Genomic DNA, 124,867 nt, shown 5'->3' with positions numbered 1-124,867 from the left:
CTAGAATAAAAGAGCTACCTTCATCAATTGGGAACCTCTCTAAACTTAAATCCTTATATCTAAACCGCTTTGGTATAAAAGAGATACCTTCATCAATTGGTAATCTTACTCGGCTTCTATGTTTATCTGTAAGAGTCTGCAAAAACCTTCATGGGCTTCTCCCATCTAGCATTCATCAGTTGTAAAGTCTACGTTCTTTCGAACTCGACAGTTGTTCACAACCAATAAACATTGGAAAGGTGGAGGAGGAGGGTGGTACACATGAATCCACGCCATCTTTTGTCCAGGCAGGGGAATATGAAATTGGTTCCTCCTCAAGCACGAATCGGGCATCGCTAGTTTTAAGTCTTCAGTTCTGTTGCCTCTCAGAATCAAATTTCTTCACGAATGCTAATTATTTTCACAATTTGGTTGAGTTAGATCTAACTGGGAGTGATATTGTTATCTTTCCTCCAAGCGTCAGAGAGATCATTGAGCATACTGATGTAAAGGAATGAGTATGGGCATCATATTTCCATGAAAGAGGATTCTAAGTTGGTTTACCTATCGCAAAGAGGCCACGAGAATAAATGGTGTGAAATAGGTATTAATGAGCCGCAGCATCGTGATGAATATGATTGCAACTTGAAGCCCCAATTGGTACACTCAACAAAAGAGGCATTCCTCAACCATGGGCATCAGAACAACAGAATTAGAGAATGACGATGAGAACAAGGACCAATCCCAACCGATGTTGCAGTCTAGTCTACCGCTGGCTAGGCTTTGTGGCCCATTTTATCTGGGACCACCTCGAGTGTATAGCAGCCTCATTTGTGCAATGTTTTCTTTGACACTTGCGCCATTACTTGCGATTTCGATTCAAATAGGGAGGCCAATCGTACGACTTCCCACAGCTGTACCAAGGTATGTCTCAGTTTTCTTTCTCCCTCATTGCGTTTTCTCACCAATTCATACTGGGATTTGACCTTGTTTTTCAATGTCACAAAGCTTCTCGAACATCTCTAGGCAGCGCCATCTCGCTCTCGAATACGAACAACCACCGCTCCAAGATTGGGTAGGGTAGTCTGTCTCGGTTATGTTCTTTGGAATCATAATCGAGATGATGATGCATTTATTGAGATTTTGTGGGGTTTTCTTATTTTTTATAAATTGGAGGAGTTCAATTCGCTGTCCATGCTACAAACAATTGTTCATGTGGAATTTTATAGCTGTAAGTATGTATGAAGAATCTGCAGATATGAAGATGTCAGTGCGACCCGCATAATCCCTTTTAAGGGTTTTTTTTTCCTGTGCAGATGAAATTCCGTGGGTCACTCTTTTCAAATTAATGGGTCTGCTTGTGCACACAGAAAGAAGAATTTCATGCTTTTATAATTTCTAATAGAAAGCATGCATAATCGTTTTCTATTTTACTTTTTAGTAACAAGTATTTGTTTCTCATGCCATCTATTAGATATAGTACTTAATTCAGACTAGAACCACTTTATTTAGGACTTTTAAAATCTGCGTTTCAAGTTGGCAAGAATTGATATCATTGGCAGATTTGAGAAGAAAGGGTTTCATTTGAAAGGTAATATCTTTTTGCCCTTGATTGGGTTAAGCCCATTCCTGGAGATTTGTAGTTGAAATTGGTAGGTAGTTTTATCTAATTACTTAATTGCATGGCATTGTTTGTTCTCTCTCTTGTAGCTGTTTATCTTAGTTATTATTACGATCTATAAGCATTTTGTTGATAAATTATGTCCATCTTACATGGCCATCTTTGAAACCATGTGATTTTCACTTTTGATCACAGCCCCATGATGTCATTATTAGAGTATTGGCATTGGATAAGCCATTCCAATATTAAAAAATTTGACAAATATGTATTTTTTTTTTTAATTTTAGCTAATCACTCAAAACTTGAAGTCTAGATTAGCCATCACACTCTATAATAATTAAATATTTTTTTAGAGAAATTCTGCTCCTAGGCCGGTCTGAGATCACACACCACACACTAATGACGTGGTGAATCCGGTCCATTTCAAAACGGTCTAATCTATGAAAATCCCTTCCCCGTGTTCCCTTCCCTCTTCCAAGAATTTTTGTGTCACGTCTGCTCTCCCCCCCCCCCCCCTCCCTTTGCCGAAGAATCTCCCTCTCCCGTGTACCCTTTGCGCCCCCGTCTCCCTCGTCGACACCCCTCGAGAAAAGCCCTAAAGATCTGAGAAATCCCCCTCGGACGAGAGTCTGGCTGGAGACGTACGACACCGCCGAAGAGGCAGCTATGGTTTACGACAGGCCAGCCATTTGCCTCAGAGGCCCCGACGCTCTCACCAATTTCGTAAAGCCTCTGCTTTCATCTCCTCCAACGCCTCATGGCCCACCATCACAACAAGAGGCTGATACTAAGAGTCACTCAGTGAGCAGCACTGCTCTAGTAAGCTCTGGACAAGATGATCTTACTCGAAACTAGAATATTTCGACACATTTGCTATGGTTGAAAGATCATTTCAACCGTTGAACTCGAAACAGAGGCGTAAAGTGACTGGAGACCAGCTCAAGATCAAAGCCAGTATCTCAAGCATCAATCAAATAGAGCTACGACTCAAATTGCAGAGAAAACCCAAACATGTCCAGCTTTTAGATTCCAAAGAAAAAAAAAATCCAATCCTTCTATATAGAGCTATGACTCAGCTATGTACAAACAAATAAATTACATTACTTTGTATTTGAGGAAAACCCAAACAAAGAGGACAGAGTTGGGCCATATAAAATCTGCCATGTTCAATAACAACTCAGCCGTGTACAAATGCAAGTTTCTGTGGGTGTGAAGTGAGTTTCTGTGCATTTTACTAAAATTTTTTAGAGAGAGATCTTCTGAACCAGTTATGCCAGCAGCAGCACAACGAAATCGAAATATGAGTTGCTTTGGTCGATCGGAGTAGTCGGCAGTGCCAGACTATGGCAGACATACTGCAAGGTGGGTAGAGGGGCTAAGGCATGGAGGGAGAATTTGGGGGGTGGGTGGGGAGCGGAAAGTGGGACGGAGGGGAAAAATTCGCATCAGATAATTTGGGGAAAAATGTGGAGAACGTGGGGGTAAAACGTGCGTTTTACAGTAGAAAAAAAAATTAAAGAAATATGACACATCACCGGTGTGTGGTGTAGAAAACTTAAGGGGCAGATGAGTAGAATTACTCATTTTTTTAACAGCAACAGCTTCCTCTTTATAAGCAACAGCAAAAGCAGCCCAATATTTGAAAAAACCACAAAATAGCAGCCAATAAAAAAGGTCTCATACTACCATAAAAAAATTCTATAACAGTAATGACATTAAAGCTGTAAAAACACAGAAATAACAAAGGGTGCAAAGTGAGAAGTGTTCTTAAGCCAATAAAAATTGTGAGAAGTGCAAATGAAATACAATAATGAGATGCAATGTGATAGTAATGAGCTGCAACAAAGAATTGGCACATATATAAATGCCGTTGAGAATCTTATACAATTCACATCTCTTATTAAATAAATGGCATGGACATGGTAGATGTTCTGGCTTGAAAATACCACTCGAAGCTCTTGATGCCAATAGTCAGATTTAACAGTATAATATATTTTTAAATGGCTGCACTTAAAAAGTCTGGAAATGAAAAGAAGCAGTAGCATCTATTTTATTACAACCAATAAGAACAATACACTTACAAGTTAGTTCTTGGATTTATTTGCTTGAAAGAGACATCAATTTTCAGACAGATAGCACTAGCATCAATTTTTAGTGCATTAGATAGACAGATAACACTATATAGGAATCTTTCTCAGTATACTATCTAGGTGTATGGTTCTTATAAGGGTTGTTTGGTTGTAAATGATGACAGTATTTTGTTGTGATTAGGTGTACGTGCCGGTGCATGATGTAGCCATAGTCAGGGCAAGATGGGAGGTTGAGTTACCACAACAGCAGCAGCAACAACAGGTGGGGTTCAATCCCACTACTTTGCAAACTGAGATTAAAAAAAGGAAAAAGAAAAAAGTTTGGGGAAAAGTGCTAATTTCATAATTGCTTTTGGTCTTATTTTGGGTCATATGCTAGGTATGCTAGGGTAAAGTTGTTTGATTGACTAGGGGTGATGTAACCCAGCAGAAAAGAAAAAAGTAGGAAAAAAAGAGGTTAGGGAGACGAAGAAGAAACTTTGACAAACAATAAGAAAAAAATAGTTTGGGCATTTTTGTATGTTTCTTAGAAAGAAAAGCTTATATCCTGTAAACTGACATTCTTGACTCGATATGTAAACTACATAGTTAACTTAATAGGGCCCAAAGTCTCCAACCAACTCACTCCCAAAACAACATCACACCCTCCCAAAGATAATAAGTAAAAAGATGGAGCAATCTGGTTGTAACCCTGTTACAGAATCCTTTGCTGTGTATCAGCTCACCATTAGCTATCTTGACTGGAAGTTTACAAGTTTTATCCACCCACAGCCCATATTTCTGTGCAGTCAAGGGATCCATAAAATTGTGCATACTACCAACGTCAGCTAAAATTACCACTTGCTCCTCTCCAATTTTCCCTAAAAGCCTCTTAGTGTTAGGGCTAGGTGTACCCGTGATGGCACTTAATGAAATTTCTGGTTCAGCTTCAACAGTCACAACTGGATTGGCTTCTACTGTTTCTACTTCAGCAACTTCCTCTTCAACTCCAGTGCTGTCAGTTGTCTCTTCATTGCCTTGCAATAGGTAAGTCTTGGGGGTCTTACAATTGTGTGAGGGGTTCCATTTCTAATCACAATTGTAACAAAAACATTTTTCCATTTCTCATCCATGGTTGTTTAAGATACCCTCTTGGTAGGGGCTGAAACTCATGGCCCCTTGTTGCTTCCTTCACCTGATGTGCCCCAAGATTAGAAAATCCCCCAAATGGGTAAATGCCTCTGTCAGATGCTGGTTTAAATGATTTCCTTGTACTAGCTAAGTACTCCATACCCACTAGAAGCTCCCTATTAACAATAGGTTGTTAACTAGAGTTCTTATCATATCTGTGAGCTGATCTAACCTCTCTTTAACTTCTTGTAGGCCTTCTTCATGGGAATCCACTTGCTGTTGGAGACTTTCATGCTGTTGCTTGAAGCATGTACCTTCTGCCATCAAGACTGTAGGCTCTACATACCAAAAGTTAAGCTCCTAGAGATTAAGCTTCTTGCAGAAATGGCTATGGAAACAGATCTAATAAGAATTATCAAGCAATGGAAGATGAAAAATGGGTGAAAATGTCATACAATTAATTCATTCATACGTAGCCAATGGATTGGTTGAAGCAATCCAACCTCTTGGAAATATTTTGGAATTACAATTCTCTAATCTAATCTATTCCTCTCCTCCCTTCACCCCTATACATATCTCTGACACCGAAACCCATAACAAAACATGGAAAATAAAAAACAGCTAATAATGGGTGGTGACGACCGAGACGGTGGGCACAGCGAGAGGGAGACAGAGAGAGACCCTACAAGAACAAAAGACAGAGTGTTGGGATGGGGGAGAACAAATATGTCTGATTTTGAAACTTAGACCAATAGTTGCCGCTAATACTTCGTCTATACGAAACACTTTTTTGTTTTCTGGCCGCTCACTATCACCGTAAAAGGTTAACAAGTGTCAAGAGCCACAATAAGTTGGGGCGGCGAGAGTAGTCTTCGATTCTGTACGTGTGACAGAATCGGGCACCATTAGTTTTAAGTCTTCGATTCTGTACCCTTTCAGACTCGGACATCTTCACAATAGGTAATTACTTTTTCCAGTTTGCAGAAGTTAGATCTAAGTGGGAGTGATGTTGTTAGCCTTCCTCCAAGCATCGAAAGATTTGCTGGGTTGCGGCATCTGTGTTTGAACAATTGCAAGCAACTTGAAGAAATTTTGCATCTTCCTTTGAGTATAGGAGAGGTAGAGGCTCATGGATGCACGTCATTGGAAAGTTTTCAGAACTATGAAAACTATTTTTGGAAAACAATTTAAGGGATTTAAGTGAGCATAAGCTACTTGTGAATATAAGGAATCATTCAAGGGATGAGGTATATCTCTCTCTCTTTCTTTTATACGTGTTTCTGTGTGACCATGTTTTATAGCTTGCATTGCTGAAAGTTTTTTATATGCGTATGACAGGGAAATTCTAAGGAACAAAATTGGATATACAGATATAAGAAGAGCATTTGCAATATTATATTTCTGGGAAAAAGGACTCCAAGCTGGTTCAACCATTGCAAGAAGGCTAATGATGGTATGAAGAAAATGCAAAAGATCATACATGAGCACCCGAAACTCAGCTTGCATAGGTAACATCATCTTTGTTTGTATATTTCCACAAATCATTGTTATTTAAGTGGAGCTTTTTTCCCTGTTGGCTATTGATGTTAGGGTCAGCATATATATGAATCTATGATCCTTGGAGTCTTGTCTCAAAGTTTCTCACAGTTTTTCGGGTAAGCATGTTTTCAAGACATTTGACGTTGTTGCTTAATTTTGATGTAAGATTTCAAATCACTTTTTGCTTATTTAATTAGGCCTTTTTTTTTAATGGTAGTATTAATATTATTTAAAACAGCAACGTGTTTTCGTAATCAAAGCTGCATCTTGCCATCTACTTCTATATTTAACAACAGTAGACGTCTTATCTGCGTCAGAATTGCATACACTTCTTCAATGGCATTCAGTTTACCGTTTTCCTCATCATCTTCTTCTTCCACCTCTAGATAGTCTCACGATGTATTCTTGAGCTTTAGAAGAATAGATACTTGCAATACTTTTACTGCCCATTTATACTATGCTCTATCTCACTACTATTCACAAAATCCTCATCACATCTGCCTCTCCAAACATCCCCTTAAACTTAATTAAGATAAATAAAATAGAAAAAAAAACTTAAATAAAAAAAGGGCCACCTCCCCTAGTTGTGGCAGTCCAGTGCCTCCAGTGGTCTATGTATCTATCAGTTGCAGAGTCTATGTAATTTCAAACTCGACGGCTGTTCACAACCAATAAACATTGGAAAGGTGGAGGTGGATGATGGTTCCTCGAGCACAAATCGTGCATCGCTATATATTTTTAAGTCTTCGATTATGTTGGCTATCAGAATCAACTTTCTTCACGAATGCTAATTACTTTCCCACTTTGGATAAGTTAGATTTAAGTGGGAGTGATATTGTTATCTTTCCCCAAAGTGACAAATTTGATGGGTTGAGACACCTTTGTTTGAGCAATTGCAAGCAACTTGAAGAAATTCAACCTCTTCTACTTTGTATGGAAACCATGGTTACAAGTCTAAACAATATCCACAAAAAATTGCTAGGCCACCTTCCAACAATATCCACAAAAAAAAACTCCGTGTATATCAGCACTTTCTGATGTAAGGTAGACCAGCTCTGTCAGTTCTTAACAAGCCTCTTAACAGGGGAGGCACCAACTCCGATTGACTCCAAGACAGCATAGTGTTGAGATTAAAGGACTCCACTGAACCTACAATGGCCACGGTTCCACCTGATAAGGATGCAGCAGTCACATGAGGCCACTCTGCGGCTCTGCCATTCTGTTATGGATTATGAGCTGTCATTATTCTTTTATTCATTTTATTACTTACATTTGTAATCTATAAATAGCAATACACAATACGAAACTAGAGGTAATTTTTGCAGTCATTCCTTTTCCAGCTTTATTTGCTTTCATATTCTGCTCCCTTTCTCGTTCTCTGATCACTGTCAACACATAGCAGCACCATTATCCGACGCACGACGAGCCAGGTAATCTGCCGGAGCATTTCTTGTCTATAAATGTGACAAATAGTGAAGCATTTTCCTCTTAGTAACCTCATAAGTTCATCCCAATAATCCTCAAAGTACCAGACAGGACACTAAGCCAGTTGGAGCCAATTGACTACTATCATTGAATCCAACTCAATTTCCACGTTATTCAGTCCGAGTTGGCATAGGAGTCTCACCCCTGTAAGTAAGCTCATAAACTCTACATAATTATTTGTTCCATTACCAAGAGGAAAGGAAAAGGCTTTTATTAAATTACCATGAGGATCCCGTAGTAAACCCCTTGCCCCTGCTATGCCTGGGTTGCCTCTGCTACTTCCATCAGTATTTAATTTAATCCAGCCTTGCTTCGGCCTACACCAGTAGACAGCCTTCAATACTTGGTTGTGTCGGCCCCTTGAGTGAATATTCAAGTCAGCTAATATAGTCTCATCTTGTGAAGACAGGCACTGCTTTACACAATTTTTCTCACTTAACTTGGCAAGCCAGAATTTTACTTTCCTCCATGTCTCCTCCACCGAGTCCACTTTACCATCCATCCTAGCACAGCACCTATGAGTCCATAGCTGCCATGTAACAACAGCTGGAATAATTCCAATTATCAATCCACGGGTAGACTTTTTTGATGCTCTGTGATACCAAAAGTTCACCGCTAAGAATTTGTTTATATTCAAATAACAAAGACATTATAAGGAACGACATTGGGCATACTGATTTAGAGCAATACGGGGCATTATATTTCCAGGAAAGAAGATTCCAAGCTGATTCAGCTTTCAAGAGGAGGCCCATGCATTCAACATATAAGCTTTGATTGGACGGACTCAGACCGTGTATTGTGGATGGGATGCTCTGGTGCCTTACAATGAAGGGTACACTTCAAGCTAGTCCCTAGCTATTAGATGAAAAATGTATATTGTTTTTATGTTTTGTGTGGAAGTTTGGAATAGTATGAAAAAATTATGTGATGATGTATGGCAGATCTTGGTGTAGCCCATGCCCAATAAATCCTGAACATTTGTCGACTTTTACTACTTAATCAGTTCTATGAGGAAACAAGAATCTCTTTTAATGTGATTGCTCTTATTATTATTATTATAATTTATATTGTTTGTTTTTCTCTGCATGAACTTTTATGAATAAGGATAATATTTTTGTTTATTCATAGGCCTTAGGTTTTTTATGAGCTTGGTTTTAGGATTTTACTTTGTAACCTTCAAGCTCGTTCTTGTAAAAGGTACTCTTCTGTCATAAATGAGGATATATTGATAAAATTCAGTTATCTGTTAGCACTCTTTCTTGTATACCAATCTGCTAACAAAAAACAGAGTATCTAAGCACATGTAGAGCATTTCACAGTTGACGTGCAGAGTTGTGTGTGAAAAGCAAAACAAACGTATCATCCATCTTTTTGTATATCCGATCATTAATTCAAAACACACCTAAACTGATCAAAAGCCACCCTGAAAAATTTGGATTAATTGCAAAATCAATATCTCAATTTTCATTTCTAACAAATCGAAATCACAATTTTATCTCTCCAACATTAATCTCTGAATTTAAAAGAAGTGTAATTATTTTTCCAGTTTGCATTAGTTAGATCTAAGTGGGAGTGATGTTGTTAGCCTTCCTCCAAGCATCGAAAGATTTGCTGGGTTGCGGCATCTTTGTTTGAATGAATAATTGCAAGCAACTTGAAGAAATTTTGCATCTTCCATTCAGTATGGGAGAGGTAGAAGCTCATGGATGCACGTCATTGGAAAGTTTTCAGAACTATTAAAACTATTTTTTGAAAACAATGCATGGGATATATGGATTGACTTGTTCGGATGCCATAAACTGCTTGTGAATGTAGAGACTCCATGGGATGAGGCATATTATGTCTCTTTTTCTCTCTTCTTTTATACGTGTTTGTGACTGACCTTGGTTTATAGCTAATTAATTGTATTGCTGAAAATTTGTTATATTCGTATAATAGGGTTGACATTATATGAAATAATGTTGTAGAGAAAGAACCAGAATTATATTTCCAGGAAATAGGATTCCAAGCTGGTTGAGCCATCGCAAGGAGGCCAACATGTGAAATAGATATTAATGAGCCCCTCCTCCTGTATTTGTTTGCTATAGAAGAAATTTTTTTCTGTGTTGTTATTGGATCTAGAGTTGACGTCAACCCAAAAGCTCTCGCCACAGACAGAAAAGAACACGAAAAGGTGAAATGTTGTGAAAAACGATGACAATGAATTGAAAAATAATAACGAACGAGAAAGACAATCACACACGCAATCACACACGACACAAGATGTACGTGGTTCGGCAAATTGCCTACGTCCACGGGAGCTGCAAAGGATTTTAATATTGAGGAATATCACACTACAAGATGGATCTCAACACTGTTCGTCCACAGTGTTCTCAGTGTCAACAGTAACCGGCCATATGAAGTAAAACATCATATATATAGTTTAAACGGCGGAAACCCTAAAAATGCATGTTCGTTCGAGCAGCGTGTCGAGCGCGCGTCGAGCGAACTTCCCTTCCGCATCCTGCTTGAGCTCACTGTCGAGCTGACTTCGAGCGTTCAACTCTGCCTGACTTCGCTCGAGCGGCCAATGCCTTCGCTCGAGAGAAAGCCTCCTGCTCGAGTTCACTGTCGAGCTAACATTGAGCGTTCGACTCTGCCTGATTTCGCTCGAGCGGCCAATGCCTCCGCTCGAGCGGTGTGGACCAGACTCCACAGTACTCAACAATTCTCCCACTTGGAGACTGGTACACTCGCTGTATCGCCGTCTTCCTTAACCATGATATCCTCCACCTCTGCAACTCACTATTCCTGTCTTCATGCTAGAAGACCAACTGAAGTTGCGCACAACTTCAGTTTCTCAAGCGTAACACCCTTTGTCAACATATCAGCAGGGTTCTTGCTTCCACAAATCTTCTCAAGTAACAACTGTCCGTCATCTAACAATGACCGTATGAAGTGATACCTGATCTGAATGTGCTTGGTCCTGGAATGGAATGCTGGATTCTTGGCAAGGAATATGGCACTCTGACTATCACTGTAGAGAGTGCCTTTCTGATTCTTCTTACCCAATTCTTCCAAGAAGCCTTGTAGCCATACCATCTCCTTTGCAGCCTCTGACACTGCAATATACTCAGCTTCTGTTGTAGACAAAGAAACTGTTTTCTGCAGATTAGAACCCCATGACACTGCAGTACCACCAAGTGTATAAACAAAGCCCGTGGTACTCTTTCTGCTATCAATATCTCCAGCTAAATCAGCATCAACAAAGCCCTGCACCTCCAAGCTCTCTCCAGAGAAACACAAACAGGTTTCTGAGGAACCCTTTAGGTACCTCAAAATCCACTTCACTGCTTCCCAATGTTGCTTTCCCGGGTTACTCATGTATCTACTCACAACTCCCACTGCATGGGCAATATCCGGTCTTGTGCAAACCATAGCATACATAAGTGAACCAATAGCTTAGGCATAAGGAACCTTACTCATGTAATCTTGTTCCTCCTCTGACTCTGGTGACTGATTCTTGCTGAGTCTAAAGTGACTTCCCAAGGGTGTGCCAACTGGTTTGGCCTTGTCCATATTGAACCTGCTGAGTACCTTTTTCACATACTCAGCCTGTGAGAGTCTCAACGTACCTCTGACTCTATCTCTGACAATTCTCATGCCAAGGATTTGCTTTGCAGCTCCCAAATCCTTCATTGCAAAGTGCTCTGACATCTGCTTCTTCAGATTATTGATCTCATCAATACTAGCCCCTGCAATAAGCATGTCATCCACATACAACAACAAGATAATGTAAGAATTGTCAAAATGCCTGACATAGCAACAGTGATCTGCCTGACATCTAATGTACCCTGCACTGTGCATAAAGTTGTCAAATTTCTTGTACCACTGTCTAGGAGCTTGTTTCAGGCCATACAAGCTCTTCTTCAGTCTGCAAACTGAACCTTCCTTTCCCTGTACCACAAACCCCTCAGGCTGGTGCATGTAGATGTCTTCTTCAAGGTCTCCATGAAGAAAAGCTGTCTTCACATCTAACTGCTCAAGAAATAGATCTTCAGTAGCAACCATAGTCAGTACCATCTTGATAGTTGTGATCTTCACCACAGGAGAAAAGATCTCAGAGTAATCAATACCCAGCTTTTGCTGAAAGCCTTTTACAACAAGTCTAGTCTTGTACCTCTTACTGCCATCATGCTCAGTTTTTACCCGGTACACCCACTTGTTGTGTAATGCCTTCTTCCCTGATGGAAGTTCTGTCAACTCCCATGTCTGATTCCCTAACAAGGAATCCATCTCATCTTTCATGGCCAGCTCCCACTTGCTAGAATTTTCATCTTGCAAGGTTTCTTCGTAGCTCTGCGGTTCTCCACCATCTGTCAACAGAATGTAATTCAAAGTAGGTGAGAAACGCTGTGGAGGACGTATAGTCCTAACTGACCTGCGAACTGCAACTATAGGAGTGGACGGCTTTGAAACTGCCTGCGGAATAATAGGAATGGGTGCACTGGACCCACTCTCCCCGTCACTCACATCTCTACACTGCACTGTGACCTCTGGTAGGTCATCCAATCCTACAAACTCGGACTCCTGAGGAGCTACTACAGAAGCTGTACTAGACTTATCCTTGTACATCATTTTCTCATTGAAAATCACATTCCTGCTTCTTATGATTTTCCGACCCTGATCATCCCAGAAACGATAGCCAAATGCCTCGTCTCCATAGCCAATGAAATAGCATTTCTTTGACTTAGCCTCAAGCTTACTACGAGCATCAGAATCAACAAGCACATAAGAAAGACAACCAAAAGTTTTAAAGTGAGAAAACTTAACCTCTTTCCCGCTCCAAACCTCCTCAGGCAATCCACAATCCAATGGAACTGATGGCCCTCTGTTTATCAAATAAACGGCAGTGCTGACTGCATCTGCCCAGAAAGTAGGTGGTAGTCCGGCGTGCAACCTCATGCTTCTAGCACGCTCATTAATGGTCCTGTTCATACGCTCAGCAACTCCATTTTGCTGTGGTGTCCCAGGAATGGACTTCTCCATTCTGATACCCAGAGCTGCACAATACTCCTTGAACCCGCCATCAACATACTCACCACCATTATCAGACCTCAAACACTTCAGTTTCAAGCTTGTCTCTGTCTCAACCATAGCTTTCCAAATTTTGAAAACATTAAATACTTCAGATTTATGCTTCAAAAAATAAATCCATACCTTCCTACTATGGTCATCAATGAACGTAACATAATAGCGAGAACCTCCAAGAGATGCCACTAGGGAAGGACCCCACACATCTGTGTGCACAAGATCAAGTCTTCTTGTCTTAGGCGTCCTGCCACTTTTCAAGAAGCTGACCTTCTTTTTTTTTCCCATCACACAACTCTCACACATACTGAGATCAACTGTCTTCGGTTCTGGTAGCTTGCCTCTAGACAGAAGTTCCGTCATGCCTTTCTGACTCATATGGCCAAGCATGCAATGCCACAAATCTGTTGTGCTCTCTGCAACGGTAGTAGCAATAGTGTCAATTAAACCAGTAGTCATATACAGTGTATCAGTTTTCTTACCCCGAGCTAGTACCAATGCCCCTTTTGTGACCTTCCAGGTGCTATCTGAGAACACCACTGAATGACCACACTCATCGAGCTACCCAACAGAAATGAGGTTCTTCTTCAACTCAGGAATGTGCCTGACCTTTTGCAAGGTCCATTTGTTCTTGCCAGGGAGTGCAATGTCAATGTCTCCCATCCCCACTATGTTCAAAGCCTCACCATCAGCCAAATACACCTTCCCAAAATCACCTGCAACATAGTTCCGCATTAGCTCCCGGTGGGAAGATGTATGGAAGGAAGCCCCTGAATCCAGTATCCAGTCATCAACTGGACTATGAACTGCAAGCAATAGTGCATCCTGTACTTCTTCAGTTACCACATTAGCACTATCATTCTCCGTCTTCTTGGAGTTTTTGCAGTTTTTCTTTATGTGGCCAGCTTTGCCACAATTCCAGCAAGTTGCCTGCTGATCAGGCCTCGACTTGCTCTTGCCCCTGTACTTTGATTTTGATCTTCCTCTGTTTGAGTTCCTGTCATGTGATCTCCCTCGAGAGGCAACATTTAGGGCTGAACTCAAACCCGAGGTCTCGCCTGAATCTTTCCTGCGCACCTCCTCAGCCAAAATCAAATCACGAATATCATCATATTTCAGTTTAGTTTTACCAGCAGAATTACTAACAGCCATTCTCATGGCTTCCCAACTATTTGGCAGTGAAGCCAACAGTATCAGTGCACGTATCTCATCATCAAATTCAATTTCAACAGACGACAATTGATTTGTGATAGTGTTAAAATCATTCAGATGTTGTGCAACAGACGTACCATCTGCCATTTTCAAATTGAATAACTTTTTCATCAGATGTACCTTGTTATTCGCTGACGGCTTTTCATACATACCTGACAAAGCCTCCATGAGATCCGCAGTCGTCTTCTCCTTGATGACGTTGTGTGTAACGGATCTCGACAGGGTTAATCGAATAACCCCCAGAACCTGTCGATCCAACAGGTTCCAATTAGCATCATCCATCTTTTCCGGTTGCTGCCCCAATAGTGGAAGATGAAGTTTCTTCCCATAGAGGTAGTCCTCTATCTGCATCCTCCAGTATCCAAAATCCGTGCCATCAAACTTCTCGATCCCCGATACCTTTAATTCATCTCCAGCCATCGTTTCTCCTCAGACCCGAACCTTGGCTCTTGATACCAATTGTTGTGAAAAACGATGACAATGAATTGAAAAATAATAACGAACGAGAAAGACAATCACACACGCAATCACACACGACACAAGATGTACGTGGTTCGGCAAATTGCCTACGTCCACGGGAGCTGCAGAGGATTTTATTATTGAGGAATATCACACTACAAGATGGATCTCAACACTGTTCGTCCACAGTGTTCTCAATGTCAACAGTAACCGGCCATATGAAGTAAAACATCATATATATAGTTTAAATGACGGAAACCATAAAAATGCATGTTCGCTCGAGCGACGTGTCGAGCGCGCGTCAAGCGAACTTCCCTTCTGCATCCTGCTCGAGCTCACTGTCTAGCTGACATCGAGCGTTCAACTCTGCCTGACTTCGCTCGAGAGGCCAATGCCTTCGCTCGAGCGAAAGCCTCCTGCTCGAGCTCACTGTCGAGCTAACATTGAGCGTTCGACTCTGCCTGATTTTGCTCGAGCGGCCAATGCCTCCGTTCGAGCGGTGTGGACCAGACTCCACAGTACTCAACATGAAAAACCAGCTTAAACAAGTCCTACAAGACCTCCGGGTTGCTTTAGATAGACAGTCATCATTGTTGGGAAACCAAATTGCAGAATATGATGAGATGGTAAAGGGTGTTAGAAAGGCATTCATTATAGCACTCAGATCAGGTGCAGCCAAGCGCTTGCTCCTTGCTGCAAGTGGTCTTTTTTTTCTTTACACTGCCATTAACATTTTTAGGCCTTGCCATGGTGATGTTTGGGAACGCTTTTTTAAACCAACACTAAAGAGGCAGCTCATTATCTCCATTGTTCTCATGACCATGGAAATTCTGATTGATAGCTGGATTACCCTCCCATCATCCTTCATAATTTACAATTTTGATGTTCAAGGAGGTGTATGGAATTAGAAACTCTTCTGGTGTGTGGGTGTTGGTCGTTGGGCTGGACTTATTGTTGGATTGGTAACTGAGTGCTACTCTAGCAGTGCATACGGATGTTGACTCCTACCAGGCGGGAGTTGCTATTAAGGTCATTTTTGGCCTTGCACTGGGCTACAAATCTGTCAATATTCCTATCTTTTCAATTGCTGTTAGCACCTACGTTAGTTTCAGTTTCAAAATTCAAGATTTATTTTGAAATGCTGCCATCGATGAATATGTTATGGTCAGCTCAAGAAACTTGTCTCAGCTACAAAGGCAGTATTGGAGCATAACGACACCTTATGGACTAGAAGCTCTAAGGGGGGGAGAATGTTAGGAACCTAACTGGGTGAGTTGGGGTAGGGGATGAAGTGAAGCTCTTGCAGTGGTCTGTTGAAGGATTGAAGTGAAGAAGAAGTTGAATCTCGTTATGGTGCCATTTGGAGCTTGGAGAGTACTGATGAAGGAATAGTTTTGGGGAGTGAGATGAGATGAGAGTTTTGTGAATATTAATAAGATAGTTTGTGAATAGTAATAAAATAGTTTGAGTTGAGTATTTTTTGGATTTTAGGAAAGGAGAGAAAAAATTAAATAAAAAATATTAAGAAGTTAAAATATTGTTAAGATATAGTTTTATAATATTATTTTTGTTTGGAGATTTGAAAAAGTTTAATTGTTTTTTACTTTTTATTTGAAAGTTTTGGAAAGTTGTAATGATTAATTTGAAAAAGTTGTAATAATTAATTTGAAAATATTTGAATTTGAATTATATTTGGGAATGAGATTGGAATGGATGATATGAGATAAGATGAAAATTTTGAGATGAGATCTATTACCAAACAAGCCCTTAGAGTGTAATGAAGCTGTTCGTTTAAGGGGGGACAATGCTGCAAAAAAAAAAATACATATATATATATATATATGTTGCTTCTGATGTGCATTGCAACAGAAGTCCCATTGGTGAAGCAATGGATTGAATCATACGATCTACTTGCAGGTTGGATATGTTGGTGAAGTGCATCTTTCCTACTTTGGTGCCAACATAAGACCAATAGACAATTATCCAATATCCAGTTAAAAATAAAAATAAAAACTTGCAAAACAACTGGATAGTTTTACCCAAAGCTCCACATACTACTATCTAGCTAAAAACAAGCATCTCCAATGATGTCATGAATCTCTTGCTATTACAAGTCATTGTGTTTAGATAAATGCTTCAGCTATAAAGAAATCTTACAAAAGTAAATCAACAAATTGACGTGGCTTAAAGTAATATGTTAAATTATAAAGTTAACTTTATTGTAAAGTAGATCTAACGAATCATATATATAAGTTTGTTAGTTTACTTTTATTTAATCTTTTTTGTAACTGTAGCATATCTCATATGTTAACTACTCTAGGAGTAGGAACCTTAAAACTATCTACCTCAAAATCAATCTCATCTCCAATTTATACCTCCCACAGTGTAATCTGCCAATCTGCTAACAAAAAACAGAGTATCTTAGCACATCTACAGCATTTCAAAAAGGCCTATTGACCGGTGCAAAACTGCAAGTGCACAGTATCGTAGTTTTATAGTAAAGTAATAAGAAGAGTATCGTCCTCAGGGATTGGTACCTTACATTTGCCAAATACCAAAATTATACTAAACTTGATTTTATCTAGAAGAATCACTAAGATTTTTGTAGTTGCAATCTAAAAAGCCAAGCTCCGTGCTTGCACCTTACGCTGTCAAGCCTATCTCCCGCAAAAGCTGAGCTCTACACTCACACTTAACGCATTTAAGTCTATCTCCCGCTTATCTCTCTAATCTGAGTCTCGTGCTTGCACTTAAACCGGTCGAGCCCATCTCCAGCCAAAGCCGAACTCCATGTGTTGCCCAGATGACTAACACAAGAGGAGGGGTGAATTGAGTTGTATTAAAAAAAAATAACACTTATAAATCAAATATATAATATAAAATATAAACAAAATATGAAATAACAATAAATATAAAGAGTAAGGGTAAGAGAGAAGCAAACTCAGTATGTTAACGAGGTTCGGCCCCACTGCCTACGTCCTCGCCTCAAGCTACCCCTTGAGGATTCCCGAATTCACTATTCAATCTCCTTCAGGTGGAGATAGAAACCTATTACACCTTTGAACAACACCGCTACAAAGGATCCGTGTAGAACACCCTCTACACTTGCAATCACCTTACACGTGGTGATTCAACTATTCCCCGTGTAGAATACTTTCTACACGCACAAGGGTTATACACACCCTTTTTCTGATACAAGAGTTGATAGTGGGTAGGTTATCAGAAAACACTCCTCAATGAGTGAAATAAGAACAATACAGCGCAAACTATATCTCTCAAAATGAACAAGAATTAAGGCTCAATGCTTAGAGAAGAGAGAATGAAAGTTTTGAATGAATGTTGTATGCTCTGGATGTTGTGAATGTGAAGCTCTCAAATGATCTATTTATAAGCTTATGAGACTTCATATTTAAATTTAAAAAGATTCACATGTCAAAGACAACATCATTCACTTTTTCAAAAAATTCAAATAAAAGGTTCTTCTTTTTCAATTGTCAAAGACAACATCATTCATTTTTCAAAAACTTCAAACCTAATCTTTTACTTTTGGCATATGACAAAAGGAGCACACTTTACTTTTCAAATATTTCAAACCTAATCTTTTATTTTTTGCATAAGTCAAGAAAAGCATCAATCATTTTTGAAAATATTCAAATAAAACATGCACATGTGAAAGATGACAATTAATCATCTTTAATATTTTCAAAGTTCAACCCTTTAATCAAGGTATGCACATGTGAAAGATGACAATCAATCATCTTTCAAAATTTTCAAATTTAATTTTCAAAATATTCATGCACATGTGGAAAATGTATTTTAATGCTTTATGATAAAATATTAATTTTTAAGCCTTAACCCTAATTTCGAATTTAAGAGATTTACAACATTACTCTGACTTTAATGTGAATTTGTTCCCTTCTTGTTCATGCTTATTTCCTTGATGTGCTTGACTCCATTGTGTAGACAACTTGAGCTTGAGACTCCTTTATTCTTTGAATTCATTTGTTATCATCAAAATCCATGTGTAGATATATAATTACACAAAACTTGAAACCTTGGGTTCAACAATCTCCCCATTTTTGATGATGACAAATACTTGATAGAACCTGAAGCCTGTATTAATACTTAAGCTCCCCCTGAGAATGTGCGTTAGTTTTTCAAGCAAAAGTATGAATATAATTTCAAGCATATATAACAAGTTTAGCAATTCAAACAATATTAATGTTCTAGTCTAACACTTCTCCCCCTTTTGGCATTATTAAAAAGGATCGGCAGGAAATAAATGGACTGAAGAAAACGGTGCGTTAATAGACACTGTAGATAGTTGAAAAAAGAAGCCGTCCGTGACCCGACAAGTGCTGCAAAGCCTCGAGGCCTAACTCTATGAATTTAGTGCGGCTGAAGATTGAAACAATCGCCTGATGTTGTTGACAAACGGGGATTGAAGGCTCTGAGTTTTTATAAAAGAATGATCATTTTAACCTATCGGATACCAAAAAAAACATCGCTTCTTGACCTGAGTTCTGTTTTTCCATAACGATAGAATGGCCGAACAATTCTCTTCCACTAATGTTCCAGACTTGAATCAAGAACCCTTGACGCATCAACCATCAATCTTCTCTCCTGAGACCGTCAATACCATGATAGGAGCAGAGAACCGTTTTTCTAGTAGAGCTGATTCTGAGATTATTGCAGAATCAAGAATGCTCAGTAGTCAATATGCTGCCTCTGTTACGATCATGTCTCGGAGGTTAATAGCAAGGGTGAGTGAGATTGATCATCTTAACATCCAAATATCTGAGTTACGACAGAAGCTTGCTAATAAGGATAGAGAGAATAAAAGGCTAAAGCAGGAAAACAAAGAGTTGAAAAAATTTAGAGATTGGTATGCTCATGATCTGCAACCATGAATAGAGGAGCTGGAACGAGAAAGGGTTCAGATACAAAGTCAACATCGGCAGATAACAGCAGAGGTTCATCGTTTACTAGAAAAATAGGGACAATCTACTGTTAATCTCGCTGGCTTAGTAAGAAAACTTTTGACAATGTGTATCCAGCATATCTTGTATTTCTTTTGACTAAATAAGATTTGAATAGACAATTGTTTGTCTTGTTCTTTATGCTATCTCTATAAAATCAGTCTTAAAGCTCATCCGATTTGTATCAAATCTTATTTCCATCTCTATAACTCATCTGCATTCCTTCAACATTCTCGCTTTAAGTTTTCAATTCTTTTCTCAATGGCTCATTCTTCTAACATTCCTTTAGATTCATCCATGAGGTATTCAGCACCTCAACCTCCTGTCCTTTCTGCAGCTACCATTGGTGCCATGTTGCAGCAAGAGAATAATAGTTTGGCTAATAAGTCAGACTCTGATGCTATCTACGACTTGGTGAGTCTTGGGACTCGCTACTCATCCTCTATTGTTGCTTTTTCCCAACGAGTATAAGCCAAAAACCATGAGGTTGAAAGGCTTAAAGAACAAATTGTTGTACTTCAACGAATTGTTAAAGAGTCTCACACAAGGGAAGGAATCATTCGGCAGAAGAATAAACAGTTGAAATCTCTATTAGATTCTTCATTCCGCTTGCTAGTTCCCATGGATAGGGATGACATGATATTGTATGAAGAGAATGAGCGTCTCAAACATGAGGCTAAGAACCTCAAGTTTATGTAAAAGTATTTAAAAAATATCTTTCTATTTTTATGAACTATGATCTATCTTTTAAGAGATATTCATAACATGCATCATACCTATTTCTCTTCTAATCATACATAATCTATCTTCTGGTAAAGGTTTTGTGAATATATCTACTAACTGATCGTGTGTGTTTGTGAACTCTAGTACTATATCGCCTTTCTGCACATGATCTCGAAGAAAATGATATCTTATTTCAATATGCTTAGTTCTAGAATGTTGTATTGGGTTATTCGAAAGATTTATAGCACTTGTATTATCACATTTGATTGGAATGTGATTATACATGAGTTTAAAATCTTCAAGTTGTTGCTTCATGTAAAGAAATTGAGCACAACAACTACCCGCAGCAACATATTCTGCCTCAGCAGTAGATAGTGCAACAGAATTTTGTTTTTTACTAAACCAGGAAACTAGTGCATGACCTAAGAAATGACATGCTCCACTAGTGCTTTTTTGATCTATTTTACAGCCAGCATAATCTGCATCTGTGTAGCTGATTAGATCGAAAGATGTGTACTTAGGGTACCATAACCCTAAGTTAATTGTACCACTAAGATATCTAAGAATGCACTTAACTGCAATTAAATGTGATTCTTTTGGAGATGATTGAAAGCGTGCACATAAGCACACACTAAACATAATATCTGGTCTACTGGCTGTTAAATATAATAAGCTACCAATCATACCTCGATATATTTTCAAGTTAACTGGCTTACCGGATTCATCTTTATCAAGTTTAGTTGATATGTTCATTGGTGTTCCAATTTCCTTAGCACTTTCCATCCCAAACTTCTTCAGTAATTCCTTAATATATTTTGATTGATTGATGAATGTCCCACTTTTTGCTTGCTTAATTTGCAATCCGAGAAAGAATGTAAGTTCTCCCATCATGCTCATCTCAAATTCTTCCTGCATAGTCTTAGCAAAAACTTGACACATATTTTCATTAGTAGCACCGAATATTATATCATCAACATAAATCTGAATCAAAAGAATATCATTATTTTCATATTTAATGAAAAGAGTTGTGTCAATTTTTCCTCTTGAAAAACCTTTTTCAATCAAGAAACCACTGAGTCTCTCGTACCAAGCTCTAGGAGCTTGTTTGAGTCTATACAGTGCTTTTGTGAGTTTGAAAACATAATTTGGGGAAATATGATTTTCAAAACCTGGAGGTTGCTCAACATATACCTCTTCATTTATAAAACCATTTAAGAAAGCACTTTTAACATCCATTTGAAAAAGTTTGAAATCTTTATAACAAGCATATGCAAGTAGCATTCGAATAGCTTCTAATCTTGCGACTGGTGCATATGTCTCATCATAATCGATTCCTTCTTCTTGATTAAAACTTTGGGCTACAAGTCGAGCCTTATTTCTAGTAATGATTCCGGACTCATCTTTCTTGTTTATAAAAACCCATTTTGTTCTAATAATAGTATGATTTTTGGGTCTAGGAATAAGTGTCCAAACATCATTTCTTTCAAATTGATTCAACTCTTCTTGCATAGCTAGAATCCAAGATTCATCAAGAAGTGCTTCATCAATATTTTTGGGTTCAATCTGAGATAGAAAAGCAGTATGATTGCAAATATTTCTAAGAGATGATTGAGTACTTACGCATCGTGAAGGTTCTCCCAAAATTTGTTTCACTGGATGATCTTTCACAAATTTCCACTGTTTGGTTGCATCTTGTATTAAATTTTGATGATCTTTCCTGATGGCTCCATGTTGAACATCCTCTATTGTGTTCTCTTTGTTGAGATTGAGACTTTTCGTGTTATTTATACCTCTTGTTTCTTCATCAATAGATTTCTTGGAGAGTGGAGAATAAGATTCATCAAATACTACATGCATAGATTCTTGTACAGTCAAAGTCTTTTTATTGAATACTCTATAAGCTTTACTATTAGTAGAATACCCGAGAAAGATACCTTCATCAGATTTTGCATCAAACTTGCCTAAATTATTCCTGTCATTCAAAATAAAATATTTGTATCCAAATACATGAAAGTAACCAATGTTGGGCTTTTTCTCATTCCAAAGCTCATAGGGGGTTTTATCTAAATTAGACCTTAGCATAACTCTATTTATAACATACCATGTCGTACTTACCGCTTCGGCCCAAAAATAACTAGGCAAGTTGTTCTCATTGAGCATTGTTCTTGCCATCTCTTGAAGAGATCTATTTTTCCTCTCTACTACCCCATTTTGTTGAGGAGTTCGAGGAGCAGAAAAATTATGCACAAAACCATTTTCATCACAAAATGTTTCAATATTTTTATTAACAAACTATTTTCCCCTATCACTTCAGATACTTGAAATAGTATAACCCTTTTCATTTTGAATTCTCTTGCATAACTTGGTAAAGGCATTATGTGCCTCATCTTTATGAGCAAGAAAGATGACCCAAGTATATATAGAGAAATCATCAACAATAACAAATGCATAATATTTTCCTCCTAGACTTGCAACTCTATTTGGTCCAAAAAGATCCATGTGTATCAGTTGCAATGGTCTAGTAGTGGAAATATGTTTCTTGGTTTTAAAAGAAGTTTTTGTTTGTTTACCAAATTGGCATGCATCACAAATTTTATTTTTAAGAAAAAAAGTTTTTGGTAAACCTCTCACAAGATCATTTTTTGAAAGTTTGGAAATAAGTTCCATGTTGGCATGACCTAATCTTCTATGCCATAACCAACTAGTTTCATTTTGAGCTGAAAAGCAAATAGCATCTTGTGAGGTAATTTCTTCAAAATCGATTGTACAAACATTATTGTTTCTAAAAGCAATAAAACAAATATTACAATCATGATCATTCAAAATAATGCACTTATCCATTTTGAAAGTAACTGTAAATCCTTTATCACATAATTGACTTATGCTCAAAAGATTATGTTTTAGACCTTCAACAAGTAGAACATCTTCAATTATGAGAGAAGATTCATTACCAATTTTACCTATTCCCACGATCTTCCCTTTCGAGTTGTCTTCAAATGTCACGTGTCCTTCTTCTTTAGATCTAAGATCAAAGAACTTAGTCTTGTCTCCCGTCATGTGTCTTGAACATCCACTATCTAAAAACCACTTATTTTTGCTTGTGGATGACTTCATGCATACCTATAAAAACAATTAAAATGATTTTTCTTGGTACCCAAGTTCTTTGGGTCCTTTATTTATTAGTATTAGAAGAAACAAGATTTTTAGGTACCCATATGGCCCTAATAGTCATTGTATGATTTCTTCTAATAGGACAAGTATGATAATTATGACCATTTCTATTATAGAAATTGCAAATAGCATGTGACATATATGAAGAACTTGAATGATTATCATAATATCTTTTTTTGACAAAATTATTTTTATGAAAGGAATTTTGAATATTGGTCTTTGATGTAGAAGGATTATCAAAGAAATTTTTATAAGGTTTGTATTTTTGTTTTGGCATATATCCCAAACCTGCCTTGTCAAAAACACATCTTTGACTACCAAGAAGTTTTTCAAAATTTCTTTTTCCATTCTGACTCGGTTTCGAATGTGCTTCCAAGTGTAGAAGTGTCAAGTTGTATCAAGGATAAGTCCAGGATCGTATTCCACAGGGACAAAGGGTTATCAGAACATACAAGAGATCTTTGGGTAACATTTGTGTCGATTATGAGAGATGAAAATAAAATTAAAATGCAATGCAAAAAGATAATCGAAATTGAAATTAGAGTTTCTAAAACAAACAAATTAACGAACACTTGGGTTGGGTTTGAGACTCTCTTTATTTCGGATTCTAGATAATTTTCTCGATTAACAATCCAGTCAAGGCATTGATAAACGGAAGATAAAAAGATTAAACTCAAGTTTTTGTTGCAATATTTTCCTAAGGGATTTTCTATTTTACTAGCCGAACACACATTAACAAACAATCGAGAGAAGCCTTGATAATTTTCAAGCTTTTGATGTGCCTTACGTCAACAACAAAACAAGAGCAAGAGCTTCAATCTATTTTTTTTGAATCCGAAACAAATCACGTTCCATTCAAGCTTTTGCTGTGCCTTACGTCAACAACAAAACAAGAGCAAGAACCGTAATCTATTTTTAATTTAAATCCGACTAGTAATATAGTGAAATCATCAATCAATCACAAAATATTGCAACGATCTAGAATCCAAAACAAATCACGTTCCATTCCACAACCCAAGGAAAATGTGTAGAAGTTGAATTAAACTTGCGAGAAACAATAGAACAAACACTTGGGATGCAATTTTCGCTCATTTCTAATTTGAAATTGGTTTTACCTCTAAGTTCATCTTCTCTCAACCATTTTCTCATTTCAAGAGATTATGATCGGTTAAATAAACAATAAGCACACTTTTTCAGTATAATCAAGGTGCTTGACAGATTTTATATCAAGTGTAAAAGTGCAAGAAAGCTATCAAAATCTTGTTACAAGTTCAAGCATCAATCGTGCCTTCACGTCTACGACTGATCAAGTTCAAGAACATAGAATTTTAATCCTTCCCATATGTAAAATGAAATATAATCTATCAAGTTAATCATTTAAAATTCCATAATCTTGAAGAAAATCCAACCCCAAACAGTTATGAGCTACTCATTGAATCCCAAGCTAAAAATCAATTATACATGATGCTTCTAGCGATAAAAGTAAATCTAAGTTGAGTCATGACAAAATCTAAGAAAATATCCGAATAAAAATAAAGATACTGTCTGAAACGAAAATGAAATAAAAATACTGCAACACCGAATGAAAATGAAAGAAAGTAATAAACTCCAAGCTAAGCTACTGTTGTAGCCGAATAAAAATAAAAACAAAAGAAAGTGCAAGAAAAATAAACTCGCTATGCAAAAACTAAAACGAAAGAAAGAAAATAAAAATACAAACTAAACTTACTCAACTCTTAGCTTAAACAAAAAAAGAAAACAAATGAAAGGAAATAGAAAAAATCTAAGCTAACCTACTATACAAAATGAAAGAAGAAAAACAAACTTCAAAAACTAAAACTAAGCTACTACGAATCCCCCTTCTTCCTTCCAACCTTCTTTCCTTTTATAGCCGTGCTTGGTGTGTTCATTGCATGTGCAATCTGTCCATGCTTTTTGGTTGCATCGTGTGAGTGTCCTGCAGGTGTTGTCCGAGTGTAGTTGCTGCCTGCATGTGCTTCTGTGTTGCAACATGTGTGTGTCCACTGCATAAAACCGAATGAGGCATGTGAGTGCATCGTGTGAGTGTGAATGATTTCTGCTGCTGCATTGTGCATGTTCTGTCCGAAAGTTTCTGCTGCTGCATGTGCTTTTCTGCTGCTATGTTTTTTTTCTGTTTTCTGCATGTGCACATGTTGGTCTTGCTGTCATGCATGTTTGCTTTGCTGCTATCCGCATGTGTGTTGTTGAGTTGAGTGCATCCGAATGATTGTGTTTGCTGTCAAGGCATGTGTGAAAGCTGCATGTGTACATGTTGGTCGGCTGCATGGTGTTTGCTTTGCTGCTTGTTGTCCGTCCATGTGTTCTGCAGTCCGAATGAGTGCTGCAAGTTTGCTTCATGTGAGTGGGCTGTCCATGTGCTGCTGCATGTGAACTTGTTGCTGTCCGAATGATTCTTTCTGCTGTGCATGTGCTGCATGGTTGAGTGTAGCTGTCCGAATGTCTGCTGTCCTCTCTCCACTCCACTCAAGCCCCACTCTCTCCACTCAAGTAAAAGCTAAGCACTCCAGCCGTGGCCCCTGCCCTGCATGTCCGAGTCGATGTCTTGTGAGCTGGTTGCATCGTGTGATTCTTGCTTGTTGTCCGTCCATGTGCTGCCTGCTTTTCACTTTACACCTTCTTGCCTCTTCAATCACGACTTGGATCACTAACCAATCAATAATTCCAGCCCCACATCAATTTCTTTCCACCTCCTTCTCTCTCAGTTGTGAAAATGTGCTTTCATGCGTCCACTCTCCCTTGTGTCTCTTTTATTCAAGCTGAAAATAAGTAGATAAAAATAACACTCAAACATAAATTAAAATAATAAAAAATAGATTATCACAAATGTGTTATATATGTGAGGAAATATTGCCCAATTACATCATAGTTATAAAATTAAGCATAAACATGATATTAATCAATTAAAAATCGCAACTCGTATTTATGCTTATTAACTATTTTTTTCATCTAAAACCAATAATAATGTTATGATGAATTTAAAATACCTTGGTTTTAAATAGCTAAAACATGCAATATTTCAGCTCAATCACATTCGTAAAGTTTTCAACAATATTTTCTAAATCGGTTTTCTTCTTATTCAACTCAAGATTTTCATCTTTCAAAATGATACTTTCTTTTCTTAAAATATCAATTTCGTTTGTTAAAGAAAAATTTTTCTTTTTCAAAGCAGTATATTTGATACCCAATTTTTCAAATTCCTCATAAACCTCTTCTAAAACATTTTGTAATTCTTCATATGAAGGATCTTCAATATTATCAAGATTTGTTACCTCAATGTCATCTTTAGCCATAAGACAAAGATTTGCTGATTCTCCATTGCTTGCTTCACTATCTGACCTACTTGAATCATCATCCGATGTAGCTTTCATTGCTTTCTTGCCATTGTTTCGATCTTTCTTTAGCAGAGGACAATCTGGCTTGATATGACCAGGCTTATTGCATTTATAACAAATTAAAGTGTCATTTTTACCTGAATCTTTCTTGGAAAACTTTTTGAAGTATTTTCTCGGAGGAGTTTTATTTTTCTTTAAGAACCTCTGAATTCTTCTTGTTATCATCGCAACTTCTTCATCTTTGTCTTCATTTTCCTCATCGTCATCGCTTTCACTTTCATGAGGAACAGCTTTAAGTGCCAAGCTCCTTTTTGACTTTTCTTCTTCTTCTCCTCTTTTCAATGTGTACTCATGGGTGATAAGTGACCCAATGAGTTCATTCACTTCGAGCTTCTTGAGATCTCTAGCTTCAAGAATCGCTGTCACTTTTGATTCCCAACGTTTTGGTAGAGAGTTGAGAATTTTTCTTACTATCTCCATCTTGGAATAAACTTTGCCAAGAGCTATCAAACTGTTTATGATGTTAGTAAAACGAGTGTGCATACTAGAAATAGATTCATCATCATTCATCTTAAACATTTCATATTCATGAGTAAGAATATAAATTTTTGATTACTTGACTTGCGAAGTTCCTTCATAAGTAACTTCCAAGTTATCCCAAATTTCTTTTGCCGTAGCACAAGTCATTATTCTATTAAACTCATTTCCATTGAGAGCATTAAATAATAAATTCATAGTAGTTAAATTCAAAGTATAAAGTCTATCGTCTTCACGATCAAACTCTTCTTCTTCCTTTTTGACCTTTACTCCATCAACCACTTTTGTTGGAATATAAGGTCCATTTACAATACATTTCCAAATTTCTCGACCTTGAGCCTGAAGGAATATTCTCATGCTAACTTTCCAGAATGAGTAATTATCTCCACAAAAGAGTGGAGGCCGACTGCTAGATTGACCTTCACCAAATGAAGCTGAAATGTTAGCCATAAGATCTTAACTCAAAAGATAGTTAATCTTATAATAGAGCTCTTAGCTCTGATACCAATTGTTTCCCAGATGACTAACACAAGAGGGGGGGTGAATTGAGTTGTATTAAAAAAAATAACACTTATAAATTAAATATATAATATAAAATATAAACAAAATATGAAATAACAATAAATATAAAGAGTAAGGGTAAGAGAGAAGCAAACTCAGTATGTTAACGAGGTTCGGCCCCACTGCCTACGTCCTCGCCTCAAGCTACCCCTTGAGGATTCCCGAATTCACTATTCAATCTCCTTCAGGTGGAGATAGAAACCTATTACACCTTTGAACAACACCGCTACAAAGGATCCGTGTAGAACACCCTCTACACTTGCAATCACCTTACACGTGGTGATTCAACTATTCCCCGTGTAGAATACTTTCTACACGCACAAGGGTTATACACACCCTTTTTCTGATACAAGAGTTGATAGTGGGTAGGTTATCAGAAAACACTCCTCAATGAGTGAAATAAGAACAATACAGCGCAAACTATATCTCTCAAAATGAACAAGAATTAAGGCTCAATGCTTAGAGAAGAGAGAATGAAAACTTTGAATGAATGTTGTATGCTCTGGATGTTGTGAATGTGAAGCTCTCAAATGATCTATTTATAGGCATATGAGACTTCATATTCAAATTTAAAAAGAGTCACATGTCAAAGACAACATCATTCACTTTTTCAAAAAATTCAAATAAAAGGTTCTTCTTTTTCAATTGTCAAAGACAACATCATTCATTTTTCAAAAACTTCAAACCTAATCTTTTACTTTTGGCATATGACAAAAGAAGCACACTTTACTTTTCAAATATTTCAAACCTAATCTTTTACTTTTTGCATAAGTCAAGAAAAGCATCAATCACTTTTGAAAATATTCAAATAAAACATGCACATGTGAAAGATGACAATCAATCATCTTTAATATTTTCAAAGTTCAACCCTTTAATCAAGGTATGCACATGTGAAAGATGACAATCAATCATCTTTCAAAATTTTCAAATTTAATTTTCAAAATATTCATGCACATGTGGAAAATGTATTTTAATGCTTTATGATAAAATATTAATTTTTAAGTCTTAACCCTAATTTCGAATTTAAGAGATTTACAACATTACTCTATGACTTTAATGTGAACTTGTTCCCTTCTTGCTCATGCTTATTTCCTTGATGTGCTTGACTCCATTGTGTAGACAACTTGAGCTTGAGACTCCTTTATTCTTTGAATTCATTTGTTATCATCAAAATCCATGTGTAGATATATAATTACACAAAACTTGAAACCTTGGGTTCAACACCATGTTTGCAGTTTACATGGTCGAACCCATCTCTCGCTTAATCTAGCACTCGGAGATCTTTTTCGCTTAACGACATAAAACGGATAACGAGGAACCCGCTACCGGAATTTATTTTTCTATGGACTTGGGTGGATTAGTTTGATTGCATATTTTATCTTAAAGATTCTCAAGATCTTTTTTGGAACAAATTGCCCTTAAGAATCCTAGACAATTGGAATGGATAAAATATACCGGGTCCATGGTGTTTTCTAGGCCCAGCCCAAGGTAGGTGCATTCATCAGGAGGGAAGAAATAGAAAAAGAATGAGGGGACAAAAGGCTGAGGGAAGACAAGGTTTCAAGAAGAAAATAGGGCATGTGACATAAAGGAGATGAGATGGGACATAAAAGAGGAGGGGGGAACTAGATGACTTTAAAGACTTTGGGCCAAGCTTCTCTTGGGGGACTTCAATTTCCATAGGAGCTTTTTCAACCTGGTGACAGGAGCTCCAGCGACAATGTCTCCACCAGAAGACAGACCTTCGATATCTATTGTACAGTGAGGATGAGAGACCATGAGAGACTATAAAATAAGCATATGTATTATAGTGGACTCTCCTTACCCCAAACCCCAATAGTCGTAGACCCAATGCCGAAGCACGTAAATCTATATATATCTCTCTTTATTTTTCCTGTACTTATTTTCCTTTCATTATAATGGATGTACGCATTGACACCGTACAGCCGCATTAGACCACTGCTGGGGGCTCCACATCACTCTGATTGAAACCCAGATCACCATAGTGGATTGGGAATGACTTTTTTTCCCCTTCGAGACTATTGTGCCAATTTTAGGTGTTAGAAGCCATCTTACATATATAGGCATTTCCAGCATTAAAGAAGCTTGAAAATTTGTTCACTTATTTTCTTCTTCTTCTTCTTCTTCTTCTTTTTTAAAAAAAAAAATGTTAATTTGGTTGTTAGTTCTTGTAAATGAGTTCGAAACCATGTGATTTTAACTTTTGATCATAGCCCCACAATGTCATTAATTATTCTTCTTTGTTTTTAAAATACCTTTTAAGAAAAAATAAATTTTATGTAGAAATGGAAGGTGATATTTGATTCATGTTATTGTAATCTCGCATAATTGGTTATGCCTAAGGATTTGAAAATATCTGATGCCGAAATTACTTTTTGCATGAACGTTATTCACAAAAGTGATTCAATAATTGAGAGACGTGGGGAAGAAATTGTTGTAGTTTCCTGAAGCCAGTCCCTGTTAGCTCATAGAGCAACCTTCCCCATTGTACGGGTAAACGCTTGATAACGTCGTTGCTTGATGGAAATACCATTTTTTTCATTCTCTCTTGGCTTTCCAAGTACATGGTTGGTTAATTATATATTTTTCACGACAGATTAACCAAAGCTTTAATTTTGTCGATCTTATTTTATTCTATTGTTTGGTTTTTCTTTGCATGAACCTTAATGATAGGCTTTAGATTTTTATGAGCTTGGTTTTGAGATTTTTTTGTAATCCACAAGCTCTTGCTTGTAAAAAGTATTCATAAATGGAAATATATTAATAAAATTGAGATACCGTCTATTTCTTTTGTTTAGAAAAAAAAGGTTATCACTTGATGCCTTTAATCCTAGGCTTTAGCTTTCTATGAATTTGGTTTTGAGATTCTTTGTAATCCACAAGCTCTTACTTGTAAAATATATTATTCTACTACGAGTGAGAGTATCACAAGAGGGAATATAATAAATCCAGGTATTTGGAGTTACAATCGAATGTGTGGCCGGTGCACATATTGTGTTTTCTGGCAGTGCTTTCTAGAAATATTGGGATCTAGAAATATTTTGTGATGAACGCACATTAAAAACTGTCCAAACAATAATGGTAATGAACAGCTCGTCCAGCTAAGTCCAATAGTAGTTGGAGAAAGGAAGAAGGCAAGTGGAAAATGAAGAAAAACACGTGGGTAAAATAAAAGCAATCCTAATTCCTGTACACGTACAAGACGAGATAGGATGGGGTTGACAGCTGGGCGGCACCCTAACAGTTCTCTTGTGACAGATCTTGGTACAGCCTATGTGATCAATTTAACTCTTACCACTTGGTTCTCCTGTTATAGAAGATAAACTCAGAGAAAGTGAAGTTATGCAAAACTATCCTGCCAGTCCCAGTATGTGATTGGTACATCAGAAGAACTCCATAAGCAGGACTCCCCATTCAAGGGCAAAGACAATCCCACACAAATAGTTAGCAAGTATCAGGGTCCAAAGGTTAGTATAGCCCAAAACTTTCTTTAGCGCTTCTCTGGCTTAAATCTAAAAATCTGGAGAACATTCAACTGAGTAAACCCTGATTGGCAGAAAAAACTCCTATTACCAATCGGGTTTTCACATATTTCCATCAAAATACTTGGATGACCACCAAATAGCAAAATAGATGGCAAAGTTAGGGAAGATCACCATCTGCCAATATAGTGCTGGACAAGAAGAGAGTTTCAAAATTTATACAGCAAAATTACATCTTTTACTCATAAGTCACTCCAAATTCCCAAATAAAATTCACACAGCGAACCTAAACAGAATCGTCTCAGGTTACATGCTTTGGGAATTATCCACAAATATCCCTAGAAGAAAAACAATTCACAGATCATTTCCGAAAGGCCCAAAAAATCCTGAAGTTCTATAGAATTACCACAATCAGTTTTGGATCTCTCTGAGAAAACTCTCACATGTTAGTGGAAAAATCTGCTTCTCAGATTCTTAATACAAGCAGTTTTTGCTCTTCCTTATAATTTACCAAACCAAATCAATTTAAACAATAGATGCAAAAACACGAATTAGCACCAAGAAAACTATACCCTTTTGTTTGGTTGCAAAGAAAACCAGGGAAATAAAAAAAGACCACAACTTTGAGGAAAAAAGAATCTCTTGTTAGGATTACTTGAGTCTAGCCATTGTTTTCTCAAGCCCCAAATACCGATATTTCCAAATTCATTCTGATGTCTGTTCCTACAATTTCCCAGCAGTCGCATACCACCCATGGATATGTTTAAACTAAACAGTCAAAATTCATCTGTGCACTAAACAAAAGAATACAACTTCTAATCAAAACGATTAATTAACATGAACCGGAAACTTGGAAAATAGTCAGAACAGATTAAAATTGCTGTAACAAAAATTCTTGATTAAAAAGACATTTAATTTAATGCAGAAATTTTTTAGCTGGTTCCAATAGAGGTTGCATAAGACCAAGCACTCTTTACTCTTAAGAGAGAGAAAAAGCGAGAGGGAGTTATTTTCGTTCCAGCGATTGTGTGTGGCTGAGATGAGTTACATGAGTAGTTCTGAATCCTGAGAGCTCGTAAAAGCCATTTGGGGAGATGTGTGGCAGTTGTTCTGTTGCGGATCTACACCATTATTTTATCGCCAACGCTATATACAGTCGTGAAATTACAAACACCGTGCAATCGCTTTGAAAAAGAGTGGAGTCCACGATTAAAAAGTTAGTTTTTTTTTCATGTGGATCTCATATTAATTTATTTTTTTCAAAACGACTGCACGCCGATTGCACAACCACGACTGTAAATATCATTTCTCTTATTTTATTACCGTTGATCTACGAAAGAAGTAAAAGAATGCCGAGGCAATCACAAGGAGAAGAATTTTAGAAAAATGATATTTACAGTCGTGATTATGCAAATGACGTGCAGTCGGTTTGAAAAAAGTGAATTAATATAGAACCCACATAAAAAAAATATTTTTATAATTTTTTTTATTTATTCCGTATAACCGTTTACATTCTGCTTACATATACCGACTGCATCTAGCAGTTCTGAGAATTTTATAAGCAATGGTGCATTATTACAGGCTGTTGGGCATGTTTGGGGATGTTAAAAATATCTTAATATTAAAAAAAAAAAAAAAATCATACGGGTGTACGCCCGCAAGATCACTACGAGCTATCACGAGTCTTTATGAGGTGGCTCAATCTTGGCCCTCGTGCCACTCGTGCCTGCCAATATATATAGATATATATATATATATATATATCTATCTATCTGTGTGTATTTTATTGTTCTTTTTTTATTATTATTGTTTTTAGTATTTGTTTAATTAATGAAGTGAAAAATGTTTTGAGAAGTAAAAACAATGGCCGGCTCTCCTTCTGTAATTATGATAATAATAATAATAATAATAATAAGTGACAACAAAAAAATTACCAAAAAGTAAAAACAAGTGAGGGATTTTTGAAAATAATTTTCATCTCATATCAAATATCATTATCAAATATCAAATTACCAAAAACGACCTCTCTCCTATTGTATTCTGTATTTTAATTCAATGCAAGTTTGTTGAAAAAAAAAAAGAATTACAAATTGAGGGTGTTTCTATCCATCAAACCAATATATATATATATATATATATATATAGATTCTAAGATTTTCATGTGCTTTTTCAAAGTTAATCATGTTTACTCATGGGGAAAATTATTTAGATGCGATTTTTTTTATAAATTTTTTATAATATCACATGTATTAAAAAATAAAGTAAATAATAACATTTTTTTAGCATACTTAAAAGACGGCTCCACTAGACATGTTATATCCAATGTATTTAACATATCTAAACGTATCTACACATGATTTAGGATTCGTGACCAACCTCAAGCATCTCCCTATATTTTTCTTCAATTTCTTGTTCTTTGCCTTAGGAAGATCGATATTGTTCAATTTATCGCCATGGAAACATCATATGTGCCACATCTAGGGGTGAAAACGGTTTGGTCTAGTCCAGTCCGGTGATGGATTGAAATTTTCAGTCCATTATTTTTCCTAGACCAGACATCTAGTCGGTCCGTTCAGTCTGGTCCAGTCCTGTTGGTCCAACCAACTATTTTTTATTTTTTTTTTCTTTTTTTACTCAAATAAATTAATAAAAAATTATTTGAATTACTAAATTAAAATTAAGTAAATTATTAATGTAGATTATGTAACTAACTTATTAAAAAAATATTTTATATGGTCGATGATAATAAATTAGATGAAAATTATATCATTAACTTATATAATTACTATATAACAATAATCTATTAAAAATATTTTTTAAAACATATATATAGAGTTCGGTCCATTCGGTCTAGCCGGTCCAAAATTCATAGATCCCGAGACTGGACTGAATGTCAATCGGTTTACACATTTTTAGACCGGACTGGTCCGGTCCAATCAATTTTTTAGGTCTAGACCGACTGTTGAACACCCGCCTACCCACATCAACATGCTTGCTAGTTGTGTTTTTCAAAATCTAGCTATTTGGTAGTGCCGCCAAAAGATCATTGACGCAGGAATTTCCCATATTATTACCATACATCCATCTAGACGTCTAAACATCACATTCACAGCATAATTGAACCTTCTAAGAAACATTCCAATGAATGAAATTGGGCATATAGATTTAGAGTAATACGACGCATTATATTTCCAAGAAAGAGGATTTCAAGCTAGTTCAGCTTTCGTAAGGAGATGCATAGTAGTAATCCGTGTGAATTATATAGTAATGGGCCACAACATTGGGATTTCGAAGAAGAAATTATTTTTTGTGTTGTTATTGGATTTAGAGTTGGGATCAACCTAAGATTGGTGGAGAATGAAATTCCTGTTAGAATCTGTTGCCCAGATGACTAACACAAGAGGGGGGGTGAATTGAGTTGTATTAAAAAAATAACAATTATAAATCAAATATATAATATAAAATATAAACAAAATATAAAATAACAATAAATATAAAGAGTAAGGGTAAAAGAGAAGCAAACTCAGTATGTTAACGAGGTTCGGCCCCACTGCCTACGTCCTCGCCTCAAACTACCCCTTGATGATTCCCAAATTCACTATTCAACCTCCTTCAGGTGGAGATAGAAACCTATTACACCTTTGAATAACACCGCTACAAAGGATCCGTGTAGAACACCCTCTACACTTGCAATCACCTTACACGTGGTGATTCAACTATTCCCCGTGTAGAATACTTTCTACACACACAAGGGTTATACACACCATTTTTCTGATACAAGAGCTGATAGTGGGTAGGTTATCAGAAAACACTCCTCAATGAATGAAATAAGAACAATACAGCGCAAACTATATCTCTCAAAATGAACAAAGATTAAGGCTCAATGCTTAGAGAAGAGAGAATGAAAGTTTTGAATGAATGTTGTATGCTCTTGGTGTTGTGAATGTGAAGCTCTCAAATGATCTATTTATAGGCATATGAGACTTCATATTCAAATTTAAAAAGATTCACATGTCAAAGACAACATCATTCACTTTTTCAAAAAATTCAAATAAAAGGTTCTTCTTTTTCAATTGTCAAAGACAACATCATTCATTTTTTCAAAAAAATCAAACCTAATCTTTTACTTTTGGCATATGACAAAATGAGCACACTTTCATTTTCAAAAAATTCAAACATAATCTTTTACTTTTTGCATATGACAAAAGGAGCACACTTTCTTTTTCAAAAAATTCAAACCTAATCTTTTACTTTTTGTATATGAAAAAATGAGCACACTTTACTTTTCAAATTTTTCAACAAAATCATCTACCTTTTGTATAAGTCTAAAAAAAAACATCAATCACTTTTGAAAATATTCAAATAAAACATGCACATGTGAAAGATGACAATCAATCATCTTTAATATTTTTAAAGTTCAACCCTTTAATCAAGGCATGCACATGTAAAAGATGACAATCAATTATCTTTCAAAATTTTCAAATTTAATTTTCAAAAATATTCATGCACATGTGAAAAATGTATTTTAATGCTTTATGATAAAATATTAATTTTGAGCATTAATCCTAATTTCGAATTTTGAAGAGATTTACAACATTACTCTATAATTTTAATGTGAACTTGTTCCCTTCTTACTCATGCTTGTTTCCTTGATGTGCTTGACTCCATTGTGTAGACAACTTGAGCTTGAGACTTCTTTATTCTTTGAATTCATTTGTTATCATCAAAATTCATGTGTAAATATATAATTACACAAAACTTGAAATCTTGGGTTTAACAATCTCCCCCTTTTTTATGATGACAAATATTTGATAGAACCTAAAACCTATATTAATACTTAAGCTCCCTCTGAGAATGTGCGTTAGTTTTTCAAGCAAAAGTATAAATATAATTCCAAGCATATATAATAAGTTTAGCAATTCAAACAATGTTAATATTCTAGTCTAACACTTCTCTCCCTTTTGGCATCATTAAAAAGGATCGGTAACAAGTAAATGGACTAAAGAAAACGATGCGTTTAATAGTCACTGTAGATAGTTGAAAAAGGAGCCGTCCGTGACCCGACAAATGCTGCAAAGTCTCGAGGCCTAACTCTATGAATTTAGTGTGATTGGAGATTTAAACAATCGCCTGATGTTGTTGACAAACGTGATTGAAGACTTTGAGTTGCTATAAAAAAATGATCATTTTCATCTATCGGATGCCAAAAAAATAATCACTTCTTGACCTGAGTTCTGTTTTTCTACAACGATAGAATGGCTGAGCAATTCTCTTCCACTAATGTTCCAGACTTGAATCAGGAACCCTTAACGCATCAATCATCAATCTTCTCTCCTGGGGCCGTCAATACCATGATAGGAGCAGAGAACCGTTTTCCTAGTAAAGCTGATTCTGAGATTATTACAGAATCAAGAATGCTCAGTAGTCAATATGCTGCCTCTGTTACGATCATGTCTCGGAGGTTAATGGCGAGGGTGAGTGAGATTGATCATCTTAACATGCAAATATCTGAATTACGACAGAAGCTTGCTAATAAGGATAGTGAAAATAAAATGTTAAAGTAAGAAAACCAAGAGTTGAAAAAATTTACAGATTGGTATGCTCATGATCTGCAACCACAAATAAAGGAGTTGGAACGAGAAATGGTTCAGATACAAGGTCAACATCGGCAAATAACAGCAGAGGTTCATCGTTTACTAGAAAAATAGGGACAATCTACTGTTAATCTCGCTGGCTTAGTAAGAAAACTTTTGACCATATGTGTCCAGCATATCTTGTATTTCTTTTGACTAAATAAGATTTGAAGAGACAATAGTTTGTCTTATTCTTTATGCTATCTCTATAAAATCAGTCCTGAAGTTCATCCAATCCGCATCAAGTTTTCTTCTTATCTCTATAACTCATCTGCATTCCTTCAACATTCTCGTTTTAATCCTTCTATTCTTTTCTCAATGGCTCATTCTTCTAACATTTCTCTAGATCCATCCATGAGGCATTCTGCATCTCAACCTCTTGTCCTTTCTGCAGCTGCCATTGGTGCCATGTTGCAGCAGGAAAATAATAATCTGACTAATAAGTCAGATTCTGATGCTATTTATGACTTGGTGAGTCTTGGGACTCGCTACTCTTCCTCTATTGTTGCTTTTTCTCAGCGGCTACAAGCCAAAAATCATGAAGTTGAAAAGCTCAAAGAACAAATTGTTGTACTTCAACGAATTGTTCAAGAGTCTCACACAAGGGAAGGAATCATTCGGCAGAAGAATAAACAGTTGAAATCTTTATTAGATTCTTCATTCCGCTTGCCGGTTTCCATGGATAAGAATGACATGATATTGTATGAAGAGAATGTGCATCTCAAACATGAGACTAAGAATCTCAAGTTTATGTAAAAGTATTTAAAAAATCTATCTCTATTTTTATTGACTCTAGTCTATCTTTTAAGAGATATTCATAACATGCATCATACCTATTTCTCTTCTGATTATACATAATCTATCTTCTGGTAAAGGTTTTGTGAAAATATCTGCTAACTGATCGTGTGTGTTTGTGAATTCTAGTACTATATCGCCTTTCTGCACATGATTTCGAAGAAAATGATATCTTATTTCAATATGCTTAGTTCTAGAATGTTGTATTGGGTTCTTTGAAAGATTTATAACACTTGTATTATCACATTTGATTGGAATGTGATTATACATGAGTTTAAAATCTTCAAGTTGTTGCTTCATGTAGAGAACTTGAGCACAACAACTACCCGCAGCAACATATTCTGCCTCAGCAGTAGATAGTGCTACAGAATTTTGTTTTTTACTAAACCAGGAAACTAGTGCATGACCTAAGAAATGGCATGCTCCACTAGTGCTTTTTCGATCTATTTTACAGCCAGCATAATCTGCATCTGTGTAGCTGATTAGATCAAAAAATGTGTGCTTAGGGTACCATAACCCTAGGTTAATTGTACCACTAAGATATATAAGAATGCGCTTAACTGCAATTAAATGTGATTCTTTTGGAGATGATTGAAAGCGTGCACATAAGCACACACTAAACATAATATCTGGTTTATTGGCTGTTAAATATAATAAGCTACCAATCATACCTCAATATATTTTCGAGTCAATTGACTTACCGGATTCATCTTTATCAAGTTTAATTGATGGGTTCATTGGTGTTCCAATTTCCTTAGCATTTTCCATTCCAAACTTTTTCAATAATTCCTTAATATATTTTGATTGATTGATGAATGTCCCACTTTTTGCTTGCTTAATTTGCAATCCGAGAAAGAATGTAAGTTCTCCCATCATGCTCATCTCAAATTCTTCCTGCATAGTCTTAGCAAAAACTTGACACATATTTTCATTAGTAACACCGAATATTATATCATCAACATAAACCTGAATCAAAAGAATATCATCATTTTCATATTTAATGAAAAGAGTTGTGTTGATTTTTCCTCTTGAAAAACCTTTTTCAATCAAGAAACCACTGAGTCTCTCATACCAAACTCTAGGAGCTTGTTTAAGTCCATATAGTGCTTTTGTGAGTTTGAAAACATGATTTGGGGAAATATGATTTTCAAAACCTGGAGGTTGCTCAACATATACCTCTTCATTTATAAAACCATTTAAGAAAGCACTTTTAACATCCATTTGAAAAAGTTTGAAATCTTTATAACAAGCATATGCAAGTAGCATTCGAATAGCTTCTAATCTTGCGACAGGTGCATATGTCTCATCATAATCGATTCCTTCTTCTTGATTAAAACCTTGGGCTACAAGTCGAGCCTTATTTCTAGTAATGACTCCGGACTCATCTTTCTTGTTTCTAAAAACCCATTTTGTTCCAATAATAGTATGATTTTTGGGTCTAGAAACAAGTGTCCAAACATCATTTCTTTCAAATTGATTCAACTCTTCTTGCATAGTTAGAATCCAAGATTTATCAAGAAGTGCGTCATCAATATTTTTGGGTTCAATTTGAGATAGAAAAACAGTATGATTGCAAATATTTCTAAGAGATGATCGAGTACTTACACCTTGTGAAGGTTCTCCCAAAATTTATTCCACTGGATGATCTTTCACAAATTTCCACTGTTTGGTTGCATCTTGTATTAAATTTTGATGATCTTTCCTGATGGCTCCATGTTGAACTTCCTCTATTATTTTCTCTTTGTTGAGATTGAGACTTTCCGTGTTATTTATACCTCCCGTTTCTTCATCAATAGATTTCTTGGAGAGTAGAGAATTAGATTCATCAAATACTACATGCATAGATTCTCGTACAGTCAAAGTCTTTTTATTGAATACTCTATAAGCTTTACTATTAGTAGAATACCCGAGAAAGATACCTTCATCAGATTTTGCATCAAACTTGCCTAAATTATCCCTGTCATTCAAAATAAAACATTTGCATCCAAATACATGAAAGTAACCAATGTTGGGCTTTTTCTCATTCCAAAGCTCATAGGGGGTTTTATCTAACTTAGACCTTATTATAACTTTATTTATAACATAACATGCAGTACTTACCGTTTCGGCCCAAAAATAACTAGGCAAGTTGTTCTCATTGAGCATTGTTCTTGCCATCTCTTGAAGAGATCTATTTTTCCTCTCTACTACCCCATTTTGTTAAGGAGTTCGAGAAGCAGAAAAATTATGCACAAAACCATTTTCATCACAAAATGTTTCAATATTTTTATTAACAAACTCTTTTCCTCTATCATTTCGGATACTTGAAATAGTATAACCCTTTTCATTTTGAATTCTCTTGCATAACTTGGTAAATGCATTATGTGCCTCATCTTTATGAGCAAGAAAAATGACCCAAGTATATCTAGAAAAATCATCAACAATAACAAATGCATAATATTTTCCTCCTAGACTTGCAACTCTATTTGGTCCAAAAAGATCCATGTGTATCAGTTGCAATGGTCTAGTAGTGGAAATATGTTTCTTAGTTTTAAAAGAAGTTTTTGTTTGTTTACCAAATTGACATGCATCACAAATTTTGTCTTTAAGAAAATTTGTTTTTGGTAAATCTCTCACAAGATCATTTTTTGAAAGTTTGGAAATAAATTCCATGTTGGCATGACCTAATCTTATATGCCATAACCAACTAGTTTCATTTTGAGCTGAAAAGCAAATAGTATCTTGTGAGGTAATTTCTTCAAAATCAATTGTATAAACATTATTGTTTCTAAAAGCAATAAAACAAATATTACAATCATGATCATTCAAAATAATGCACTTATCCATTTTGAAAGTAACTGTAAATCGTTTATCACATAATTGACTTATACTCAAAAGATTATGTTTTAGACCTTCAACAAGTAGAACATCTTCAATTATGAGAGAAGATTCATTACCAATTTTACCTATTCCCACGATCTTCCCTTTCGAGTTGTCTCCAAATGTCACGTGTCCTTCTTCTTTAGATCTAAGATCAAAAAACTTAGTTTTGTCTCCCGTCATGTGTCTTGAACATCCACTATCTAAAAACCACTTGTTTTTGCTTGTGGATGACTTCATGCATACCTATAAAAACAATTAAAATGATTTTTCTTGGTACCCAAGTTCTTTGGGTCCTTTATTTATTAGTATTAGAAGAAACAAGATTTTTAGGTACCTATATGGCCCTAACAGTCATTGTATGATTTCTTCTAATAGGACAAGTATGATAATTATGACCATTTCTATTACAGAAATTACAAATAGCATGTGACATATATGAAGAACTTGAATGATTATAATAATATCTTTTTTTGACAAAATTATTTTTATGAAAATAATTTTGATTATTTGTTTTTGAAATAGAAGGATTATCAAAGAAATTTTTATAAGGTTTGTATTTTTGTTTTGGCATATATCCCAAGTCTGCCTTGTCAAAAACACATATTTGACTATCAAGAAGTTTTTCAAAATTTATTTTTCGATTTGTAAAGTTTTCAACAATATTTTCTAAATCGGTTTTCTTCTTATTCAATTCAAGATTTTCATCTTTCAAAATGATATTTTCTTTTCTTAAAATATCAATTTCATTTGTTAAAGAAAAAATTTTCTTTTTCAAAGCAGTATATTTGATACCCAATTTTTCAAATTCCTCATAAACCTCTTCTAAAATATTTTGCAATTTTTCATATGAAGGATTTTCAATATTATCAAGATTTGTTACCTCAATGTCATCTTTAGCCATAAGACAAAGATTTGCTGATTCTTCATTGCTTGCTTCACTATCTGAGCTACTTGAATCATCATCCTATGTAGCTTTCATAACTTTCTTGCCCTTGTTTCAATCTTTTTTTAGTAGAGGACAATCTGGCTTGATATGACCAGGTTTATTGCATTTATAACAAATTAAAGTGTCATTTTTACCTGAATCTTTCTTGGAAAACTTTTTGAAGGATTTCCTCGGAGGAATTTTATTTTTCTTTAAGAACCTCTGAATTCTTCTTGTTATCATCGCAACTTTTTCATCTTTATCTTCATTTTCCTCATCTTCATCACTTTCACTTTCATGAGGAACAGCTTTAAGTGTCAAGCTCTTCTTTGACTTTCCTTCTTCTTCTCCTCTTTTCAATGTGTACTCATGGGTGATAAATGACCCGATGAGTTCATTCACTTCGAGCTTCTTGAGGTTTCTAACTTCAAGAATCGCTGTCACTTTTGATTCCCAGCGTTTTGGTAGAGAGTTGAGAATTTTTCTTACTATCTCCACCTTGGAATAAATTTTGCCAAGAGCTGTCAAGCTGTTTATGATGTTAGTAAAACGAGTGTGCATACTAGAAATAGATTCATCATCATTCATCTTAAACATTTCATATTCATGAGTAAGAATATAAATTTTTGATTTCTTGACTTGCGAAGTTCCTTCATAAGTAACTTCCAAGTTATCCCAAATTTCTTTTGCCGTAGCACAAGTCATTATTCTATTAAACTCATTTCCATTGAGAGCATTAAATAATAAATTCATAGCAGTTAAATTTAAAGTATAAAGTCTATCGTCTTCACAATCAAACTCTTCTTCTTCCTTTTTGACTTTTACTCCATCAACCACTTTTGTTGGAATATAAGGTCCATTTACAATACATTTCCAGATTTCTCGACCTTGAGACTGAAGGAATATTCTCATTCTAACTTTCCAGAATGAGTAATTATCTCCACAAAAGAGTGGAAGCCGACTGCTAGATTGACCTTCACCAAATGAAGCTGAAATGTTAGCCATAAGATCTTAACTCAAAAGATAGTTAATCTTATAATAGAGCTCTTAGCTCTGATACCAATTGTTGCCCAGATGACTAACACAAGAGGGGGGGTGAATTGAGTTGTATTAAAAAAATAACAATTATAAATCAAATATATAATATAAAATATAAACAAAATATAAAATAACAAAAAATATAAAGAGTAAGGGTAAGAGAGAAGCAAACTCAGTATGTTAACGAGATTCGGCCCTACTGCCTACGTCCTCGCCTCAAGCTACCCCTTGAGGATTCCCAAATTCACTATTCAACCTTCTTCAAGTGGAGATAGAAACCTATTACACCTTTGAACAACACCGCTATAAAGGATCTGTGTAGAACACCCTCTACACTTGCAATCACCTTACACGTGGTGATTCAACTATTCCCCGTGTAGAATACTTTCTACACACACAAGGGTTATACACACATTTTTTCTGATACAAGAGCTGATAGTGGGTAGGTTATCAGAAAACACTCCTCAATGAGTGAAATAAGAACAATACAGCGAAAACTATATCTCTCAAAATGAACAAGGATTAAGGCTCAATGCTTAGAGAAGAGAGAATGAAAGCTTTGAATGAATGTTGGATGCTCTTGGTGTTGTGAATGTGAAGCTCTCAAATGATCTATTTATAGGCATATGAGACTTCATATTCAAATTTAAAAAGATTCACATGCCAAAGACAACATCATTCACTTTTTCAAAAAATTCAAATAAAAGGTTCTTCTTTTTCAATTGTCAAAGACAACATCATTCACTTTTTCAAAAAAATCAAACCTAATCTTTTACTTTTGGCATATGACAAAATGAGCACACTTTCATTTTCAAAAAATTCAAACCTAATCTTTTACTTTTTGCATATGACAAAAGGAGCACACTTTCTTTTTCAAAAAATTCAAACCTAATCTTTTACTTTTTATATATGACAAAATGAACACACTTTACTTTTCAAATTTTTCAACAAAATCATCTACCTTTTGTATAAGTCTAAAAAAAAGTATCAATCACTTTTGAAAATATTCAAATAAAACATGCACATGTGAAAGATGACAATCAATCATCTTTAATATTTTCAAAGTTTAACCCTTTAATCAAGGCATGCACATGTAAAAGATGACAATCAATTATCTTTCAAAATTTTCAAAAATATTCATGCACATGTGGAAAATGTATTTTAATGCTTTATGATAAAATATTAATTTTGAGCATTAATCCTAATTTTGAATTTTGAAGAGATTTACAACATTACTCTATAATTTTAATGTGAACTTGTTCCCTTCTTGCTCATGCTTGTTTCCTTGATGTGGTTGACTCCATTGTGTAGACAACTAGAGCTTGAGACTTCTTTATTCTTTGAATTCATTTGTTATCATCAAAATCTATGTGTAAATATATAATTACACAAAACTTGAAATCTTGGGTTCAACAGATGCCATGATAGAAGGTCTTGGAATTTCATATGTTTTCAACATATAAGATTTGATTGGACGGACTCAAACCATGTATGGATGGCATGCTATGTAGTGCCTTACCACGAAGGGTACACTTCAAGGTTGAAGTTTGAACGTGATTCAAAGCTCGTTGGGGTCCATTTGGTAAAGAAGCATGAAGAGAAGGCAATAGATCATACTGATGTTGGTGTGCTCCACGAAGATATTGGCCATGCTCATTTTGGTAAGAGGTGTTGTGATGAATCCAATTGGTACCCTCAATAAAAGCAGATTAAGCTGAGATAGTTTACCTTAATTTGGCTAGCAGCACATAGAAGTTCATTGTTACAAAATTACCTTAACCAAAACCACTTGATTTAAGACTCACAAAAGCTTAATTTGGGCTGCCATTTTAGGTAACAAAGAAGTAACTTGATTTTCTACGGCATTTATCTGCATTTCAAGTGAAAAATAATAATATGACTTTTAAATATATCCATCAAATGTGTCAATTTATATATTTTAATTATTTTTCTTAATAATTAAGGAAGTGACTATTAATTAATTTATATACTTTTCTTAATGATTAAAAATTAAAAAAAAAAATTCTCATTTACACTTGTGTGCACATTTTGATGTGCACCTAGCATTGGCCTTCAGGTTGGTAAGAGTTGAGATCATTGGCAGATTTGAGAAGAAAGGTTTTCAGTTAAAGGTAATATCTTTTCGCCCTTAGGTTCCACCCATCCTGGAGAAATGCCAATGCTTGTTTTCTGTACCCGTCGATCTTAGTATTACCATCTATAAGTATTTTGTTGATAAATCATGGCCACCTTACAGTCACCGCTCAACCCGAAAAGTCCCATTCCGACCCGAAAACAAATTCTTCCGAACCTTACATACGCATTTACGGCATTAAATAAGTTTGAAAAATTGTTCAGTTATTATTTTTTTTTATCAATATAAAATACAACATTCTAATTATTAATTATAGTTTAGAAAACTCGTAAGTTTATTTTCTCTCAAACTTATTTAATTTGAAATTTCCCAAAATGATCAATTATGAATAAAAATTACACAATTCTAAATAAAATCATTATCTGTATAGCTGTATAGTATGCAAATATCGTACAATCGTTTTTTATAAAAAACTCTATATGCAATCATTTTTGCGTACTCGTTTATGCACTCAACTAATATGATTAGCTGTGTTACTTTTTTTAATATAAAATAACTGTTTTGGTCAATTACTTCAGTGGAATGCGCAAGAAGTAAATAAAAATAACTATATGTAGCAAAAATCTTTTTTCATACGAATCCTGTATTTATTTACTTTTTTTAAAATGTTTGTACGACATTTGCACATTCACGACTTCAACTACCAATTCTCTAAAAAGAAAAGAAGATCAAACTACCCGCTGGGGGTTAAAAAAAGGGGTGAACAGGTGGTAAACTAGACCGAACCGAACCAAACCGATGGGTTTGGTCCAGTCTCGAGTTTGGTTCAGTCTTGTACTGGTTTTATTTTTATCAAAACCGGTTAAAATCGATCAAGTTTGAATTTTTCTTTTTTTAAAACCGGACCGAACCAGACTTTTTCATATATATATTTTAATTTTTTTATTGTATATAATTTTTATATATAATATATAATTATATAAAAATAGTTTTGTATTATATGATAAATTACTAATTAATATAATATTAAATTTTAAAATCTTATATCATTTTATTTATTGTATTAATAGTTATACTAATATCATATAGTGTATATTAATAGTTATACTAATATCATATCATTATATATTATAATATACTATAATATATCACTATAATATTATATATTATAATATATTATATTATATAGTATATTAAAATAAAAAAAATTGAACCAAACTCATAAAATTAGAGTATTAATTTAAGAGGATAACGGATATATAATTTATTTTAAAAAATATAAAATCGATAAATATCAATTCAGCCCTAAATTTTATCCTAAATGAGACCGGATAGGTTAGATCCTACTGCCCACCCATAATATAGGTTCTAGAAAACGAAAAAAGTTGGGAAATAAGAGATATTAAATAAATTAAAAAAAGAAAAAAAAAAAAGAGAAGACAAGGTCAGTACTGGGAGATGCTGATTGATTGGTGGGTAGGGAACATGAGCGGCTCGGTCTTTGTGACTTGTTCAACAATGAACAGTTTAAAGAAACTATGAGATGAAGTGAAATACTAAAGTGTTTCATAAGACGTTTGGAGATACAAGAAACTTTGGCCGTATGAAATCATCTTAAATGGGTTGTGTTTGATCTAAATCTCCAAACGAGGCCTTATAATGGAATATTTGTAAATAGTAATAAAATTATTTGAATTATTTGAAATAAAAATATTATAAAATTAAAAAATTATTTAAATATAATAAATTTATTTACAGTCTCTCATCATCTTTCATTCTCACCATATAATATGGAGATCTTGAATATATCTATCGAAAAATATGTTCTCACTTGAGTCCCTTTTAAGAGGTTGAAAAAAAATTCGAAGCTCCCCTAGAAATCATTTGACTGTTTTCTTTTATCCTACTACTCTTTCTGTGTGCTTTTAGAGAGCGGTAAGGATTGACCGCCTTTTGCACGTCTAACATCTTCTTTACCTTTTTGTTTGTTTTTTTTTTTTTTCATTTCTCTCTTATCATTTCCTTGCCTTTCTTTTGACATACTCATTCTCATTGTGCCCTCATTGTCCTCTTTTGCTCTCTCTTTTTGGTGGGTTGAGCTTGTCTTAGACGTGGGATATTTTATCCCCTTCAATTAGGCTTTAGGCTTTTTATTTATTTTTTTATGGGAAGCAAACTTTATTCATTGATCAGATAAAAATTACATTTTTAACTTGATACATATAGAAAAAATTTTAAATTACAAACCAACTACTGCGATGTAGGATTTTATGAGCTTTACGCTTTATTTTTTTATGACTTTAGTTTTGGGATTTTTTACGACCCTCAAATGCTTCCTAGATATTTTTTGTGATGAACGCACAGGTAGCAACTATCCAAGCAATAATGGTGATGATCAGCTCGTCCAGCTAAGTCCAATAGTAGATGGAGAAAGGAAGAAGCCAAGTGGAAAATGAAGAAACATAAGTGGGTAGTGTAAAAGGGAATATTAGTTCCTGTGCATGTATACGATATTAAATTAGCCCAATGTCCAGTACTCTTAAGGCTCCAATACCTTCAGATACCAAAGGATGTCGCAGGACATGAACAGTGCTAGTTTTGTCGTTCTGTTTTTCCTTTCCTTGCTACTTTATGGCAGATCTTGGTGTAGCCCATGTGATCTTCTATCTCTCTTTTTCCCTGCGCACTTCTTTTAGACAGAGTGGGGTGGAGGGGCCGAAGACATATGCCTCCACTAATTACCCGATAAAAATGAATCGACCCTTTGTTTTGTCAAGCCCCCAGGCCATACCGATATTTTCAAATTTCATTCTATGTCTGTTATACGTACAATTTCCTAGCAATCCCATACAACCCATGGCTATATGTTTAAACTAAACAGTCAAAATATCATCTGAGCACTAAACAAAAGAATATAACTTGTAATCAAAATAATTAATTAACATGAATCAGGAATTTCGAAAATAATCAAATCAGATTATATATGGCCATCTTACATACATAGGCAATAAAGAAGTTTGAAGGCCTCTCTGCTCTTATTTTATATGTGTGAAGCATCACGTGTGTGGGGCTTTGTATACGTACAGCGACGCGTTTTTGTAATCAAAGGTTCAGTGGCCTGAGATTTCCACGAATCCAAATGGAAATTGTCAACAAGTTTATATTAATGCGGGGCCAATGTAATTTGAACAGAGACAAGGCCATCTGAGTCCACGCCAACGACAAATCCCACCGAAAGCTGCAAAGGCTGTAGCCATGCTTGTGGGGGCCAAGACTGGCAACGTATGCACTGAAAGCCATTAATCAATTGCCATCTTTTATTTATTTATTATCACAACTACTGCACAGCTATGTGAAAGATGTTTTATGTATTATCATTTTTTTAACATTTTTTAATATAACATTTAATATATAGCCATCTTAAAAAAGTTTAAAACTTGTTCATTTATTTATTTTATTTACAAAGAAGAGTAAGAGAGACGTCATTTTTCTGCAACGGAGTCTGCATTGCCATATATGTGAATTAACACAAGTAAATGTCCAATCAGTATGTGAAGCATCACGATCAAGTACGTTTGTGGGGCTTTGATAATAATGTTTTGTGTGAGCTTCACGTGTGTGGGGCTTTGTAAGCGTGTTTTTTCATTCAATAGTTCTGATGACGCGTTTTCGTAATCAAAACATTCAGTTGTTTGAAAATTACGAAGAAGTTTCTCATCATTTTTTTTCTTTTTGTATTTGTTTTTCCTTTTCCAATAAATAATTGTGCAAAGCTGCATCTGCTTCCCTATTTAAAGAGAGTGGACGTCTTAACTTTTATCTTACTCAGAATTGCATACATTTCTCTTCAATTCAATGGCATTCCGTACTTCACCCTCTTCTTCGTCTTCTCTTTTTTCCGCTCCTAAATGGTATTACGATGTATTCTTGAGTTTTAGAGGAGAAGATACTCGTAATACTTTTGTTGCCCATCTATATGCTGCTCTGAAACATCTGGGAATCCATACCTACATAGATGATAAAGATCTCGAAAGAGGGAAGACAATTTCACCCACACTTCTCAAAGTTATTGAGGAGTCAATGATTTCTATTATTGTATTATCTTCAAATTATGCATCATCCTCATGGTGTTTGGAGGAGCTAACACAGATCCTTGAGTGTAAGAAAACAAAACAACAGATTGTTCTACCAGTATTTTACCATGTGGATCCGTCAGAAGTCCGAAAACAGGAAGGAAGTTTTGGAAAAGCATTAGCTAAACATCAAGAGAGGTTCAAGGAAGATCCGAAGGTGCAGAGGTGGAAGGAAGCCCTACAAGAGGTTGGCAGTTTGGCTGGAGTACATTTGGAAGACGGGTACTTCTTTAACTATTATATTAATTAATAATAGAGTTGTTCTTCAAATGAAATTGTTTATTTAAAAAATTATAATGTGTTTTTTGAGCATGTGTGAAACATATAATTTTTGAATGACATGTGATCAATTTTTTAACCTAACTTTTTAAAAAGGTACGTGCTGTCACATGCTCAATATAACGCTTTTCATTTTTATCGATCTATTAGAGGAATTGGAATTTTCCTCATCCAATTTGAAGAAAAACTCCATAAAAACCCAATGAGTGCATATATCTATACCTATTTTCGTTATTGTCTTTCTCATTTAATATTAACGGGACAGGGGCCTTATAACCAAGGTGGACTTTACCGGGCCTTGCCCACCTTATACCAATATATTATTGAGTGTTGCTAGTGTTCGCCCAATTTTATCCATTGGGAGTGTCCGTTAGTTCAAATTTTATATTTTAATTTTTTTCTTTTCTTTTTCATAATTTTTAAACATCCTTAAATATTTTAAAAAATAAAAAATACACTAATACACTAAAAATTATTTTCTTAATCATTCAAAAAAATTAAATACATAAGTTGTCAAAATGAGGGAACAAACTCATAATTACTATCATTTTCCCAAATCATTATTTAAATTTATGTGAGGAATCAAATTTTAAATTTATTTTTATTTTAAAAGAAATTTAATTTTTTCACTTCAATACACGAGTTTATAAACTTCATTTATATAATGCCATGTTTGGCAAACAAAACTGTCTCTAAATTCAAAGCTAATCTTTAAGTTAAAAACTGTTTTTTTTTTTTTTTTCCAAACAGATAACATGATCTATAGTCTTAAAACTGCTCAATATTTTATAAAGCATTAAAAACTCGAGAAACCATTTTCACATATTCATAAGAAAACCATCCCATAGGGTGGCTAGACACCACGTCAAACCGAGTTTTTTGGCCGCCAATGGTGCAGCCACTGTTAGGCCAGAGGCTATGCAACAGTACAAGTATGGTTCTCTCTTTCGAAAAAGTAATTAACTTATAAAATGTTTATTTATTATATCATCTCTCAATACTTCATCAATATATTTTTCATATCTAGACATGATTTTATGATAGGTCTCACCACTTTTTTAAAACTATATCAAACTATAGTCTTAAAAGGTTTTTACGTTTTACAACTATTTCATAAACGCATACACTCTACACGAAATCACCTTACACCCAAACAAGTCCTTAAGCTCTTTTATAGAAGGATTTAACATTGAACTAGCACATTTATATATGTCACTATAGATTTTAAAATTTTGGATTAATGTCACCTGCTTGCTAGCTATAAGTTCTCTCGAGCTTCCCTCTATCTTTTAATTTTTTTTTTTAAATAATTCCAGGTGCTAATTAAGGCCGTACGTGATCCCTAATTTCTTACAAATTTTAACAGATTTTTAAATTGCATAAGTGTATGCCATTCTAGGCTCATAACCGATCAGATATTACAACTTAAGCTTTTTCAATTCATTTCTCAAATAGGAAGATCCAAATCCATTATTTTCTAGGCATATCCATATGTAGGAGAAGCTAGCACACCAATTGTAGCTAATAGAAACTTTATCACACTTGAAGTAATAAATGTAGTGAAAAAAAAAATGTTTTTAATGTAAAACCCTACAAACAAACAACAACATACATAAATCCCCAATCTTCAATGTAGTGTTTCCTAGCTAATTAATTAAGTAGAGTATAAAATGAAAGCACAATTATCCATCAGCCACCACATGAGCCATAGACTGTTCATGAATCATTTGGCCTTACCTAATTGTTTATTGTCCTTGCACTGGTTTGACTCATGCTTTGGGTACGTTTTGTATCTCTACATTTATTGTGCTACATTGGTTATGGTTTGTGCATCCGTGCAATGTGCCGATTTTTTTTTTCTACAAGATTGCTTGTGCTGTTATGAACACCCGTATTTGCTTCTATAGTTCCTTAATTTTGTGGTAGTCGTAGCCCACTGTAATCTGGCCGTGTTGCAAATTGTAGCAAAACTTGGTTGTACCTAGTGGCCCGATGGTCTTTTTATTTCATTTTAATTGGTTTCATACTAATTTATTGGTATTGAGTAAGGAAATCTTAAAAAAAAAAAAATCTTGTAACGAGACCATGTGGAAGATCTTCTACACCAGCTAGTATAAAAATTTATATATATATGAGTCTTTTTTTTTTTTTTTTAACTTTTTGGTAATTGTAATGGGTGATACTATAATTGATGTGTTGAAACACCAACTTATATATAATGAAACTCTATCTTTTTATGTGAAAAAAGTGACTCATTGAATGTTCTTTTTCCTTGTATTGGCAGGAATGAATGTGAATTTATGCATAAAATCATTCAATGGGTGGACTCAAAAATAGTTAAATCTACATACAAGTTAGACATTGCTGAATATCCAATTGGACTAGAGTCTCGTCTAAAAGACTTGAATACTAAATTAAGAATTGGAAGGAATGACATTACACTTGTGATAGGGATTTATGGAATTGGGGGAGTTGGTAAAACAACTATTGCCAAAGCAGTCTTTAACTCAATTGGAAACCAATTTGAAGATAGATGTTTTCTAGAAAATGTTAGAGAGATTTCAAGTCAAGAAAATGGTCTGGTCAAATTGCAAGAAAAACTTCTTCGTGCTGTCTTAGGAAACTTTGAAAGTTTTCATATTGGCAGTGTTGGAGCTGGTACTAATGTTATAAAGCATAGGCTTTGCTCTAAAAGGATACTTCTAATTCTTGATGATGTGAATGAGTCGTGCCAATTACAAGGATTAGCTGGAGATAAAAATTGGTTTGGTCCAGGAAGCAGAATAGTAATAACAACAAGAGATCAACGTCTACTAACTTGTCATAATCAAGTTGATTCAACGTACGAAGTGCAGGGATTGGATGACAACCAAGCTATTCAGCTATTTAGTTGGCATGCATTTAAAAGAGACAGGCCAGTTGAAAGTTATGTAGAACTCACAAAACGTATAATAGATTATGCTAAGGGCCTTCCACTAGCTCTTACAGTGCTTGGTTCAGCTTTGTATGATAGAAATATAGAACAATGGAAAAGTGCATTGGAAAAGTATGAAATAAGTCCTCACAAGGATATTTATGAAATTCTTAAAATAAGCTATGACGGACTGGAGGATGACAATGAGAATCCAAATGAAGATTTGGAATTAGAGAAAGATGATGGGAATCCGAATGAAATATTTGGTAAGAGGCGTCGTGATGATGAATATGATTGCAACGTGGAACCCAATAGGTGCCCTCAACAAAAGAGGTCACATTCTTCAACCATGGGCATCACAATAACGGAACTAGAGAATGAAGACCAGTATCCAAAGGAAGATATGAATTTAGAGCTTACACTTGGGTTGAAATTAAAAAGTACAATCTTCAATTTTCTTTGCTGTTTGCTGCCTTCTTGAGATAGGGAGATGCATGAACTTGAGAAGATGGAATCTGGACTGAACCAAACATATCACTATCCATGCTTCCAAACAATTGTTCATGTAGAATTTTATAGCTTTAAGTGTGGATAAAGAATCTGTAGATCACATGAAGCTGTCACTGCGACTTGCATAAAATGCTGACGTAGAAGGTATATCTTAAATTTATGGAAATTTATTTCTTTTTTATGCATTGGTTATTTCATCTCCACAATTTTTGCACATGAAATTCCATTTGCCAGTACTCTTTTCAAATTAATGGGTCTGTTTTTGGGATTTTCTCTGTGTTTTTGTGATTTGCACAAATGCGACAGGAAGTGAAAATTTGTATATATTTTCTTGATTAGATGAGGGTCGAGAGGTAAATATCATAATTCATGAGTTATGGTCAGTATTTTTATTTTTATATAGGAGTGGGGAGTTTGGTACTTCTCCCATTTGGAGACGAAAAATTTTATTCATCATTCCCTACACCACACACTACATATAATTTTTTATTTGTTATTTTTTTCTTTATAAATGTATGGTATATTAATGATGAGTAGAAGTATTCCTTTAATTTAGCAAGAATAAAAAAATATAAAATTAAAAAAAAAAGTGTAATGTGTGGTGTAGAAAATGATGAGTAAAGGACCTTAGCTAGGGTCGGTCTTGGTCAGAGATTTGCTTTTAAAAATTAGATTCACATTCTTTACCATACATTCCAAATCATCACACATGCTTTTTCTTTCGAAATGCTTCATGTACACTCAAGTAATATTTAAATAGTACTCATGAATCTATATGCTCCAGAAATATCATATATAGAAAATGTTTTCTACTATCTCTAATTATTCAATAAATACATAATTTAACAAGAACTATATATTTGAAATTAATAATACCAAAAAAAGAAAAAAAAATAGTCTGGTTTCTAGAAATTTAAGTTTTACTAATTTAGGATGAATCCCATTAATGATCACAACAGAGGAATAACTAATAGTAATTCTGTCGTGCTACCAGTTTATTTTTTCTTTCATCATATTTGTGACGTAGATTGATTTTTATGTTAATGATATACAAGGAGACAACTTTAACTTTGTTGTCTAGCTGAGCATTGATAGGAAATAATGAATTGAACTTCACTTACTATTATAGCCTTGTTCTGTTTTGCTAAACTCTTGTTTGGGATCAACCAGTGCATCAGTTTTTCAAGTGTTGAAGATGCTTCATTTTCCCATCTCTACTATTGCTTTTGTGTCGATATTGATCAGCTTTGGGGTCGTGTGTAAGATTAATTTCAAAACTCGTTGGCACCCAAAACAGTTGAAGCTTTTATTTGCATACAAAATTGGTTGAAAGCTCCCTCCATTAATCATGACTTCCAAGACTTGATGGAAGATGCCGAAAGCTATAAGCTAGAAAATGGTAAGATTCATTTTCAAATATCATATATTTTCCTATGATTTTTTTAATAATTATATTTTTAAAATAGTGTTTTTTCTTCATTTAGAGAAAACTTTGAATAATGTTTTGAACATGGATGGTTGAAGAATACGAGGTATTGTAACTTCTTGATCAATTGGGGTTTGTATTATGAGATATATTGAAATTCTAGCAATTTTCATTTTGTGTTGAAAATATGTTTAACTTGGTTGTTGCAAGGATATGATTCAATTTCAGCAGAGGTTCCTGACCCAAAAGCGAAAAGGGTTAGTTTAGCTTGAGAAGCCTTAGCCTTGCTGTGAATTGCTGTTTGGCTTTAATAATGTTGACAAAACTGGGCACCTTTTGGATCTTAGTTTGCAATCCAAAAGATTGCTTTATTTTATGTTGACTGCTCCTATTTTGTGACATGATGCCTTTGAAAAGCATTAAAACTAATATTAAAGATGGTGAAAACATCTCACTATTCTTTTCCATTATAAGCCTGATCATTTGGACGAAGAAGAGGATGTGAAATAAGGAAACTCTCTACGGAACCTAAAAAGCTTGAAACTTTATTCTTCTTTGTAGTTTCTGATAAAATTACTCTTTTTGACTTTGACAGAAAATTAAGAACCCCAATTATAAAGGGAAGTGGAAGACTCCTTGGATTGATAATCCAGGTATTTTGAAGCATACAAATTTCTTTTTATTCATCAATTTCAGCTTGAAAAAACTACAATTGAAGTATTTTCCTGTTATCACATCCAGATTATGTATTTGATTAATGTTTTACTCTTATTCAACATATATTCAGGACGATATCATTCTTGGAGCAAATACAAGAACCATTGAAGGACCCATAATCACTGAAAAGAACTGTGAAAAGATTCATTATATGGCACCAAACATATATTGTTGTGGAGCAGGAACTGCTGCCGATACAAAGGCAATAACAGGTATTTGTTAGGTCTAAGTTTGAGGTGATGATGTTGCACTCTTTATCATCTTCTTTTAAGAATTGCTAATGTACTGTCTTGGTGTTTGCTTTCTTTCAACAAGGCCAGTTCACAACTGCAACTGCATCGCTACCATATGGGTCAAGAATCAAGGTTGTCACAGCACTCACCCTCATGAAGAATCACCTTTTTAAGTGAAGTTTCATTTGTTGCAAACCAAGAAATGACAGTTGCATTTGAGTTAATGTTACTGGACTTCATCTGCATACTGTGAGTCTATTTTCAAGAATTAAATTGGAAAATATCATGTGTTATTTTTTTTTGGCTTACATATTTGGTGGTGTGTCACTGCCTGATCTTGTAGAAACTAGAACTGTTTTCATAATTTTATTAGGCTAAATGATTACTTTGTCTTGTTTATCATGTTTTGCAAGAGAATAACCAGATGTATCAAGTCATGTCAGAAGTTTTGTAGAAACAATATTGTGGTTGCTTTCCTTTTATGTATATATATATACTATAAATTTGTCGGGTTTGGTTTATGATTGTTTATAATGCGTTTGAACTAAAATGACATTTTAGTAGGACATTTATTTTTACCATTTGCACATAAATGATATGACCAAGGCAATGGTGTCCAACATGTCTTATATCATGTGTTCAACAGTACGTGCAAAATTGAGGGTGTAGCTCACAAGTGCTGCACAGTTGGATACACTCCCCACCTTCGAATCCTTCGAATCTTGATCCTTCTACTATGTTTGATTCGGCGCATGTAGAATAGATGCCGTCTTCGTCGCGCATTCCTAAATGCATCCAGCGATCCGAACTATCCAATTCTAACTATTCGGCTATGTTTCAACTTTTCCAAACTAAGAATCTAGAGGATCCTATGCTCTCTCCTATTGTATTCTGTATTTTAATTCAATGCAAGTTTGTTGAAAAAAAAAAAGAATTACAAATTGAGGGTGTTTCTATCCATCAAACCAATATATATATATATATATATAGATTCTAAGATTTTCATATGCTTTTTCAAAGTTAATCATGTTTACTCGTGGGGAAAATTATTTAGATGCGATTTTTTTTATAAATTTTTTATAATATCACATCTATTAAAAAATAAAGTAAATAATAACATTTTTTAGCATACTTAAAAGACGGCTCCATTAGACATGTTATATCCAATGTATTTAACATATCTAAACGTATCTACACATGATTTAGGATTCGTGACCAACCTCAAGCATCTCCCTATATTTTTCTTTAATTTTTTTGTTGTTCTTTGCCTTAGGAAGATCGATATTGTTCAATTTATCGCCATGGAAACATTATATATGCCACATCTAGGGGTGAAAACGGTTTGGTCTAGTCCAGTCCGGTGATGGATTGAAATTTTTAGTCCATTATTTTTCCTAGACCAGACATCTAGTCGGTCCGTTCAGACTGGTCCAGTCCTGTTGGTCCAACTAACTATTTTTTATTTCTTTATTTTTTTTTACTCAAATAAATTAATAAAAAATTATTTGAATTATTAAATTAAAATTAAGTAAATTATTAATGTAGATTATGTAACTAACTTATTAAAAAAATATTTTATATGGTCAATGATAATAAATTAGATGAAAATTATATCATTAACTTATATAATTACTATATAAAAATAATTTTTAAAACATATATATAGAGTTCAGTCCATTCGGTCCAAAATTCGTAGATCCCGGGACTGGACTGAATTTCAATCGGTCCACACATTTTTAGACCGGACCGGTCCTGTCCAATCGATTTTTTAGGTCCAGACCGACTGTTGAACACCCGCCTACCCACAACAATATGCTTGCTAGTTGTGTTTTTCAAAATCTAGCTATTTGGTAGTGCCGCCAAAAGATCATTGACGCAGGAATGTCACATATTACTACCATACATCCATCTAGACGTCTAAACATTACATTCACAGCATAATTGAACACTCTAAGGAACATTCCAATGAATGAAATTGGGTATACGGATTTAGAGTAATATGGCACATTATATTTCAAAGAAAGAGGATTCTAAGCTAGTTCAGCTTTCGCAAGGAGATGCATGGTTGTAATCTGTGTGAATTATATAGTAATGGGCCACAACATTGGGATTTCGAAGAAGAAATTGTTTTTTGTGTTGTTATTGGATTTAGAGTTGGGATCAACCTAAGATTGGTGGAGAATGAAATTCCTGTTGGAATCCATGATAGAAGGTCTTGGAATTTCATATGTTTTCAACATATAAGATTTGATTGGACAGACTCAAATCATGTATGGATGGCATGCTATGTAGTGCCTTACTATGAAGGGTACACTTCAAGGTTGAAGTTTGAATGTGATTCAAAGCTCGTTGGGGTCCATTTGGTAAAGAAGCATGAAGAGAAGGCAATAGATCATACTGATGTTGGTGTGCTCCACGAAGATGTTGGCCATGCTCATTTTGGTAAGAGGTGTTGTGATGAATCCAATTGGTACCCTCAATAAAAGCAGATTAAGCTGAGATAGTTTACCTTAATTTGGCTAGCAGCACGTAGAAGTTCATTGTTACAAAATTACCTTAACCAAAACCACTTGATTTAAGACTCAAAAGCTTAATTTGGGCTGTCATTTTAGGTAACAAAGAAGTAGCTTGATTTTCTACGACATTTATCTGCATTTCAAGTGGAAAATAATAGTATGACTTTTAAATATATCCATCAAATGTGTCAATTTATATATTTTAATTATTTTTCTTAATGATTAAAAAAGTGACTGTTAATTAATTTATATATTTTTCTTAATAATTAAAAATTTTTAAAAAAATTCTCATTTACACTGGTGTGCACATTTTGATGTGCTCCTAGCATTGGCCTTGAGGTTGGTAAGAGTTGAGATCATTGGCAGATTTGAGAAGAAAGGTTTTCAGTTGAAGGTAATATCTTTTTGCCCTTAGGTTCAACCAACATGGAGAAAAGCCAATGCTTGTTATCTCTCTTGTAGCCGTCGATCTTAGTATTACCATCTATAAGTATTTTGCTGATAAATTATGGACATCTTATTGTCACTGCTCAACCCGAAAAGTCCCCTCCCGACCCGAAAAACAAATTCTTCCGAACCTTACATACGCATTTACGGCATTAAATAAGTTTGAAAAATTGTTCAGTTATTATTTTTTTTATCAATATAAAATTCACCATTCTAATTATTAATTATAGTTTAGAAAACTCGTAAGTTTATATTTTCTCAAACTTATTTAATTTGAAATTTCCCAAAATGATCAATTATGGATAAAAATTACACAATTCTAAATAAAATCATTATCTGTATAGCTGTGTAGTATGCAAATATCGTACAATCGTTTTTTATAAAAAACTCTATATGCAATCACTTTTGCATACTCGTTTATGCACTCAACTAATATGATTAGCTGTGTTACTTTTTTTAATATAAAATAACTGTTTTGGCCAATTATTTCAGTGGAATGCGCAAGAAGTAAATAAAAATAACTATATGTAGCAAAAATCTTTTTTCATACGAATCCTGTATTTATTTATTTTTTAAAAATGTTTGTACGACATTTGCACATTCACGACTTCAACTACCAATTCTCTAAAAAGAAAAGAAGATCAAACTACCCGCTAGGGGTTAAAAAAAGGGGTGAACAGGTGGTAAACTAGACCGGACCGAACCAAACCGATGGGTTTGGTCCAGTCTCAAGTTTGGTTCAGTCTTGTACTGGTTTTATTTTTATCAAAACCGGTTAAAATCGGTCAAGTTTGGATTTTTCTTTTTTTAAAACCGGACCGAACCGCTTTTTCATATATATATTTTAATTTTTTTATTGTATATAATTTTTATATATAATATATAAAATAATTTTGTATTATATGATAAATTACTAATTAATATAATATTAAATTTTAAAATCTTATATCATTTTATTTATTGTATTAATAGTTATACTAATATCATATAGTGTATATTAATAGTTATACTAATACCATGTCATTATATATTATAATATATTATAATATATCACTATAGTATTATATATTATAATATACTATATTATATAGTATATTAAAATAAAAAAATTGGACCAAACTGATAAAATTAGAATATTAATTTAAAAGAATAACGTATATATAATTTATTTTAAAAAATATAAAATCAATAAATATCAATTCAGCCCTAAATTTTACAGTTCTTCTATTTGCAACCGCCGTTGCGTAACCGGCGCGGAACCGTCTGACGTGGCACTGCCACGCCATTTAAAAAAATAATTTAAAAAAAAAAAAAAAAAAAAGAGAAAAAAAAAAAGAAGAAGAGGCCGATTGAAATATGCGGGAAAATGGGAGGGAAAGTGCAGACCCAGAACCACAAAGTTCTGAAACTCCCTCTCTCTCCGACCGAGCACTCTCTCCGACCGAGCTCTCTCTCCGACCGAGCTCGGAGCTGACCGAGCTGAAACTCTCTCTCTTCGACCGAGCTGAAACTCTCTCTCTTCGACCGAGCTCTGAAACCGTGTCTCTCTCCGATTCCGTCTGTGTATGCGGTGCATTTAGGCGTTCGGAAACTCCCTGGATCTCCGACCGAGCTCTGAAACTCTCTCTCTCGTTGTTATTTACCTCCATATCTCGTTCTTACAAAATCTTTTTAGTCTCAAGATTCTGTCTGGGATAAGTAAATATAGTTCCTTTTTGGATTCAAGTACGTAGGTTCTGGTGATCTTATAAACATTCACCCTTCAGAACTCAAATTCCAATGTAAGTGTTTGTTTTTTCTTTTGCTCAATTTCTTTTATATCAGTCTACTTTTTTTGTCCCATTGAAAATATAGTAACCTGAATTTATAGTTTTGAAAATAGAATAAAAGACTTGTTTTTAAAATATTTCTAGTAACCTGAATTGAGGTAAAATAGTAGTTATTGTTTTCTTTCCGTATCCGTAGGCATTATGCTATTTATGTTTACTGCTTTGTCCAGTTGTTTGTGATGTCAGTTTTACTCTTTGAGACTTATGTAATGTGTTTGTTTAAATTGTTTCTGATTTTGGGTCTTCTGATGAGTATGCTATCGATATCTTTTATGTTGTGAGTTATACAGTTGGTGATAAGTAATAAAATGAAAATGCACATGGATCTTAATTGAAAATCACGACCCCATGGTATCACTCATTTCTTCAATGCTTTTATGATCATCCAACTGAATATTTTCGATCCTTAGGAAAGAAATATAGGCAATTTAGTATTCTGACAGTTTGTTCCCATTTATGGGGTTTAATTAAACTTATACCTGGGTTGGGATTGAATCCCAAGTATCGAGCATGTCTTTTATTTTTTTGTGGTAAATAACCAAATTCTATACCCCTAGAAGTTGGTGCTAATGGATTGGTGATTGGTGGTCCAAAATGTCTGACATACTAGTTTGTAGATTTTAATGTGGTTGGATGTTATGTTATACAATCCATTGCTATTGAGAAGCTGCATTATCTTCCCCTCAGCATGGAAAAAGGAAAAGAACATCCTAGCACGCTAAGACCCTCTAGCTCAAATCCCGAATCCGCGGTATGTAATTTCATTTAATATATCAATCCATGGTAGAGTATCAAATTAGTTGACTTTTATTTTCAAAATACATCAACTATTTGAAAGTATTTCATTTTAGGACATACCATCAACTTCTCCAAACATACCAATTCACGGTTACTATGGACCAATGCCTGCGTGGTCACCAGCCTTTCTCGATGCCAACCAATATCCAAGCAACCTACAGGTGGTGGTGTCATGTTTTCTGTTATATTTTACCGTAGTTGGTTTGTGTCAAGAGTTTAATTGTGTTTGTTTTTCCTTTTTGCCAGAATGCTAGTTATCCAATTCAACATGGCATGGAAGGGCAGTTGTCGGACATCAATACAAGCTCCGCTACAAGCAGATTTCAGGGTACAGAGGATAATAGATATGTAGTTGGGGAGGAGACTGATTCGCCATGTACATCTTCTAGAGTCGAAGAAGTTAATTTTGATATTCTAGATGAACAAGAAACCGAGTCTGGCAGTGCAGGAACATCTAAGAAGACACAAATGGATGACATTGATGAGCCAATGTCGGGGATGGAGTTTAATTCCCTAGAAGATTTAATCAGTTATTATAAAGAATATGGTAAGAAAAGCGGGTTTGGGGTGATGACTAAAAGAAGTGAGAGGGGAGAGGATGAGACTGTTAGATATGTCACCCTTGCCTGTGCCCGTGGTGGGAAGGCAAGGAATAGACTCTTGAATGTCTCCAACCCACGTCCGACAGGAAAGACGGAGTGTAAGGCCAAAATAAATGCCTTAAAAGCTGATGATGGAAAGTTTAGGCTGACTACAGTTCATAATATCCACAATCACGGCCTCAGTCCGAAGAAATCCCGCTTCTTTCGATGTAACCGAGAAGTGAGTGAATCTGTCAAAAGAGTTCTAGATACAAATGATTTGGCTGGCATCCGAATGAACAAGAGCTTCAGATCTCTGGTTGTAGGCGCAGGTGGATTTGAGAACCTCCCGTTTTTGGAAAAAGACTGTCGTAACTACATCAACAAGGCTAGGCATCTACGACTGGGCGCAGGTGGTGCCGGAGCACTTCGAGACTACTTTTTACGGATGCAGTACAAAAATCCGGGGTTCTTTGCACTGATGGACCTGGACGATGACGGGAGGCTAAAGAATGTATTTTGGGCAGATCCCCGTAGTAGAGCTGCATACCAATATTTCGGTGATGTGGTAACCTTCGACACCACATACTTGACGAACCGATATGGGATGCCCTTCGCACCATTTGTTGGTGTAAACCACCATGGGCAGTCAATTTTGTTGGGAGCTGGTTTGATTTCATCTGAGGATACACATACCTTCGTGTGGTTATTCCAAACCTGGTTGCAGTGTATGGATGGTGTCGCGCCGAAGGCTATTATCACTGACCAAGATAGAGCCATGAAAAATGCAATTGCTCTTGTCTTTCCAGAAAGTCGCCATAGATTTTGCCTATGGCATATCCTGAAGAAAGTCCTAGAAAAGCTTGGATGCTATGGTTCCTACAAAAGTGGCATGAAAACTGCACTGATGAAATGTGTTTATGACACACAAAAGTGGGAAGAGTTTGAAAAATCTTGGCATGAGATGATCAGCACGTATAACTTGCATGATAATGTCTGGTTGCAGAGTTTATACACTGAGCGTTGCCATTGGGTACCGGCCTTCTTAAAAGACATTTTTTGGGCTGGGATGAGTACTACGCAGCGGAGCGAGAGCATGAATGCCTTTTTTGATGGTTACGTTCATGCTAAGACGAACCTGAAAGAGTTTATCGATCAGTACGATAATGCCCTGAAAAAGAAAATTGAGAACGAAAATGTCGCTGACTTCCACTCATTTAATCTCACAATTCCTTGCATCTCTAGATCGCCTATTGAAAAGAGATATCAAGATTTGTATACAAATGTTAAATTCAGGGAAGTTCAGATCCAGCTTACCGGCATTATCGACTTGGACCCAGTTTTACATAGAAGAGAGGGTACTGTAAAGACCTATTTGGTAGAGGATGAAGTTCGTGTTGAAGATTTTACGAAGCAAGTGACACACTCAGTAGATTTTAATGAGGAAGATGGTGTCGCGAAATGCTCTTGTGGTTTATTTGAAATGAGGGGGATAATGTGCCGGCACATCTTCGCTGTGTTCAAATGTAACGGGATTAAGACAATGCCACAACAGTACATTTTGGATCGATGGAGGAAGGACATTAAAAGAAGATACACGTTAATTAACAGCAGCTATGACGCAGGCGAGGTGCGGGAAGATGCTAATAGATATTCAAGTCTGTTGAATATTTGTTATAAAATGATTACTTGTGCTGCGGGTTCGAAAAAGCATACTGAGGATGCAACAACTAAGTTGCATGCAATGATTGACCTGTACTCTGAGACCCAAGAACCCCCATCGCTGGCTGAAAATTGTTTAAATGTTGGTGGCATGACAAAGGAAAGTGCAGCTACCACTGGAAGTTCAACTCAAGTACTCAGTCCAAAGATAGTTCGAGGGAAAGGCAGGCCCCCATCTATAAGGAGAGCATCTAGGATGGAGAAAGAGTTGAGAAAAGTTAAAGAGAAAACGAAGAAAGCGCAGGGAAAGGGAAAACGCAAACAGGTGCATTGAAGTAAAATTACATTCTTGCATTTAATCCCGCATCCAGATTTGTTATTAATTACTTCCATATTTTATTAGCGGGATGGAGACGATACCCATGGTGTGGACACTTGCAGGAGCTTATTTGGCCCCTCCGATTTGGACGTCTCCAATATTGGACACGTGCAGGTAAAATAAATAAGTTTGTTATTTATTTTATTGTACTATTTTTAAGTCTATTGCTGTACTTTTTACGAAATTTTGCCACATCAGGCTATTCCAGACAGGTCGCTAGCATATGACATTAGGGGAACCCAATCAACAGATCCAGTGATTCAAACTCAACAAAGTGTAAGTGGATCCCCGTAGTTTAATGCTATTTTAATGACATTTGTCGTCTACACTAGTTGCTAATACACTAGTTGTTATTAATTACAGATGGAATTTGGGTTGGACGGATCACAACCGCTGCACGTTGAGTTTGATGGATCACAACCACAGCAATGACAACTAGTGTGTAATTTGAGAAATATTGCGAAGTATTCATCTTCTTCATCTACTTTTACTTCAACATTTGTGTCAATTACAATTGTAAAGAAAGTCGGCTAGTTTGGTGTGTATGGTTTGGTAGAAATTTATGATTAATATGCAGGAACTTTCTAACGACAATCTCATTTGGCATTGAATTCATAAGACCAATGGAACCTGCTGCATAGTTGGTAGTATGTTGGGAGCAGTTTTGAGGTAGAGCTATTTCAGAAGTCACGTAAAAGTGGGAGAAGGGAAGTTGATGACTTTTTTAATATGTATCTATTTATAGATTTTATGGGTATGTATAGGACTTTGGATGGATGTATACTGCAATTTATTATGGCATAGAATTTTCAGATTTTGGTGGTTATGTTGATAAATTGTAAAGAAAGTGTAAAGATTCCAGATTTATGCGTGTCATGGTATTTTGGGCAGATTTAATGCTATTGGAATGATATTTAATTGGTCTTGTAATGACATTAGAAGTTTAATGAGGAAGATGGTTTCCATATTCAAGCTTGTATGGAATGATGTCTGGGCGCTGCCCAGCTGTGTTCAAATAAGAGTTATTGTTGTGTAAACATAAATCGTAGTCCAATTGATGAACTACGTTCAATTGGAGGTAATTCGACTACTTTAATCCTGGGTCTGTGCGCTGGCAATAAGTTGCATGCAGGACGAGAGCATGATTGGTTTAATGGCAGAAGAGAACAACACGGATACGGGAAGAGTTTTGAATTTGGGTAAGTTTGTTTTTGTTGCACTTATAGCATCATTTGGCAAGTGGATTCACAGGACAGGCTAGAGAACAAACTTGCATGAAAAATACATGTTCTACTAGTCCTGTTATAAAATCTAGAGAAGTTCTTATGTGCCCAGCTACCAATTAGAGAATATTTACAGAGCTGAGAAGGGATCTTAACATTACAAGACCAATTACAAACATGAGTTCCAACTTCACCAAACAAGTACAAAAGCCTACAAACAATCTGACTTCCAAAATATTGCATAAGCCAACAACGGGTAATCCCATTCACTCAAAATACTTAAAGTTAACAGGAAGGCTCAAAACAGAAGCCAACGTCCAAAAAGAAAACAGAGTACTAATGCAGCAGCCCAATACATCCCCAAGAACCGTGACACTAAACACTTCCTTTGAGTACGTTGTGCATGACGCACCAACTCCGTCTCGAGCTGATCCACTATCTTGCGAAGGTCAATTTCCCTCTTTTCTAGCAGCTCGACTATCTTCTCGAGATCTCTCTCCTTCCGTAGCAGCTCATCAATTCTTTCTCGGATTTGGAGCTCAATTACTTGATTACTATCTGCCCATTTGAAATACTTGCAGAATGGTAATCCCTGAGCATACAAGGCCAAGAATATTAATGAATGCAGATAAGAAAACCTTAATGTACGTACAAGAATGAGCTATCCATTACCTCTGTGTTATAGTTTGGACACCCTAAGAAGGCCCGTCCAGGATTTTTTGCCGTAGTTGAGTACTTCAATGTGGGTTTGACCTCACAGAAGCACAGAGCTTGACTTGAGGTATGTTTAGCAAAAGAGGAAGACATTGATGTTGATGATGTTGATGATGACATTTCTACCATGAACCAAAATAACATCAGCTCAAATAGAAGAGAGGCAGTACCAAGAAATTCAGTCCATAATATCCAATGTGTGAAGAAAATCATATCAATTCCAACAATTCAGTAACAGCTAAATGTAGCAGTCCCAACAAAGTAAAATTACATTATGTTTCACATATAGGAAGATCACAACATCACAAGTGGCATACCATTAAAGCTTTACTTATAAACCAAAAAAGAGAAGAATTAATATTGAAATGGTAAAGAATATGCTAAATAATATACTTGGGGAAGATGACAGCAAGGTGTGCAAATGAGAATATGTTCCTTGCACTAATATGTATAAACCTGCAATGATTATTAGAACAATTAAGTACCCAATTATCCAATCAACTTTGAAAAACATGAGTTCCACTTAACCTAATTAGTCAATAATCATAATAACTGATCTGTGTGCGACACATCTAAATACTTTACAAAGAAATAACGCCTTGACGTATAACTTTTTTACCAACATTAGAAGGAGTTAGTTGATATTCCCCTTGCTCCAAGGTCCAATTGCACCAATGGTAGTCATCCTCAATCCAATTGCACCAATGTACATTAAAGAAACAAACGAGTGTAAAACAATCAGCCAATACACATACCTCAGACTTTACGGCTCATCAAATAGAAATTCAGAAAACAAAAAACATCAGGTCAAATAGGGGGATTCAGAGTGATTTTCACCTCTGATTTGGACTGTAATTTTTCTTTATGATGATTCACAATGTACACCAGAGTATCAAAGCTCAAAAATATAGGAAGAAAAATATAAACGATATGTTAGGTTCTTAATCAGAGCTCAAACTAATATAGGAAGAAAAATATAAAGAATCATAATGGTAATCAGAGCTTCTTAATCAGATCTCAAATACATAACAGAAAAAAAAAACAAACAATCATGGACTTAATGATATCAGATTCTAAATACATAACAAAATAAAATAAAGAATCATGGACTTAATGTTATGCTCAAAAGCATAACAATAATGTTATGCTCAAAAGCATAACAATAAAAATATAAACAACCAGCTAATGATATCAAATTCTAAATACATAACAAAATAAAATAAAGAATCATGGACTTAATCAGAGCTCAAAAGCATAACAATAAAAATATAAACAACCAGCTAATGATATCAGATTCTAAATACATAACAAAATAAAATAAAGAATCATGGACTTAATGTTATGCTCAAAAGCATAACAATAAAAATATAAACAACCAGCTAATGATATCAAATTCTAAATACATAACAAAATAAAATAAAGAATCATGGACTTAATCAGAGCTCAAAAGCATAACAATAAAAATATAAACAACTAGCTAATGATATCAGATTCTAAATACATAACAAAATAAAATAAAGAATCATGGACTTAATGTTATGCTCAAAAGCATAACAATAAAAATATAAACAACCAGCTAATGATATCAAATTCTAAATACATAACAAAATAAAATAAAGAATCATGGACTTAATCAGAGCTCAAAAGCATAACAATAAAAATATAAACAACCAGCTAATGATATCAGATTCTAAATACATAACAAAATAAAATAAAGAATCATGGACTTAATAAGTACCCAATTATTACCACTTAAAAATATAAACAACCAGCTTCTTTATCAGATTCTAAATACATAACAAAATAAAATAAACAATCATGGACTTAATCAGAGCTCAAGAACTTACCAATAAAAATATAAACAATCAGCTTCTTAATCAGAGCTCACATACATATCAAAAAATAAATAAACAATCAGCCTATTTATCATTGTCATAAATATATCACAAAAAAGCCCAATCAGAAATCGATACACCAAAACACATTAAAAGGGGGAAAAATAACATGATTTCAAAAAAAAAATAGACAATCAGCCTATTTATCAGAGCATAAATATATAACAAAAAAGCCCAATCAGAAATCGGTACACCAAAACACATTAAAAGGGGGAAAAATAACCTGATTTAGGGTTAGGGTTAGGGTTAGGGTTTCGGTGCTATGTGGTCTTCACATTCCAGATCTGGTGGAGGTCGCCGGGGATCTGTGTTTCGTCGGTATTCGGTACGACCGGTTGCAAGTTTACCTGTTGTTGGGTCTTCGGAGAGGATGAAGACAGAGAACAGACATACCAATCAAAGAACAAACAAACCGAACGAACAATAGGTCTCGGTTTGGATGAAAGGCAGGAACTGGACGACGGTGGAAGTGGAGGGTCGCGGTGAGGAGGGTCTTCGGGAGAGGGAGAAAGTGAAATGAAAAGTGAACCAGTTGTTGGGTCTTCGGAGAGGATGAAGACAGAGAACAAACATACCGATCAAAGAACAAACAAAACGATAGAACAATAGGTCTCGGTTTGGATGGAAGGCAGGATCTGGACGACGATGGAAATGGAGGGTCGCGGTGAGGAGGGTCTTCGGGAGAGGGAGAAAGTGAAACGAAAAGGGAAACTGAAATGAATGAATTCAAATCGAGTACGGGGTTGGGATTGGGGGTTGTTTTTCTCTCAAAATGAAAACGACGCCGTTTTCATTTATTTGCCACGTAGGACACGGGGGTTACGCGAGGGTTACGCGAGCGGTTGCAAGTAGACTTTTTGTAAATTTTATCCTAAATGAGACCGGATAGGTTAGATCCTACCACCCACCCATAATATAGGTACTAGAAAACGAAAAAAGTTGGGAAATAAGAGATATTAAATAAATTAAAAAAAGAAAAAGAAAAGGAGAAGACAAGGTCAGTACTGAGAGATGCTGATTGATTGGTGGGTAGGGAACATGAGCGGCTCGGTCTTTGTGACTTGCTCAACGATGAACAGTTTAAAGAAACTATGAGATGAAGTGAAATACTAAAGTGTTTCATAAGACGTTTGGAGATACAAGAAACTTTGGCCGTATGAAATCATCTTAAATGGGTTGTGTTTGATCTAAATCTCCAAACGAGGCCTTATAATGAAATATTTGTAAATAGTAATAAAATTATTTAAATTAAAATGTTTTATTAGATTTTAAAAGATATTAGAGAAAAAATTAAATAAAAATATTATAAAATTAAAAAATTATTTAAATATAATAAGTTTATTTACAGTTTCTCATCATCTCTCATTCTCACCCTATAATGGAGATATTGAATATATCTACTGAAAAATATGTTCTCATTGGAGTCCCTTTTAAGAGGTTGAAAAAGAATTCGAAGCTCCCCTAGAAATCATTTGGCCCTTTTTTTTTATCTTACTACTCTTTCTGTGTACTTTTAGAGAGTAGTAAGGATTGATCGCCTTCCTTTGCACGTCTAACATCTTCTTTTCCTTTTTGTTTTTTTTTTTTTTTTTTTTTTTTTTTTTCATTTCTCTCTTATCATTTCCTTGCCTTTCTTTTGACATACTCATTCTCATTGTGCCCTCATTGTCCTCCTTTGCTCTCTCTTTTTGGTGGGTTGAGCTTGTCTTAGACGTGGGATATTTTATCCCCTTCAATTAGGCTTTAGGCTTTTTATTTATTTTTTTATGGGAAGCAAACTTTATTCATTCATCAGATAAAAATTACATTTTTAACTTGATACATATAGAAAAAATTTTAGATTACAAACCAACTACTGTGATGTAGGATTTTATGAGCTTTACGCTTTATTTTTTTATGACTTTAGTTTTGGGATTTTTTACGACCCTCAAATGCTTCCTAGATATTTTTTGTGATGAACGCACAGGTAGCAACTATCCAAGCAATAATGGTGATGATCAGCTCGTCCAGCTAAGTCCAATAGTAGATGGAGAAAGGAAGAAGCCAAGTGGAAAATGAAGAAACATAAGTGGGTAGTGTAAAAGGGAATATTAGTTCCTGTGCATGTATACGATATTAAATTAGCCCAATGTCCAGTACTCAAAGGCTCCAATACCTTCAGATACCAAAGGATGTCGCAGGACATGAACAGTGCTGGTCTTGTCGTTCTGTTTTTCCTTTCCTTGCTACTTTATGGCAGATCTTGGTGTAGCCCATGTGATCTTCTATCTCTCTTTTTCCCTGCGCACTTCTTTTAGACAGAGTGGGGGTGGAGGGGCCGAAGACATATGCCTCCACTAATTACCCGATAAAAATGAATCGACCCTTTGTTTTGTCAAGCCCCCAGGCCATACCGATATTTTGAAATTTCATTCTATGTCTGTTATACGTACAATTTCCTAGCAATCCCATACAACCCATGGCTATATGTTTAAACTAAACAGTCAAAATATCACCTGAGCACTAAACAAAAGAATATAACTTGTAATCAAAATGATTAATTAACATGAATCAGGAATTTCGAAAATAATCAAATCAGATTATATATGGCCATCTTACATAGGCATTAAAGAAGTTTGAAGGCCTCTCTGCTCTTATTTTATATGTGTGAAGCATCACGTGTGTGGGGCTTTGTATACGTACAGCGACGCGTTTTTGTAATCAAAGGTTCAGTGGCCTGAGATTTCCACGAATCCAAATGGAAATTGTCAACAAGTTTATATTAATGCGGGGCCAATGTAATTTGAACAGAGACTTACAAGGCCTTCTGAGTCCACGCAAACGACAAATCCCACCGAAAGCTGCAAAGGCTGTAGTCATGCTTGTGGGGGCCAAGGCTGGCATCGTATGCAGTGAAAGCCATTAATCAATTGCCATCTTTTATTTATTTATTATCACAACCACTGCACAGCTATGTGAAAGATGTTTTATGTATTATCATTTTTTTAACATTTTTTAATATAACATTTAATATATAGCCATCTTAAAAAAGTTTAAAACTTGTTCATTTATTTATTTTATTTACAAAGAAGAGTAAGAGAAACGTCATTTTTCTGCAACGGAGTCTGCATTGCCATATATGTGAATTAACACAAGTAAATGTCCAATCAGTATGTGAAGCATCACGATCAAGTACGTTTGTGTGGCTTTGATAATAATGTGTTTTGTGTGAGCTTCACGTGTGTGGGGCTTTGTAAGCGTGTTTTTTCATTCAATAGTTCTGATGACGCGTTTTTGTAATCAAAACATTCAGTGGTTTGAAAATTACGAAGAAGTTTCTCCTCATTTTTTTTTTTTTTTTTATTTGTTTTTCCTTTTCCAATAAATAATTGTGCAAAGCTGCATCTGCTTCTCTATTTAAAGAGAGTGGACGTCTTGAACTTTTATCTCACTCAGAATTGCATACACTCTCTTCAATTCAATGGCATTCCGTACTTCACCCTCTTCTTCGTCTTCTCTTTTTTCCGCTCCTAAATGGTCTTACGATGTATTCTTGAGTTTTAGAGGAGAAGATACTCGCAATACTTTTGTTGCCCATCTATATTCTGCTCTGAAACATCTGGGAATCCATACCTACATAGATGAAAAAGATCTCGAAAGAGGGGAGACAATTTCACCCACACTTCTCAAAGTTATTGAGGAGTCAATAATTTCTATTATTGTATTATCTTCAAATTATGCATCATCCTCATGGTGTTTGGAGGAACTAACGCAGATCCTTGAATGTAAGGAAACAAAACAACAGATTGTTCTACCAGTATTTTACCATGTGGATCCGTCAGAAGTACGAAATCAGAGAGGAAGTTTTGGAAAAGCATTAGCTAAACATCAAGAGAGGTTCAAGGAAGATCCGAAGGTGCAGAGGTGGAAGGAAGCCCTACAAGAGGTTGGCAGTTTGGCTGGAGAACATTTGGAAGACGGGTACTTCTTTAACTATTATATTAATTAATAATAAAGTTGTTCTTCAAATGAAATTGTTTATTTAAAAAATTATAATGTGTTTTTTGAGCATGTGTGAAACATATAATTTTTGAATGACATGTGATCAATTTTTTAACCCAACTTTTTAAAAAATGAGGGAACAAACTCATAATTACTATCATTTTCCCAAATCATTATTTAAATTTATGTGAGGAATCAAATTTTAAATTTATTTTTATTTTAAAAGAAATTTAATTTTTTCACTTCAATACACGAGTTTATAAACTTCATTTATATAATGCCATGTTTGGCAAACAAAACTGTCTCTAAATTCAAAGATAATCTTTAAGTTAAAAACTGTTTTTTTTTTTTTTTCCAAACAGATAACATGATCTATAGTCTTAAAACTGCTCAATATTTTATAAAGCATTAAAAACTCGAGAAACCATTTTCACATATTCATAAGAAAACCATCCCATAGGGTGGCTAGACACCACGTCAAACCGAGTTTTTTGGCCGCCAATGGTGCAGCCACTGTTAGGCCAGAGGCTATGCAACAGTACAAGTATGGTTCTCTCTTTCGAAAAAGTAATTAACTTATAAAATGTTTATTTATTATATCATCTCTCAATACTTCATCAATATATTTTTCATATCTAGACATGATTTTATGATAGGTCTCACCACTTTTTTAAAACTATATCAAACTATAGTCTTAAACAGTTTTTAAGTTTTACAACTATTTCACAAACACATACACTCTACACGAAAATCACCTTACACCCAAACAAGTCCTTAAGCTCTTTTATAGAAGGATTTAACATTGAACTAGCACATTTATATATGTCACTATAGATTTTAAAATTTTGGATTAATGTCACCTGCTTGCTAGCTATAAGTTCTCTCGAGCTTCCCTCTATCTTTTAATTTTTTTTTTAAATAATTCCAGGTGCTAATTAAGGCCGTACGTGATCCCTAATTTCTTACAAATTTTAACAGATTTTTAAATTGCATAAGTGCATGCCATTCTAGGCTCATAACCGATCAGATATTACAACTTAAGCTTTTTCAATTCATTTCTCAAATAGGAAGTTCCAAATCCATTATTTTCTAGGCATATCCATATGTAGGAGAAGCACACCAATTATAGCTAACAGAAACTTTATCACACTTGAAGCAATAAATGTACTGAAAAAAAATGTTTTTAATGTAAAACCCTACAAACAAACAAGAACGTACATAAATCCAAAATCTTCAATGTAGTGTTTCCTAGATAATTAATTAAGTAGAGTATAAAATGGAAGCACAATTATCCATCAGCCACCACATGAGCCATAGACTGTTCATGAATCAACTGGCCTTCCCAATTGTTTATTGTCCTTGCACTGGTTTGACTCATGCTTTGGGTAGGTTTGGTATCTCTACATTTATTGTGCTACATTGGTTATGGTTTGTGCATCCGTGCAATGTGCCGATTTTTTTTCCTACAAGATTGCTTGTGCTGTTATGAACACCTGTATTTGCTTCTATAGTTCCTTAATTTTGTGGTAGTCGTAGCCCACTGTAATCTGGCCGTGTTGCAAATTGTAGCAAAACTTGGTTGTACCTAGTGGCCCGATGGTGTCTTTTTATTTCATTTTAATTAGTTTCATACTAATTTATTGGTATTGAGTAAGGAAATCTTAAAAAACAAAAATCTTGTAACGAGACCATGTGGAAGATCTTCTACACCAGCTAGTATATATAAAAATTTATATATATATGAGTCTTTTTTTTTTTTTTTTAACTTTTTGGTAATTGTAATGGGTGATACTATAATTGATGTGTTGAAACACCAACTTATATATAATGAAACTCTATCTTTTTATGTGAAAAAAGTGACTCATTGAATGTTCTTTTTTCTTGTATTGGCAGGAATGAATATGAATTTATGCATAAAATCATTCAATGGGTGGACTCAAAAATAGTTAAATCTACATACAAGTTAGACATTGCTGAATATCCAATTGGACTAGAGTCTCGTCTAAAAGACTTGAATACTAAATTAAGAATTGGAAGGAATGACATTACACTTGTGATAGGGATTTATGGAATTGGGGGAGTTGGTAAAACAACTATTGCCAAAGCAGTCTTTAACTCAATTGGAAACCAATTTGAAGATAGATGTTTTCTAGAAAATGTTAGAGAGATTTCAAGTCAAGAAAATGGTCTGGTCAAATTGCAAGAAAAACTTCTTCGTGCTGTCTTAGGAAACTTTGAAAGTTTTCATATTGGCAGTGTTGGAGCTGGTACTAATGTTATAAAGCATAGGCTTTGCTCTAAAAGGATACTTCTAATTCTTGATGATGTGAATGAGTCGTGCCAATTACAAGGATTAGCTGGAGATAAAAATTGGTTTGGTCCAGGAAGCAGAATAGTAATAACAACAAGAGATCAACGTCTACTAACTTGTCATAATCAAGTTGATTCAACGTACGAAGTGCAGGGATTGGATGACAACCAAGCTATTCAGCTATTTAGTTGGCATGCATTTAAAAGAGACAGGCCAGTTGAAAGTTATGTAGAACTCACAAAACGTATAATAGATTATGCTAAGGGCCTTCCACTAGCTCTTACAGTGCTTGGTTCAGCTTTGTATGATAGAAATATAGAACAATGGAAAAGTGCATTGGAAAAGTATGAAATAAGTCCTCACAAGGATATTTATGAAATTCTTAAAATAAGCTATGACGGACTGGAGGATGACAATGAGAATCCAAATGAAGATTTGGAATTAGAGAAAGATGATGGGAATCCGAATGAAATATTTGGTAAGAGGCGTCGTGATGATGAATATGATTGCAACGTGGAACCCAATAGGTGCCCTCAACAAAAGAGGTCACATTCTTCAACCATGGGCATCACAATAACGGAACTAGAGAATGAAGACCAGTATCCAAAGGAAGATATGAATTTAGAGCTTACACTTGGGTTGAAATTAAAAAGTACAATCTTCAATTTTCTTTGCTGTTTGCTGCCTTCTTGAGATAGGGAGATGCATGAACTTGAGAAGATGGAATCTGGACTGAACCAAACATATCACTATCCATGCTTCCAAACAATTGTTCATGTAGAATTTTATAGCTTTAAGTGTGGATAAAGAATCTGTAGATCACATGAAGCTGTCACTGCGACTTGCATAAAATGCTGACGTAGAAGGTATATCTTAAATTTATGGAAATTTATTTCTTTTTTATGCATTGGTTATTTCATCTCCACAATTTTTGCACATGAAATTCCATTTGCCAGTACTCTTTTCAAATTAATGGGTCTGTTTTTGGGATTTTCTCTGTGTTTTTGTGATTTGCACAAATGCGACAGGAAGTGAAAATTTGTATATATTTTCTTGATTAGATGAGGGTCGAGAGGTAAATATCATAATTCATGAGTTATGGTCAGTATTTTTATTTTTATATAGGAGTGGGGAGTTTGGTACTTCTCCCATTTGGAGACGAAAAATTTTATTCATCATTCCCTACACCACACACTACATATAATTTTTTATTTGTTATTTTTTTCTTTATAAATGTATGGTATATTAATGATGAGTAGAAGTATTCCTTTAATTTAGCAAGAATAAAAAAATATAAAATTAAAAAAAAAAGTGTAATGTGTGGTGTAGAAAATGATGAGTAAAGGACCTTAGCTAGGGTCGGTCTTGGTCAGAGATTTGCTTTTAAAAATTAGATTCACATTCTTTACCATACATTCCAAATCATCACACATGCTTTTTCTTTCGAAATGCTTCATGTACACTCAAGTAATATTTAAATAGTACTCATGAATCTATATGCTCCAGAAATATCATATATAGAAAATGTTTTCTACTATCTCTAATTATTCAATAAATACATAATTTAACAAGAACTATATATTTGAAATTAATAATACCAAAAAAAGAAAAAAAAATAGTCTGGTTTCTAGAAATTTAAGTTTTACTAATTTAGGATGAATCCCATTAATGATCACAACAGAGGAATAACTAATAGTAATTCTGTCGTGCTACCAGTTTATTTTTTCTTTCATCATATTTGTGACGTAGATTGATTTTTATGTTAATGATATACAAGGAGACAACTTTAACTTTGTTGTCTAGCTGAGCATTGATAGGAAATAATGAATTGAACTTCACTTACTATTATAGCCTTGTTCTGTTTTGCTAAACTCTTGTTTGGGATCAACCAGTGCATCAGTTTTTCAAGTGTTGAAGATGCTTCATTTTCCCATCTCTACTATTGCTTTTGTGTCGATATTGATCAGCTTTGGGGTCGTGTGTAAGATTAATTTCAAAACTCGTTGGCACCCAAAACAGTTGAAGCTTTTATTTGCATACAAAATTGGTTGAAAGCTCCCTCCATTAATCATGACTTCCAAGACTTGATGGAAGATGCCGAAAGCTATAAGCTAGAAAATGGTAAGATTCATTTTCAAATATCATATATTTTCCTATGATTTTTTTAATAATTATATTTTTAAAATAGTGTTTTTTCTTCATTTAGAGAAAACTTTGAATAATGTTTTGAACATGGATGGTTGAAGAATACGAGGTATTGTAACTTCTTGATCAATTGGGGTTTGTATTATGAGATATATTGAAATTCTAGCAATTTTCATTTTGTGTTGAAAATATGTTTAACTTGGTTGTTGCAAGGATATGATTCAATTTCAGCAGAGGTTCCTGACCCAAAAGCGAAAAGGGTTAGTTTAGCTTGAGAAGCCTTAGCCTTGCTGTGAATTGCTGTTTGGCTTTAATAATGTTGACAAAACTGGGCACCTTTTGGATCTTAGTTTGCAATCCAAAAGATTGCTTTATTTTATGTTGACTGCTCCTATTTTGTGACATGATGCCTTTGAAAAGCATTAAAACTAATATTAAAGATGGTGAAAACATCTCACTATTCTTTTCCATTATAAGCCTGATCATTTGGACGAAGAAGAGGATGTGAAATAAGGAAACTCTCTACGGAACCTAAAAAGCTTGAAACTTTATTCTTCTTTGTAGTTTCTGATAAAATTACTCTTTTTGACTTTGACAGAAAATTAAGAACCCCAATTATAAAGGGAAGTGGAAGACTCCTTGGATTGATAATCCAGGTATTTTGAAGCATACAAATTTCTTTTTATTCATCAATTTCAGCTTGAAAAAACTACAATTGAAGTATTTTCCTGTTATCACATCCAGATTATGTATTTGATTAATGTTTTACTCTTATTCAACATATATTCAGGACGATATCATTCTTGGAGCAAATACAAGAACCATTGAAGGACCCATAATCACTGAAAAGAACTGTGAAAAGATTCATTATATGGCACCAAACATATATTGTTGTGGAGCAGGAACTGCTGCCGATACAAAGGCAATAACAGGTATTTGTTAGGTCTAAGTTTGAGGTGATGATGTTGCACTCTTTATCATCTTCTTTTAAGAATTGCTAATGTACTGTCTTGGTGTTTGCTTTCTTTCAACAAGGCCAGTTCACAACTGCAACTGCATCGCTACCATATGGGTCAAGAATCAAGGTTGTCACAGCACTCACCCTCATGAAGAATCACCTTTTTAAGTGAAGTTTCATTTGTTGCAAACCAAGAAATGACAGTTGCATTTGAGTTAATGTTACTGGACTTCATCTGCATACTGTGAGTCTATTTTCAAGAATTAAATTGGAAAATATCATGTGTTATTTTTTTTTGGCTTACATATTTGGTGGTGTGTCACTGCCTGATCTTGTAGAAACTAGAACTGTTTTAATAATTTTATTAGGCTAAATGATTACTTTGTCTTGTTTATCATGTTTTGCAAGAGAATAACCAGATGTATCAAGTCATGTCAGAAGTTTTGTAGAAACAATATTGTGGTTGCTTTCCTTTTATGTATATATATATACTATAAATTTGTCGGGTTTGGTTTATGATTGTTTATAATGCGTTTGAACTAAAATGACATTTTAGTAGGACATTTATTTTTACCATTTGCACATAAATGATATGACCAAGGCAATGGTGTCCAACATGTCTTATATCATGTGTTCAACAGTACGTGCAAAATTGAGGGTGTAGCTCACAAGTGCTGCACAGTTGGATACACTCCCCACCTTCGAATCCTTCGAATCTTGATCCTTCTACTATGTTTGATTCGGCGCATGTAGAATAGATGCCGTCTTCGTCGCGCATTCCTAAATGCAGCCAGCGATCCGAACTATCCAATTCTAACTTTTCGGCTATGTTTCAACTTTTCCAAACTAAGAATCTAGAGGATCCTATGCTCTCTCCTATTGTATTCTGTATTTTAATTCAATGCAAGTTTGTTGAAAAAAAAAAAAGAATTACAAATTGAGGGTGTTTCTATCCATCAAACCAATATATATATATATATATATAGATTCTAAGATTTTCATATGCTTTTTCAAAGTTAATCATGTTTACTCGTGGGGAAAATTATTTAGATGCGATTTTTTTTATAAATTTTTTATAATATCACATCTATTAAAAAATAAAGTAAATAATAACATTTTTTAGCATACTTAAAAGACGGCTCCATTAGACATGTTATATCCAATGTATTTAACATATCTAAACGTATCTACACATGATTTAGGATTCGTGACCAACCTCAAGCATCTCCCTATATTTTTCTTTAATTTTTTTGTTGTTCTTTGCCTTAGGAAGATCGATATTGTTCAATTTATCGCCATGGAAACATTATATATGCCACATCTAGGGGTGAAAACGGTTTGGTCTAGTCAGTCCGGTGATGGATTGAAATTTTTAGTCCATTATTTTTCCTAGACCAGACATCTAGTCGGTCCGTTCAGACTGGTCCAGTCCTGTTGGTCCAACTAACTATTTTTTATTTCTTTATTTTTTTTACTCAAATAAATTAATAAAAAATTATTTGAATTATTAAATTAAAATTAAGTAAATTATTAATGTAGATTATGTAACTAACTTATTAAAAAAATATTTTATATGGTCAATGATAATAAATTAGATGAAAATTATATCATTAACTTATATAATTACTATATAAAAATAATTTTTAAAACATATATATAGAGTTCAGTCCATTCGGTCCAAAATTCGTAGATCCCGGGACTGGACTGAATTTCAATCGGTCCACACATTTTTAGACCGGACCGGTCCTGTCCAATCGATTTTTTAGGTCCAGACCGACTGTTGAACACCCGCCTACCCACAACAATATGCTTGCTAGTTGTGTTTTTCAAAATCTAGCTATTTGGTAGTGCCGCCAAAAGATCATTGACGTAGGAATGTCACATATTACTACCATACATCCATCTAGACGTCTAAACATTACATTCACAGCATAATTGAACACTCTAAGGAACATTCCAATGAATGAAATTGGGTATACGGATTTAGAGTAATACGGCACATTATATTTCCAAGAAAGAGGATTCTAAGCTAGTTCAGCTTTCGCAAGGAGATGCATGGTTGTAATCTGTGTGAATTATATAGTAATGGGCCACAACATTGGGATTTCGAAGAAGAAATTGTTTTTTGTGTTGTTATTGGATTTAGAGTTGGGATCAACCTAAGATTGGTGGAGAATGAAATTCCTGTTGGAATCCATGATAGAAGGTCTTGGAATTTCATATGTTTTCAACATATAAGATTTGATTGGACAGACTCAGATCATGTATGGATGGCATGCTATGTAGTGCCTTACCATGAAGGGTACACTTCAAGGTTGAAGTTTGAATGTGATTCAAAGCTCGTTGGGGTCCATTTGGTAAAGAAGCATGAAGAGAAGGCAATAGATCATACTGATGTTGGTGTGCTCCACGAAGATGTTGGCCATGCTCATTTTGGTAAGAGGTGTTGTGATGAATCCAATTGGTACCCTCAATAAAAGCAGATTAAGCTGAGATAGTTTACCTTAATTTGGCTAGCAGCACGTAGAAGTTCATTGTTACAAAATTACCTTAACCAAAACCACTTGATTTAAGACTCAAAAGCTTAATTTGGGCTGTCATTTTAGGTAACAAAGAAGTAGCTTGATTTTCTACGGCATTTATCTGCATTTCAAGTGGAAAATAATAGTATGACTTTTAAATATATCCATCAAATGTGTCAATTTATATATTTTAATTATTTTTCTTAATAATTAAAGAAGTGACTATTAATTAATTTATATATTTTTCTTAATGATTAAAAATTTTAAAAAAAAATTCTCATTTACACTGGTGTGCACATTTTGATGTGCACCTAGCATTGGCCTTCAGGTTGGTAAGAGTTGAGATCATTGGCAGATTTGAGAAGAAAGGTTTTCAGTTGAAGGTAATATCCTTTTGCCCTTAGGTTCAACCAATCTGGAGAAATGCCAATGCTTGTTATCTCTCTTGTAGCCGTCGATCTTAGTATTACCATCTATAAGTATTTTGCTGATAAATTATGGACATCTTATTGTCACTGTTCAACCCGAAAAGTCCCCTTCCGACCCGAAAAACAAATTCTTCCGAACCTTACATACGCATTTACGGCATTAAATAAGTTTGAAAAATTGTTCAGTTATTATTTTTTTTTATCAATATAAAATACACCATTCTAATTATTAATTATAATTTAGAAAACTCGTAAGTTTATATTTTCTCAAACTTATTTAATTTGAAATTTCCCAAAATGATCAATTATGAATAAAAATTACACAATTCTAAATAAAATCATTATCTGTATAGCTGTATAGTATGCAAATATCGTACAATCGTTTTTTTATAAAAAACTCTATATGCAATCACTTTTGCGTATTCGTTTATGCACTCAACTAATATGATTAGCTGTGTTATTTTTTTTAATATAAAATAACTGTTTTGGCCAATTATTTCAGTGGAATGCGCAAGAAGTAAATAAAAATAACTATATGTAGCAAAAATCTTTTTTCATACGAATCCTGTATTTATTTATTTTTTTAAAATGTTTGTACGACATTTGCATATTCACGACTTCAACTACCAATTCTCTAAAAAGAAAAGAAGATCAAACTACCTGCTAGGGGTTAAAAAAGGGGTGAACAGGTGGTAAACTAGACCGGACCGAACCAAACCGATGGGTTTGGTCCAGTCTCAAGTTTGGTTCAGTCTTGTACTGGTTTTATTTTTATCAAAATCGGTTAAAATCGGTCAAGTTTGGATTTTTCTTTTTTTAAAACCGGACCGAACCACTTTTTCATATATATATTTTAATTTTTTTTATTGTATATAATTTTTATATATAATATATAAAATAATTTTGTATTATGTGATACATTACTAATTAATATAATATTAAATTTTAAAATCTTATATCATTTTATTTATTGTATTAATAGTTATACTAATATCATATAGTGTATATTAATAGTTATACTAATACCATGTCATTATATATTATAATATATTATAATATATCACTATAGTATTATATATTATAATATACTATATTATATAGTATATTAAAATAAAAAAATTAGACCAAACTGATAAAATTAAAATATTAATTTAAAAGAATAACGGATATTTAATTTATTTTAAAAAATATAAAATCGATAAATATCAATTCAGACCTAAATTTTATCCTAAATGAGACCGGATAGGTTAGATCCTACTACCCACCCATAATATAGGTACTAGAAAACGAAAAAAGTTGGGAAATAAGAGATATTAAATAAATTAAAAAAAGAAAAAGAAAAGAGAAGACAAGGTCAGTACTGGGAGATGCTGATTGATTGGTGGGTAGGGAACATGAGCGGCTCGGTCTTTGTGACTTGTTCAACAATGAACAGTTTAAAGAAACTATGAGATGAAGTGAAATAAAGTGTTTCATAAGACGTTTGGAGATACAAGAAACTTTGGCCGTATGAAATCATCTTAAATGGGTTGTGTTTGATCTAAATCTCCAAACGAGGCCTTATAATGGAATATTTGTAAATAGTAATAAAATTATTTAAATTAAAATATTTTATTAGATTTTAAAAAATATTAGAGAAAAAATTAAATAAAAATATTATAAAATTAAAAAATTATTTAAATATAATAAGTTTATTTACAGTTTCTCGTCATCTCTCATTCTCACCCTATAATGGAGATCTTGAATATATCTATTGAAAAATATGTTCTCACTGGAGTCCCTTTTAAGAGGTTGAAAAAGAATTCGAAGCTCCCCTAGAAATCATTTGACTGTTTTCTTTTATCCTACTACTCTTTCTATGTGCTTATAGAGAGTGATAAGGATTGACCGCCTTTTGCTAGTCTAACATCTTCTTTTCTTTTTTGTTTTGTTTTTTTTTCATTTCTCTCTTATCATTTCCTTGCCTTTCTTTTGACATACTCATTCTCATTGTGCCCTCATTGTCCTCCTTTGCTCTCTCTTTCTGGTGGGTTGAGCCTGTCTTAGACGTGGGATATTTTATCCCCTTCAATTAGGCTTTAGACTTTTTATTTATTTTTTTATGGGAAGCAAATTTTATTCATTCATCAAATAAAAATTACATTTTTAACTTGATACATATAAAAAAAATTTTAGATTACAAACCAACTACTGCGATGTAGGATTTTATGAGCTTTACGCTTTATTTTTTTATGACTTTAGTTTTGGGATTTTTTACGACCCTCAAATGCTTCCTAGATATTTTTTGTGATGAACGCACAGGTAGCAACTATCCAAGCAATAATGGTGATGATCAGCTCGTCCAGCTAAGTCCAATAGTAGATGGAGAAAGGAAGAAGCCAAGTGGAAAATGAAGAAACATAAGTGGGCAGTGTAAAAGGGAATATTAGTTCCTGTGCATGTATACGATATTAAATTAGCCCAATGTCCAGTACTCTTAAGGCTCCAATACCTTCAGATACCAAAGGATGTCGCAGGACATGAACAGTGCTGGTTTTGTCGTTCTGTTTTTCCTTTCCTTGCTACTTTATGAATGCACACATCTATACTTATTTTCGTTATTGTCTTTCTCGTTTAATATTAAAGGGACAGGGGCCTTATAACCATGGTGGACTTTATTGGGCTTTGTCCACCTTATACCAATATATTGAAAAATGATAAACACATGCACATCAGTCTTCACGATACAATTAGCTATGATCTCAAACATATGTGAACATAACAATCCCCATTAATGATTAACTATTTTTGATTAATTCAAGTTGAGATCATTGGCAGATTTGAGAAGAAAGGTTTTCAGTTAAAGGTAATATCTTTTTGCCCTTAGGTTCAACCAATCCTGGAGAAATGCCAATTACTGTCACTGGTCCGAAAAGTCCCCTTCCGACCCGAAAAACAAATTCTTCCGAACCTTACATACGCATTTACGGCATTAAATAAGTTTGAAAAATTGTTCAGTTATTATTTTTTTATCAGTATAAAATACACCATTCTAATTATTAATTATAGTTTAGAAAACTCGTAAGTTTATATTTTCTCCAACTTATTTAATTTGAAATTTCCCAAAATGATCAATTATGGATAAAAATTACACAATTCTAAATAAAATCATTATCTGTATAGCTGTATAGTACGCAAATGTCGTACAGTCGTTTAAAAAAAAAGTAAAATCCATTATTAAAAAGTTAATTTTTTTATAAAAAACTCTTTATGCAATTACTTTTGCGTACTCTTTTATGCACTCTACTAATATGATTAGCTGTGTTACTTTTTTTAATATAAAATAATTGTTTTGGCCAATTATTTCAGTGGAATACACAAGAAGTAAGCAAAAGTAACTATATGTAGCAAAACTCTTTTTTCATACGAATTCTGTATTTATTTACTTTTTTTAAAATGTTTGTACGACACTTGCACATTCACAACTTCAACTACCAATTCTCTAAAAAGAAAAGAAGATCAAACTACCCGCTAGGGGTTAAAAAAGGGGTGAACAGGTGGTAAACTAGACCGGATCGAACCAAACCGATAGGTTTGGTCCATTCTCGAGTTTGGTTCAGTCTGGTACTGGTTTTATTTTTATTAAAACCGGTTAAAATTGGTCAAGTTTGAATTTTTCTTTTTTTAAAACCAGATCGAACCAGACTTTTTCATATATATATTTTAATTTTTTCTATTGTATATAATTTTGATATATAATATATAATTATATATAAAATAGTTTTGTATTATATGATAAATTACTAATTAATATAATAATAAATTTTAAAATCTTATATCATTTTATTTATTATATTAATAGTTATACTAATATCATATAGTGTATATTAATAGTTATACTAATACCATATCATTATATATTATAATATACTATATTATATAATACATTAAAATAAAAAAATTAGACCAAACTGATAAAATTAGAGTATTAATTTAGAAGAATAATGGATATGTAATTAATTTTAAAAAATATAAAATCGATAAATATCAATTCAGCCCAAAATTTTATCCTAAGACCGGATAGGTTAGATCCTACTACCCACCCATAATATAGGTTCTAGAAAACGAAAAAAGTTGGGAAATAACAGACATTAAATAAATTAAAAAAAGAAAAAGAAAAGGAGAAGACAAGGTCAGTACTGGGAGATGCTGATTGATTGGTGGGTAGGGAACATGAGCGGCTCGGTCTTTGTGACTTGTTCAACAATGAACAGTCTAAAGAAACTATGAGATGAAGTGAAATACTAAAGTGTTTCATAAGACGTTTGGAGATACAAGAAACTTTGGCGGTATGAAATCATCTTAGACGGGTTGTGTTTGATCTAAATCTCCAAACAAGGAGCTAGTGTACACATCTGACATGCTTCAAATATTAGAAAAGATTGATGGCATCTCTTTTGAGACAATGTTATTGTGGTGGAGCATGAAGGAGAGGCATATATGCTTTTCAAAATTCAAGATTTATTTTGATATGCTGCCATCGATGAATATGTTATGGTCAGCTCAAGAAACTTGTCTCAGCTACAAAGGCAGTATTGGAGCATAACGACACCTTGTGGGCAAGGTGCTTTAAGGGGGGGAGAATGTTAGGAACCTAACTGGGTGAGTTGGGTTAGGGGATGAAGTGAAGCTGTTGCAATGGTCTGTTGAAGGATTGAAGTGAAGAAGAAGTTGAATCTCGTTATGGTGCCGTTTGGAGCTTGGAGAGTGATGACGCCGTTTGAAGGAATAAATGGGACGCTGAGTTTTAAAGAGTGTATTGAAGCTGTTCGTTTAAGCGGGGAGCCAATGCTGTGCGTTTTGGTTCCATCTTTTCAATATACTAGTCTGTCATTTTAGCTTTTTGCGCTTTATGTTGTGTGGTTGCTTTGAGTGTGTGCTGAGTGACTTGTAAAAGAAGAGGAAAAAGAAAGTGGTGAGGTGAGAGGTGAGTGGAAAAGTAGTTAGAGCTGACGAGGACTGTCGGCAAAAGCCAAAGACAAGGTTGGTAAGCGAAGACTCGTGAAGGGGAGAAAAAAAATGAAAAGATGAGACCTGTAAGGGGAAATGAAAAGATGACATTGTAATTTAGGTTACATTTGGATAGTGAGGATCTCAAATGATATGATGAAATATTGAATATTGGTAAATAGTAGTTAAAAATAGTGAAAAATAATAATAAAATATTGAATAGTAATTAATAGCAATGAAAAGTAATAAAAAAAATATTGATAAAATATGAAATCACTCCACTATCCAAACATAGCCTTAGAGTTGCAAATTGTAGTGAAACTTGTTTTTCCCTAGTGGCCCAATGGTGTCTTTTTGTTTCATTTTTATTCGTTTCATACTAATTTATTGGTATTGAGTAAGCAAATCTAAAAAAAAAAAAAAAAAATCTTGTAACTAGACCTTGTGGAAGATCTTCTACACCAGCTGTTATAATAATTTATATATTAGTCTCTGTTTTTTTTTTAACTTTTTCGTAGTTGTAATGGGTGACACTATAATTGATGTGTTGAAACACTAACTTATATACAATGAAACTCTATATCTTTTTATGTGAAAAATGTGACTCATTGAATGTTCTTTTTCCTTGTATTGGCAGGAATGAATATGAATTTATGCATAAAATCATTCAACGGGTGGACTCACAAATAGTTAAATCTACATACAAGTTAGACATTGCTGAATATCCAATTGGACTAGAGTCTCGTCTAAAAGACTTGAATACTTGTTTAGGAATTGGAAGGAATGACATTACTCTCATGATAGGGATTTATGGAATTGGTGGAGTCGGTAAAACAACTATCGCCAAAGCAGTCTTTAATTCAATTGGAAACCAATTTGAAGCTAGATGTTTTCTAGAAAATGTTAGGGAGATTTCTTGTCAAGTGAACGGTCTGGTCAAACTGCAAGAAAGACTTCTTGGTACGCTGCTCCAAACTTTTGGAAGTTTTAATATTGGCTGTGTTGGAGGTACTAATAATATAAAGCATAGGCTTTGCTCTAAAAGGATACTTCTAATTCTTGATGATGTGAATGAGTCGCACCAATTACAAGGATTAGTTGGTGATAAAAATATGTTCGGTCCAGGAAGTAGAATAGTAATAACAACAAGAGATCAACGTCTATTAACTTCTGGTAATCAAGTTGATTCAACGTACGAAGTGCAGGGATTGGACGACAACCAAGCTATTCAGCTATTTAGTTGGCATGCATTTAAAAGAGACAGGCCAGTTGAAAGTTATGTAGAACTCACAAAACGTATAATAGATTATGCTAAGGGCCTTCCACTAGTTCTTGTAGTGCTTGGTTCAGCTTTGTATGATAGAAGTATACAAGAATGGGAAAGTGCATTTAAAAAGTATGAAAGAAGTCCTCACAAGGATATTTATGAAATTTTTAAAATAAGCTATGACGGGCTAGATGATAATGAAAAGGATATTTTCCTTGACATTGCATGTTTCTTCAATGGGGAGTCAGTTGAATATGTCATGGAAATACTAGACACTTGTCATTTTTCAGCATCTTTGGGCATTGCAAGGCTTAAAGATAAGAGTCTCATCAGTTTTGACAGATATGTGGTGATGCATGACTTATTGCAAAAAATGGGTAAAGAAATTGTTCGACGGGAATCACCTGGCAAACCTGGCGAACGTAGTAGATTGTGGTTTCATGAAGATGTTCGCCATGTATTAGAAGAAAATACGGTAAGAATATCACACTAACAAAATCCCTTTAATTTTATATTTGGTTATTTTCACAAGTGAAACCTCCCAGAAAAATGATGAAGTTAAAAATGGTGAAGTATATCATATTATATTTTCTTTTATACCCTAAATATGACTCCACGCATCTCAACACTGTTGTTTAAAGTTTTAGTAGTTTTCTATATGGAAAATGATTAATATACAACTCTTTTATAATTTCATATTAAATTAAGAACAGTTTTGTAAAATGAAATTTTATTTTCGTTAAAGTGGCATGTTTGCTTTAGTTGATTGCAACATGGATTTGAAAAGAGGCGCTGTATGTATATCATAACCTTTTTTATATACATGCTTCCGTTAAACTTTCTGTAGTTTACTGTTAAAGTTAATTTAGATAAATAAAATAGAAAAATAGGGAAAAAAAAAAAACTTAAATTAAGAAGGGGCCACCGCCGGCCCGTAGTTGTGGCAGTCCAGAGCCACCAGTGTGGTGGCCTTGTAGCCGCAACACACAAGGGCGACATTAATTTTTATTTTTTTTTCCTGACATTATTAGCTTTTTCCTTATTCTTATAATTTTCTAATATTAAGGTTTCTTTTTTTTTTTTAATAGTATTTTTCTATTTTTATTTTATAATGTTAATTGATTTGATTTTTTGAAAACTAATTTATTAAGTTTTCCATTTCATTAATTTATGTTTAATTTGTTTTGGTTTCTCTGTGTTTTCGTGATTTTAGCCTGCGGTAATAAAGGAAGAACTTTATGATTTGATTTGTGTTTTCATAATTTGTGCGGTGTGCCTTTTCTTTCTAGGGAACAAACAACATTGAAGGGATTTCGTTAGACTTTCCTGGAGGCCATGACGAGATACGCCTGCGTTCCAAGGCATTTATGAACATGAAGAATCTTCGACTGTTTATAAATCATAACGCACAAATCTCTGGAGTACCGAAATATCTCTCTAATGAGTTAAGAATGCTTCGTTGGAGTAAATATTCGTCGTCATCTTTGCCATCTAATTTTAATGGAAATAATCTCTGTATATTTCGAATGCGACATAGCCTCATCAAGAAGTTGGATGGCCTAAAACTCAAGGTACAATTATTATTTTAAATATTTATTTCTTTAAAACTATGAAAGAAACTACTTCATTGAATAGATTTATTTTATTTTATTTGGACAGAACTTGAGAGAAATGGACTTATCTTTTTCTAAATTCTTGACAAAAATACCCGATCTTTCGAGTAGCGCAAATTTAAAGAAGGTGCATCTCCAATATTGTGAGAATTTAGTTGAGGTTCATTGTTCCGTTGGATTCCTTGATAAGCTTTCGGATTTTCTTGTTAATGGATGCTCCAAGCTTAGGATTTTTCCTGAAAGTTTCAAGTTGAGATCTCTATGTTTGCTTCAACTTTATGATTGCTCGAGTCTTCAAGACTTTCCCGAGATTTTGTGTGAAATGAAATTTTTATATCATATATGTCTTCGCGGCACTAGCATAACAGAGCTGCCTTCATCAATTGAGAAGCTCACTGAACTTCAATCCTTTGATCTAAATGGTACTGGAATAAAAGAGCTACCAACATCAATTGGAAAGCTCACTAAACTTGAACGTTTATCTGCAAGAGACTGCAAAGACCTTGTGCATCTCCCATCTAGCATTCATCAGTTGCACCGTCTATGTTCTCTCAAACTCGACCGTTGTTCACAAGCAATAAACATTAGAGAGGTGGAGGAGGATGGTACACAAAGCACGGCATCTGTTGTGTGTAAAGGCCAATATGAAATTGAATCAAGTGCAGAATTGACTTCGATAAATTCAAGCATTTTTAATGATGGTTCCTCCTCAAGCGCGAATTGGGCACCACTAGCTTTAAGTCTTCAATTCTGTTGCCTATCAGAATCAAATTTCTTCACGGATGCTAACTACTTTCCCACTCTGGTTGAGTTAGATCTAAGTGGGAGTGATATTGTTTTCTTTCCTCAAGGCGTCAGATTTGCAGGGTTGAAAAACCTTTGCTTGAACAATTGCAAGCAACTTGCAGAAATTTTACCTCTTCCATTGAGTATAGCAAAAGTAGAAGCTCGGGGATGCACGTCATTGAAAAGTTTTGCAGAACTATCTAAAATATTTTTTAATAACAATGGAAGGAATTCAAGTGGCCTAAAGATTGACTTGCATGGATGCCTTAAACTTCTTGTGAATATGATGCTTCCGTCATGGGAAGAGGTATGTATATTTTCCTCTCTTTTTCAACGTGTTTGTGTGCGACCTTGGTTTATTACTTGTCTTGCTGATAATGTTTTTATATTGTTATAACAGAGAGATTCTAAGGAACAAAATCGGGAAGACCACCTTGAAGCTAGAATCATGGGCATTATATTTTCAGGAAAGGGGATTCCAAGCTGGTTCAGCTATCGGAGGGAGGCCGATAATAGTAATTCGTGTGAAATAGATGATATTAATGGGCCGCACTATTGTGATGACATAGAAGAAATTATTTTATGTGTTGTTATTGGATTTAGGATCATTAAACCAGGAATGGAGGAGACTGAAATTTGTGTTAGAATCCATGATGGATGGCTTTGGCATGTCTTATGTACTCAACATATAACATTTGATTGGACGGACTCTGACCATGTATGGATGGGATGCTCTGTGATGCCTCACATTGAAGGGGACATTTCAAGGTTTAGATTTGAATGTGATTCAGAGCTCGTGGTGTTTAAAAGTGTTGGGGTCCATTTGGTAAAGAAGCATGAAGGGAACGTAAGAGATCATGCAGGTTGGCTCCACGAAGATGCTGGTGCCCATTTTGATGCATCCAGCGAAGAAGTTGAAAAATGGGTAGATTTAAATGATGATTATCACCTTGTTAAGAGGCATCGTACGTGATGAATATGATTGCGCAACCTGGAATCCATTTGGTACCTCAACAAAAGAAGCATGCCTCAACCACGGGCATCAGAATTTCGGAGTTAGGGAATGACGACGAGAATCCAGAAGGAAGATTTGGATTTAGAGCTTAAATTTGGGTGGTAATTAAAAGGTGCAATCTTCAACTTTCTTTGCTGTTTCGCTGCCTTCTTAGCAACCAGGTAATGGGATTCCAATCATATCGTTAGCTAGTACTTTTATAATATAGCCCCAAATATGACTTAGGCCACTCTTGAGCGGATTGAGCTGAGATAGTTTACCTTAATTTGGCTAGCACCCGGTAGATGTTCATTGTTACAAAATTACCTTAATTGAGACCAAACCACTTTGATTTTGGACTTAAAAGCTTAATTTGGGCTGCCCTTCACTTTCTTTTGTTGCTCTGCAGTTATGGCTCCAAGTGTTTTTCTTTCTCTTCTCCTTTGAACTGGCATAGAGATTAACTGACCTGGGTCCTGACATTTGATCAACTACTCTGAAGAAAAGAGACTGCTGCGCAGGCGCGCTAGATTTTAACGACTCCCATACCTTATTATTTTGTTTCAAATTTTAAAATTATGGTACATAATTGCTACATGAATGATGACGATTTAACAATGTAATGATGGTTTCCAGATAATGCTGGTCTGCATGTGATTATCGTATGGCATGAGATTAAATGTGAATCTGCGGACGTGAAGCTGTCGCTGCGACTCGCACCAAATGCTGACGCAGAAGGTTTCTCTTTAAGGTAATATTTTTGTGCCTTGGTTATTTCATCTGCACAATTTTCTTACTCCAACCAAACAATCAAGCTGATCGATGCCAGATTGTTCGTCAAAAGTTACGAGGCAGCAGGTGTGGGCTCTGGTGGCGTGAACTGAAATGTTGGTCTTAAAACTTCTGGGCATCTGATTTACAGAATGTGTCATCGGGATTTGTTAGAAATAATGAAAGAATTCTTCTGGTCCTCTCCTCTCTCCGGATCCACTTTTCGGCCAGAAATAGAAACCGCAAGCTGATCGGTTCCAGATTCTTCGTCAAAGGTCACGAGGCAGCTGCACCAAAATTTTGGTCATGAAACCTATGGGCATCTGATTTACAGAATGTCTTTCTGCATGAATGGAACAGGAGTATCCGAAACTGGAAGAATCTCAGCTTGCAAAGGTAACATCTTTGTTTGTATATTTTCACAAACGGTTGTTATTCTAGTGGAACTTTTCTCCCCACACATCCATATATGGACTTAAGCCCTGTTGGCTGTTGGTGTTAGTGATCAACATATATGATCCTTGGAGTCTTGTCTGAAAGTTTCTGATCACAGTTTTGTGGGCAAGCATGTTTTCAAGACATTTGACGTTACTTGTTGCTTTAATTTTGATGTAAGATTTTCAGCACATGGTATATTAAATGGAAATATCAATTGCAGTTTTTAGAGTATATTTATTAAGTTTGTTATTAAAAAACTTTATTATATGCTCAATGTGAACGCACTATGAATTTAGCAGTCAGTTACTTTGCTCTTGCCTTCTACAACTTTAAATAACTTAATTAAAGTTATTAGAGATTTGAAACTTTAAAAATGTAGTTGGTGAGTTCATTCAGTGTTGTTGGAAATACTCTCTCTGATTCTCATTTTCTAAGCTGATTTCCTCAGGCATTTGCTATTTTAAATTTGCTTTGTCTTGTTTTTTTTTTTTTTTTTTTTTTTTTTTTTTTTTTTTTTTTTCTGGGAGATAGTTTTGTCTTTTTTTTTTTTTTTTTTTTTCAATGCCGGTGTTTGTTCTCTCTCTTGTAGCCGTTGATCGTAGTAGTACGATCTATAAGTATTTTTGTTGATAAATTATGGCCATCTTACGTAGGCATTGACGGCATTAAAAAGAGTTTGAAAATTTGTTGATAAATTATGAAGCAAAGGAATTTTTCCAACCTAGGTTGCATGTTAGCTGATGTAAATGAGCTGGAAACCATGTGCTTTTCAATTATTATTCTTCTATCTTTTAAAAAAGTTATCGCTTCATGCATTTAAGCTCCATTTGGACATTGAGTTGAGTTAGAATAAGTTGAATTTTTTATAAATTGTAGTGAATTGAGATTGTAGAATAAGTTTTGTAGGGTCTACTTAAGATGAGTTTAGATGTATTTAGATATTAAAATGAGTTTAAATGTATTTATAGGAAATTGAAAAAGGTTGTACGTCCTGCGTGTAAAGAAGTGTTGAATTAAAAAATGTTGTAGACTTCACGTGTAAAGAGGTTTTGAGTTGAGATAAGTTTAATAATTTGAGAGTTGAGTATTAATTTGGAAGTTAAAACTCTTTTGGACGTTAAACTCAAATTAAAATTAACTTCCAAACAAGGCCTTAATCGTATGCTTTAGATTTTTATGAGTTTGGCTTTGAGACTCTTTGTAACCAACCAACCAAGCTCACTTGTAAAACGTATTCTTCCACTATAAGCGAGAGTACATTAATAAAACTAGTGTCGTCATCTTCTCTTTTGATAAGTTAGTCATGAAGTTTTGATCTAGCTTGTTTATTGTTTAATGCAAAATGCTTAATAGATCCAAAACTGAGTACTTTTTAAGTTATCTGATTGTGGGCTTGCGTAAGTCATTTTTTAATGTGTTGCTTCTACTTAAAATTTAAAGAAAAACAAAATATTTAAAAAATATATATATGTGTGTGTGTGTGTACGTGTATTTATATAAAGTGCGTTGCTTCTGTTGGGAATAGCAAAAGAAGCCCCATTGGTGAAGGGTGAATTATACGGTTTGCATGAAGGGCGGATATGTTGGTGAAGTGCATCTTTCCTACTTCGGTGCCAAACATAAGACCAACAAACAATTATCCAATATCCAATAAAAAAACAACTGGATAGTTTAAACCAAAGCTCCACGTTCCACACTAATTACAAACCAAACTCTAGGATCCACATTTTTATTTAAATTTGTTATGTAAACATCCGACACATCTAAACTCAGAAACCCATTACTAAGAAACATTTGGATTAATTGCAAAATCAGTATCTCAGTTTTCATGCATAAAAAATCAAGACCATCATTTTAACTCTCACAACATTGATACCTAAACTTTTTTTAAAAATGCTCTCTATTAATCTCTGTTAGGTTTCTAATGGTTGGATTGCCTCGTGGCATATTGATGATAATTAAAGTGACATTCTAATGCCATATGTCATTTAATCAAAGATTGACATGTGTCCTACCATTAGCTTTATAATATCAGATTAATGAAAGTATCTAATTACAAATTTCTTTAAATTCAAATATCAATATTATGAAAATTAAAAACAGTGATTTCAATTTATAAAAATATGAAAATCTTGATTTTGTACTTCACCCAAAACATTTGAGCTTAATTGTCAAGTACATCCAGTCAACGACCCATTACAAATTCAAATTACAATGCTGCCATGGCACGGTTAAAGAAACCGTCTAGTCAACAGAAGCAGCGATCACTAGAAGTGCTGGAGAAATCAACCGGGGATGCGGGTTCATAATTTTTTTTTTCTTTTATTGATTATCCTCATCCATGGTAGAGGAATCCAATGTAATTAAGATTTTCCTCTGAAGAAAGAATTCTCATATGAGTCACTTGACTCAAACTCATTATCACTCAATGAAGTAGTCATTACTTTTCCTTTTGCCTTTTTATATTTAGTACACTCAATATGAATGTGTCCAAAACCATGACACTCATAACATTGAATGTTTGATGATACATTGTCCTTGGTAACTCTAGTGTCTTTCTTAGGATTCCTTTTCCTGTTTGCTGAACTAGAATTTCCTTTGAATTTTTCACTAATTTTCTTGTTCTTTCCCTGATTCTTTTCGTTTCTAGATGTGAACAATTTCCTGAATTTTCTAGCATAGAAGGCTATTTCCTTATCACTCATGCTATATTCATTAGATGATTCATCTGACTTTTCTCTAACTTTGTTGAAAGTAATGAACTTGTTTTTCTTAGACTGTAGAAGAGTATATTCATAGGTTTGTAGAGAACCCACAAATTCTTCAATTCTCATGTTGTCCAAGTCTTTACTCTCTTCTATCGTACAACCTTTAGGACGAATCTCTCAAGTAGAGATCTGAGGACTTTTCTAACAATTCTTTTGTCAGGAACTTTGTCACCTAGATTTAAGCTTGAATTGACAATGTTATTCAATTTGGCATAGAACTCATCAAAGGTTTCATCCTCTTTCATTCTAAGTTCTTCAAAGTTGGTGGTTAACAATTGGAGTTTGGAATTCTTTATAGCCCTAGTACCTTCATGGGTAATTTTTAGTTTCACACATGGAGATTCGCTTGAACTCCTTTGGGGACACGGTATTTCAACCCTTTTGGGTATTTCAACTCCATCAATGATTATAACAAGCTATCTCCATCCTCTTGCCATAGTTAACGATACTCATTCATTTATAGATTTCAAAAAAGCTCTCATTTGAACTTTCCAATAGGCATAGTTGCTACCATCAAAATATGGTGGTGATGAGAGTGATTGCGACTTATCCATTCTAACCACTAATGCAGGATCACACTTAGGAACTAAATCCTAGTAGAGTGAATCCACTTTGACACCAATTGAAAAATCAATGATTCTAACCCAACACAACACCTAGAAGGGGGTGAATAGATGTAATTCAGTTTTGCTGTGCTATTTAAAAATGTTGTCAAACAAGCAGGCAATCAATGAAACAATTCACATAAAAAATAATTAACATAGCAATTTGATCACGAAGTGGAAACTCATTTGAAGAACGTCTTCAAAATTTAAAATCACTCCAGGTATAAGTCACCACCTAAAATCTACTATAAAAATTTCGTTTGTTACAACTAATTTAGAAACACTCACAAAATGCTTGTAGTAGCTAATTCTGACTTGCAACACTACAAGTGATTCACTCAATCTCTGCACCCATGCAGCTCCGAAACTCCAGCCTTGTTATAGCTTCACCACGAGAACCTCTCAATCTCTGCTTTAACGATAGCTCCGGAATCCCTTCCGACCAATGAACACGTCCACACCAATGGACCCAATAGTGTTTGAATGTTAAGTGTAGTAAGCTGGAGATATATTTTCCAAGAGAGAATGAGCTTTGGATATGGAATGGTATTTCTCTCCAATGTTCTTACAAAGCACTATATTTCTGCTCTGTATCTCCACCCCTTGGAACTGAGCTGAAGTCTCCTTTTATAGCCACAATGGAAGATGGTGCTGAAACACTAGTCAAAATCATATTTTTGAACATTTGCTCCAGCATAGTGTCAAGCATGCGTTATATCCAAGAGTCTCTCATGGCTCGGGAGGGTGTTAAAAGAATTCTTAGTCTGGGTTACTGCTTGAGCACTGTGGAGTGAGCGTTGAGTGAATTCTTTATCTAGGTTTTGCTCAAGTGCATTGTGGAGCGAACTCTTTGTTTGAGCTTCACTCGAGCCATGTTAAACTAACTTTAATCTATTTTCATTTTATCCCACTTAAGACTATTACAATACAATTTTACACAAGTTGTCATATGAATATGCCAATATACAAGAAATGCCCCGGTCCCGTAGGTCCAGGGAGTTAGCTCATGTCGCCTACAACCATCTCCTATAACACAATTATATATACTCCAAATTCTCCAAAAAAAAAAAATAATAATAAATTCATTTATTCAAACCTAATATAATGTTCCTACATAAGGACACCAAAGAAAACTCTCAACATAACAAATTAAAATCTCCATAAAAACTCAAAACTATCCATGTCTCAAAATACTCAAATCAACATAAAGTAATAAATCTATTGCGTATGACTCTCTAATAATTACTTGTACCATTTTGGCACTTATTTCTTTACAATCATCTAATCTTGCTCATGATTCTTACTATGGATTTCCATCTGGGCCATCAAAATTTTTTGAAAAAGTTTGTGGAGATAAGGGGTGAGTTATCAACAACTCAGTAAGTAAATAGCATAGACAAGTATGTAAACATGAACATTTACAGAGTTCAAAATGCATAACAAAATATTTTTAGTTTTAGAATGCAGAATTATATCATTTTATCAAACATAACTAAGTGAAGTTTAGAAATATTCTTATTCAAAAGTATCGTTTGGCATGACATAACTGAGCATCATCATATCAGAGCATCATATCAGAATAGATGCCATATTTAACCCTCGTGGTAGGGTTGTGCATTTAGGGATAGCCAAGTAGAACATAAATCACTCTATCACCAAAATGGTATGCACTCATATAGAGACCACTACTATCACCAGTGGCAAGGTTGTATACCATTATTATTACTCATGGTAAAGTCATATACAACTATCAGTACTCATAGAAGAGCCGTATACCATTATTATTATCCGTGGAAGGGCTATATACCACTACTATTACCAGTGGCAGGGTCGTATACCACTATTATTACTCGTGGCAAGGCCTTAATGAAACTGATTAGAAGTAGAATGTCAGAACCAGAACAAAATCAGATACATAATAAAAAAGTAATGCCTAAGGTTTTGAGATGCTACATCATATCAAACAAAATACTGAATGAATTAATATCATCTTCACAATATCTAAAATAGATTCAAAGCATCTTCACTTAATTAACGCAAAATTTTTAAAATCTTATATTTGCTCTTTTTGCACAGTTCAAACTCAAAATGTTAAAAATAAGCTCATGTCTACACCAATCATAATAGGGAATACTTTCTTCTTATACAAAGTTTCATGAGTAATGCAGAATACATGACTGAGATTGTTTCACATTTCCTTTGAAGACATATCATGCACATTTTTATGAAATCAACCTCAGTCCATCATTTTATGCAAAATCTAGCATATGAATCCCACTTAGCTTGACTTTTTAACTTTTTTGAATTTTTTCACAGCAGTGTCAAGGGAGTATAAATTTTCACCTATATAAAATCACATAAGTTGTATAAATCTTCCATTTAACAAGTACCACCTAAGATATTGAAAATCTATATTCCCTAAATCCCAAAATTGGTCTAACCTATCATGGGCAAATTCTCAAAAATTGATACTCTTTGTTAAACTCATAAAGCATAGGTGTGAACCTAAGCCCTATTAAAATTGCACCTAATATGCATATAACCCATAAAACCTATATGCGAGCCCATGGCCCTTGTCAATATGCATGGCCCAATTTCAAATATATGAACCTATTTGCAAGCCCATGACCATATCAATATGCATGGCTTGTAATGAGGAAACAACTAATTTACTTGAGAGTGAGGGAGGAAAAGAGAGAGAAACTTACATACGGTGGGAAGGGTATGTTAACAAAGAGGGAAAATGGCATGGGCAGGAGCACAACCGAGCTGTAGGGGTTGGCCAGTGCAAAATTGGTGATGGGTAATGGTTGGCCGAGGTCGACAATGGAGCATGGAGGTGACATCAAGGTGCAACGCTCAGTGGGATGCTTGATTTGTGATGATACAATTTTCGTTTGGTGTTGGGTGAGGGTGGCTGGACATGACTAGGGTTTGGCGTCATTTATGGCTGAGGGAAGGCCGTGAGGGTGTTACCATGAAGGACTGTAGTCTGTCATGCTTTGTTGTTGCTGTGCTCTGTTTTCTTCATGCCATTATTTTGAAGTTGCACATAAGCGGCTGGGTAGTGGCTTTATCTTTTTGGTCTAGGACTGTGGCGTTAGAACCAGGTGAAGTTTACACTGGTTAACTTGTGGCTCGTGGTGCAGTTCATCCTCTGAGGAGAGGACGTGTGGCAGCATGGTGCATAGCAGATGCCGAGCAGCTCTAGTGCAGGATAACAGGAGTGAAGGGCTCTCTGTCTCGGTTGAGGTCGAGTGATTCTCACTCAAGGGACAGTGAGGCATGACCGTTTAAGCCTGAGGGGTGAAAGGAGACTGGGAGGCAGAAAGGAATCCATCTATGGACTAGATGTTGTTGTGACCGAGAACAGGGCCTTGTGAGGGAGAGAGGGTGGCGTGGGGCATATTCAACAGTGGTTGATGGCTAAGATGTGGAGGCTAGGTGATGGTTTCACCATGCAGCGACACGCGTCTTCATGGAGGCTGCCGAACTTCACATAAGGGTGCTTCAGGGTGGAACTGCTTGCTACACATATATGTTATATATATATATATATATATGTTATAAACCAAATTGAAATTGTATTGTATGACCACCTTTAGCTAGCCGTCAAATACGACGGCTCATAGTCTCTTTTGTACTCCTATATATATGGGTGGATTTCATAATGAATTCATGAGTTTCATAACACGTTATCAGCACGAATCGTTTTATTTTTCTTTCTCTACCTCATCCTCTCTCTCTCTTATCTTTCTTTCTCTCAGACGACAGATTAGAACCAAACCATAACATCCACAAACTCTTCTCCTACTGAGTCAAAGATCAGAAAGACGATGGGGTATATGATGAACGGGAAGATGCCAAAGCAGATCCGGATCATGGATCCAAGATCTCTGCCGAAGAACTCCATCTTCCTGTGGTTTGCGGTGGTAAAAGCTCTGTTTTGGAGATTAAAAACAGAGGTCAAAGCCGGTGCTGTGAAACCGTTGATCTCCATCTCCTGTAAGTTGCAGCTCCCAACAACTAAAGCCTTCTCAAAGTACTTGCATAACACCAGTTGGAACCGAAGCTATGCGGAGAGGCACGCTGGGGAGTTACAGCACCACCAGCTCGTCGGAAGAAGAATAACTGGCGAGTGAGGGTGACGGGTATTCGAGATCTAAGATCGGCACCCACTTGAACTTCGGTGGGACCTCATCAGTGGCTGCTCATGAGCCACTGCGGAACTACTCGAAGAAGACGAAGTCGGAGGACGCGGGATCGTCGGCAGGAAGCTATCGGACCGAGGAGATCTGTGGGTATCCTAGACCAGCTGTGGGACAACACCGTCGCCGGTCCACGGCCGGATAGCGGCCTCGAAAAACTTCGGAAGACCCAACCAAGCTCCATCCAATCTAGTTCTGGCAAAGCTAGGACTTTGCCTGGACCAGTGATAGATCTATGCCCAAGCTCTGCCATTTGAAGATTGTATTTTGCTACAATCTTAAGATGGTTCCAGATGGACTCCAGTTTGTCGGTAACTGCAAAAATTGGAAATCCAAGGCGTGTACTCATCATTCAAAGCGAGACTTGGCAAAGGAGGACAAGATTTTTACAAAATACGACACGTGCCTTCCCTCGAAGTTATAACTTTGGGTTGCAAACCCATCGAGACACTCGAAGGAGAATTTGATAATGATAGCGATGAAGCGGCAAAGCGATTGTTCTAAGCGATTGAACAATTTCGGCAATGGAAGGCCTCTCGAGAGAAGGAGCTGCTGCAACTACGGAAGGAAGGGAGGAGAAAGTGCGAGAAAGCAAGGAGAAACGAGATGGCTGTGAAAGGTAGGTGGGTGTGGGAACCACCGAAAAAGAAAAAAAAAAAAGGTAGGTGGGACGGATTCTTTGGAGCACTTCTAGTACATGTTGTTGGTGGCTTGGTTTCCAGTGACGCCGCAGTTGTTGACGCAAAGAGAGAACAGAGACTCTTTGTTCAGGAAAGCGAGAGTGCTTCTATTTCAAGTAAGTTTTTCAATATATTATTTGCAATCTCTAAGGTAAGTATTAAAGATTATATTCATTATTATTACTTGATTACATTTTATGTTTATTCTCATTCAATTTATATACAAGTTTTATTTATTTATATACTTGTTATGAATTATTGATGATAAAATTTATTTTAGAATAGAAATTGAGTATCCCTGAAGGATTGCTCTAAACCGATGATAAGATTCATCTTGGAATAAAAATTAAACATCCCTGAAGGATTATTCTAAATCAATAATTTTATTGAGTATCTCATAATAAAAAATCTATTGATTTTATGAGATAGTTTAAATGAGTAATACGTGTACAAAATCGCATTATGATTAATGCACCTGAAGTTGCATAATTGAAATTGTGTATAGAGAAAAGTCACTAAAGAATATATGTTTAAAATGAACGCCTCAAATGTGCTCCTGAAGTAGCAATATCGAGTGTAAAAGTTCACAATATGTTCTAAATTTATATATGGTCTTCTAATGGCTAACCAAAATAATGAGATTTTGTTAAGAAATCATTAGTCACGTCCTACTAGTTCCACATCATTCCCTGAAGTGAATAGTATTGGATTTATATCATTCTCAGAATAGAATGATGAATTGTTTTTTAAATAAACCAAGAGATTGGACGTGGTAATGAATATCTTTATAGTACTTCTATGATTTCGGGCCAGAAGCTCTTATTGGAAATATTATCAGCTTTCTCTTTGAGATGATATTATACAACTATTGAATCAAATATTATGATGCATAAAAAATAATATGATTCAAAATATTTGTATGCTTTTCATGATTATCTTGATCATCTGAAATCAATTATGATAAGTCGAATAATTTTTATATGGATGTCCATAAAAGAATCTTCTATAAAAGAACCAGAAGATTCTTTTATTATAAAGTCTTCCCACTATGAGCGGAAAGAAAAATTTGCTAGAAGCAAATAAAATGAAATAATTCGACATTATCTTGATTATCATAGGTGAACTAGAAGTTTAGATGATAATTAATTTGTGGATGCAATAAGATAAAAGGTCTCATATTCTAGCTGCTAAAATCCCAGTGAGCATTGAAGTCCCCGTAGGACAGTTAAGAAATTTAGCAGTCTAATGAACATAAGACACGTCTGAAAGCATGTGATACCTATCAATACAAATAATAAAGCATCTCGAAAGAGAAAAGTACAAAAAAAAAGAAATTGGTGCTCCTGAAGAGGTCGTACCCACAAAACAAGAAATAAGATCCATCCAAACTCTCTATACAAAATTCTCTTATAATGAAAACTCTTGAAGAGTATAATACTCCTGAAGAGTACCTCCTGAAGAGGTTTTTCATGAAATGTCTTCCCTTGACGAGGGGCAGGTACCTGAAAATAACGAGATCTCGATATTGCATGTCATGAGTAATGGAGAAATTATGGAGAGAAATAAAACTGTTGTCGACAACGTATTTTCATATAAGATGGCACTTGATATTACCAGAAGTAATAAAGAAAGTGAGTTCAGAACCGTCAAAGAATACCGACGTAAAAATATTGGCCAAAATAGAAATAAACAAATTCCTGCAGAATTGATATCACTAGTAAAATGTGATGCATATGGACTTGAAGTCCAAACACCTATGAGGTGATGCTTATTGAATATCAGTGTGTATTTGTATAAAGGAAATAAAAATATGATTTATAAATCACGAATATATTTCCTGCAGAAATAATATTGATATGCTTTTGAAATTGATAAGATTATATTAAGATTTGTATTAGTTTGATAGTTACCGAGAGTTAGGGTATGCATGATTAACTGCATATTTATATGGATTACTGGATATGAAATGCATTAAGCATATAGTCCTGAAGTACTTATTCTATCAAGTCTCAAAAATATTTATATGATCTAATACAATCTAAATGCATGTGGAACAAGCTATTTTCCATATATTTTCAGTATTTATATTATCTTTTATTGTAATTTATATAGATGATTTAAATATTATTGAAGCTCCAAAAGAGCTCATGAAAATTACAGAAACCAGGGATTGATTATGAGAAAACATACTCTCCTGTTATGGATGCAATCACATTCAGATTTTTGATTAGTTTGGTAGTTACAAAAAGATTGGATATGCAGTTAATGGATGTGGTCACTGCATATTTATATGGATCATTGGATCATAACATATATATATATATATGAAAGTCCCTGAAGGATATAAAATGTCTGAAACTTCTAATCTGAATACATCCAAAAATATATATGAAAATCTCTGAAGGATATAAAATGCCTGAAACTTCTAATCTAAATACATCTAGAAATATATATGAAAATCTCTGAAGGATATAAAATGTCTGAAGCTTCTAATCTAAATACATCCAGAAATATGTATTCTATTAAACTTCAAATATCTTTATATGGGTTAAAACAATCCGGACGCATGTGGTATAAACGTTTTAGCGAATATTTATTGAAAGAAGGATTTGAAAATAATCTAATACGCCCATGTGTTTTTATTAAGAGATTCCAGATTTGTTATTATTGAAATTGATGATTTAAATCTTGTTGGAACTCCTGAAGAGATCAGAAGAACTGCACATATTTGAAATATAAATCAGAAACCCTTTCGATTTCAAAGGGGAGATAAATGTGCATTATTAAATGAGAAATAAAATGGAGCACACAGAATATCTACCAGAAGATAGAAACACAATGTGAATATTTGTGAAATATTATTTTATTATCTCGAAACAAAATTACAGAAATTTGAGGCTATTCGCCTCATTCTTTAAATGATCTTGCTCCTCTAAAATTTGCATGGCATTTCTGTCTAAAAGAGTAGGCAATCTCAAAGAAGACTTAAGCAAGGATTTTAATTTCCTATTCTCTTGTTTTATTGCTTCTATCTTCATGTTAGACTCCTGAAAAAGTCACTGAAAGATAGAAATTTTCTCATTGAGTTTGTCAAAATCATAAGGTTTGGATTGCAGTCGCTGAGAAAATGCGAAAATAGTTGATGAGTAATGGGTACCGAGATTTACAAGCTCGTAGATAGCTTCAACATCTGACTTATTAGTCAGATCATTATTATATTGTACTATAGCACCTACAGTAGAAACAGAAACAGCTGGTGAAGAAGGTGTAGAATACCTCATATATTGGTTAAGAGAAGATTGCTGGGCCATTGCAGATTAAGAATGCAGAGAGAGATTGCAGAATAAGAATGCAGACTAATTACAGAAAAGTAAAGAAGATGGGATGCAAATGAAGATGAGCTGAATATTTCTTTTATAGAGAAAATTATGAAAGGAAAGACAAAGCATCTCTATTGCTTCACGGCGTCCTTTGTGAAGCATCTCTCTACAAGAGATAAGAGATGTAGCATCATAGCATTACGGAGCCTGACAGCTACAGAAGAGCTATAAAACTCTGTGGTGCTTGTCTGGTCTAAAAACGTGGCACCGTTTTTGTTGAATATGGAGGTTGGTGACTTAATATTGATGACTTCTCCACTAACTATGTGATTTACAAGAACTCCAGAAGAGCAAAACTCCTGAAGAGTAGTGAATTTAATATTAAAACGATTTTGAAGAACTTTTACATGGATAAAGCTCATCCACTAAGTACTTCAATGGTTGTTCAATCATTTGATGTGAAGAAAGACCCATTTCGTCCTTGTGAAGACGATGAAGAAATTTTTGGTCCTGAAATACCTTATCTCAGTGCAATTAGAACACTGATGTATCTTGAAAATTGCACTCGATCTGATATTACATTTTCACAGAGAGATCATTGCAATTCATAAGAAGAAATGTGAAATTAAAGATTGTGTAGAATATTGGAATGCGGAAACTTGAAGGCTTATTATCATGCACTTTTTAGGGGGAGTAAAGTCTTGAAGACTTGTTCTGATTGTACTCTTTTTCCTTCGCTAAGGTTTTATCCCACTGGGTTTTCCTTTGCAAGGTTTTAATGAGGTAATCTTAAAGCACTTGGCGATATACATGAATATTGTACTCTTTTTCCTTCATCATTGGTTTTTTTTTCCCACTGGGTTTTTCCTTGACAAGGTTTTAACGAGGCATATTCTTTATATGTGGTTATCCAAAGGGGGAGTGTTATAAACCAAATTGAAATTGTATTGTATGACCACCTTTAGCTAACCGTCAAATACGACGGCTCATAGTCCCTTTTGTACTCCTATATATATGGGTGGATTTCATAATGAATTCATAAGTTTCATAACAATATATATATATATATATATCTATATGAAGAAGTGCGTTCACCCATGTGTGCTTGATGGGAGGTTAAAACTAATAAAGGAGTGGTGGCATCCGCAAGTAAGACATACAAGTCATTTTCAACAATGCCCTAAAGTAAAACCCCTCAAGTTTGCAAATCCTCCGCAAGAAAAAATTTGGAATGAAAATCAAAATAAATAGAATTATCATGATAGAATTGGTGAACTGATAACAGATTTTTTGTAATTGAAGGAGTTGAGAGATAAGAAATTTGCCAAAGGGGGTATGCATTTGAGTGGAGCCCGTGTGAAGAATAGCTTGACTTGATCCGAACCCTGATATGAAGAAGAATCCAAGTTAAGGTTGCTAAAATCAGAGGTGAAATGATTTGTTGCTGCAGCATCGAGAAACCAAGAATTAATATGCTATGGGTTGGGTGGAAGGGTGGTAATATTCGTTGATAATGAAGGACGTGGGGCAGCTTGGTAGCTATGATCAAACTTGTGTAACAAGCTAATGCAATGTGGCCAGGCTTGTTGCACACTTGACAATGAGGTCTATTATCAGGTCGAGTGGAGAAGGCTGAATTATTTTGCCTACCTCCCCCATGTCGCCCACAATAAGGCTGAGAGCCTCTACCCTGAGATGATGGACTAAAGGAAGTGGGGTTCTTCACTGAGGTATTGTGAGTAGCAAGGGAGTGAGTACTAAATGGAATTCATGGGCTAGGAGGAAGCTGTATATTTGTTAAGGAGAAAGGGGATCTGCCCAAGTTGTAAGAGATGTGACTAAGGGATCATAATCTGTTCCAAGTCCAGCCAGTAAATAAACAAAGAACTCTGAGGAGGAGAGGGGTTGCCCAGCTGCCCCTAAGGAGGCAGCCAGGGTTTCGACTCTATGAAAATAGTCAATAATGGACTTAGTACCCTTTTTAAGAGTGGCTAGTTGATACTAAGGTTGCATTACAATGGTAGAGGATTGATAGGAAAAAAGGGTTTGTAGTGTAGTCCAAGCATCATGTGCAGTGTTGCAGTCAAGAACTTGGACTAGCACTTGAGTCGACAAAGATGAGTTAATTGCAAATAGTATAAGCTGGTCACGTAGGACCCACTGAGTATAGACAGGATTAAGAGTATTGTCAACCATGGGGGGAGGCATTGGAGAGGTGCCATCCACATAATCAAAGAGTTAATGGCCCTTAAGGAAGGGTGCCATCTATGCCTTCCAGAGAAGAAAGTTGTCATTTGTGAGCTTTATAGTGATGAAATGATTGGCTGAACAAAGAGTGGGAGGAGGGGCAATGGAAGGAGGATTCTATGTTGTGGAGTTGGGTGAGGAATCAATTGAGGCCATTAGGCCCCATGAAAAAAAAAAAATTAAAGGTTGCAAGGAGACATGAGTATGATATGGCTCTGTGATATCATGTTGAGATAATTGCCCAAGATAAATATCAAGTGCTCGATAAAATGCTCAACAGAGATAACTTTCTATTGAATCATTTGTTCATCATATGTTCTGCCACGTCTTTACAATGCTTTTATAGACAAATACTACTAATGGTATTTACTAATGAGGCAAAAATTTGATCAAAACCGAAATCAGAATCACTTTCAAAACTTGAAATCCAATATTGACTAATAAGCCAAAAATAATTATAAATATATGATTTGATGGAAAATAACTAATATTGTCCTAATTGAAAGAAGATATTAAGTTTTTCCTTCTATATTTGTATAGATTCTTTATGTAATACTTCAATGCAATCAACATAGAATCTAGACCCATATATCCCCTATCAATTTGGGTTTACATCATTCTCACTGGGTTGGAAAGAATTCATCCTTGAATTCTAAATTTTCTTGTATCGATCTTTTGAATGTCCAATTAGACTAATATTTCTTTCCTTTTGTTGTCTCATCCCTATGATCAGCTCGAAATAAAATAATATTGAACATCTTATACACCAAAATTAAGTTTCTTTCCCAACTCTCAAATTCAAAAAAAGTATTTTGCATATGAGAATTTGAAAAAAAAAATCTTCAACTTCAAGAGAATCAACATAGTTAATTGTCTCAAAAGTTGTTTCATGATTTTTAAACTTCAAAACTTCACCACCATTTTCTTTTTCCAAATTTCCTATGTTTTCAATAAAAATAGTTGCCTCATTCACTATAGTAGTAGATTTATATGTCTTCATCGGGATAGGTATTGTAGATTTATATAAAGTTTCGCTCTATGGAAGAAAGTCTATCCTCAAACTCTTATTCATCAAAGTAGTAAATCCATTCAACCTCATGCAATAAATCAATGAAACCTTCACCTTGAACAGTACCAGGAAATTTTGGTAAATCAACTCCAAAACTGAGGTTCCCATGACACTCCTCCCTACCACAGTACTCCCAAAATAGAGCACAATTATGATATGGGTTCTCAAAACTAAAATTGGAAACGTGATCTTTCATCTCACGATCATCGATATCCTGTGTCATTAGATGCCAGGTTAACTCTGCAACATGTCTTTACAAATGCTCAATCATCACATCCTAAATGCTATGATCACAGTGCAGGATTTCCTCATTCGAAATCTGCCCACAACGACCATGACCACGACCATTAGCCATGGAAACTGAAGAGATATAACCCTAGAAAAGATGCTTAAGCTCTAATGTCAACTGATGCCGAAGATAATTTAAATTAATTCTGACGGCTAGTTTCAACAGATGATCAACATAAAGAAGACAAGGGATTCACCCAAAAACATAGAGAGAACTTTGAAAAATATTGATTAATAGTAAAATTTGAAATGATTTTATGAAGCCCTCAAGCCAGACTTAAATAGCTACAAAATTTAAAATTATGAAGAATTTTCCAAAAATCTAAATTATTGTATAAGAAATAAATACATAAATAAACAAGAATCCTATGAAAATTTGGCCAAAATTGAAATAAGAATCACTTCCAAATCTTGAAACCAAATATTTACTAATATGACAAAAATGATCATAAATATATGATTTGATGGAAAATAACTAATATTGTCCTTGTCCAAGGAAAATATTAAGTTTTTTCTTCCATATTTGTACATATTCATCTTTTTAAGGTAGTAATTCAACGCAATCATTGTAGAATTTGGACCTAGATACCCATATCAATATTTGATTATAAGGAAGTACTAGATCATGTAAAGGTGAAATTGGTCACCATCAAACTAAAGGGTAGAGCATCTACTTGGTGGGAGAGGTTGAGATGATAACAAGACAGGCAGAGCAAGGCCAAGATTACTAACTGGGAGAAGATGAAGAAAAGTCCTTCCTTTCATCTACACTCATACCTTGTTTCAGGAACTTCACGCGTTGAGACAAGGCAAGAGATCAATTGATGATTACACAGAAGAGTTCTATCAATTGATAGCCCCGAATGATTTGTTGAAAATGAAGGAGCAGATGGTGGCACGGAATTTAGTTGGCTTGCGGCAGCCCTTGTAGGATGTCCTTAGTCTTCACTCTCTATGGATAGCTTCTAAAGCATACCAACATGTGCTCGTCGTGGAAAATAGAAGAGCGGGAGGCAAATAATCAAAAGAGATCAAAACAGCCGAGTAGTTCATCCTCAGGAATCTCGTCCTACCCCTCAGCCACCGCAGGGCCAGAGTTCTAACTCCAATATCAGATGTTTTAAAAGTGGCGAGCAAGGACACCGAGCAATTGAGTGTAGAAAATCCACTAATAAAAAAGGTAAGAATCTCTTGATTGAAGAAGACGTGGTAGAAGAAACTAAAGAGATAGGGGGAAGCTATGTATGATGAGGATGAGGATGAGGATGGAGATGTGTTATATGGTGATGGCCACAAGACCTTGGTCGTTCGCAAGAGTTGATCAGCTTATAATTTTGTCTTCCAAGCGTAAAAGCTGTCAAAATAATACAAGGGTAAATCTCAAGGTCGGATTCACAGGAACAATGGAAATTAAGCAAACCTTTTATAATCACAAGATAAAATATTGACGTTTATAGTGACAAAAGATTTCAAAAAGAAGAAAGTCTTGAACTAAAATGGGGACTATTTACTAAAGAAGTATGGATTGAATTAAGAGTATGATTAGTGGCTATTTTGGAAGTTCAAGCTTGAATTAAACTGAAAATAGATGTGAATCTAAGTTTCTAAAATTACCAAAACTAAGAGGCTTAGAGAAAGTGTGTAACAAATGAATTAAACTTCTAAGAAACAATAATACAAACACTTGGGATGCAATTTTCACCCACTATTTTGGCGATGGATTTACTTCTCTTTTCATCTTCTCTCAATCATGCTCTCATTCCTAGAAATCATGGTCGGATAATATAGCAATGAACCACAATTCTTAGCCTAATAAAACTACTTGACGGATTATATAACAATTGTAAAATAATGAAAGAAAGCCATCGAAGTCTCGTTATTTGTTCAAGTATCAATTGTGCCTTTACATCTACAACTGATCTAAACCAAGAACAAAGAACTTCAATCCTTTCTAGATGTAAATTGAAATATCATCCAACAAGTTAATCATTGAAATCACACAACATTGAAGAAAATCCATCCCAAAACAGTCATAGGTTACTCATTAAATCTCAAGCCTAAAATCTAGCCTATTATCTCTAAATTAGTAAAATGTTCAACAATGATAAAACCTAACATTTCAAATTGTTATATGAAAATAAATGCAGAAGAAAAAAATAAAACAAGCCGAATGCTAATCAAAATGATTTAATGAAAATAAGTGCCAAAAACATCCGAACGAATAGGTAAACTGCTAAAAATGAAAGAAAAACCCTGCCCGTGAAAACTCATGGGTAGCGCGAGCGAGATCGCCGCAAAGGCTCACTGGCAGCGCGAGTGATACCGTCACAAAGGCTCACCAAGCGCGAGTAGGATTCTCACAAAGGCTCACGAACTTGGGAGCGGGACCATCATGAAGACTCCCGGGTCTTCATGAAAACTCATGGGTGGTAGTACCATCATGAAGGACTTTATAGCTAGGACACCCCCCCTCCCCCCAAAAAAAAAAAAAAAGTTTAGTCCCTACCAAGTGCAAGCGGGCAGTCGACATCAGCCACCGCCCTCAAGCCAGAGACAACCCCATTTCAGAGGAAACCAAAAAAAAAAAAAAAAAAAAAAAAGAGGAAGAAGAATGAAGAAAGAGAGAGAAGAAAAAAGAAGATAAACAGAGCAATGTGAAAAAGAAATAATGAATCAGTGGCGGTCAATTTTAGTCAAGCAAAAAGTCAACTACAACGGCTAAAAATACTTTGGTTGTCTTCCTTAAAACTTTTATGAATTTTATTTTTGCTAACATAGTTGCTACTTGTGATGCGGAACTCTAGTCATACGGCCCTACTATAAATCTTTGTCGGCAAAGGAACGAAGACTCCCCTGAGGGAATGACGAACCCTCCCCTAGGAAATGCACCTCGTGTGGGAATGCTCCCTGGCCCAGGAAAGCTCCCCTGAGGGAATGGAGAACCTCCCCCTAGGCGATGCTCCTCGTGTGGGAAAGCTCCCCTGAGGAAATGACAAACCTCCCCCAAGGCGACGCATCTTGCGCAGGAAAGTTTCCAAGAGGGAATGCTCCCCTAAGAGAATGAATGAAGGCTCCCCTGAGGGAATGAATGAATCCCCCCCGAGGAAATGCTCCTCGCGTAGGAACACTCCTAGGCACAAAAAAGCTCCTGTAAGGGAAAGCTCCCTTGAGAGGATGACGATTCTCCCTTGTAGGGAGCTCTCTTGAGGCCTAAGTGAATGTTGTGGGAAAATCTCCTGAGGGAAGGACGATCCTCCCCTGTGGGGAAAGCTCCCGTGCTTTGGAAAGCTCCCATGAGGGAATGATGATCCTCCGTCGAGGCAACTCTCCTCACGTGGGAAAGCTCCTGTAAGGGAATGAACGAAGACTCTCTTGAGGGAATGATGAACCTCTCCCTGTGTGGAGTGCGAGGTTACCCACCCTAACGATAGACCCTGGAGTCCCACCACGCCAAATTGACAAGAGAGGTTGGTAATTGTCAAGTAAAGTTTATATATAACTGGGCTCTGATTTTGCAATGTGTACACGGAGCATTTGGGCCAACCCGGCTTACACGCTGCTTGGCCCCCTCTCGTCGAGAGCGAGGGTCATCGGGGCATGCATGTTCTTACGGCGCGGCCTCCGTCAGAGAATTTGGGCAAGCCCAGCTTATGCGCAGCTCAGCCCCCTCTCGCCAAGCACAAGGATTATCGAGGCGCTCATGATCTTACCGTTCATCCTTCGTCAGCGCATTTGGGAGAGTTAGGCTTACTCGCCGCTCGTCCCCTGCCAGCGCACATGGGAGAGCAGGGCTTACCCGCCGCTCGTCCTCCGTCAGCGCATTTGGGAGAGCTAGGCTTACGTGCCGCTCAACCTACGTCAGATTATTTGGGAGAGCTAGGCTTACGCGCCTCTCAACCTCCGTTAGATTATTTGGGAGAACTCGGCTTACATGCCACTCGGTCACATTTGGCGATTGGGAGTAGGTTCAGACTCAATGCACTACTCAACCGTCTCTTGCTTACCTTTCTTTGCTTGACCCCTGTCCCGCCTATCCCAACCCAGAAACCTTCACTGCTTAGCTCAAGGAATGGACGAATAAGGACAAGTTACCATAATTTATTTCTCCACGGACGGAAACAGATCAAGTTGGAGGTATATTTTATTCTTGAAGATTCTCAAAGTCAACTTTTAGCAAAATTGCCCTTAAGAATCACAGGCATTTGTTTGGGGTGATTTTTTTCCTAGGCCCATACGAGCCCTCAAAGCCCAAGCCCACCAAGGGGGCTTCACTATAGGAAGAAATATGGAGCAATGAGGGAGTACGGGAGAAGGAATGGGAGGGGAGAAAGCAATGTCAAGTTTATAGGCAAAGGATGGGAGAAAAGACGGGAAGGAAGGTGATGTGACTTAAAGGAGGGGAAAGAAAGAGATAAAAGGAGAGGGGACAGACGATTTAGGGGACTTCTTCTGGGATCTACGAGGGGGCTTTTTAAGGGACTCTTGGCCAAACTTACCTCCAGACCCAACATTCAGTGATAGAGTCCAAACCGGTAGAGTGATATGTAAATCTACTGTACAGTGAGGATGAGAGACCCCAAGAGATTATAAATAAAGCTTATAGTGGATTCTCCCCTTCCCAAACCCCCGTGGACCTATGCCTAGTGCTGAACCACATAAATTCGTGTGTCTACTTCTCTCTATTTTTCCTGCATTCATATATTGTTAACTTCCATAGCCATACACATGGACTCTGTACAGCCGTACTGGACCAGCTGGGGGCTTACACAACCTTGTCCAAGCCTAGCACCACTAGGCCCGCACATCGCCGACCCAGACCCAACACCAACGTCGGCGCACCGTCTGCAAATCGAGTGAAGGCCAAGACCGCTGAGCAACCTGGCCCAAAGGCGTACGAAACACGACGCTAACACCCACATTCACTAAAGTGACAAGCTTGGGAGAGGAAATGAAAGAGATTTTTGTCTGCATGCATAATATCTCAATGCAACACTCAATTATTTGTGAGTCACTTTCATTCTTAGCTAAAATGGAGTTATTTGCTTGCAACTATTTTTCACTAGTACATTAAGCCCCAAAGAGCAAGTAATGTCCACAACTAAATTGTGGTTGTGTAAAAATTATTTCTAGAAAGTACTTCTGCAAAGGAAAGAAATATACTTTTCTTGATAAGGATTTTTGATAATTTGGAAGGGTGGGGGTGTAAAAGTGCTACAAACTTCAAGGTTTTAGCACATGGGACAAGCCTTTAGCTTTCTAAATTTGGGCTATTGTTAGACCACACCAGATCATATTGTTTCTTTAAAATGCATTTGACCATAGCTGTAATGATTTTTTTTTTCAGCATATTTGATGAGTAGCCAAGGATATAATGTGCTATTTTCCAACTTTTCTACAAGCTCTAGCTCTCTCCGAGCAGAAAAATCTTTTGGTAGCATGGTGAATTGATAAAGCGGGAATAAATCCATAAACTTCTTTAATTACTTTCGAAGAATGAGTTCCTCTAGTTTTCTTGGTTCCATACCTAACGAGTACACAAGTAATGTGCCAATATGGAAAAGAAAAAAAAAAACATTCACTCTACTTCCAGTTACATAAATTCCAATCCTCCTCTATCTTTCCCACTTAGTTATCATGTTAACTTCATAAGCAAGAATAAAATGGTCATAGAAATGTAGCCACCTCTCCCATCTCTATCACCTACCAATTCTCCAATGCAACCGTGTTGCTCCTTGCTCAAGTAATGTTTAACAAATTACTAACTCTTAACCAGATGGCATCATTCATTACAAAAGATGCTCTGTTAGAGTAAATAGATCAAAGTGATTCGATAAAATGGATTGAGTCAGATCGATTAAAGAAGTTAGAGTAGATTGAGTTTGAGGACTGAGCAAGAGTGAGGTACTTAGACTAGAATTATATATAGGGGAAATTATAGCTTGGACACCTGCACATAATATACCATCTATTTTTCTAACATGCTATTCAAACTCTCAATAGGACTAATGGCTGGTTATGAATCACTTGCATTCACTAGATTGATAGCTTCTCATCGAGGAGTGAAACCTAAATAAATGGCAAAAAAAAAAAAATGCTATATATGAGTGGATCATATAATAGTTAGTCAACCGAGATAAACAAATAATGTTCTAGTTTTCCATATAATTTCTAGAATGCCTTAGATATATTTTTCCAAACTTATACTATAAATCTTCCTTAATTGTACCAACTTGATTTTGCCATCAGGATATCTTATGATAGAAGCTTAATTTCTTTTTCTTTGTACTTGATAGTGCTTACTTTCTTCTTCATCTTCCAGCAAATGACAAGTTTAGAATCTCATTCTAGGCAAGGTTCTTGGACTGCAAGAGGAAAGACAAAGCTACTTTAGAGAGACCACTGTGCTATTGTGGCATGAAATCCAAGCTACGGATTTCTGAAAAAACTAATAATTTAAGTAGAAAATTTTACAATTGTCCAAACTACAAAATCAATACACAATGTAGCTTTTTTGAATAGATTGATCTTCAAAGTGAACAAAACAACTGATGTAAGATGACGTTGGAGTTAGTTCAATGAAGGAACGAGATGGTACTTCATGAACGTCTAGGCATCGAACAATCCAAACTCAAAGCAATGGAGAAAAAGTACAAGGGAATCTTGAAAATGTTAATCTAATCATGGTTATTTTTTATGATAATTTATGCTGTGATTTTTACGTTTCTGAACAACTAAAATGTATGTTGGCCAGTGCTATGACTCATGCAATCCGTTGTAATTTTTTTTAACACTTTTTTCCTTTGAATGTACTAAATATGTGGTTAATGTAATAGGAATTTGTGACATGTTTGTAAAGTTCTGAATGTAATGGAGATTTTGGACGTGCTAGCATTCTTTTTGAACAGCCATCTTGTACATGTGGTTGGGCTGATGTTTGTTTCATGTGGTGAATACATTCTAGACAGCAAACAAAATAAAAGCTAATAGAATCTGAATCTGAAAAAACAACTCTATAACATTTCCATTAAATCATTTCCATAACATTAACATGCTCCAAAATCTGAAAATACATTAAGACAATGTTTCTTTTAGTATTTTAAAAACTATAAATATGTCCACCAGCACAGTCCTCCAACTTCATATTCTATCTAAGGCAACCAAGGCAATTCTTCACTCTTGTTAACTTTAACATAAAAAAAACTAATTACATATGGGAAGAATGTTTTAAAAAACAACACCATCACATTCAATGCCTAGATCATTTAAAACAACAACTTAAACACCAACCTCATGTTTGAACCAACGGATCCAAGCTTTGAGATATGTTCCCAGTTGCATTTCCAAGATGCCTACATAAAATATAATAAACCATAAAAAATGACGTTATTATATTAAAACTCAAAAATTTTAAAACATAAATTTCCAAACTTTAAACCAACCTCACTTAAGGACATTTGTTTTTAGCATGACCCTTAGTCTTGCAAATGCTAGAACGCCTTTTCTTAGTGGCTTGAGTCTCTTTTAGGTTTTTTGCTCTCTACGCTTTTGGCCAGCCTTTCATTGGCACCTGTGGAGAATCTTGTAAAATTTATGCAAATTTTGAAACGACTTGTGATTTTAACATTTGTAAATCATTCATTGACATGTCACCACCTTCTACATTTTTTTCTCCTTCAATTAGGGCGAGCATCGACTTTTAGGAGTCAGTATTTTCGTCCTCCGACTCCGACTTGACATGTATAGGCTCCGCTCCGACTCCGACTCTGACTTGTCGGAGCAGAGTCGGAGTTAGGCTTTTTTATTTGAATTTTTTCCTTAATCCATTTGATATTTTAATTTTACAATTTTGGACTCTAATCGGATTTAGGATTCCATATCATTTTTTTAAAATATAATTTTTTGTTACCCAGATGACTAATACAAGAGGGGGGTGAATTGAGTTGTATTTAAAAAAATAACAATTATAAATCAAATATACAATATAAAATATAAACAAAATATGAAACAATAATAAATATAAAGAGTAAGGGTAAGAGAGAAGCAAACTCAGTATGTTAACGAGGTTCGGCCCCACTGCCTATGTCCTCGCCTCAAGCTACCCCTTGAGGATCTCCGAATTTACTATTCAACCTCCTTCAGGTGGAGATAGAAACCTATTACCCCTTTGAACAACACCGCTACAAAGGATCTGTGTAGAACACCCTCTACACTTGCAATCACTTTACACATGATGATTCAATTGTTCCCTGTGTAGAACACTTTCTACACGCACAAGGGTTATACACACCCTTTTACTGATACAAGAATTGATAGTGGGTAGGTTATCAGAAAACACTCCTCAATGAGTGAAATAAGAACAATAAAGCGCAAACTATATCTCTCAAAATGAACAAGGGTTAAGGCTCAATACTTAAAGAAAAGAGAATGAAAGCTTTGAATGAATATTGTATGCTCTTAGTGTTGTGAATGTGAAACTCTTAAATGATCTATTTATAGGCATATGAGACTTCATATTCAAATTTAAAAAGATTCACATGTCAAAGACATCATCATTTACTTTTCAAAAATTTCAAACCTAATCTTTTTACTTTTTGCATATGACAAAAGGAGCACACTTTACTTTTCAAAAATTTCAAACCTAATCTTTTACTTTTTGCATATGACAAAAAGAACACACTTTACTCTTCAAAAAATTCAAACCTAATCTTTTACTTTTTGCATATGACAAAAGGAGCACATTTTACTTTTCAAAATTTTCAAACAAAGACATCTTCCTTTTGCATAAATAAAGAAAAGTATCAATCACTTTTGAAAATATTCAAATAAAACATGCACATGTGAAAGATGACAATCAATCATCTTTAATATTTTCAAAATTCAAATCTTTAATCATGTCATGCACATGTGAAAGATGACAATCAATCATCTTTCAAAATTTTCAAATTTAATTTTCAAAATATTCATGCATATGTGGAAAATATATTTTAATGCTTTATGATAAAATATTAATTTTGAACCTTAATCCTAATTTCGAATTTTTAAGAGATTTACAACATTACTCTATGACTTTAATGTAAATTTGTTCCATTCTTGCTTATGCTTGGTTCCTTGATGTGCTTGATTCCATTGTGTGGACAACTTGAGATTGAGACTCCTTTATTCTTTGAATTTATTTGTTATCATCAAAATTCATGTGTAGATTTATAATTACACGAAACTTGAAACCTTGGGTTCAACAATCTCCCACTTTTTGATGATGACAAATACTTGATAGAATCTGAAACCTGTATTAATACTTAAGCTCCTCCTGAGAATGTGCGTTAGTTTTTCAAGTAAAAATATAAATATAATTTCAAGCATATATAACAAGTTTAGCAATTTAAACAATGTTAATGTTCTCGCCTCGAGGCCTAACTCTATGAATTTAGTGTAGCTGAAAATTTAAAAAATCGCCTGATGTTGTTGACAAATGGGATTGAAGGCTCTAAGTTTCTATAAAAAAATCATTTTCACCCATCAGATACCCAAAAAAATCACATTGCTCCTTGACCTGAGTTCTGTTTTTCCATAACGATAGAATGGCCAAGCAATTCTCTTCCATTAATGTTCCAGACTTGAATCAGGAACTCTTGACGCATCAACCATCAATCTTCTCTCCTGAGGCCGTCAATACCATGATAGGAGCAGAGAACCATTTTTCTAGTAGGGCTGATTCTGAGATTATTGCAGAATCAAGAATGCTCAGTAGTCAATATGCTACCTCTGTTACGATCATGTCTCGGAGGTTAATGGCGAGGGTGAGTGAGATTGATCATCTTAACATCCAAATATCTGAGTTACGATAGAAGCTTGCTAATAAGGATAAATAGAATAAAAGGCTAAAGCAAGAAAACAAAGAGTTGAAAAAATTTGCAGATTGGTATGCTCATGATCTGCAACCACAAATAGAGGAGCTAGAATGAGAAAGGATTCAGATACAAGGTCAACATCGGTAGATAACAGCAGAGGTTCATAGTTTATTAGAAAAATAAGGACAATCTACTATTAATCTCTTTGGCTTAGTAAGAAAACTTTTGATAATGTGTGTCCAGCATATCTTGTATTTCTTTTGACTAAATAAGATTTGAATAGACAATAATTTGTCTTGTTCTTTATGTTATCTCTATAAAACCAGTCTTAAAATTCATCCGATTTGCATCAAATCTTATTCTCATCTCTATAACTCATATGCATTCCTTCAACATTCTCGTTTTAACTTTTCAATTCTTTTCTCAATGGCTCATTCTTCTGACATTCCTCTAGATCCATCCATGAGGTATTCTATACCTCAATCTCATGTCCTTTCTACAGCTACCATTGGTGCCATGTTGCAGCAAGAGAATAATAGTTTGGCTAATAAGTCAGACTCTAATGCTATCTATGACTTGGTGAGTCTCGGGACTTGCTACTCATCCTCTATTGTTGCTTTTTCCCAGCGGCTACAAGTCAAAAATCATGAGGTTGAAAAGTTTAAAGAACAAATTGTTGTACTTCAATGAATTGTTCAAAAGTCTCAAACAAGGGAAGGAATCCTTCGGTGGAAGAATAAACAGTTGAAATCTCTATTGGATTCTTCATTCCGCTTGCCAGTTCCCATGGATAGGGATGACATGATATTGTATGAAAAGAAGGAGCGTCTCAAATATGAGGCTAAAAACCTCAAGTTTATGGAAAAGTATTTAAAAAATATCTCTCTATTTTTATGAACTCTGGTCTATCTTTTAAGAGATATTTATAACATGCATCATACCTATTTCTCTACTAATCATACATAATCCATCTTCTGGTAAAGGTTTTGTGAATATATCTGCTAACTGATCGTGTGTGTTTGTGAACTCTAGTATTATATCACCTTTCTGCACATGATCTCGAAGTAAGTGATATCTTATTTCAATATGCTTAGTTCTAGAATGTTGTATTGGGTTCTTTGAAAGATTTATAGCACTTGTATTATTACATTTGATAGGAATGTGATTATACATGAGTTTAAAATCTTCAAGTTATTGCTTCATGTAAAGAACTTGAGCGCAACAACTACCCGCAGCAACATATTCTGCTTCAGCAGTAGATAGCGCAACATAATTTTATTTTTTACTAAATCAGGAAACTAGTGCATGACCTAAGAAATGACATGCACTACTAGTACTTTTTCGATCTATTTTACAACCAGCATAATCTGCATCTATGTAGCTGATTAGATTAAAGATGTGTGCTTAGGGTACCATAACCCTAGGTTAATTGTACCACTAAGATATCTAAGAATGCACGTAACTGCAATTAAATGAGATTCTTTTGGAGATGATTGAAAGCGTGCACATAAGTACACACTAAACATAATATATGGTCTACTGGATGTCAAATATAATAAGCTACCAATCATACATCGATATACCTTCGAGTCAACTGGCTTACCCGATTCATCTTTATCAAGTTTAGTGGATGGGCTCATTGGTGTTCCAGTTTCTTTAGCACCTTCCATCCCAAACTTCTTCAGCAATTCCTTAATATATTTTGATTAATTGATGAATGTCTCACTTTTTGCTTGCTTAATTTGCAATCCGAGAAAGAATGTAAGTTCTCCCATCATGCTCATTTCAAATTCTTCCTGCATAGTCTTAGCAAAAACTTGGCACATATTTTCATTAGTAGCACTAAATATTATATCATCAACATAAATCTGAATCAAAAGAATATCATCATTTTCGTATTTAATGAAAAGAGTTGTATCAATTTTTCATCTTGAAGAACCTTTTTCAATCAAGAAACCACTAAGTCTCTCGTACCAAGCTCTATGAGCTTGTTTGAGTCCATATAGTGCTTTTGTGAGTTTGAAAACATAATTTGGAGAAATATGATTTTCAAAACCTGGAGGTTGCTCAACATATACCTCTTCATTTATAAAAACCGTTTAAGAAAACACTTTTAACATCCATTTGAAAAAGTTTGAAATTTTTATAACAAGCATATGCAAGTAGCATTCGAATAACTTCTAATCTTGCGACTAGTGCATATATCTCATCATAATTGGTTCCTTCTTCTTGATTGAAACCTTGGGCTACAAGTCGAGCCTAATTTCTAGTAATGACTTCGGACTCATTTTTCTTGTTTCTAAAAACCCATTTTGTTCCAATAATAGTATGATTTTTGGGTCTAGGAACAAGTGTCCAAACATCATTTCTTTCAAATTGATTAAGCTCTTCTTGCATAGCTATAATCCAAGATTCATCAGGAAGTGTTTCATCAATATTTTTAGGTTCAATATGAGATAGAAAAACAGTATGATTGCAAATATTTCTAAGAGATGATCGAGTACTTACACCTCGTAAAGATTCTCCCAGAATTTATTCCACTGGATGATCTTTCACAAATTTCTACTGTTTGGTTGCATCTTGTATTAAATTTTGATGATCTTTCCTAATGTCTCCATGTTGGACTTCCTCTATTGTGTTCTCTTTGTTGAGATTGAGACTTTCCATATTATTTATACCTCCTATTTCTTCATCAATGGATTTATTGGAGAGTAGAGAATTAGATTCATCAAATACTACATGCATAGATTCTTGTACAGTCAAAGTCTTTTTATTGAATACTCTATAAGATTTACTATTAGTATAATATCCGAAAAAGATACCTTCATCAGATTTTGCATCAAATTTACCTAAATTATCCCTGTCATTCAAAATAAAACATTTGTATCCAAATACATGAAAGTAACCAATGTTGGGTTTTTTCTCATTCCAAGCTCATAGGGGGTTTTATCTAATTTAGATCTTAGCATAACTCTATTTATAATATAACATGCAGTACTTACCGCTTCAGCTCAAAAATAACTAGGCAAGTTGTTCTCATTAAGCATTGTTCTTGCCATCTCTTGAAGAGATCTATTTATCCTTTCTATTACCCCATTTTGTTGAGGAGTTCGAGAAGTAGAAAAATTATGCACAAAACTATTTTCATCACAAAATGTTTCAATATTTTTATTAACAAACTCTTTTCTCCTATCATTTCGGATACTTGAAATAGTATAACCATTTTCATTTTGAATTCACTTGCATAACTTGGTAAAGGCATTTTGTGCCTCATCTTTATGAGCAAGAAAGATGACCCAAGTACATCTAGAGAAATCATCAACAATAACAAATGCATAATATTTTCCTCCTAGACTTGCAACTCTATTTGGTCCAAAAAGATCCTTGTGTATCAGTTGCAGTGGTCTAGTAGTGGAAATATGTTTCTTGGTTTTAAAAGAAGTTTTTGTTTGTTTACCAAATTGGCATGCATCACAAATTTTGTTTTTAAGAAAATTTTCCTTTGGTAAACCTCTCACAAGATCATTTTTTGAAAGTTTGGAAATAAGTTCCATGTTGGCATGACCTAGTCTTCTATGCCATAACCAATTAGTTTCATTTTGAACTGAAAAACAAATAGCATCTTGTAAGGTAATTTCTTCAAAATCGATTGTATAAACATTGTTGCTTCTAAAAGTAATAAAACAAATATTACAATCATGATTATTTAAAATAATGCACTTATCCATTTTGAAAGTAACTGTAAATCCTTTATCACATAATTTGCTTATGCTCAAAGGATTATGTTTTAGATCTTCAACAAGTAAAACATCTTCAATTATGAGAGAAGATTTATTACCAATTTTACAAATTCCCACGATCTTCCCTTTCGAGTTGTCTCCAAATGTCACGTGTCATTCTTCTTTAGATCTTAAATCAAAGAACTTAGTCTTGTCTTCTGTCGAGTTGTTTTTGCTTGTGGAGGACTCCATGCATACCTATAAAAACAATTAAAATGATTTTTCTTGGTACCCAAGTTTTTTGGGTCCTTTATTTATTAGTATTAGAAGAAACAAGATTTTTAGGTACCCATATAGCCCTAATAGTCATTGTATGCTTTCTTCTAATAGGACAAGCATGATAATTATGACCATTTCTATTACAAAAATTGTAAATAGCATGTGGCATATATGAACAACTTGAGTGATTATAATAGTATCCTTTTTTAACAAAATTATTATAAAAAGAATTTTGAATATTGGATTTTGATGTAGAAGGATTATCAAAGAAGTTTTTATAAGGTTTGTATTTTTGTTTTGGCATATATCCCAAACCTGCCTTGTCAAAAACACATCTTTGATTACCAAGAAGTTTTTCAAAATTTCTTTTTCCATTCGTAAATTTTTCAACAATATTTTCTAAATCAGTTTTCTTCTTCTTCAACTCAAGATTTTCATCTTTCAAAACAATACTTTCTTTTCTTAAAATATCAATTTCGTATGTTAAAGAAGAATTTTTCTTTTTCAAAGCAGTATACTTGATACTCAATTTTTCAAATTCCTCATATACCTCTTCTAAAACATTTTGCAATTTTTCATATGAAAGATCTTTAATATTATCAAGATTTGTTACCTTAATGTCATCTTTAGCCATAAGACAAAGGTTTGCTGATTCTCCATTGCTTGCTTCACTATCTGAGCTACTTGAATCATCATCCAATGTAACTTTCATTGCTTTCTTGCCTTTGTTTTGATCTTTTTTAGCAGAGGACAATCTGACTTGATATGACCAGGCTTATTGCATTTATAATAAATTAAAGTGTCATTTTTACCTGAATCTTTCTTGAAAAACTTTTTGAATGATTTCTTCGAAGAAGTTTTATTTTTCTTTAAGAACCTCTGAATTCTTCTTGTTATCATCGCAATTTCTTCATCTTTGTCGTCATTTTCCTCATCTTCATCACTTTCACTTTCATGAGGAACAGTTTTAAGTGCCAAGCTCTTCTTTGGCTTTCCTTCTTCTTCTCCTCTTTTCAATGTGTACTCATGGGCGATAAGTGACCCAATGAGTTCATTCACTTCGAGCTTCTTGAGGTCTCTAGCTTCAAGAATCCCTTTCACTTTTGATTCCCAACGTTTTGGTAGAGAGTTGAGAATTTTTCTTACTATCTCCACTTTGGAATAAACTTTGCCAAGAGTTGTCAAGCTGTTTATGATGTTAGTAAAACGAGTATGCATACTAGAAATAGACTCATCATCATTCATATTAAACATTTCATATTCATGAGTAAGAATATAAATTTTTGATTCCTTGACTTAAGAAGTTCCTTTATAAGTAACTTCCAAGTTCCTTCATAGCGCAAATCATTACTCTATTAAACTCATTACCATTGAGAGCATTATATAATAAATTCATAGCAGTTAAATTCAAAGTATGAAGTCTATCGTCTTCACGTTCAAACTCTTCTTCTTCCTTTTTGTCTTTTACTCCATCAACAACTTTTGTTGGAATATAAGGTCCATTTACAATGCATTTCTAGATTTCTCGACCTTGAGCCTGAAGGAATATTCTCATTCTAACTTTCCAGAATGAGTAATTGTCTCGACAAAAGAGTAGAGGCCGACTGCTAGATTGACTTTCACCAAATGAAGCTGCAATGTTAGCCATAAGATCTTAACTCAAAAGATAATTAATCTTATAACAAAGCTCTAGCTCTGATACCAATTGTTGCCCAGATGACTAACACAAGAGAGGGGTGAATTGAGTTGTATTTAAAAAAATAACAATTATAAATCAGATATACAATATAAAATATAAACAAAATACGAAACAACAATAAATATAAAGAGTAAGGGTAAGAGAGAAGCAAATTCAATATGTTAACGAGGTTCGGCCCCACTGCCTACATCATCGCCTCAAGCTACCCCTTGAAGATCCCCGAATTCACTATTCAACCTCCTTTAGGTGGAGATAGAAACCTATTACACCTTTGAACAACATCGCTACAAAGGATCCGTGTAGAACACCCTCTACACTTGTAATCACCTTACACGTGGTGATTCAACTATTCCCTGTGTAGAACACTTTCTACACGCACAAGGGTTATACACACCCTTTTACTGATACAAGAATTGATAGTGGGTAGGTTATCAGAAAACACTCCTCAATGAGTGAAATAAGAACAATACAGCGCAAACTATATCTTTCAAAATGAACAAGGGTTAAGGCTCAATGCTTAAAGAAGAGAGAATGAAAGCTTTGAATGAATATTGTATGCTCTTGGTATTGTGAATGTGAAGCTCTTAAAGGATCTATTTATAGGCATATGAGACTTCATATTCAAATTTAAAAAGATTCACATGTCAAAGACATCATCATTTCTGATTTCTAATTTCTAATTTATTTAACCAAATTTGTAAAAAGAAATCATTCACACAAGGATCCTTCATCCTTAAATCCTTAGAACTTGATACACACATTAAAATCTTGGACACTATAAAATAAAACAAAATTTAAACTTGCGAGAAGAAATTTTCCAACTATGATACACACATTAAAAATAAATAAGCAAAATTACAAATTAAAATCATTTATACAAAATTACAAATTAAAAATACATAACCAAAATTACAAACTAATTATCCATCATCATCTATCCTCCCAAATTATTCAACCAACTCATGGCTCATCATCCATCAAGTTCTAATTCCATCAACAAGTTTCAACTTATAACAAAAGAACCAATACAAATTGCAACGAATTTCATTCGAACTTGTGCCTGAAGAAAAAAGAACAAAATTAGTATTACATGTTATAAGTTATTATAGAATCATAGATTGAGTACTATAGTCTATACATTACTACTACATGGTATATTAGGTACATTAGTGTTACATGTTATTATAGTAAAAGTATATTATTTTAGGTACATTTGTTCATACTAGTATTTAACTCACTATACAAATTATAGTTATATAAAATATATATGAATAATGTATAAAGAATATAGATATTTTAATAATAATAATTAACTCATGCTAGTATATATATTATTGTGTTTAACTAACTATATAAGATATAGTTATATAAAATCTACATAATCAATACTTTAGTTATTATACATTAGTATTACATGTTATTATAAATTTATTATTTATATATTAGTGTTTATCCATTGGTGTTACATATTATTATGCATTTTAGTATTTATACATTATTATTACATATTATTATATTTATATGATTAATATATAAAAAAATACATATATTTTTATTAAATATGTACAATATCGGAGTGAAGTCGAAGTGGAGTCGGAGTCAGAGCCAAGCATCGGAGTCGGAGCGGATTGGAGTTGGTTCACCTCCACCTCCGACTTCGAATTTCCTTGGGAAAAAGACTCCGACTTGTCGGAGTTGGAGCTGAGTCGGGGTCAGAGTCGGATTTTCAGATTTCTGCTCAGCCCTACCTTCAATATCTTTCATCAAGAGCAACTCGTTGTGGACCTTGTCTCAGGCAAGAGAGAGGTGGTTCAATTTATATATTGATTGTGAGCCAAGTTCTGCAATATCATAGAATTGCATCATCAAATTGCTTTTCCTCATGATTGGATCATCCTATGTCATTACATGGCCATAAGAATTTTGTGACGCCCCCAAATCCCCACGCATGGACACGGGGAAATCGAGACGTCCGGATGATGACATCACGGGTCATCACCCTAATGACGTGTGCCAAGTGTGTGCAAAGGCAACATATGTGCACAAAGAAACACGCAGCGGATAAGCAAGTCAATAAATAAGTACCAGAATTTTTCTTATTTAATACAAAGCTATTCCAAAACGTACATACATAAAATATTACAAAACACGCATATAATAAAAATATCAAATACAAAGCATAACTTCAGCAACCCGGCGGAGCCGCATCCTCGGGCTCAGCCTCCTCATCCTCATCCTCGAACTCTGCACCAAAAGCTACGGAACCAAAAATGGTACCGCAGGTAAGTAAAACCCAAACACCACCAGATAAAAACACATAGAACTCAAGCAACATGGATGCAAGAAAAGCCAATGCACATGTCCCGCAAAACCACATTTTTACCACGCACGCCAAAAACCCGTTTGGCCCAATAAAACATATCTTTAAAAAAACACGCCTCGCCATTATCCCATATAATGGCCCAAACCACCATTTTCCCAGAAAATGGATCAAAGCCTCGAAAAAAACCAACATCACCATTTTCCCAGAAAATGGCCCACATCCGAAAACCATAAAAACAACCGGTTATGCATGCACCATGACCAACCCTAGGGATCATCCGCACACCCTGGCTCTGTGCCACACCGCAGGTAACGACTACGCATGTGACACCTAAACGAGCGATGCCCAGACTCGCGCCTAGCGCGTACCTGGCCAGGCCATCCTCTAGCCCTCGCCAGCGAAGAGCCACGGAGTCGGTGAGTAGAGCGATGCCCAGACTCGCGCCCCGCGCGTACCTGGCCGGCCATCCTCTAGCCCCGCTCCCGTCGTCACCCAGCGACAACTCAGAGGACGTCACTCAGTATTATCCACTCCCGAGTGACCAGAGGAGCTCCACTGAGATAATAACCCATCCCGGCTTGAGCTCGTGAGACACACGCACCCGAAAATCCATTCACGCCAGCAAAACAGGGTTTCTCCAATAAAATAAATACACGTGCATGCACCATGCAAATGCAATTACCAATGCACAAAACAACCAACCATAAAACAATAAATCAAGCAACTCCGTCCCCCATCCATCCGACCCCCAAACTCCTCGGACTCAGTCCGGAATCAACCAACCAGCAGCAATAAATAAATGAATGAGCAATATATATTTAAATCTGAAAATAGGGTTTGGAAAATACTTACAGCGCTATATGGCAATTTTAGAAAACACGCGGCATTGCAAACGGCGGAGAAAAAGCAACGTCACAGTGAAAATTCACTGTGGTCGTGGGTTGTGAAAAATCCACTTTTGAACGGGGACAAACTAGGGCTTGGGATTGATAGGGAATGGTCTAGGGATGATTGTGAAGCTATTGGAAGTGGTGGTTGGCCGTGGGTGGCGGCGAAAACGCCGGAAAGAGGCCGGATTTCCCAAAAAGGAAAGCTAGCTCGTGGGAGCTGTTCCGGTGGTCGTTGGAGGTCAGAAATAGGTGGGTTAGGACGGCAAGGGACCGGTGATGAAGTGGTGAAGAAATGGTGGCCGGAGGTGGAGTGACGGCGGCGGATCGGAGCCAAACCCGTGCGGGCTTTGAAGGGCTTTTCCGGCCAAACGGCCGGCCGGATGGGGGTGGGTTTTGGTGGGAAGGTGCGCCGGAGGGAGGGGAGTCGAACGGTGCTGGCGGTGAGCCACACGGTGGCCGGACTGCGGCGGTTCGAACGGTTGAAGATTTCCGGCGTGAGGGAGAGAGAAGAGAGAGAGAGATCGGGGGGTCGACGCGGGGAGAGAGAGAGAAAAAGAAAAGAAAAAAAAAAGAAAAGAAAGAAAAAAGAGAAAAAGGAAAAAGAAAAAAGGGAAAAGGAAAAAGAAAAGAGGTGTAGGGAAAGAAGATGAGGTCTAATCCTCATTCCTGGAAAACAACACTAAACTGCCGAAACGAGATTAAAA

General features: G+C 35.0%; 6 protein-coding genes across 17 annotated transcripts; 5 read left to right on the top strand and 1 right to left on the bottom strand.

Moving 5' to 3' along the window:
* The first annotated feature begins 48,209 nt into the window (after window positions 1-48,209).
* LOC122299134 (disease resistance protein RPV1-like) lies at window positions 48,210-52,687 on the top strand. The gene is made up of 2 exons (XM_043109137.1): window positions 48,210-49,116; window positions 51,458-52,687. Exons 1-2 carry the CDS (start codon window positions 48,617-48,619, stop codon window positions 52,566-52,568), a joined length of 1,611 nt encoding a protein of 536 aa, XP_042965071.1. The 5' UTR covers window positions 48,210-48,616; the 3' UTR covers window positions 52,569-52,687.
* A 156-nt stretch (window positions 52,688-52,843) lies between these two features.
* LOC122299138 (proteasome subunit beta type-7-B-like) lies at window positions 52,844-55,997 on the top strand. Of its 4 annotated transcripts, none has more exons than XR_006239599.1 (7): window positions 52,844-53,996; window positions 54,082-54,129; window positions 54,234-54,280; window positions 54,619-54,676; window positions 54,811-54,952; window positions 55,061-55,222; window positions 55,620-55,997. XR_006239599.1 is itself a non-coding variant. In XM_043109141.1 (6 exons), exons 2-6 carry the CDS (start codon window positions 54,112-54,114, stop codon window positions 55,144-55,146), a joined length of 351 nt encoding a protein of 116 aa, XP_042965075.1. In that variant the 5' UTR covers window positions 52,844-53,996; window positions 54,082-54,111; the 3' UTR covers window positions 55,147-55,494. The 4 variants fall into 4 exon arrangements, 2 of the variants coding, with proteins under 2 accessions (XP_042965075.1, XP_042965074.1); XR_006239598.1 differs by having other exon boundaries at window positions 55,056-55,222; XM_043109141.1 differs by lacking the exon at window positions 55,620-55,997 and having other exon boundaries at window positions 55,061-55,494.
* A 1,252-nt stretch (window positions 55,998-57,249) lies between these two features.
* Window positions 57,250-63,617, top strand: LOC122299019 (protein FAR1-RELATED SEQUENCE 5-like). The gene is made up of 6 exons (XM_043108854.1): window positions 57,250-57,415; window positions 57,816-57,883; window positions 60,810-63,131; window positions 63,210-63,299; window positions 63,384-63,461; window positions 63,549-63,617. Exons 1-6 carry the CDS (start codon window positions 57,250-57,252, stop codon window positions 63,615-63,617), a joined length of 2,793 nt encoding a protein of 930 aa, XP_042964788.1.
* A 1,020-nt stretch (window positions 63,618-64,637) lies between these two features.
* Window positions 64,638-65,375, bottom strand: LOC122299136. Its single transcript, XM_043109138.1, has 2 exons — window positions 65,081-65,375; window positions 64,638-65,000 (listed from the first exon to the last, which is right to left on the bottom strand). Exons 1-2 carry the CDS (start codon window positions 65,333-65,335, stop codon window positions 64,707-64,709), a joined length of 549 nt encoding a protein of 182 aa, XP_042965072.1. The 5' UTR covers window positions 65,336-65,375; the 3' UTR covers window positions 64,638-64,706.
* A 4,987-nt stretch (window positions 65,376-70,362) lies between these two features.
* Window positions 70,363-90,451, top strand: LOC122299133 (TMV resistance protein N-like). Of its 7 annotated transcripts, none has more exons than XM_043109134.1 (7): window positions 70,363-70,977; window positions 84,989-86,093; window positions 86,908-87,189; window positions 87,278-88,324; window positions 88,418-89,193; window positions 89,648-89,762; window positions 89,856-90,451. In XM_043109134.1, exons 1-5 carry the CDS (start codon window positions 70,478-70,480, stop codon window positions 88,988-88,990), a joined length of 3,507 nt encoding a protein of 1,168 aa, XP_042965068.1. In that variant the 5' UTR covers window positions 70,363-70,477; the 3' UTR covers window positions 88,991-89,193; window positions 89,648-89,762; window positions 89,856-90,451. The 7 variants fall into 7 exon arrangements, with proteins under 7 accessions (XP_042965068.1, XP_042965067.1, XP_042965069.1 ...); XM_043109133.1 differs by having other exon boundaries at window positions 89,841-90,451; XM_043109135.1 differs by having other exon boundaries at window positions 89,827-90,451.
* On the top strand, window positions 74,000-76,928 carry LOC122299139 (proteasome subunit beta type-7-B-like). Of its 3 annotated transcripts, none has more exons than XM_043109145.1 (6): window positions 74,000-75,430; window positions 75,516-75,563; window positions 75,668-75,714; window positions 76,053-76,110; window positions 76,245-76,386; window positions 76,495-76,928. In XM_043109145.1, the coding sequence occupies exons 2-6, from the start codon at window positions 75,546-75,548 to the stop codon at window positions 76,578-76,580; spliced, it is 351 nt and encodes a 116-aa protein (XP_042965079.1). In that variant the 5' UTR covers window positions 74,000-75,430; window positions 75,516-75,545; the 3' UTR covers window positions 76,581-76,928. The 3 variants fall into 3 exon arrangements, with proteins under 3 accessions (XP_042965079.1, XP_042965077.1, XP_042965078.1); XM_043109143.1 differs by having other exon boundaries at window positions 76,490-76,928; XM_043109144.1 differs by having other exon boundaries at window positions 74,000-75,563; window positions 76,490-76,928.
* Window positions 90,452-124,867: the final 34,416 nt, after the last annotated feature.

This window comes from Carya illinoinensis, chromosome 16, assembly GCF_018687715.1.
Source record: "Carya illinoinensis cultivar Pawnee chromosome 16, C.illinoinensisPawnee_v1, whole genome shotgun sequence".
In the NCBI taxonomy this organism is placed as follows: domain Eukaryota; kingdom Viridiplantae; phylum Streptophyta; class Magnoliopsida; order Fagales; family Juglandaceae; genus Carya; species Carya illinoinensis.
Note: the sequence above shows the minus strand (reverse complement) of the source record. Positions and strands in the feature narration are given on the sequence as shown.

Excerpts from the sequence above, each read along its gene's own strand:
- LOC122299134 (XM_043109137.1), top strand. The coding sequence starts at position 48,617 with ATGGCATTCCGTACTTCACCCTCTTCTTCGTCTTCTCTTTTTTCCGCT. Across the intron at positions 49,117-51,457 it reads GGAGTACATTTGGAAGACGG|GAATGAATGTGAATTTATGC; the intron begins GTACTTCTTTAA and ends TTGTATTGGCAG.
- LOC122299138 (XM_043109140.1), top strand. Across the intron at positions 54,281-54,618 it reads CTGACCCAAAAGCGAAAAGG|AAAATTAAGAACCCCAATTA; the intron begins GTTAGTTTAGCT and ends TGACTTTGACAG. Across the intron at positions 54,677-54,810 it reads TCCTTGGATTGATAATCCAG|GACGATATCATTCTTGGAGC; the intron begins GTATTTTGAAGC and ends ACATATATTCAG.
- LOC122299019 (XM_043108854.1), top strand. The coding sequence starts at position 57,250 with ATGGCATGCTATGTAGTGCCTTACTATGAAGGGTACACTTCAAGGTTG. Across the intron at positions 57,416-57,815 it reads TGTTGGCCATGCTCATTTTG|CATTGGCCTTGAGGTTGGTA; the intron begins GTAAGAGGTGTT and ends ATGTGCTCCTAG. Across the intron at positions 63,462-63,548 it reads TGATTCAAACTCAACAAAGT|ATGGAATTTGGGTTGGACGG; the intron begins GTAAGTGGATCC and ends TATTAATTACAG.
- LOC122299136 (XM_043109138.1), bottom strand. The coding sequence starts at position 65,335 with ATGATTTTCTTCACACATTGGATATTATGGACTGAATTTCTTGGTACT. Across the intron at positions 65,001-65,080 it reads GTCCAAACTATAACACAGAG|GGATTACCATTCTGCAAGTA; the intron begins GTAATGGATAGC and ends TTGTATGCTCAG.
- LOC122299133 (XM_043109134.1), top strand. The coding sequence starts at position 70,478 with ATGGCATTCCGTACTTCACCCTCTTCTTCGTCTTCTCTTTTTTCCGCT. Across the intron at positions 70,978-84,988 it reads GGAGAACATTTGGAAGACGG|GAATGAATATGAATTTATGC; the intron begins GTACTTCTTTAA and ends TTGTATTGGCAG. Across the intron at positions 87,190-87,277 it reads TGGATGGCCTAAAACTCAAG|AACTTGAGAGAAATGGACTT; the intron begins GTACAATTATTA and ends TTATTTGGACAG.
- LOC122299139 (XM_043109143.1), top strand. Across the intron at positions 75,715-76,052 it reads CTGACCCAAAAGCGAAAAGG|AAAATTAAGAACCCCAATTA; the intron begins GTTAGTTTAGCT and ends TGACTTTGACAG. Across the intron at positions 76,111-76,244 it reads TCCTTGGATTGATAATCCAG|GACGATATCATTCTTGGAGC; the intron begins GTATTTTGAAGC and ends ACATATATTCAG.